This window comes from Oryctolagus cuniculus, chromosome Y (assembly GCF_051225735.1).
Source record: "Oryctolagus cuniculus isolate XC-2025 breed Fujian yellow rabbit chromosome Y, ASM5122573v1, whole genome shotgun sequence".
Classification (NCBI taxonomy): domain Eukaryota; kingdom Metazoa; phylum Chordata; class Mammalia; order Lagomorpha; family Leporidae; genus Oryctolagus; species Oryctolagus cuniculus.
The window spans coordinates 21,762,989-21,901,087 of record NC_142889.1 but is presented as its reverse complement, the minus strand read 5'-3'; the positions used below and the strand labels follow the sequence as shown (position 1 = coordinate 21,901,087).

Genomic DNA, 138,099 nt, shown 5'->3' with positions numbered 1-138,099 from the left:
AGCCGACATGCCCATGGTGACCCCAGACCATCCTGGTGACTAAGCCAACATGCCCAGGGGAACCCAGGCCATCCTGTGACTGAGGCAATGTGCCCAGGGGACCCCAGACCTTCCTGGTGACTAAGCCGATGTGCCCACAGGGACCCCAGACCTTCCTGGTGACTAAGCCGACATGCCCAGGGTACCCCAGACCATCCAGGTGACTAAGCTGATGTGCTCAGGAAGACCCCAGACCATCCTGGTGACTAAGCCAACATGCCCAGGGGAACCCAGGCCTCCTGTGACTGAGCCAATGTGCCCATGGGACCCCAGACCGTCCTGGTGACTAAGCCGCTGTGCCCATGGGGAACCCCAGGCCCTGCTATACTGTCACTCAGGTTCTCAGGCTTCACTGAGTTTGCCAAACCTTGGAAAAGCTGAGCTTTCATAATTCACAGATTTATTGGTTCATTTGAGAGTGACAGGGAGGGGGAGAGAGCTTCCATCCACCTGCTCCCCTGGTGGCTGCCATGGCCAACACTGAGCCAGGAGCTCCATCGGGGTCTCCCACATGGGTAGCAGGGGCCCAGGTGCTTGGGCATCCTCTGCTGCCTTCCAAGGCCATTAGGGAGCTGGGTGGGAGCAGGGCAGCCAGGACTCCAGCCAGTACCTACAGGGGATACAGTGTTGAGTGGCCACTTTGTGGGCACGTGATCCCCACAGGTGAAACGGCATCAGCCTCTTTGCTGCCCAAGCTCTGGCCTTCCCAGTGAGCAGCTCCTGACAGGGGCGGGGCAGGGAGAGGGAGACGGGGTGGAACCCCCAGGGGGCAGGCTTACAGTCACCTGTGGGGGCTGCTGTGACTGTGAGGGATAGCGCCCCCCAAAAAACAAGATGGCTGTGCCCTGCTCCCCAGCGCCCCCTCCTGGTCGTGCTAACTGTAGTCCCCCATTGGGTGACCTTGTGGTGGTGGTGGCCCTGTCTGCCCCGGGGGCTGTTGCCCATGAACATGGTGTCCAGGAGGGAGGGGCCCTCTGTGGACTCCTCTGTTTTGGCCACATGAAGGCAGCATCTGCTCCTGTGCCAGCCCCTGCCAGTCAGGGATATCACATGGAGGGCTCATGCCCATGGGGGTGTCACGCTGGTCAACCATTGCCCTCTGCAGCCCCTGGGCCATGTCTACATTCACATGAGTGTCCATCTGTCCACACATCCATGGCTGAGTTTTCTGGAGGCTGGGTGTCCACTGGGTCTCTGTCCCCATGCCCCACCCCTTCCCTTTTGGCCACTGAACCAGGGCTCTGACACCACCACCGCCAGCCCCTGAGGGCCCCTCCAGGCCAAGCTCCTGGGCACAAGGTGGCCAGGTGAGGTGTGGTCAGGAAGGGCAGCCCCAGAGCCATTCAGGGCAGTGGTAGGGTTTGCAGGCCACAACGGCAGTGCCGGGACAGCGTTGCCCTCACTTCCCAGCCCTGTGGGGGCCCTGCCAGTACTGTCTACTGTGCAGAGGGCAGGTCATGAACCGTGAGGTCTCTACAGCATACAAGGGGGGGGGGGCTGGCCAAAGGGGCACCGCAGGGCAGAGCTGAGAGTGGGCAGATGCCTGTGGGTCCCGCGAGCTCCCGTCCCCTCGGCTGTCTGCTCAGAGCTGCTGTTAGCAGTGATGTCCAAGCTAGCAAGATGGGGCTGAGCCCTGGGATGCCCCCTGTGGTATGGGCTCCCCTGTGTGACACCCCATGCTCACTGCCACCTGTCAGTATGGCGTGGGGAGGGGGTGTCATGATGGAGGGCTAAGTGCCAGCCTCCCCCACTGTGGGCTCAGACGTGCATGGAGCGCTGGGGCTGAGTGGGTGTTTAGCTCTCAGATCCTCTGCAGCTGGACCTTGGTCACACCCATGGTGGCGAGAGCTGCTCCCAGCACAGATGCTCCTTGAGTGATAACACACACATGCCTTGCCAGGTGCCACAGGGGGTGTGGCCAGCTGTGTGTTTCTGCAGGGCACTGGGAAAAGGCTAGGGGCTCTGTGGGTACTGGTCTGGCAGTGTGAGGCCGAGGTCAGTGGTCAGAAGGAAGTGGGGGTGGGGTGGGCAGGTGGGGGCTGACTGCCTGGGTGCTTGGTGGGTGGAGGGCGGCTGGGGACCTGGAGGGAGTGGCCGAGAGGCCCCGCGGTAGGAAATCTGACTTCAGCAGCCTCTGCCCTTGAGCATGGGTGCTGACACTGGCAGTGTCTCCCAGAGTCCTCCCTGGCTGGGCTCCCAGCACCCGTGTGTCCCCCTCACATGTGTGCAGATGACTCCTGCCCCTTATCCTGGGCTGGACTTGGGGGTCAGCCTGGGGCTGGATTCCTGGCAGGGAAGCTGTGCAGGGCCTGGCCTGCCGTCAGCATGCCTGCCCTTTGTCCATCATCACAGCTTGAGGCTGTGTGGGCAGCACTGTCACAGAGGGACTCCTATGGCAGCCAGGAACTGGGTGTGCCCCTGGGTGGACTTTGCCTCCCATTTGAGGGCAGAGTGGACCCTGGATAGAGCAGGCCCAAGACATGGGGAGCCAAGGGTCCTGCAGAGTTGGTGGCAGGGTGTGATGAGGTCACCCACGGCCATCCCTGCCCCTCAGTGGGTCCTGCTGTCTTGCAGCCTCAGGCTGCTGTCCAGACACTCATCCTGCTGCTGCCTCCTACACTTGGCCACCAGCCGGGCCAGTGCGATGCCCGGGACCCACAGAGCAGGCAGCAGGGACAGGAGCATGCAGATGGCTTGCACCCAGCCAGGGTAGTTTCTCCTGCCTGGAGGGGAACTGCTCCTGCAGGGGGCACAAGAGAGAGAGAGCTCAGCCTGGAGTGGTCAGACCTCTGGCTCCAGACCCCAGGCCTTGAGCAGAGCGAGGCTGACCCGACCACCTGTGCATGGAGGCAGCCCCAATCCTCCCTGGGACTACAGGAGGGCAGCATCCTGGGTGGGTGCTCAGGGATGAGGGAGCTGGGGCTTGAGGCTCCCTCTGGGTGGAAGCCCTCAGGGAAGGCGGGGGCATGTGGTACCCACCCACTGGCCTCCAACACTTGTGGACAGGTGAGGTGTGGTCTGAGACCCCAGGATAAAGCAGAAAATTCTCACTTCCCCCAGGCGGACCCTGAGGGGTTCTGGTGCTCACTTGGAGGGGCGGCCCAGGCCAGGTGTTACATAGTTCCCTGTGTGGACCAGGCAGGGAGTGACCCTTCGCCAGTCTGCCTCCTGACCTCTCCCAGACACTAGAATTGTCGCTTCCCTGGCTGGCTGTCCACGTGGAAAGTGCAGGCTGGAAGGACTGATGTCTCCAGGGTCTGGACACTGCTCTGAGGCCCTCGAGAGGCTCCGGTCCTACCAGGGTCACCCTGCAGGTCACTGCGGCCCCTTGATCCCTGTGGGAGGACCTACATGCTGAGGGTTCCAGGCCTGGTAGCTCAGTGTCCTCTGGGCCAGCAGGACGAGGTAGGCCAGGAAGATACTCAGGAGGAGCAGGGGGCTGGCCACGAGCCACACCGCCCGCCAGTAGAGGCCTGGCTGCTGCCCCATCATCCACACAATGTCATCACAGAACCTGCACAGACATTGGGCTCAGTGGTGCTGCGGGGCCCTCCCCACCCCCCCGGGTTTCCTGTGGACCTCAGCTCACTGCCGCAGGCTGTAGATGTAGATGACCCCCACCACCTTGAAGAAGGTGAAGACTATGAGGTTGAAGGAGGCCGCGTAGCTGTTGAAGATCTCCAGCCAGTAACTTCTGGACTGCAGCATGAAGCAGGTGGCTGAGAGCAGGCAGGCTAGGCAGGCCAGCCCTGAGGTGCAGGGTCTGGGTGGGAGGCCTGCACCTGCCCCTTTCCCCCACCCCACCTCACCTCACCTGCCAGAGGTGGGTCAGAGCTTGGCCTCAGTGGGCCACGGTCAGGGCAGGTCCACCCATGTCCTGCCCGGAGCCGTTGGGCTGTCCTCGGGGAGTGGGCTAGCCCAGGGCCCCTGAGCTCTGTATAGGAGGCAGCAGGCATCCCTGTGGCTGAGCTGTGCACTCACCTGTGAGGGCCTCCTTGGGGATCCCCGTGGGGATGACCCCCATGTCCAGGAGCAGCGTGATGATCCCCTCCATGTTGGTGCCTTGTATGATGCAGGGTCTCATGCAGCCATGCAGAGAAGGGCCAAGTGCAGCCAGGGCAGGAAGTGCAAGCCTCATCCTGATGCCCCAGGTGCCCAGCCCAGCCCAGCACCCCCAGTGTGGGCACAGCCACCGGAGTGGGAGCCCCAGCCCAGCACTCCCTCACCAGTGTCAGCAGAGACCCTGGGAGTGGGAACCCCAGCCCAGCACCCTCTAACCCAGAGTCGGCAGACACCCTGGGAGTGGGAGCCCTGGAACAGAGAGAAGCAGCTTTGCATGGTGCAGCATGGCCACCACTTGCTATGCTCTATGAAACTCTGGGAATCCAGCTAGGACGTGACAGGACCCTGTCCTTGGGGTCCAGGTGAAGGAGCTGGAGAAGCCCCTCTTGCACTGGTGAGGGTGGTGCTGAGGTGAGGCTCACACAGTGAAGCACAAATGAGGTGCACACACATGTGAGGCACACAGGTGCACATGAGGCACACACACACATGTGTGAAGCACACACACGCTCACACAGTGTTCCTGAGGCACCGGCTCCTACCGCACTGGCCATGGCTGGCCTGTCCTCTGCCTCCTCCCTCTGAACGGTGTGGGATTGGCACAGGCACCACCCATTGGCTCTGCATGTGGGGGCCATCCTGGGTGCCGACGGGTTCAGCAGGACCCCTGCCCCACCCACTGGGTGCCTGAAGCCCCCTCCAGGGATGTGTACTCTGCAGGGGCAGAGCTCCCTGTGCCAGAGGCTGCAGCCCACCCAACTCCCTGAATGAGACGTGTCTGGATGGTCGGGTGGAGGGCCTCAGGGTTGCTTAGGCAGCATCGGCTTCCTGGGGCTGCCTTAGGGCTGTGCACTGTGCATATCTCAGAGTGGAGACATGCATAGTGCGTGTGATCCTAGAGGCCCCGGGCACACGGGGTCAGGTGGCAGCCCCCTAGAGGCTCCAGAGGGCACCCCTCCTGCCCCCTGTGGCTGTCCCCTACTCGGGGCCCACATTCCCCAGGGCAACCTCAGCTCCATCCACACCCAAGTTTCGTCTGCTGAGACCCTTTTTCCAGTGAGAGTCCTCAGAACACTGGCATGCCTGCCCCGCCCCTGCCCATGGCGTGGCCCAGCCTCACCTGCCCAGGCACTGTCCATGGTCTGTGGTGGCCTGGAAGCCCATGATGGAGAAGATGACAACAGAGGCATACAGGGAGGTCATGCTATTCACCAGAGAGATGACCATGGTGTCCTTCTCACAGTTGTTCCTGCACATGGGAGCACTCAGGGCCTCGGGAGGGCCCCCACCCACTGAGCCTGGGCCCCTCCCCACTGCCTCACTCTACTCCTTGACCATTTGTGGAAAGGCTCAGATCTGTGCTGAGTGCCCTGTGGGCCCCAGACCTGCCCCAGCCCAGTCAGGCTGGGCACACACAGCAGCTCCTGGAACGGACAAGCCAGGTGGAGCCCACCCCAGGCCAGCAGGTCCCACAGCACCATCCCCAGCTCAGCCCTGGCTGGCTGGCACCGCATCACCAGGGTGCCAAGCAAGCTGGGGCAGGTGCCCACCTGGATGGATTGCAGCTGGCAAAGGCAATGTGTCCACTGAAGGCCAGGGACCGGGAGAAGATCTGGGTGGCTTGCATCCATCCACACCCACAGGTTCTGGAGAATCTGCCTCTGAAACATGAACACAGCAGATGCTGTTCTAGAACATTCCCTGGTCCTTTTGGGTCACACCATAACCAGGTGTGACCTGTACAGATTCCAAGAACCGTTCAGGACTTTGTGCCAGGAGGGAGCTTGCTTGGCGTGGTAGCTGACACGGCTCCCCTGTTCTGCGATGCAGCCAGCAAGCTGTGGCTTCATCAGGCCCACAGCAGAGTGTGGCTGGCACTCGGTGGTGGGGCTTAGAACTAGATCTGAGCTGACTCTGACCTGGGCATGCTCCCTATCCTCTCCCACGCATGGCTTTAACCGTGTGAGGCCCCTGGGCAGGGGTGTTTGCACCCATTGCCCCATTTGCCTACTGCTGGGTGTCTGGGGAGATAGCCTCATGCCCAGGTGTGCAGCTGACTCCTGGTGGTGGTCAGCAGCCCTGGAAACCCCCTTGGGATCCTGGACCAATGGAATGGTCTAGAAGTGCTGCAGGCTCTGAGTAGAAGCCCCTTGGTCCTGTGTGCCACACCTGCTGGATGTTTCTGCCCCAGGTGACAGATGATTCCTGCCAGCCCCTCCCCCACACTCCTACCTTGTCAGCACCTGGACTTCCTGCAGGTGCACCAGTCCACACACCCCAGACCAAAGTCCTTGTCCCAACCCTGCTGAGACCCCAAGGCCCGCCTCCCTTGCCCACTGTGCCCCCTGCCCCCCTCCACTTATGTTGTGGGTGAAAAGGTAGCAGAGCCTGTGTGTGACACCAGACAGCATCAGGCCTCTGATGAGGAAGATGGTCAGCACCAAGTAAGGGAATAGGGCCGTGAAGTAGATGGCCTGGAGGAGATGCCAGGTCAGATGCACAGTGGCCCTGCAGGAGCGGGGGAGGGGCCTTGCCCCATTGTGACCACTCATGTGGCCCAAGGTGACCACACAGGCATGGCACTTTGGGTCAAGCTCTGAAGGTGTATGGTCACACACCTTCTGCTAAGGTGGGCACCGGCACTCAGGACAGGCAGGCCCCTCCCCCACCCCAGGCTGCCCCTCGTCCTGCCTTGTGTCCTCCTGTGCACACCTCAGGCTCTCAGCCCAGCCCCCTCTTTCCCCTGTCCTGGTGGCTCCCAGTCAGCGGTGGGCCAGGGCCGGCCCCACATCCCCACACAGACCAAAGCCACAGGGCCTCCCCAGCGCATTCCTAACAGGATGATCTGTGAGAGCCACAGGGTCTGGTCACTGGCTCTGTCCTCAGAGCCTCGTGGGAAAAGGCTCAGGCTGGTGGCTGCTGGATTGTGTGGGCCGCCCTGGGGCAGGGGGTGTGAGGAGCCCTGACCATGCCATGAGTGTTCAACACCCCCCACCCGTGTGCCCCAGCGGCCCCAAGGGAAGGCCCTTAGACGCCAGTCGCCTGTGAGAGAAACCAGTGTCTGCTCTCTATCACATGTTTTAAGTAAGTGTAAGAACATGGCCAAGGCTTGGAGAGGAGTGGAAGGGAAAAGGGGGGTGTTCCTGGAGGACAGTGCATGCAGACCACTGCACGTGGGGCACACGTGTCACCTGAAGACGGCCCGTGACAGGCCCTGAGATCCGGTACCAGCCAGTGGGCGCATGGCCTTGGCAGGGGGATTTGGGTGCAGACCCCACCCATTGGTGGCTTGGCAGGGTCGGGGGAGGTCATGGCAGGGCCTCGAGGGGTGGTTCCAGTGGGAGCACGGGTTCTGAGAGCTGTGAGTCCCCTGTGTCTCTTCTCCCAGGGTGGTCCCTCACCACCCTGCAGCCGCCCGGCTGCCTGAACTGAAGGCGCTGCCCATCTCGGAGCCCGAACCTCCAGACCGTGAGCTACATGTGCCCTCCTCCCTGGTGCTGCTCTGGGATCCAGCGAGAGTCAGAAGCCTGACAGTGCCTCCGCCACACAGGAGGCGGAGTGGAGGCATAAAGAGCAGAGGAGGAGGACCAGACGGGGAACAGTCAGGAGGCAGAGGCAAATCTGAGCTGCCAGGGAGGTGCTGGCTCTGAGTGGGGGCTCCTCAGGCCAGACCCAGTGGAGCAGTGGCTATGAGAGGCACTGTCCACCGAGATGGAGGGGCAGGAAGAAGTCACAGTGGCTGCCAGAAGAGAGCCGGCATGGCTGCCTTGGCACAGAGTGCGGTTCAGGGCAGAGACTGTCACCAGGATGAGAAGCTGCCCATGGGGCCCCGAGTGTGCCTGCTCCCCCATGCCGAGCCAACACTGGCAGCATGGGGAGGGGGCCTCGGAGCCAGAGGAAGCTGCTCTCACCTTCCCAGTGGTCTCAATGCCTCTGATGATGCACAGATACACCACAGCCCAGCAGATGACCAAGCAGATGAGCAGCCACTACTGGACAGTGCCACTGTCACTGATGTCAGCAGTGATGTCCAGCATCTGCCGGTACCAGAAGTAGCTCATGGAACTGCTGCCCTGGCACTCCGCCACGAACCCTGCAGCCAGCAGTCCCGTCACAGGCCGGCCACAGGGCCCAGGCCCAGTGCACGCTCTGCCTCGAAAGCCAGCAGGGCCACGGGCACCAGCGCACTGAAGCGGCCCCCACCCTCCAGCCCAGCTGTGCTCTCTCACCTCGCTCTGAGGCTGAGATGGGGAAGGGAGGCCCAGGGCTTGGTGTGTGAGCGGATGGGGATCTGGGTGGTCCCTGGGCCCAGTGGGGACCAGTGAACAGGAGAGGTCACCTGTCCACACTGGCCATGCCCTCACCCATCCTGTTGCCTTCCAGCAGGCAGTGGTTCCAGGGCAATGGGTGCTGGAAGGAGTTGAGGAAGTACTACAGCACCCAGGTGAGGATGGTGTTGTAGTACAGGCTGACCAGGAAGGACATCATGAGGCAGCCCAGCCCTGCAGACAGCGAGGACAAAGTGTCACACAGCAGGGGAGGAGCGGTGCCACCCACGTGCAGAGCAGGTCCTCCTGGGGAGCCAAGAAGGGGGTGGCCTGCCTACACTGCCCAGGTAGGGGGAGATGGCTGTCCACACCCCAATGCTGCCCCTGTGCAGGTGCTGGCCGATGGCGAGCTCGATGTGGAAGAGTGGGATCCCCTCAAAGACCAGGGCGATGAAGTAGGGGATGAAAAAGGCCCCTGTCAGGACACAGGGGTCGGGGTGGCCACCCTCTGCTCCCCATTGGGGCACCTGGCATGCTGCCAGTGGCCAGCCTGGGTTCTGACTGGGTGTGGTTGGTGTAGCTGCTGGCTGCATGCTCAGCCTCATGGGAGAATAAACCAGCCGGGCAGCACTGTGGAGCAGATTCAGAGGCTGTCTGAGCGGCCAGTGTGGATAGGTGGAGTATGTGTGGCCAGTGTAGACAGGAGTGTGTCCAGCTAGTGTGGAAGATGTGTAAGTGGCCAGTATGGACAGGCAGAGTGGGCATGGCCAGTGTGTACAGGTGGAGTATGTGCAGCCAGTGTGGACAGGCAGAGTGTGTGCGACCAGTGTTGACAGTGTGGACAGTGTGGACAGGCAGTGTGGGCATGGCCAGTGTGGACAGGCAGAGTGTGCAGCCAGGGTGGATAGGCAGAGTGTGTGCAGCCAGTGTGGACAGTGTGCATGTGGCCAGTGTGGACAGGAGAAGTGTGTGTAGCCAGTGTGGACAGGTAGAGTGGGCACAGCCAGTGTAGACAGGTGGAGCCGGCAAGCAGACACCTGGAACAGGAGCTGGCATGAGGATGAGGAAGGGCCACAAGCTCAGAAGACCCTGGAACTGCCCAGAAGCGAGGAGGGTGAGTGCGGCTGTGCAAGATGTGGGGGCACTCTTTACAAAATTCTGAGTGATGGGCGATGGGCACTGAGTGGCTGGGGTGAGACCACCCGTCAGCGCAGCCTGGGGAGGAACGGGGAGTAAGAAGACAGAATGTTACGGCATGTTTGGCCATGCTTGCCGCATCTGGAAACAAGTGCCATAGCAGCATGTTGGGGCGGCCACTCCTCCCTCGCCTGCATCCCTGATGAGAAGCCCCGTCCTCCGACCTCTGCATCCCCGAGGCCCTGGTCCCTGGGGGAGTCTCCCCAGGTTCCTCACTGGAGAGGGTTGTGTGTCCCAGGCCTGCCGTCACATGGAGGCACTTGGGCAATGACAGCCCTGAGGGCAGCAGCCCCTGGCTGGTGCACATGTGTGGGCCACACAGGTGCATCTGTGTGCTGTGACTGCTGGTGAGCCCAGGGCTCCTGTCATCCTGCAAGGAGCCTTGGGAGACACCAGCCCCCACGAACATGGACACCAGGGTGATCGCCCCCTGGAGACTGGCTCCACACTGAGGGGCAGCGCCGCTGAGAATGAAGCTGCATGCTGGCCTGGGACCCCATGTGCAGGCCCCTGAAGTCCCCAGGGCTCAGATGCCAAGGCTGGGCTCTTCCTGGGGCCCCACATGTCTGGCTTTTTGGGACAGTGGTGCTGCCCAGAGGTCAGGGGTGGGGAAGGCCAGTCCTTGGGTATCCAGATGTGGCTGGCAGGCTCACCTCCACTGTGGGTCTGGCACCTCCAGATGTTCCCCAGCCCCACAGCAAACCCCACGCAACTGAGCATGTACTGGAGCTTGTTGTCCCACTGGGGCCTCTCGTCCTCCCATGCATCCAAGGCTGGATCTGGACCAAGGTCCTGGGCCAGAGTGGTCCAGTGTCTCTGGGAGCATCCAGACCACACCACACCTGCACCCTCTGCTGGCCTAGAGCCTGAGCGTCCCCTCCGTCACATCCTCTGGTTTATTTAAAGGAAAGCTGGTGGAGCCCTGTTAATTGGTAACCTGGGGCCTGGCCATGCCTGCATCCCTGGCCCCTTTCCCATGAGTGTGTCCAATGTCAGCTGCAGACTGGTACCACCACAGAGAGAGCTGTCCCCACGACAGCTGTGTGCTCCTGTTGGGGATGCTCAGGGGCACGGTGAGTTGGCTTTTAGTTATTTATCTGTAACAAGTGTTTTGATGTTGAGGTAATGCAGACTCATGCTCATTGGTGACAGGGTCAGAGGTCCCTGCTCCCCTCCCCCACCCTCAGTTTGCCAAGGTGGCCACATCCTGTGAAGCTGAGTCGAGGGTGTGGAAACCTCAAGACCCAGAACATTCATCACCAGGGACCCCCACCCTCCATCCAGGACCCTGGCAGCCCCTGACCTCCCCATGCCATGCAGTTCCCAATGGGGTGAGCAGATAAAGGCTGTTGCCTGGCCACATGTGGTGTGGTGGCTGTGGCTTCCCTGCTTCTGGGGCAGCGTAGGAGGGGGCTTAGTCCTCAGACTACACCTGTCTCCTGACACCTCGGGAGTCTGACCATGGCTTCCTGGCCAGTCCTATGTGGCCTGCACCAGGGGCTGCACCCCCAGCCTGGGGGCCTCAGAATGGAGCCCACACCCTCCCTAGAGCTACAGGAGTCCCTGGGGTGACCCCCACTGAGCACAGCAGGGCCTTTGAGAGGCAGACAGTCCTGCCCAATGCCCAGCCTGTCCCGGCCACAGCATGTGGCTTTGTGGACAGCATCCTGATTGCAGCCCACGGGGGAGTGGAGCTGACCACCAGCCACACTGTCCCTGGGGACACACTCGCCCATCTGGATGCACACTCGAGGACAGTGGATGCAGTGGTTTATTTAGATGGGGACACTTGATGTCCATGAACCTGCCTGTCTGTCATGTTGACAAGGATGCCAAGCAGCAGCACTGTGTTCTGGAGGTGTCACACAACCACCAGCCTCCTGGATGACACACCTGGCCGTGCCGTGCCAGGGGCACTGCAGGGCAGTGGAGGGGTGAGTGCTGAGTGGTCAGAACATGTCCAAGCTCCACCCTGCTCCGTGTCTGCAGTGTGCCAGGTAGCTGGAACTGCAGGACTGGAGTTTGTGGCCGGGGTCTCTGGGAGGAAGGGGACCCCCCAGCATCCCAGCCCAACTTGTGAGAATTCTATAAAGTCCACTTGAAGGGAAGCACTCAGGCTTTTCTGCAGAACGTGGAGGTGGCCGTTTGTGGAAGCAGACGCCACAGGCACAGCTTGCGTGGGCTGAGGTTGGTGCCAAGTCCCAGGGCCATCCACCCTGACACAGCCCTGGGCTCCAGGGGGGCCAGGAGGCATACAGCATCCTTGGTGGCAGGGGCCGAGGCCAAGTTACCCTGTAACCCTCTCTCCCAACATCTGGCTAACAATTCAGTTAATGTCCCCGTAAGAAAACAGCTGATGTCTTCCTCTGGCTGGGCCGCATTGAGCTGCACTCAGAGCGTCTGTCCATGGCAGGCAGAAGCAATGATTAAATGGTGAGTATTCATTAAGCCAGGGGTGGTGGGGCCAGGGCATGGAGGGGGTGTGTGGCCATGTCACCACAGGCTCAATGGGCTTCTGGTAAAAGGGCCCAAACCCTGACCTCGGGGGTCTCTAGGTCAAGCGTCTGTAGATAGGGGGAGGACACAGGGTGAGGGCTGGGAAATGAGAATGGCTGCAGGGCCGAGTCAGCAGCCCACACTCCAGGCTCCACGGCCATCCATGGCAACCTGGGGTGCAGCAGGTGCAGCCTCCCCACCCCTCAGCTCTTGACTTTGGGGGACATACTCGGCTGTGTGGCATGCTGTACTGTGTTCATGACAAGGAGACTGGGCCCACATGGTACACGTGTGTGCCATGAACATGTAAACACAGATGCACACATGTGTGTGAACACGTGTGCACCTGGATATGCACACACATGCACGTGCATACAAGCAGTGTGCGTATACGTGTAAGCACAATGCACACATCCACATGTGCACAAAATATATAGCTACATATGTACAGATGCACGTACACACATACACATGCATATGCACACACCCATAAAACATGCACATGTATGCACACAGGCATACGTGCACACAACACATACATATCCAGGCATGCACACAATGCTGACATAACTCACATGTACACACACGTGTGCATAGACATGCATGCATATGGAGAAACATCACATACACATGAATGAATATACACATGTACAATGTACATGTCTACATATTCAAGCTAGTGCACACACATATGAAATGCTCACACACACACACATAAATGTGTGCATGCGTGCACTCACACACACACGCAGCCTGGGGACCTCAGTACTTGAGGTCCCCATTCATGGAAGCCGTGGACTGCATGCTGACCAGGCCCTGCTGGTCCCCTGGCTGCTGGCAGTGGCCCCTGATGAGCTTGCAGATGGCGAAGCAGGGGATGATGAGGCTGGGCATGCCAGCCACGACCACCACCACCATGTACACCCAGGGCAGGTACCTGACCTGCCAGGATTTGAGGAACTCCTCCTGGGGGAGAACCAGGCCAGAGGTGAGCACATGCAGGGCCTCTGCCCTGACCTGTGACCCTCCCCTGAGCACACCCAGGGCCTCCACCCTGACCTGTGACCCTCCCCTGAGCACACACAGGGCCTCCACCCTGACCTGTGACCCTCCCCTGAGCACATGCATGGCCTCCACCCTGACCTGTGACCCTCCCCTGAGCACACGCAGGGCCTCCACCCCGACCTGAGACCCTCTCAGCATGGGCGGCCCCAGGCACTCATGTAGCTGGGGTACCAGACACTGTAGATCAGCTCCTTGCTGACTTTGACCGTGAAGTAGAAGGGGAAGATGACCAGCATGATCTGGGGGCTGACAACCCACCACATGAGCTGCCAGAAGATGTTGGGTTTGTGCCCAATCATGAACTCAATGTCCTTGTTGAACTTGGAGACAGAGGCTGGGATGGTGTCAACTGACCTGGGTGAGATGCTGCCTCACCCTGTACTCCGGGCCTTTCACAGATGGACGTGTAGACATGTACAGTGCCAAGCACAGCTGCACAGCTGTGGGGCCAGGCACATGGCCAAACCCACACTGCATGATGTTACCAGAGCATGGCCAACCTTGTGTACCTTGGCCTGCCCCTCAGCTGCACACCTGTACCTGCACACACGGCCTCTGAACACTTGGCCTGCACACACCTGTGCATACCTATATCTGCACACACCTGGCCTCTGCACACCTGTGCCTCCACATCTGTAACTGCACATCTGTACCTGCACACCAGGTCTCTGCACACTTGGCTTCTGCACACCTGTGCCTGTGCACACCTGTGCCTGTGCACACCTGTGCCTGCACACCTGTACCTCTGCACACCTGGCCTCCACACACCTGTGCCTGCACACCTGTACCTCTGCATGCCTGTGCCTGCACACCTGTACCTCTGCATGCCTGTACCTCTGCACACCTGGCCTCCTCACACCTGTGCCTGTACAACTGGCCTCTACACTCCTGGCCTACAAACACCTGTGCCTGCACACCTGCACCTGTACACCTGGCCTACACACACCTGGCCTGCACACACCTGTGCCTCCACATACCTGTGCCTGCACACCTGTACCTGTATACCAGGCCTCTGCACACTTGGCTTCTGCACTCCTGGCCTGCACACACCTGTGCCTGCACACCTGTACCTGTGCACCTGGCCTGCACACACCTGTGCTTGCACACCTGTGCCTCTGCATGCCTGTACCTGTACACCTGGTCTACACACACCTGGCCTGCACACACCTGTGCCTGTACACCTGTACCTCTGCATGCCTGTACCTCTGCACACCTGGCCTCTGCACACCTGTGCCTGTACAACTGGCCTCTACACTCCTGGCCTATAAACATCTGTGCCTGCACACCTGTGCCTCTGCATGCCTGTACCTCTACACCTGGTCTACACACACCTGGCCTCTGCACACCTGTGCCTGTACAACTGGCCTCTACACTCCTGGCCTATAAACATCTGTGCCTGCACACCTGTGCCTCTGCATGCCTGTACCTCTACACCTGGTCTACACACACCTGGCCTGCACACACCTGTGCCTGTACACCTGTACCTCTGCATGCCTGTACCTCTGCACACCTGGCCTCCGCACACCTGTGCCTGTACAACTGGCCTCTACACTCCTGGCCTACAAACACCTGTGCCTGCACACCTGCACCTGTATACCAGGCCTCTGCACACTTGGCTTGTGCACACCTGTGCCTGCACACCTGTACCTGTGCAACTGGCCTCTTCACACCTGGCCTGCACACACCTGTGCCTGTACACATCTGTGCCTGCACACCTGGCCTCTGCACACCTGGCATCCACACACCTGTGCCTGCACACCTGTACCTCTGCATGCCTGTACCTATACCCCTGGCCTCTGCACACCTATGCTTGCACACACTTGTGCCTCTGCACACCTGTACCTGTACACCTGGCCTCTGCATGCCTGGCCTGCACACACCTGGCCTGCACACACCTGTGCTTGCGCACCTGTGCCTCTGCATGCCTGTACCTGCACACCTGGCCTGCACATGCCTGGCCTTCACACATCTGGCCTGCACACCTGTACCTGCACACCTGGCCTGCACATGCCTGGCCTTCACACATCTGGCCTGCACACCTGTACCTGTACACCTGTGCCTGCACACCTGGTCTCAGAAGCAGCTCGCCTTGATAGCTTCTCAGGCTGCTCTCTGGTGGCCACCCCACCCAGCAAGGTGAGTGCCCAGATGTCTGGCCAAGTGGGGGCTGAAAGTCCCTGCTCTGGATAGGCCTGGACTTCAGGGAGGAACAGCCCCCCACTGCAACATAGGTACCCCGGGCTGAGGACCCCAGCCCCACTGCCCACCCACCCATAGTTCCTCTGCTGCACCTGCACCCAGGCTGCTGTGGGGGGCCCAGACCAAGGCTCTTGCTCAGCCATGTGGCAGAGGGCCTGCTCTTGCTGTGGCCTCCATGCTCATATACCCCAAGTTCTGGGCAGTCTCCCAATGCTGCTGTCAGTGCTTGCTCTGCACAGCTAGGTGTAGGAGAATCTGGAAGCCAGAGGGGCCCTGCAGAGCCCCCTCCTGGGACTCAGGGCTGCTGCTCTGCTGTCTGTCCTGTGCCCCCTGAGGCTGGCCCCGGCCCAACTCCCTGCTTCCTCCTCCCTCGTACCTATCAATGCCATACATGTAGAGGATCCCGAACACCTAGCAGAATGCAATGATGAGCAGGGGGATGGAACTCGCATATCTGTCTGGGAGGGAGAGCCAGTACTGGCCATAGTTCTGTGTGAAGATGAGGGCCAGGAGGTAGGTCCCCAGGCAGGTGAGGCCTGCAGGGAAACAGAGCTGAGCGGGTCCCAACCTGTGGCCCAGTGGGAAGGGGACACAGCTGGGCCCCCCGTGGCACACGCACCTGTGAGCAGCTCCTTAGGGCACTTGGCGGGGATGAGCTTGAGGTCCTGCAGTGGCACAGCCATGCCCTCCATGTTCCTGAACATGGACGACAGGCTCAGGCAGAAGAGCATGAGGAAGAACAGCACGGACCACAGCAGCAACACCGGCATCTTGGTGATGGCCTCTGTGAAGACAATGAAGGCCAGGCCCATGCCCTCCATGCCCCGCATGATGGCACCCAGTCACCCAGGGCCTGTTGGTCCCTGATGGCCACACTGCTCATCCTGTCAGCGCATGGCCCACTGACCGAACCATACCAAGCAAGAATGAGGCTGATCCTAGGCCTCCTATTGGCTCCAGATACATGGGTAAAGCGGAGCTGCGGGCCGGGAGGTGAGGGTGCACAGGGCCCGGGGCCCTTCGCCAGGTGCGCCCGGCCCTGGCAGAGCCAGGAGCAGCTGAGGGCGCCTGAGCTGGGATGGGGAATGCCAGCAGCCACCTGGGGCCCAGAAGGTGACACACAGCTGACAACAGGTGACGCCACATCCCATCACCAAGCTTGGTGCTGTGGGAGCCAGCCTGGAAGTAGTGACACCCCCACAACCTGGGGGCTCCCGAACAGAGAGGAGGCAGTGTGTGGGGAGCCGAGCAGCAGCAGGATGTGCCACGGCCAGTGTTGTGGCGACCAAGGGGAAGTGGATGGCAGCCCCAGGGAGCAACCTGGGGGGCCGGCAGGGGCGCTTCTGCCTCCCACTTGCTGGGGTGCCCGGGACCTGCCTCCGAGAGGAAGGAGTTCATGCCGCAGCTCTGGAACGTGAGCTGGGTGTAGGCCATGGGGTCCGTGGCATTCCACCAGAGCTGCATCTCCGCGAAGTTCTCCTGGGTCACATTGCCCTCCGGCAGGTCGAAGGCATTGATGAGAGTCAGGAGGTTCCTAGGAGCAGAGCCAGGATGACACTGGGCGCAGGGCGTGGCAGGGGCGGGACCACTCACGTGCTGAAGCAGTCATCATAGCGCTCAGTGGTGCAGAAGCCGATGATGGAGTAGATCACTGTGGCCGCTTACACGGACATGAAGCCATTGATGGAGATGACCACCATCTCGCACCCCACAGGCAGAGGTCGGCAAAGGCACCACTGCCAGGCCCAGGACTGAGGGCCCAAGGCCTGCTGGGAAATGGGCTGGGCGGGAGTCCACCTGTGCCCCTCCAAGCAGGTGCAGGTGCTGAGGACTCAGAGGGCCAGAGGGCTGTGCCCAGCATGGGAGCCCAGAGCAGGGACCCTTGGCCCTTGCCCTTCACGCCTCCCCCACCACAGCCTACTGGCTCTGGGGCCCCCGGAGCAGCTGTCCCCTTGATTCTGGAGCAGGAGATCCCTGGGTTCAAGTCCCAGCTGGGCCTCAGGTGCCCCTGGACCTGCTGGGCATTGGTGCAGCCGACACACATGATGCCGTCGGCCATGGAGACCCGGCTGGACCCACAGCTCCACTCCCAGGCACGTGCCTAGAGGTGGGGTCGTTCCCAAGAGCCACAGAGCCCCAGGCACCTGCGGAGCAGCCGCAAGGCCCTGTAGAGCTGGCAGGACAGGGAGAGTGGGTCACGGGGTGGGACTTGGGCTGGTGGGGTAGGGAGAATGTTCTGGAACTGGATAGAGGTGGTGGAGACGTGGGAGCCACCTGTCCTGCCAGCCAGATGGAGCCTCTGTAAGGGTCAGCACCCGGGAAACCAGGTGCCACAGGGTCAGCAGGGTCGCCCTCCTCATACCTCCCCCAGCACGCCCCCACCAAGGGCTGCCATGCACGCTCTCGAGAGGGTGGCCGGGTTTCCAGGTCTGATGGAGAAACTGAGGCGTGGTCTGCTCCCGGCGCCCCAGGACCCCTGCACCCTCTACTCACTGCATCGAGTTGTAGCTGGAGAAGGAGAGGAGGCCGCCGAGGGCCAGCGAGAAGGAGTAGAACACCTGCCCGCCCGCATCCAGCCAGGTGACCGGTTGGCCAGCTCGGTGACCTGCGCAGAGCGAGAGCGCAGCGTCAGCGGGCAGTGGGCAGCTGCGGGCGGCACTCACGTTGGGCGTGAAGAGGAAGGCGATGCTGGCGCCCGCGCCCTTCAGCCTCAGGCTGCGGATCAGGAAGATGGCGAGCACGAGGTAGGGTAGCGTAGAAGTCGTGTACACGGCCTGCAGCGGGGCAGGGAGGCGGGCTCACGGCGGCCGGCGAGGGCGCGCCCTGCACCGCCGCACCGTAGCACCACAGCCGCGCGCGGCGCCCGCCCCGCACCTTGCCCGTTGTCTCGATTCCGCGGATGGTGCACACGTAGAGCGCGCTCCAGGCACACGTCAGGCACAGCAGGATCCACCGCTGCACCGAGCCCGTGTCGTTGATGGACGTGGATATGTTGAGCGTCTCGCGGTACCAGAATTAGTCCACGGAGGAGCTGCGTGCACACTCATCCGTGTAGCCTGCCAGGGCGCGGCCGTGACGCGTGTCGGCGGGAGCAGCACACGTGCACGCACCCGGGGCTGCATGCTCCCTAGCTCCTGACGGCCTCCCTCTCCCTTGGCTGCCCTGGGTGGAGCGGAGTCTCGGGGCTCCCTGTCCCCAGCCCCTCCAGGACCCTGGCTTCGGCCCCAGGTGCAGCTCACCAGTAAGGTTCTGGTCCAGCGGGCACTGGCTCCAGGGCAGCCGGTCCTGGAAGGAGTTGAAGAAGTACCAGAAGATCCAGGCGATGATGGTGTTGTACAGCCCGACCATGAAGGATGCTAGCATGGCGGTGATGCCTGCGTGGGCGAGGGGGCTTCAGGGGAGATTCTGCACGTGGTGGGGCAGGGGCTCCTGTAGGTGCTTGCCTCTAACAGAACCAAGCATGAAGGGACCAGGAGAGGCAGGCAGGGGAGGCCTGGATCTTGGGCTTCAGGGCAAGGGCCTCCTGCCCCAGGAGCTCTCATCAGTGGACCCTGCCCCCTGCCCTGGCCGGAGGTCTGAGGGAGCCAGTGCCCCTGTCACAGAGCTGGTCAATGAGTGACCCCCCGGGCTGGCAGGGTGTGGGAGTAGATGGAGGCCGCCTGAGCAGGTGGCCAGCGCCCCCTGCTGGGCTCTTACTCTGGGCAGGCAGGCTGTGCCCCTCCACTCTATGCCGATACTGCCCACACTTCCCGGTGCCCAGGGAGGGGCCTACCTACACCCTTGAGGGCTGGGTGCATGGCGCTCCACATGCCCACAGGCCCCTTGTGCAGCCTCTGCCCAATGGCAAACTCCAGGTACAGCAGGGGGATGCCCTTGAGGACCAGCAGGATGAGGAATGGGATCATGAAGGCCCCTGGGGAGGCAGCACCAGTCAGGGCAGGTCCCCTTCTGGAGGGGCCACGTAGGGGCTGTGCAGTGCCAGCCTGGTGGCCCTCCCAGCCCGCGACTGCCCAGGAGCCCCAGCGTGTGCGGGCAGCGTGGAGCCAGGCAGGACCAGGCCGCCTTGCAGCTGAGTGACTGATCCATCACAGACTGGTTGCTGCCCCTGGAGCCGCTCCCCTGGGGCTCCCAGTGAGCTTAGCCAAGATGCAGGAGCTCTGTCGTCCATGTATGTCCAGCCCCAGACCTGACAGAACTGTGCACACGTGTGTGTGCATGCATGTATTTTGCATGTGCTGTGTGTACACGTATGTGTGTGCATGTCGATATACATGTGTGCATGTATGCACGTGTGTGTGCTTGTGTGTGGGCGTGTGTGTACTGTGTTTTGTGTGTATGTGTGCTTGCATGTGAGTGCATGTGTGTGCAGTGCGTGCATGTGTGCACACGTGTATGTGTGCTTGTGTGTGTGTATACTACCAAACTTGGCCTTCAGTGTCTGTCAGGTCTCCTGGTTGTGCCCTGTGTGTGCTCCATGAGAATCACATTGATGGGAATTTTTCTCAGTCCAAAGACAACACCAAGGTGGTTGTTTGGCCTGGGGGTGCGGGGCCCACAGCCCACTCCAGAGGGCCTGGGTTTGAGTCCCAGCTCCACTCCCAGTTCCAGCCTCCTACTGACTGCCACCGGGGAGATGGCTCAAGGACCTGGCTCCCCGGCACCCACATGGCTTGGCATTCAGGGAGTAAACCAGCAGGTAGAGCTGTCTTTCAAGTAAGTTAGTTGAGTAAAAAAGTGGCAACCTGTGAGGAAATGCTGGTGCATTCTGACCTCAGGGATTCTCGCCCAGGAACCCAGAGAGCAGCTGGACTCTGCTCAAGACATCACCATCACTCAGATCTGGACCAGCAAGGGCCACGTCTCAGTAGATGAGGGCCGAGCAGAGTGCCCACCCCAGAGCTAAGCCCAGGTCTCCCCAAGACCCAGCCCCAACCCTGCAGAGCAAGGCAGCTGTCCCCCAATGGATGGACAGATGGACAGAGGAGCAGAGGAGTTCTGTGCTCGGGCCTGGGTGCTGTGTGACATTAGTGGATGACAAAGAATGCCTGTAGCCCTCACTCACAGGAGGACCCCAGAGAGACAGGAAGCAGAGCAGGGCTGCCTGGGGTGGGGCCTGGGAGTCAGGGACAGGTGGGCACCCAGCTTTGGGCTGGGGAGATAGAGCTCTTGAGAAGGTGGCAGAGGCAGCTGCACATGGCCCCACCTGCTGCCCCTGCTACACACGGCACCATCAGCTGCACATGGCACTGCTGCCCCTACTGCACACGGCACGGTCTGCAGCCAGCTCTGCCTCCCCAAGGCTGAGGTCCCCCCATCTCAGGTTCCTCGCTTCCCCCACCCTCCTCACCCTAAGGGGATGCTCTCGGCCATCCCTGGGAGCTCTGGCCTGAGACTTCTGGGAAGTGACCTCTGAATGTGGATGACATTGACCTCATTCTGAAATTACAGGAATTCAGGGCTGGGCAGGAACAGGAGACTGACCAAAAAGTTCAGTTTGTCAGGTTGTACGCAAACTCAAAGGAGAAGTCCCCACTGGCGAGAGTCAGCCTGAGGCTGGGACAACACTGAGTAGAGGCCTCAGGCCATCATGGCTTGCACATGTCCAGTGGGCCATGAGAATGGCCTGCACAGGTGAGCCCCCACCTGGTGTCCACAGGTGCCTCCCAGGCCCTGGGTGGGCCAAGGTGGCCCCCTTCCAGCTGGGGGCTTCACCGGGAAGGAGGCACGCAGCAAACCACACAGCCAGAAGCCTGGATGCCAACGGTGGCCCCACACCTGACACCAGTGGGTGATGTCTCGTCCCTGGATGTGGCACAGGATCACCTCGGCCTGTGCTGAAGGCAGTGCCCAGGAGCAGGAAGCAGAGGCCTCCCCGACCCTGTGCCACATGGCAGCGGTGGAAATGAACTTCTGTCATCAACGTTCTAGAACAGATCTCTCCCTGTGGCCACTTAACCACTTGTCCGGGCTGCGCCGAGTCACACTGCCAGCATACCAGGTCGACCAGGGTTCTCTGGAAGCATCCTGGTCTCCAGTGCTGGCCTCCCCGACCTGGCCCCAGCTCTGGCGCTCCCAATGCCATGGTCTGCATCTTGCTGCAAGCCTGGGCAGAACCCGGGGGAGCCACCACAGAGCACCTGCTGGGCCTGTGCCCTCATCTGCTGCCCAGTGTGCCCCGAGAACTGAGTGTGAGGAGCATGGGCACACAGCACCTGCGTGTGGGGAGAGGCCTCTGCCTCCCAGCTGCCATGGCCACAGACGTTCAGCTGCTCCCCTGGAGTTGTTTTCCGCCTGTACCCGCAATGAACTCTCATTCCAGCGTTTCTCCGCACATCTTGTGAGGTGAGTGGGTGTCGGTAAAGTCTCCCGCTGCTCCCTTAGGAACTGCCTTGTGCCCCTCACCGGCTCCTCGCGGAGTTAACATATTCGCTGGGCAGAGACGGCCTCCTTCGTGTCGTGCCACTGTGACACCGGGGCTGCAGCAGGGGTGGCCTTAAATCTGGCCGGTCCTGCCTTGGCACCCCGCAGTTATCCCGTCTCCTTCCGGCCATGGCCTGAAGCCCTCGGCCACGTGCGCCAGACAGCCAGGTGTGTCCTGAGCTCCAGGACACTGGAGTAATGTAAACATTACTAGATTTCCCACATTGGCAAGACAGCAATACTCCCAAGATATCAAGCGTTATAGTTATTTGAAAAGAAATCTTGTCAATCAGGCTACTGCCTAAAACAGAGAAAGGACCAGAACCAATGGCTGGCATTGTGGCACAGTGGGTTGAGCTATGAATTGTGATGCCAAATCAGAGTGTTGATTTGAATCCTGGATCTATACTTGACCTAGCTCCCTGCTAATTCACCTGGGGAAGCAGTGGAAGATGAACCAAGTACTTGGATCTCTGCCACTCGTACAGGAGATCCAGATGAAGTTCCTGGCTCCTGGTTTCAACTCAGCCCAGCTCTGGTTGCTATAGCCATTTGAGGAGTGAACTAGTTGATGAAGCTTAATAACTCTCTCTCTCTCTCTCTCTCTCTCTCTCTCTCTCCCCTCCTCTCCATTTCACTCTCTCTGTCACTCTTTCAAATAAATAAACCACTAAAAAATACAAAAAGAAAAATCACAATTATTTAAACTAAATGCTTAAAAGCATTAATTAAGTTGAGCATCTGACCATAAAAAAGCAACTGTTAGCAGAGCAGTAAACTATAGGAATGTCCCTATTATAGTTAAGATTGTCTATAATGAACAAAAACAGGAAAATTAACATGGAACATTGAAAGCTCTTTTCTCAAGGGCCAGCACTGTGGTATAGCAGGTAATGCCATCACCTGCAGTGCCAGCATCCCATATGGGTGCCAGGTTTGAGTCCTGGCTGTTCTACTTCTGATCCAGCTGTCTGCTATGGCCTGGGAAAGCAGAAGATGGCCCCAGCACTTGGGTCCCTGCACCTGAGTGGGAGACCTAGAAGAAGCTCCTGGCTCCTGGCTTCAGATCAGCCCAGCTCTTGCTGTTGTGGTCATTTACAGAGTGAACCAGAGGATAGAAGACTTCTCTCTTATGTCTCTGCCTCTCTGTAACTCTGTCTTTCAAATAAATAAATAAATCTTTTTAAAAAATAAATAAAGCTCTTTCCTCTGGCAGCAGACCCATGTGAGATGGGTCTTTCTTTTCAATATTGTACTAAAAGTGTAATCAGGGAAATGAAACAATGAAATTTAAACACTGAGTATAAAGATACATTTTTTTAGATTTATTTATTTTTATTTGAAAGGCAGAATTACACAGAGGAGAAGGAGAGAGAGAGAGAGAGGTCTTCCATCAGATGGTTCACTCCCCAATTGGCTGTAATGGCCAGCACTGCGCCAATCTGAAGCCAGGAGCCAGGAGCTTCTCCCAGGTCTCCCATGTGGGTGCAGAGGCCCAAGGACTTGCCATCCTCTACTGCTTTCTCAGGCCATAGCAGAGAGCTGGATCAGAAGTGGAGCAGCTGGGTCGAACCGGTGCCCATATGGGATGCCTGCGCCACAGTGGCTGGCCCCAATGATAAATTTTTAAGTAACAAAACTATCTATACAGAGATAATCCTAAAACAAACTGATAGGAGAACTAAGCAAGAATCCTGGGTACAAGATTAACTTATACCATCAATGGGGTTACTATATATCACTAAGAAACAAGTAGAAATCTATTTTAAAGGAAAAAGATACAGACTAGAAGCAAATGAGTCTTTTCAGTATCTTTAAATATTCTTCAAAACAATAAAAAATACTGAAGTGACATACAAGAGAAGTATGCCAAGAATATGATGAAACTGAAAGGCTCAAGACTCAGTAAATGTTAGTAAATTGTGACTGTGAGGCTAAGTTCTAGGTCACAAGATCCCAGCAGGATCACAGACATGGTGGGGATTGAGGGATCTCAGGTGGAATCATCAGGGACATGACAGTACAGGCTGCTGTCAAGAGAGCCAGCCCCCAGGAGGATGAGGTGGCTTTAGACTTGAGCTGAATGTCCCCCAACAGAAACTGCCCAAAGGACTACCCCTATGCTAGGGCAATTCTGATTGGTTGAATCTTTTCTGATGTCATGTATAATCACCAGCTGAACAAACTGTCCAATCAGGTATGCTGAGACAACACTGGAGTACCATATGGGATCTTTGATCTTGTTGTTGCCAAACACAGCTTCTCTAGTCTCTTCCCAAGAGAGGCCCTTGGTGGCTCAGCCTTTGCTGCTCTGTGAGTTCTCCTCACCACAGGAGCCATCAGAAGGATGCCCAAACACCTCAGAAGCTGAAAAATGGAGTGTGTAGAAACAACCGCCTCAAGCTTTCAGGATGTGAGCTGGGCTGGCAGCTGGGATTATGAGTATGCTCTCTCATCCCTGCATTTAGTTTCCTTGGCTCAGTCCTAGAGCCAATCTTGCCAAATTGTGTTGTGAGGATGAGCGAATTCTCAGGGAGAATACAGACTTCATCATGTATGGAAGAGAAGCTGTGACATATAGGGTCCTCTCTCCCTCCTTTCTCTCCAGGGGTGACCTGATTACTCTTAGTTGGGAAACAGATCATCAAGCCCACAACCCAATCCTCTTAGCATAGACCTTCCTCAGTGTCTGATGCTGTTTTCTGTTGCTAATAACATAATACTATAGAGTTATCGTGTAAGTTATAAAAAAGTAGCTTTATTTGGCTCGAATCCAAGGTTGGGAGCAGTCTATTGTTGCAGTGTTCTTTTTGACAGAGGCTTAGATGTGGTATAGAGGCTATGTAGCCCAAAAAAAGGAATGTAGGAGAGGCCAGTCCAAAGTGACTTTTTAAAAATATATTTGCTGGGCTGGCGCTGAAGAGTAAGGAGCAAAGCCTCTGCCTGTGGTGCTAGAATCCTATATGGATGCTGGTTCATGTCCCAGCTGCTCCTCTTCCCATCCACCTCTCTGCTATAGCTTGGGAAAGCAGTAGAATATGGCCCAAGTGCTTAGGCCCCTGCATCCACATGGCAGACCTTGGAAGAAGATCCTGGCATTGGATTGCTGCAGCTCTGGTCATTGTGGCCATATGGGGAGTGAACCAGTGAGTGGAAGACCTTTCTCCCTGTTTCTCCCTCTCTCTATCTGTAACTCTGCCTCTCAAATAAATAAATAAAATATTTAAATAAAGATATATTTATTTACTTGAGAGGAAGAGTTAAGAGATACACACACAGAGAGACACAAAGATTGATCCTCTATCCACTGGTTCATGCCCCAAGTGGTCAAAATGACCAGATCTGGATGAGGCCAATGCTGAGTCTGGAATGCCATCCCCATCTCCACATGGGTGCAGGGAGGCAAGCACTTGGGACATCCCTGCCACTCTCACATAGCAAGGAGCTAGATCAGAATTGGAGTGGTCAGTACTTGAACTGGCACCCATATGGCTTACTGGCATTGCAGGTTGCAATTTAACCTATTATACCACAAAGCCAGTCCCCCAAAGTAATTTCTATAGCAGACCTCTGGCAATAACTCATTAATCACATGAAAAGACTTATCCTAATCACCTCTTATTGATGTGGTGAAGATTAGATAGGTAATTTTTTTTTTTTATTTATTTATTTTTTTGACAGGCAGAGTGGACAGTGAGAGAGAGAGACAGAGAGAAAGGTCTTCCTTTTGCCGTTGGTTCACCCTCCAATGGCCGCCGCGGCCGGCGCGCTGCGGCCGGCGCACCGCGCTGATCCGATGGCAGGAGCCAGGAGCCAGGTGCTTTTCCTGGTCTCCCATGGGGTGCAGGGCCCAAGCACCTGGGCCATCCTCCACTGCACTCCCGGGCCACAGCAGAGGGCTGGCCTGGAAGAGGGGCAACCGGGACAGAATCCGGCGCCCCGACCGGGACTAGAACCCGGTGTGGCGGCGCCGCTAGGCGGAGGATTAGCCTAGTGAGCCGCGGCGCCGGCCTAGATAGGTAATTTTAAGTTAATGAGCTGGAAGTCACACCTAGTTCACTTTATATTTTCATATTCATCTTCCTGTCAATCAGGGATCCCCACCCCAGGAAGTGCCTCCTCTTACCCAGGAAATGGGGGTTGTACCATGTAAACATTTCCATTTTTCTTTCTTTTTTAAAAGTTTCATTTATTTATTTGAAAGCCAAAGTTTTACAGAGAGAGAAGGAGAGGCAGAGAGAGAGAGAGAGAGGTCTTCCATCCGATGGTTCATGCCCCAGTTGGCTGCAATGGCCGGAGCTGTGCCGATCTGAAGCCAGGAGCTGAGAGCTTCTTCCAGGTCTCCCATGCAGGTGCAGGGACCCAAGGGCTTGGGCCATCTTCTACTGCTTTCCCAGGCCATAGCAGAGAGCTGGATCAGAAGTGGAGCAGCTGGGATATGAACTGGCACCCATATAGGATGCCGGCACTGTGAAGTAGGCAGACATACAGGATAAAATTGATTAGATTTGTGAACTGGGAGGCCACACCTTCACACCCCTGTGTGACCACATGCCCCTAACTGATGCCTTCACCATGGCCCTGTGTGGCCTCATTCCCCTACCTGGCCACACTTGGGTGCCCACAAGCCAATCAGCTTAATTAACCACTTGCCTTTGGAAGTGGGTTAAAAGATGGGACATGGTGTGGCCTGGCCCTCTCTTCTTCCCTGGACTCCTGCCAGGAGGGGGCTGGCTGTAGCCCTGCACCACCAGGGCACATGGCCAAGGCTTCCTGGCCTAGATGCTCTTCCATGTGGCTGGTTCCTGGTGCTCGGTATGAATCCCTATTTACCTCTCTCTTAAATAAAGCTCTCAACTCTCCTATGCATTTTTCTCACTAAATAAAAGCTTAAAATGTACCATGCTGCCTCATTTATCTGTGCTGATATTTAGAATTCTTCTTTAAATAATAGGCAAGAACCCTCTAGGGCTTATTAATATTGGGGATTTAGTAACAAGCCCATGGTGAAATCGTATGGCACCCCAAATTCTGGTAGCACATGTGACACCCCAGAACTTTAAGAGCCACATTTTTAGTGTAGATTTTAGGGGGTCTTCTCCAATTTCAACTGCAGGCAGCAGCTTTACCCACTACACCACAGCGTGGGCCCCAACACTTCCATTTTTCTAAGAGTATAAAAAGCTAGGAAGAACAGAAGCTCTCTGTCATCCACCTAGACTCAGGAGGAGCAGAGCAGGCTATAATTCCCTTTCTTTGGCCCCATTCTTCCTAATTAAGCCCTTTTGGGTGTGTGTATGTTTCTCACTTTGTAAAAAGTTTATCACATTGCATGCTGTGTTTGGGCCTGTATTTAGTATTCTTCTCTAAGTAAAAGCAAGAACCTGGAAAGTTAATTTAGGCCCTACACCTAGTCCATAACATTATAAGATGTCATCTATTTCTATTTCCTAATAACTCATTATTGGGATTCGATCTCCCAATGACAGAGTGATCAATCCATAGCAATAAGTCTGGCAATAAATGCCTATATATCCAGATCTTTTTCCACATTACCAATTGACAACTTTCTCCTCTAATACTTCCAAAACTATCAACTATTTTTCTCTATGACACACTTCATTCAGCTCCAATGTGTTAGGTAGGAAATTAAAAATTAGCCTATGCGTGTAAGAGGGACCTAAGGAACACAAGGCACCACAGAAGGGAAAGCACTGCAGCAGCCCTTAGCAGCCTCAGAAGCACACATTCTGTCCTGCCTAGCATTTTCCACCATAGAATACTACTCCTACCCTGATAACATTACTGGTGGTCCTAGCCTTCTCCCAAGATAAGCTCCCCAGAGGAATCTCCTGGTACCATCTGGGCTACCAACCTAATAACATTCAGTAATAAAACCTTGGGAGCTAGTTTACCTATTTCATATCTGGCAAGTCCTTTGCCCAGAAGAGGGAAGGAGAAAGAAAAGTGGTGGGAAGAACTGGACCCCAGGGACCAGTGTTGTGGTGTAGCAGGTTAAGCTTCCTCCTGTAATGTTAGCATCCTATAGGAGCACCAGTTTGGGTCCCAGCTGCTCCACGCCCAATCCAGCTTCCTGATAATGCAACCTGGGAAAGCAGCAGAAGATGATCCAAGTCCTTGTGCAGAGAGTTGGATCAGAAGTAGAACAGCTGGACTCAAACCTGATTCCCATATGAGATGTTGGTGCCACAGGCAGAGGCTTAGCCCACTATGCAACAGCACCAGCCCTGACAGAAACTGCTTTTTTTAAAATTTTTGTTTTGACGGGCACAGTTAGACAGTGAGAGAGACAGAGAGAAATATCTTCCTTCTGTTGGTTCACCCCCAAAATGGCCACTACAGCCAGTGCACTGTGCAGATCTGAAGCCAGGTGCCAGGTGCTTCCTCCTGGTCTCCCATGCAGGTGGAGGGCCCAAGCACTTGGGCCATCCTCCACTGCCTTCCTGAGCCACAGCAGAGAGCTGGACTGGAAGAGTAGCAACCAGGACAGAATCTTGAGCCCCGACCAGGACTAGAACCCGGGGTGCTGGCACCACAGGCAGAGGATTAGCCTAGTGAGCCATGGTGCCGAACAGAAACTGCTTTATTATTCTGTCTTATGATATATGTGTTTCATATGTGTGTGTGCATATGTTCTATGTTGCACCTACATGGTAAAAATTCCTTAAGAGCTCTATTTTATGTGACATACATCAATGATGACTCACATAAATTGAAACTATTAAATTAATCCAAATATATTTTGGCTCATGTGACACCTTATATTGTTTCAAATTTGTTGGTAAAAACAAACTAAAGATGTTTTCAGAGTCATTAATTTTTTTTTTGCTTGCAAAAGGTATACTTGTTTTTCTTAGATACTTTAAAATAATGTATAATTTTGACCTAAGAACAATAGTGCATAAAAGGTGTGATGCAAGGTTCCTTATTTCATTTGTAAGAAGTATAATTTAATTTAGTTTCTTTTAGTGTTTAAAGATTTACTTATTTACTTGAAAGGTAGAGTTACAGAGAGTAAGAGGCAGAGAGAGAGAGGATCTTCCATCCACTGGTTCACTCCCCAAATGGCTGCAATGGCAAGAGCTGGTCCTCTCTGAAGCCAGGAGACAGGATCTTCTGGTTCTTCCACATGGTCACAGGGGCCAAAGCACTTGGATCATTCTCCACTGCTTTCCCAGGCACATTAGCAGGGAGATGGATCAGAAGTGGAGCAGCTAGGATTCGAACCAACACCCATATGGGGGGTGCTGGCACTGCAGGAGGTGGCTTTACCCTCTATGCCACAGCACCAGGCTCTTTGTTTCTAGAATTGTTCTTTGGCAAGACATGATTTCAAATTATAACCATGCTTTTTTTAAATATCTTAGTTTCTTAAAAAATCTACAATTGTTTAAATAAGTTAGTAAACACAAAAGATAAATATTTTCAAATTCACATACTGTTGTTTTTTTCATGTCATGTTAGAGTGCTGTATCATATGGGAAGTGTGGGTGGAATTCCTGATTCCTAGTTGTAATATAGCCCACCATGGGAAGTGAACCAGAAGAGGGAAGCTCTCTGTTTTTACTGTTTTCTAATTAATTCATTAAAGACTTCAAGAGAGGTGCTGGTACTGTTGCATAGCGAGTAAAGCCACTGCCTGCAGTGCTGGTGTCCCATATGGGTGATGGTTCGAGTCCCAGCTATTCCACTTCCAATCCAGCTCCCTGCTAATGTACCTGGGAAAGCAGCAGCAGATGGCCCAAGTCTTTGGGTCCCTGCATCCATGTGGGATACCTGGAAGAAGTTCCTGGCTCCTGGCTTTGGATCGGCCCAGTTCCAGCTATCGCAGCCATTTGGGAAGTGAACCAGTGGATGGAAGACTTCTCTCTGCCTCTGCCTCTGCCTTTCTGTAATTCTGCCTTTCAAATAAATAAATAAATATTTAAAAAAACACACAACGTATCAGGAGTAAGGAGCTTAGAACTCAATCCAGGTCTCCAATATGGCTCAAAGGGTCAAAACTACTTAAGTTATTGCTCACTGGGCAATGTACTCACAGGGCGCACATTAGTAGGAAGCTGGAATTAAATCAGGTGTGGAACTGGTACTCAAACCCAGCCACTCTAAAATGTGGATGTAACCAGGTAGATCTTAACCACTTGGTCAAATGCCTCTCCCTATGTATTTTAGGGGTGATAAAATATTCTAAAAGTAATAGTGGTTATTGTTACACATAACTGGAAGCTGGTGGCTTGTATGTACACCCTTAATGGATGAATTTCATGGTAAGTGAAATATATTCATACCTCAGTTCTGCTGCTTAAGAATATGATATTGGCCAATGCCATGGCTCACTAAGCTAATCCTTCACCTGCTGCACCAGCACTCCAGGTTCTAGTACCAGTTGGGGTGCTGGTTCTGTCCCGGTTGCTCCACTTCCAGTCCAGCTCTCTGCTGTGGCCTGGGAAGGCAGTGAAGGATGGCCCAAGTGTGGACCCTGCACCCACATGGGAGACCAGGAGGAAGCACCTGGCTTCTGTCTTCGGATCAGCACAACTCCAGCCATAGTGGCCATTTTGGGGGTGAACCAACAGGAGGAAGACCTTTCTCTCTGTATCTCTCTCTCACTGTCTAACTGTCTGTCAAAAAAAAATGTGATATCATATTGACAAAGTTTTAGCCAGGTGTATTGAATTATCAAAATTTTATGTAACATTTTTAATGCATTTCAAATTCAAATTCATGTAAAATGTGACTTCCCCTATGTAAGCTGTACTGCACATTTATGTGTAGATATAGATATAAATGCAAGAGAAAGTGAGGGCAGCATAGAACTGGATGAAATACAATGACTGATTTGGGGCAGGGGATGGTGGAGAAAGGTGATATTAGTTTTATCTCATATGTCTTTCTTTGAAAATATATTCATGGATTAAATTAATGGATAACCAAGCATGGTCAGACACCACAGGTATATGCCTAAATATTTTTATTAGTGATGTATCAGAAAGGACTTATTTCAGCTTTTATTCCTTATGGTATTCTCAATTAGTCAATCCTACTGTTGGTTCATCATTTCCCTTATCATCACATGAGGGACTATTAATTCTTCTGCATTTGGTACAAATCAGAGAACTCCTGTCACTTAGTTAATGCTCAAAATCATGAGCTCTACTCATTACATAGAGAGTACAGGTGGCCAATGCTGTGGCTCACTAGGCTAATCCTCTGCCTTGCGGTGCTGGCACACTGGGTTCTAGCCCCGGTCAGGGCGCCGGATTCTGTCCCGTTCCCCCTCTTCCAGGCCAGCTCTCTGCTGTGGCCAGGGAGTGCAGTGGAGGATGGCACAAGTGCTTGGGCCCTGCACCCCATGGGAGACCAGGAGAAGCACCTGGCTCCTGCCATTGGATCAGTGCGGTGTGCCGGCCGCAGCACGCAGGCCACAGTGGCCATTGGAGGGTGAACCAATAGCAAAAGGAAGACCTTTCTCTCTGTCTCTCTCTCACTGTCCACTCTGCCTGTCAAAATAAATAAATAAACAAATAAATAAATAAATAAATAAATAAATAAATAAATAAATGAGAGTACAGGTAAGACAAAGAGGAAGTGAGTGCCTGAGGTCAACTACTTATAAATGGATATGATCTTTCAGGTTTTTCTCTTTTTAGAACTCCTCATGGAATCCACATTCCAATCCTAGTATGAACAACTCCTGCTGACAGAGGTGTGTGACTACCACCATTCTGGAGCAGTAATTACTAGAAAAGGACTAATCAACTAGCTACTTCATGGAACAAACTAATTCATTTTAAAAATTTTTAAAAGATTTATTTGTTAATTTGAAATGCAGAGTTACAGAGAAAGAGTGGGGGAAAGAGAGATCTTCCATCTGTTGAGAAAGGCCAAAGCTAGGAATCTTGAACTCCATCCAGGTCTCCCATGTGAATGGCAGAGGCCCAAGAACTTGGGCTATCTTTCATTGCTTTCTCAGGTGCATTAGCAGGGTGTTGGAATGGAGGTGGAGCATTTGGGACTCAGACTTGTGACCATATGTTATGACATTGTTTCAGAGTGGCTTAACCTGCTGCACAAAAATGCTGGCCCTCAAGCTAATTCTTTGATTCCTGCAAATCATTTTCTATTTCAAGGAATACAACTTTGAGAACTACATATTCAGGTGCAATTGCCACTCTGATCTGAAATGGAGAGATCTAGGCTTAACATTTTGAGGCAGGTTTCTTAATTTGCAGAAGACAATAACTGAAGGGCAAAGGCAGGATCAGAGAACAGGGAAAACCATATCTTATGGATAGAAACAACAAGGGGTAAATTGTTGGGTAAGAGTGAGTATGCCTTCACATCCCTGTTCAAACCCACACCAACTCTGACTATAGAATACAGGCTTATCTCAATTGGAAGGAGAGCAGCAATAGGGGTGGGGTGCCATGAAACCCTTGCACTGATCTCCTTGCCTAATTGGTGGCAGAAATCACAAATGGAGGGAAAAGTTCAGGTTCAGCTGTTAGACAATGAAAATTTATTAGGTAGTCAGATAGATGGTGTATGGGTTGGACAGAGAGGCCTTATGAGTTCCTTCATTCCAGGCAATGGCAGATCTGTGATTGTACAGTGATTTTGAGGTATATCCACCTTAAGGCCCACTATTTTATTCCAGTATATGCTCTAGGATAGTTTTCTTAACTGGGAAATATGATCCATTGATAGGTAATGAATTACTGTAGTACTTTAGAGAAAGCCTCTTTTTTCAAGGGTGAAATATGAGTTGCCCCAGAATATTAGTTTGTTGTTTAAGTATCTTAATGTAGAATCATTGTGACTTTCCTCATGCTTTAAGTATCTGTAATAAATAGATACGTATTCTTTTTTTAAAGACATATTTATTTATTTAAAAGTCAAAGCTACACAGAGAGAGCAAGAGAGGCAGAGAGAAAGAGAGGTCTTCCATCCATTGGTTCACTTCCCAATTGGCTGCAATGTCCAGAGCTGCACTGATCTGGAAGGAGCCAGGAGCTTATTTTGGGTCTCCCACATGGGTGCAAGGGCCCAAGGACCTAGGCCATCCTCCACTGCTTTTCCAGGCCACAGGAGAGAGCTGGATTGGAAGTGGAGCAGCTGGGATGTGAACTGGTGCCCAAATGGGATACCCACATTGTAGGCAGTGACTTTACCTGCTATGCCACAGTGCCAGCCCCTAGATGTGTGTTCTATACCTACAAAATAGAAATAAAGTAGTGACAAATAGCATTAAACAGCAATGTTCAAATTTCTCCATTCCTAGCACATTTCTTTCAAATGTGAATTTGTCAGGCTAAGAATTGATCATGAGAATTCCACTTGGATAGAGACCAATCTCAATGCATTACATGTATTCACAGGCAGTAGGACTGAATAGTGAGCAAATAGACATACCACTTTTCTTGTTTCTTAGTGGAGGGGTGCAGAGGCTTATGAGAAATGTAGTCTCATCATCTTGTGACACCATTAGTGAAGAACCATCAGAAGGCCTTTCCATTTCCTTCTGAGCATGCGCCATCCTTCTCAGCCCTGCCCTGTTCTTCCAAGATTTTCTAGGCCCTGTGTTTCTCCCAATGCTGCTCCACAAGCTGTGAATGAATTCTGCTTCCCTGAAGGTTGGGGATAAGGTAAATAGAGGCCTCACAGGCCCACAGGGAGCCCTAGAAAGTGAGACAGATGTTCCTCAGTTGTGGGTGCTGTTCCAGAAAGCCAGTGTGTTCTTTCACATGTGTAGATGTGGTTCCAGAATCTCCACAGATGGAATGGACAATCCAAGATGACAATGGAGAAAGGGGAGCCTACAGATTGTGTGAGCAGCAGGGAGGCCTGTGGTATAAGTCCACTTCCAGCTCAGCCACTGAGGAATCCTTTTAGTGGCCTGGATGACATTATTTTATCCATTGTAGCATTAAGATATTAACAATACCAGTGAAATACCCCCAAATTCACAGATAACTCACTGTGAAGTGGCACAGGCTGCCCTACTATTAGACAGTAGTAGGTTTTGTGCTGCCTTCTCAGATAATGAAGTTTCTGGCCCATTCCTGCACTGTGTATCCTGCCCATGCTCTTGTTTACACAAAATCTACTTTCCAAGCAGAGTGGATTCTGTGAGAACAATTAGGAAACTGAATGCCGATCATGTTTAGTTTATTTTCTTAAAGATTTTTTTTCTTTTTTTAAATTTTATTTAATGAATATAAATTTCCAAAGTACAGCTTATGGACTACAATGGCTTCCCCCCCCCATAACATCCCTCCCACCTGCAACCCTCCCCTTTCCCACTCCTTCTCCCCTTCCATTCAGATCAAGATTCATTTTCGATTCTCTTTATATACAGAAGATCAGTTTAGAATACATTAAGTAAAGATTTCAACAGTTTGCTCTCACACAGAAACATAAAGTGAAAAATACTGTTTGAGTACTAGTTATAGCATTAAATCTCAATGTACAGCACACTAAGGACAAAGATCCTATATGAGGAGTAAGTGCACAGTGACTCCTGTTGTTGACTTAACAAATTGACACTCTTGTTTATGGCCTCAGTAATCACCCTAGGCTCTTGTCATGAGCTGCCAAGGCTATGGAAGCCCCCTGGAGTTCACTGACTCTGATCATGTTTAGACAAGGCCATGGTAAAGTGGAAGTTCTCTCCTCCCTTCAGAGAAAGGTACCTCCTTCTTTGATGACCCATTCTTTCCACTGGGATCTCACTCGCAGAGATCTTTCATTTAGGTTTTTTTTTTCCCCCAGAGTGTCTTGGCTTTCCATGCCTGAAATACTCTCATGGGCATTTCAGCCGGATCCACATGCCTTAAGGGCTGATTCTGAGGCCAGAGTGCTGTTTAGGACATCTGCCATTCTATGGGTCTGCTGTGTATCTCACTTCCCATGTTGGATCATTCTCTCCCTTTTTTATTCTATCAGCTAGTATTTTCAGACACTTAAAGATTTTTTAAAAGGTTTATTTAATTTTATTTGAAAGTCAGAGTTACACAGAGAGAGGAGAGGCAGAAGTCTTCCATCTGATGGCTCACTCCCCAATTGGCTGCAACAGCTGTCACTGCGCCAATCTGAAGCCAGGAGCCAGGAGCTTCCCCCGGGTATCCCATGTGGGTGCAGGGGCCCAAGGACTTGGACCATCTTCTACTGCTTTTCAGGCCATAGCAGAGAACTGGATCAGAAGTGGAGCAGCCAGGATCAGGACCAGCATGCATATGGGATACCGGCACTTCAGGCCAGGGTGTTAACCCTCCACACCACAGTGCCGGCCCTGATCCTGTTTAGTTTAGAACAAAGTAGCTAATGGTGTGTGAAGCAGTGGGTTCCATGAATAGGGATTTCACCTGCAGGAACATCCCTCTGGCCCAAATGTTCTCAATAGTTCTTCACAGCAGAAGCAAGGGAATCCTAGAAGGGTGAAGGCCATAGCTTTGCATGGCCCAAGCAATTAATTATTCACTCTAATGCCAAGAGTGATTTAAGATTTAAGTGATGATACCTCACCTAATCCATAAGCTATCAAAGATAGAGTGATGTTGGAAAGTTTGTATAAGCTTTTAGAAGAGATATGTGAGTGGGTTGAGGACAGGCAAGGATCTAGGAAGTAGTACTTAGAAAGTTATTGAAGGTATAGCTATCACTGGAGGGATAATCTGTCTTTTCTGACAATCTATTTGTGTTGCTCTCTACCACTTCATTTTACCTCCATTATTTCCAGAATTGGAGCTCTCTGAAACCTAGTCTGTCAACAAAGTTGGTGACTGCAAATGTGCTGATGCCTCCTAAATCCTGATAGCTCTGGTATCACAGGAAGATTGCCACGATCTTTTTACCTGACAAGGAAGATGGAATGGTCCAGAGCTGTGGTGTAGCAGGTAAAATGCTGGCATCCAATATGGGTGCTTTTTTGAGACCCAGCTGCTCCACTTTCAGTCTAGCTCCCTGCTAACAACTGCTTTAAGTGCTAGGAAAAGCAGTAAAAGAGGGCCTAGTGCTTGGGCCCCTGCACCCACATAGAAGACCTGGAGGAAGCTGCTGGCTACTGGCTTCGGTCTAGCCCAGCCCCAGCCATTGTGACCATTTGGAAAGTGAACCAGCAGATGGAAGACTTCTCTGTCTCTCTCTTCCACTGCCTCTCTGTCTTTGTAATTCTTACTTTAAAATAAATAAATAAATATTTAAAAACAGCAAGAACAAAAAAGAAAGATGGAACAAATTTTTAGGAGATAAGTGAGTTGATTACAGTCATATCATTGTAGATGTCAGCCACCTTTAATTTTGATAATTGTTCTGCATTTTGTCATAGTGAAAATTGTATTTAGTCAACCCTTAAGGCATTTGGATTTGGCTAAAAAGCCCATGAGAGTATTTCAGGCATGGAAAGCCAAGACACGCTGGCAAAAAAAAGACCTAAATGAAAGATCTCTGTGAATGAGATCCTAGTGGAAAGAACGGCCCATCAACAAAGGAGGTACTTTCTCTGAAGGGAGGAGAAAACTTCCACTTTGACTATGACCTTGTCTAAATAAGATCAGAGTTGGTGAACTCAAAAGGCTTCCATAGCCTTGGCAACTCATGACACACACCTAGGGTGATTACTGATGTCATAAACAAGAGTGTCAATTGTTAAATCAACAACAGGAGTCACTGTGCACTTACTTCCCATGTAGGATCTCTGTCCTTAATGTGTTGTACTATGTGAATTAATGGTGTAACTAGTACTCAAACAGTACTTTACACTTTGTGTTTCTGTGTGAGTGTAAACTGTTGAAATCTTTACTTAATATATGCTAAATTGATCTTCTGTATATAAAGATAATTGAAAATGAATCTTGATGTGAATGGGATAGGAGAGGGAGTGGGAGATGGGAGGGTTGTGGGTGGGAGGGAAGTTATGCATGGGAAAAAGCCACTGTAATCCAAAAGCTGTACTTTGGAAATTTATATTTATTAAATAAAAGTTAAAAAATTATATTTAGTTTTGGGATACTTTTCAGAAATGAATCAATTTGTAACACTGTACTTTTGAAGATTGTGTTAAAATTGCTATATTTTCCCCCTTTAATGTGAGTTATCCATTCTATGCAACATTAAATATAAAAGAATTTTAAAGTTAGTCTATTTTCATTTATTTAAAGTGGAAAAATCATATTTTGTTGCTAAGTAGTTTGCTAAATACAAATATAGCATAATTGAATGCCCACACATATGTAAAACAGTAAGCATAGTCTTATAGTCTCCAGACAATGGCTGTGTGATTGGCGTGTATCATGCTTGTGGTGACTTCTATGTGAGACTATAAAATGCTGGTGAATTTCAGTTCTTTCTTCTCTATTCCCTGATATACATCAGCATTTGATGTGTAGAGAACCTACAAGAGATATGCAGATTGAAAATACAATCCTTTCATTTGTAATTTTGAATCAATCTTTTGGAGGTGAACTACACTACATAGACTTGCCTTTCCTTGGATCATAAAGTAGGGTTTAATCATCTGATATCTTGATTGAGATGGATGCTTTTATTTATTTATTTGAAAAGCAGAGGTAGAGGGAGACAGAAACATTCATTTGGTTCACTCCCCAAATGGCCGCAATAGTTAGGGCTGGGTCTGACTGCAGCCAGAAGCCAAAAGCTTCTTCTGGGTCTTCCATGTAGTGCAGGGGCCCAAGTACTTGGGCCATCTTTCAATGTTTTTCCAGGCACATTAGCAGAGAGCTGGATCAGATATAGAGCAGCCAATACTTGAACCAATACCCATGTGGAGTGCCAGCACTGCAGGCAGAGGCTTTACCCACTACACCAAAGGGCTGGCCCTGGCAAAGCTCTTCAAACTTTGTTTGTCTGATATATATTGATGGTCCATGGGCTAATCCAAGTAAAATGGCACAGTCAAAGGCAACTGTGTTGAAGGACCATTTGAAGACTTGGATACAGGGAGGCATGTCTTTTGGAACAATTACCAAAAAAGGTTTACTAAAATACATATTTATATTTATTTTCCCTATGGAGTAGTGGGTAAAAAAGTTCAGGTTGCAATATATATACTTTTTAAAAAAGATTGTATTTATTTATTTGAAAGGCAGATTTACACACAGAGAGAGAGAGAGAGAGAGTGAGCCAAATAGAGAAAAGAGAGATCTTTTATCTGCTAGTTCACTCCCCAAATGGCTGCAATGGCCAGAGCTGGGCTGATCTGAAGCCAGGAGCCAGGAGTTTCTTCTAGGTCTTCCATGTGGGTGCAGGTGCCAAAGCACTTGGTCCATCTTCTACTGCTTTCCCAGGCCATAACAGAGAGCTGGACCAGAAGTGGAGCAGTCAGGACTTGAACTGGGCCCATATGGGATGCTGGCTACACCACAGCACTGGCCCCAATATTATCTGCTATACCACAATGCCAGCCCCCATGATATGATTTCCAAGTTAGATGTTTTTGAGCTCGAGGTGTGATTTAGACAGCTATAAAGGAGGATTCATTCTGAAGTAGAAGCTTTAGTCTGAAGGCTGTGGGATAGACCCAAACTAGAGGGAAACAAGAGTGTCAGACTGGCAAGATGGCGGAATAGGAAGGGAGCACACTGATAGTCCGGGGAGAGACAGTTTAATAAAAGTGGAGATACTGCAGGTTCAAGGAAGAGTAGGGGAGGAAACAGCAGAAGAAACTCTTCCGGAACACGTGATTCACAGTGGACCTGTGTGGAGAGCATGGGAGCCCACAGTTCGGGACACCAGCAGCAGACTCAACACATCAGCTCTGGAACACGAGGTGAGCCGAACCTCAATAGTCCGAGACACAAGCAGGCAAGCGGAGAGAGGAGACTAGAGGGAATGACCCCCGGGGCGGGGGAAAAGTTCACCAGGATAACTGGAAGAGAGAGAGAGAGAGAAAAAAAGGTGACTGGTACGGACAGGGGTTTCTCTCTCTCTGCTCACCTCTCAAGGGCGAGCAAGACAAAGAACAGCTGCCATCTTGGACATATGTCATAAGCAGAGTGACCTCAGGTCTGCACCGGCCCTGAGCCTAGCAGAAAAACCTGACTCTGGGTGGGGCGAATTAACAGGAGATTAGGACCTAGTAAATTTGTGGTGCTACTGAACTGAGACTGTGAAAAAAGAGACGGTGGGGGAGAGAACTCACAGAATTCACGTGAGTACTCTCCAGAGATGCTACAATTCTGTAACTTTGGCAACCCAGTGGGAGACTAAAGGAGAATTTGAGCCCACTCTGAGGGCAGAACAAATTCCCTGTGTGGTCCTTGGGAAAGAGCTCCCAATCTCTGGCTCCTGTGCGTATATCATTTGCCTGCTAACTACCTCCAACTTTGTTCAGCTGTGCAGAATTACTTCCCTTTTGAATCAAAAAAAGAAAGAAAGAGAGAGAGAGAGATCTACCACGCCTAACCTGGGAGTGTCACCTTTGGCACACCAAACAGAGCTCTCAGGCCACACCCTTCTCAGGCCTCTAAGGCTCCATCAAAAACAGACAGTCCACTTAATGTAGAGTCATAGTATAACAAGAAAAAGCACCACAGTGAAGAAACCAAATATCTCCAATATGCCAAATAACAAACACAAAAACCGAGGTAATAAAAACAAGGAAGTCACCATGACGCACCCAAATGAAAAAGACACCCCAATTCAAGATTATGAAGATGATGAGTTAGAAGAAATGCAAGAAGCAGATCTCAAAAAATTGATAAGAACATTAAGAAGTTCTCAAAAACAAATTCTTGAACTACAGAAATCCTTAATGGACAAGATAGAAAATCTCTCTCGTGAAAATGAAATATTAAGGAGGAATCAAAATGAAATGAAACAACTAGTACAACAGGAAACTGTGATAGTGATGAGAAATCATAATGAAGTGAAGAATTCAATAGATCAAACGAAAAACACAATAGAGAGCCTTACAAACAGAATGGGTGAAGCAGAAGAGAGAATATCAGACTTAGAAGACAGAGAACAGGAAAGGATACAGTTAGACCAAAGAAAAGAAGAGGAAATTAGAAATATAATACATATTGTTGGGAATCTTCAGGATACTATTAAAAAAACCAACATTCAGGTTCTAGGAGTTCCTGAAGGCATGGAGAGGGAGAAAGGATTAGAAGGCCTTTTTAGTGAGATAGTATCAGAAAATTTCCTAGGTTTGGAGCAGGACAGAGACATCCTAGTACAGGAAGCTCACAGAACCCCTAATAAACACGACCAAAAGAGATCCTCACCACGACACGTTGTAATTAAACTCTCCACAGTGAAACATAAAGAAAAGATCCTAAAATGTGCAAGAGAGAAACATCAGATTACTCTCAGAGAATCTCCTATCAGACTCACAGCTGACTTCTCATCAGAAACCCTACAAGCTAGGAGGGAATGGTGAGATATAGCCCAGGTACTAAGAGAGAACAACTGCCAGCCCAGAATATTATATCCTGCAAAGCTATCATTTGTGAATGAAGGTGAAATAAAGACCTTTCATAGCAAACAGAAATTGAAAGAATTTGTTGCCACTCATCCAGCCCTGCAAAAGATGCTTAAAGATGTGTTACACACAGAAACACAGAAACACGGTCATCAATATGAAAGAAGGTAAAGGAAGGAAACCTCACAGCAAAAGATCACAGGGAATTCAAAGCATGTATTAGAACTTATCTTTCACAAATGGCAGGGCAAAGTTGCCACTTATCATTAGTCACATTGAACGTTAATGGCCTGAACTGTCCAGTTAAAAGACACCGATTGGCTGATTGGGTTAAGGAACAAAACCCATCTATTTGCTGCTTACAAGAAACACATCTTTCCAACAAAGATCCATACAGACTGAAAGTGAAAGACTGGAAAAAGATATACCATGCCAACAGAAATGAAAAAAGAGCAGGCGTAGCCATCTTAATATCAGACAATATAAACTTTACCACAAAAACTGTTAAGAGAGACAAAGAGGGACACTATATAATGATGAAGGGATCAATACAACAAGAAGATACAACAATTATCAATGTATATGCACCTAACTACAGGGCACCGGTTTATCTAAAAGATTTCTTAAGGGACTTAAAGGGAGACTTAGACCCCAATACAATAGTACTGGGGGACTTCAATACTCCACTCTCAGAAATAGACAGATCAACAGGACAGAAGATCAACAAGGATACAGTAGATTTAAGTGACACTATAGCACAAATGGATCTAACAGATATCTACAGAACTTTCAATCCTACAGCTAAAGATTTTACATTCTTCTCAGCAGTACATGGAACCTTCTCTAGGATTGACCACATAGTAGGCCATAAAGCAAGTCTCAGCAAATTCAAAAGAATTAGAATCATACCATGCAGCTTCTCAGACCATAAAGGAATGAAGTTGGAAATTAGCAACTCAGGAATCCCTAAAGCATATGCAAACACATGGAGATTGAACAACATGCTCCTGAATGAACAATGGGTCATAGAAGAAATCAAAGGAGAAATCAAAAATTTTCTGGAAGTAAATGAGGATAACAGCACAACATACCAAAACTTATAAGATGCAGCAAAAGCAGTGTTAAGAGGAAAGTTTATATCAATAGGTGCCTACATCAAGAAATTGGAAAGGCACCAAATAGATGAGCTTTCAATTCACCTCAAGGATCTAGAAAACCTACAGCAAACCAGACCCAAATCTAGTAGGAGAAGAGAAATAATTAAAATCAGAGAAGAAATCAACAGGATTGAATAAAAAAAAATTACAAAAAATCAGCCAAACGAGGAGCTGTTTTTTTGAAAAAATAAACAAAATTGACACCCCATTGGCCCAACTAACTAAAAAAAGAAGAGAAAAGACCCAAATCAATAAAATCAGAGATGAAAAAGCAAACGTAACAACAGACACCACAGAAATAAAAAGAATCATCAGAAATTACTACAAGGACTTGTATGCCAGCAAACAGGGAAACCTATCAGAAATGGATAGATTCCTGGACACATGCAAACTACCTAAATTGAACCAGGAAGACATCAAAAACCTAAACAGACCCATAACTGAGACAGAAATTGAAACAGTAATAAAGGCCCTCCCAACAAAGAAAAGCCCAGGACCAGATGGATTCACTGCTGAATTCTATCAGACATTTAAAGAAGAATTGACTCCAATTCTTCTCAAACTATCCAGAACAATCAAAAAAGAGGGAATCCTCCCAAATTCTTTCTGTGAAGCCAGCATCACCTTAATTCCTAAGCAGGGAAAAGATGCAGCATTGAAAGAGAATTACAGACCAATATCCCTGATGAACATAGATGCAAAAATCCTCAATAAAATTCTCACCAATAGAATGCAACAACACATCAGAAAGATCATCCACCCAGACCAAGTGGGATTTATCCCTGGTATGCAGGGATGGTTTAATGTGCGCAAAACAATCAATGTGATACACCACATTAACAGACTGCAGAAGAAAAACCATATGATTCTCTCAATAGATGCCGAGAAAGCATTTGATAAAATACAACACCCGTTCATGATGAAAACTCTAAGCAAACTGGGTTTGGAAGGAACATTCCTCAATACAATCAAAGCAATCTATGAAAAACCCACAGCCAACATCCTATTGAATGGGGAAAAGTTGGAAGAATTTCCACTGAGATCTGGTACCAGACAGGGATGCCCACTCTCACCACTGCTATGCAATATAGTTCTGGAAGTTCTAGCCAGAGCTATTAGGCAAGAAAAAGAAATTAAAAGGACACAAATTGGGAAGGAAGAACTCAAATTATCCCTCTTTGTAGAAGATATGAGTCTTGATTTAGGGGATCCAAAGAACTCTACTAAGAGACTATTGGAACTCATAGATTTTGGCAAAGTAGCAGGGTATAAAATCAATGCACAAAAATCAACAGCCTTTGTATACACAGACAATGCCATGGCTGAGGAAGAACTTCTAAGATCAATCCCATTCACAATAGCTACAAAAACAATCAAATACCTTGGAATAAACTTAACCAAGGAAGGTAAAGATCCCTACGATGAAAATTACAAAACCTTAAAGAAAGAAATAGAAGAGGATACCAAGGCATGGAAAAATCTTCCATGCTCATGGATTGGAAGAATCAATATCATCAAAATGTCCATTCTCCCAAAAGCAATTTATAAATTCAATGCAATACTAATCAAGATACTGAAGACCTTCTTCTCAGATCTGGAAAAATGGTGCTGAAATTTATATGGATGCATAAGAGACCTCGAATAGCTAAAACAATCTTGTACAACAAAAACAAATCCGGAGGCATCACAATACCATATTTCAGGACATACTACAGGGCAGTTGTAATCAAAACAGCATGGTACTGGTACAGAAACAGATGGATAGACCAATGGAACAGAATTGAAACACCAGAAATCAACCCAAACATCTACAGCCAACTTATATTTGATCAAGGATCTAAAACCAATTCCTGGAGCAAGGACAGTCTATGCAATAAACGGTGCTGGGAAAACTGGATTTCCGCGTGCAGAAGCATAAAGCAAGACCCCTACCTTACACCTTACACAAAAATCCACTCAACATGGATTAAAGACCTAAATCTACAACCTGACACCATCAAGTTATTAGAGAACATTGGAGAAACCCTTCAAGATATTGGCACAGGCAAAGAATTTCTGGAAAAGACCCGGGAGGCACAGACAGTCAAAGCCAAAATCAACTATTGGGATTGCCTCAAATTGAGAAGTTTCTGTACTGCAAAAGAAACAGTCAGGAGAGTGAAGAGACAACTGACAGAATGGGAAAAAATATTTGCAAACTATGCAACAGATAAAGGGTTAATAAACAAGAAACTCCACAACAACAAAACCAACAACCCACTTAAGAGATGGGCCAAGGACCTCAATAGACATTTTTCCAAAGAGGAAATCCAAATGGCCAACAGGCACATGAAAAAATGTTCAAGGTCATTAGCAATCAGGGAAATGCAAATCAAAACCACAATGAGGTTTCACCTCACCCAGGTTAGAATGGCTCACATACAGAAATCTACCAACAACAGATGCTGGCGAGGATGTAGGGAAAAAGGGACACTAACCCACTGTTGGTGGGAATGCAAACTGGTCAAGCCACTATGGAAGTCAGTCTGGAGATTCCTCAGAAACCTGAAGATAACCCTACCATTCGACCCAGCCATCCCACTCCTTGGAATTTACCTAAAGGAATTTAAATTGGCAAACAAAAAAGCGGTCTGCACCCTAATGTTTATTGCAGCACAATTCACAATAGCCAAGACCTGGAACCAACCTAAATGCCCATCAACGGTAGACTGGATAAAGAAATTATGGGATATGTACTCTTTAGAATACTATACCGCAGTAAGAAAAAACGAAATCTAGTCATTTGCAACAAAATGGAGGAATCTGGAACACATCACGCTGAGTGAAATAAGCCAGTCTCAAAGGGACAAATACCATATGTTCTCCCTGATTGGTGATAACTGACTGAACACCAAAAACGAAACCTGTTGAAGTGAAATTGACACTATGAGAAACGATGACTTGATCAGCATAGCCCTGATTGTTAATGAACAACTTAATACATTATCCCTCTTAGTAGTTTTTTGTCTGTTCTACTTAATATGACTGGTTTAATTCTGTAATTAATACACAGTTATTCTTAAGTGTTGAAAATTAACTGAAATGTGATCCCTGTTAAACATAAGAGTGGGAATAAGAGAGGGAAGATATGTACAATTTGGGACATGCTCAAGCTGACTTGCCCCAAATGGTAGAGTTAGAAACATACCAGGGGATTCCAATTCAATCCCATAAAGGTGGCATGTACCAATGCCATCTCACCAGTCCAAGTGATCAGTTTCAGTTCACAATTGATCATAATGAAAGGACTAAGAGTCAAAGAGAGCACATAAACAAGTCTAGTACCTGCTAATACTAACCGATAGAATAAATAAAGGGGAGAGTGATCCAACATGGGAAGCGAGATACTCAGCAGACTCATAGAATGGCGGATGTCCTAAACAGCACTCTCACCTCAGAATCAGCCCTAAAGGCATTCAGATCTGGCTGAAAAGCCCATGAGAGTATTTCAGGCATGGAAAGCCAAGACACTCTGAAAAAAAAAAAAAAAAAAAACCTAAATGAAAGATCTCTGTGAGTGAGATCCCAGTGGAAAGAACAGGTCTTCAAAGAAGGAGGTACCTTTCTCTGAAGGGAGGAGAGAACCTCCACTTTGACTATGACCTTGTCTAAACAAGATAAGAGTCGGAGAACTCAAGGGGCTTCCATAGCCTTGGAAACTCATGACTGGTGCATACGGAGATTACTGATGCCATAAACAGGAGTGTCAATTTGTTAAGTCAACAACAGGAGTCACTGTGCACTTACTCCTCATGTAGGATCTCTGTCCTTAATGTGCTGTACATTGAGGCTTAATGCTATAACGAGTACTCAAACAGTATATTTCACTTTGTGTTTCTATGGGGGTGCAAACTGTTGAAATCTTTACTTAATGTATACTAAACTGATCTTCTGTTAAAAAAAAGAAGAAATTATCAATTCCCTACTTGACTCTCACTGGGATTAAACATGACAATAGGTCTGATCTGATTTCATCATCATTTAAAAAATCACCTATTATTTTTCACTTTATGTTTCTGTGTGGGAGCAAACTGTTGAAATCTTTACTTAATGTATGCTAAACTGATCTTCTGTATATAAAGAGAATTGAAAATGAATCCTCATGTGAATGGAAGGGGAGAGGGAATGGGAAAGGGGAGGGTTGCGGGTGGGAGGGACGTTATGGGGGGAAGCCATTGTAATCCGTACGCCATACTTTGGAAATTTATATTCATTAAATAAAAGTTAAAAAAAAGAGTGTCAGACTACAGAGGGTCAAATTTAACAAGGAGAACTGCAGAATAGAATGCACGGAAGACCAGAAGGAATATTTAGATGGGTTATGTTAAGTGGAAGAAACTAGAAAAGTTCAGGGAAAAAGATAAAATGCCATCAGGGTGGTCCTAGTAGAAACAGAATTTGCAGAAGAGTATGTACAGTACATTCAAATAAAGCAGAGGAAAAAAATGTGTAAAGAGAGAGTTAGCATTTAGCCTAGTAGCCATGATACCAAAGAAAATGTTCAAGTCCTACTTTAGAGTGCATGGGGTTGACTTCCAGTTCTGGTTCCTGATTCCACCTTCTTGCTAATGAAGATCCCAGGAGGCAGTTGTGATGACTCAGTTGGGGTCCGCCAGTTACTGTGCAGGTAATGTTCTGTTGTAGTGACTGTTCCACAAAGTGGTTGACACGCATTGATCAATGCACTCATATATATCTGGCTAATTTTTATCTGTTTGGTCCATGGGTTACTAAAAGAAAAGTATTAATTATCTAACTTCGTGGATTTTTTTCAGTTTCTTATTTAGTTCTGTGGGTTTTGTCTCATGCTCTTTTAGATTTATTTTTTATTTATTTGAAAGACTTACAGAGAGAAATAGAGACAGAGAGAACGAGTGAGAAGGGTCTTCCATCCTTTGGTTCACTTCCCAAATGGCTGTGATGGCCAGAGCTGAGCTGATCTGACACTAAGAGCCAAGAGCTTCTTTAGGGTCTCCCACATAGGTGCAGAGGCCCAAGAATATGGGTGGTATTCCACTGCTTTCCCAGGCAAATTAGCAGGAAGCTGGATGGGATGTGAAACAGCCAGGGCTCAAATGAATGCCCATATGGGATGCTGGCACTGCAAGCCTGGGCTTTAACCTGCTGCACCACAGTGCTGCCCCTCATGTCCTTTGAAATTTGTTTTATGAACATGGACATTTATGATTATTATATCATAATGACACATGAGCTATTTATTGTGAAGAAAAGTCTCTACATCTGTGGTAACATATTTTACATAAATAGTGTTATTTTGTACCAAATATGATACACACTTGAGCTTTTTTTAAAAGATTTTATTTATTTGAGAAGTAGAGTTACAGATAGTGAGAGGGAGAGACAGAGAGAAAGTTCTTTCTTCTGTTGATTCACTCCCCAAATGACTGCAATGGCTGGAGCTGCACCGATCCCAAGCCAGGAGCCAGGTGCTTCTTCCTGGTCTCCCATGTGGGTGCAGGGGACCAAGCACTTGGGTTATCCTCTACTGCCTTTCCAGGCCACAGCAGAGAGCTGGATTAGAAGAGGAGTGGGCGGGACTAGAACCAGCATCCACATGGGATGCTGATACCACAGCAGAGGATTAACTTACTGCCACACAGCACCAGCCCCCTCAACTTGAGCTTTTTATGATTAGTGTTCATATAGTATATCTCTGTAAAATATTTATTTTTATTTAAATGGCAGAGATGGAGAGAGGTTTGATCTTTGATTCAGTTTCCAAATACCTACAATGACTGGGACTGTGCTGTGTTGAAATCATCAGCCAGCAATTCAGTTACTTGCATCATCCAGCCCCCTAGAGTCTGAATTAGCAGGAAAGTAGAGCTGGAAGCCAGAACTGTGTATCAAACCAACATACTACAATATGGGATGCAGTTTTCTTTCCTACACTGTACATCCCACTCTGCATGGTGCATCTTCTTTTACTTTTAGTCTGTGTACCTGTATTAAAATGGATCACTTATGGATTTGCATAAAGAAATGTCTTGTTCTTTTAATCAAACCTGACGAGTTCTGTGTTAATCATCAGTCCATTTACATTTAATTAAAATGTGGTTGAAATTATGTCTGCTATTTTATTATTTATTTTCTGTTTATCTCATTTGATTTGTTTCTCTGTTTTTCTACCTTCTTTTGAGGTCATCAAATATTTTAAATTATTTTTAAAAACCTTTTTATTTACATGTACACACATGGAGAGAATTCCCATTCACTGTTTTACTTCCCCAGCTGCCTGCAATGACTGCAACTGAGCCAGGCTGAAGCCAGAACCTGGGAACTCACTGAAGCTCTTCCTCCCACTTCACACAGATGTCTGAACACCAGTCCCTTGAGCCATTGCCACTGCCTACTGGGGTCCTCCCAAGAAGGAAGCTAGCACTGTGAGTCTGAGCCCAGGCCCTCAAATATGGCACACATGCATCTTAACTGACATCTAAGCACTAGGCTAAAAGCCATTGCCAATAAAGTGTTTTAAATATTTCATATGGCATTCCTGTTGTATATTTAGATCTATGTTATAGATGAAACATGTTTTTCCAAAAGATGTATGTGGACATTCATAGGACCTTCAAATGAGTAATTGAGATTAATAGGGTCCTTTGGATGGGCCCTTATCCAATTCAACTGCTGTCTTTGGAAGAGAAACACCAAGGATGGGCCATAGGAAAGATCAAGTGAGGACATAGAATTTGGCCATCTTCCAACCAAAGAAAAAGGCCTAGGAGAAACCAAGTCTGAAGAAACTCACTCTTGAATTTTCATTCTCCGGAACTATGAAAAAATATATTTCTGTTGTTTAATCCACTCAGTCTATAGTATTGAATTATGGCGACCTTAGTAAGGGCATAGAATGCTTTATTTCTTTCTTTTTTATAGATTTATTTATTTATTTGGAAGTCAGAGTTACAGTGAGAAAAAGAGAGGCAGAGAGAGAGGAGGTCTTCCATCTGCTGATTCATCCCTCAATTGGCCTCAATGGCCGGAGCTATGCTGATTCAAAGCCAGGAGCCAAAAACTTCCTCTGGCTCTACCACATGGGTGCAGGGGTCCTAGGAATTGGGCCATCCTCACTGCTTTCCTGGATCACAACTGGAGCAGCCAGGACTTAAACCAGTGCCCATATGGGATGCTGGCATTGCAGGTAGCAGCTTTACCTGCTACGCCACAGTGCTGGCCCCTACCATGCTTTCTTGTATTAATTTTCTTCAATTGACACATAACCATATGCATTAATTGTTCTAAGGAATTACAATATGAATAATTTACCACAATATACATGATTAACACTGCACTGCATCATATGAATATAGGGTATTTTTCAAACAACAATTCCATTAAGATCCCTGTACAATGTGCTATTTTTATACCAATGTGTACATACTGAATTAACACATGTGTGCCACACATGGTGTGATAGCTTTTGCTTCAAATAACTATCTCTCTTTTAAGGAAATTAATTATCTATATTCACCAGTGCACATGCTTGTCATCTTTAGTGATTCTGATTTGTCACTGTACATCCAATAAAGAATCTTCCAACATTTTTTTCAGCTTGTAGACTTCCTACAGTATTCAATGGTGTAGGTCTGCTGATGACTAATTATGTTAGTACTTTTGTCTGGAAATTTTCTTTATTCACATCATGTTTTAATTTTTATGTATTTTTATTCATTTGGAAGGCAGACAGACAGATCTTCCATAAATTGATTCACTCCTCAAATGCACATAGCAGTCAGGTAGGGCCCGGCCAAAGCCAGGAGCACAGGATACAATTTAGGTCTCCCTTGCAGAGATCAGGGGACCAAGTACTTGAACCGTCATCTCATGCTTCCCTGAGCAGCAGTAGCGGTAGCAGTGGCAGAAGCAGGCAGCTTGGTGAAAGCATCCCAGGCAGCCACTTAATCTGCTGTGCCATAAAGCTTGCCCTTAGTAACCTCATATTTTGGAATGGTTTCACTCAGCAAAGAATCTGGAAAGGGCCAGCACTGTGGCGCAACGGGTTAAAGCCCTGGCCTGAAGCTCCGGCATCCCATATGGGTGCTGATTTTAGTCCCGGCCACTCCTCTTCCAATCCAGCTTTCTGCTATGGCCTGGGATAGCAGTAGAAGATGGCCCAAATCCTTGGGCCCCTGCACCCATGTGGGAGACCTGGAAGAAGCTCCTGGCCCCTGGCTTTGGATTGGCCCAGCTCTGGCCATTGCAGCTATTTGGGGAGTGAACTGGTGGATGGAAAACTCTCTCTCTCTCTCTCTCTCTCTCTCTCTCTCTCTCTCTCTCTCTCTCTCTTTTTCTTTCTCGCTCTCTGCATCTGCCTCTCTGTAACTCTTCCTTTCAAATAAATAAATATATCTTAAAAAAATATCAGCTTTGTGGCTAACTTTGTGGTCCAGGGGTTAAGCTGCCAACTGCCATGCCAGCATCCTGTATGAGCTTCAGTTTGAGTCCCGGCTGCTCTGCTTCTGACCCAGCTCCCTGTTGATGCACCTGGAAAAGAGCAGAAGATGGCCCCTGTGCTCATGTGGAAGACCCAGATGGAGTTCCAGGCTCCTGGCCTCAGCTTGGACCAGCCCTGGTCTTTGTGGCCACTTGGAGAGTGAAGCAGCAGATGGAAGATCTATCTGTCTCCCTGTGTCTGTGCAAGAGGATGAAGGAGGCCAGGTCTCAGGGGTTGCTGCTGTGGGTGAAATTACACCCCACACTCAAGACTGACCAGCCACGCAGCCACACCATGGTAAGCCCACCAGCTTGCAGTCAAACTGCTGTTTGCCTCAAGTCCTCTGTACCCATAATGTGCCATCACTACCCATTCCTATCTTCCCATGAGCATTGAAAGTGTGTGTCCCCACTTATGACTGAAGTCTTTGCAAGGTGACTCAAGTTCTGCCCAGAGCACCAAGGCATTGGGGACAGAGGAGCAGAAACTGCTTTCATGATGCTCCTGCTCCACCTGTTGTACAGTCTAGCCCTCAACCAGACCCATACCCTTCCTCCCTCCCTTCCTCCTTCCCTCCCTCCCTCACTAGGGAGGGTAGCAGATTTAGAACACTGACTGCTTGTCCACCCTGAGGCTGTGGGAGGAACTGTCAGAATACCAAAGCAAGTGCCCCACCCCCCCCTCACTGGGCAGATGATTATGCCTGTACATTGGGGGACACATGACATTTTGCCAGGACATTTGTGGACACTGTGGAAAACAAAACCACTTGGGGCCCTGCTACTCTCGTGTGAGAATGCACAAGAACAAGCCAAGATGAAGGGGTGGAGGAAAAGCAATGGCATTTTAAGAAAAGTGGTAAGAAAAGAGGTGACCCATGGGCAGAGAAGTGAAAGAAGGGAGGGGAGCATTGCAGGTGGCAGGAACAGCAAACTCCAAGTTCCCTCTAAAGAAAGATTAGTGAAAGCAGGTGCATGATTCAAACATGTTTTGCTTCCAATTCATCCCAGAAGAGGACAGGGAGGACAGGAAGAAGCTCATGTGGAATTGAGTAAAGTGTGTTATCTACCCTTTATCAGGCTAACAGCTTCTTATAGAAGGGCCCACAGTCTGGAGCAAAGTCAATCTGTTTTATAGCATGTTTCCAGAATCAGCTATAAACAACTGGATGTGTGACTAGCTGATGGGAATCCTTGCATTCTGTTAGTGTAGCCCCTGCCCCACAATACAGCAAGGCAGAAAAGAAATCAGAACCTCTGAGCCTTGTCTCCCCCCAAACCCACCCCGGGGATTAATGGAGAATTACTGGAGGAGATTGTTTCACTGTGTGTAAGGGAGGGAGAGAGGAGAGTGGGTGCAGGTTAGGGACAGGAAGTCTCAAACTCTCACCCGAAATGCAGGTCTGTCATTCAGGATCTTCCTGATGTTATACAGGTGATGCTCAAATTCATTTCATGATTTGGTCAAGGTCAAGTTTTCATTTTCATTTCCTTCTTTCATACAAGCACATCCTAACATATCCCCACCCCCTAGTAACTCAGGGGTGCCATACTAGCTGTTTCTAAAATGTTCATGAAAAATGCAAAAACATATGCATGGATTTTGAATTTTTTCCACTAAAATAAATGTAGCTTTCAGCTCCATTTCCCATGAACGTGAGTGATACTTGTATTTCAGCATGTCAGTTACATGTGACTTCCCACTTACCTTGCTTTCTCATGATCCTCTACATTGAAGGTGAAGGCAGGAATGGTTTCTGTTTGTCTTGTAGTCCTAGAATGGGTTTCTGTTTGTCTTGTAGTCCTAATCCTTCTTCAGTGCCTGTTAACAACTGAATAAGTGACTTGTAGAAGTGTTCTGTGCCTAAGTGCTCCTTTACCTTGTACTTACGGAGAGCGACCTAGCCCGAGGCTCTGACACCCAAATGAGGTGTTTCTACAAATGGGATATTTCTCCTTGAATGGAGAGGGAAGAAAATAAAGGGTTCAATTATGCCTTCAAATAAAACCTCGTTTGAGACTCACGCAATCTTCCCAACAAACTGCATCCACATTCCCCTATCACTCTCTGCATGACACAAGACTTCTGGCAGGGAGTCTCCATTAAGCAAGTCTGAGCATGCGCAAGTAAGGGTTGCTCTGCACAGGTCAAAGCATATATAGACAAAGCTTAGTCGGGGACAGTGCCGACTAGAAGACTGGGTGCTTGATCATAACATGTGGAGAGAATGGCTCAAGACCTGACTCAAACAGGATTCTAACTCCTGTCCAGCTGGCCTTCCCAGGTTACACGGACTCTGACAAGGAGGTGAACCAGCAGCTCCACCTGCTGGCCAGTGTGACCCGTAGGTGGAGAGTCCAGGAGGGTAGGTGCATGCATTTCACAGGTCCTGAGCACCTTTGCCTTTTGAGTGGCAAATGCTCCTGCCGGCTTCCTTCCCCACTAGCATGAAGGCCTTGCGTTCAGTGGATTCCACGGAGCTGCCAAGTTTGCTTGAACTGTGTGATAGATGCCTCCTGATAGTACAAGCCCCGTGCCTGCTGGACTTCTCTCCCCATCTGTAAAAGCAGGAAGATGGAATTATATCTAACAGAGGTCCTTCCTCTCTAACTTTAATATAACGAGGGTAAAAATTAAGAATCAGAAGAGACTGAGAGGAAACATATGGAATTTGAATGGTGGAGACCTGGGAGGCTGGTTGACGTGTGGTTCTAATTATTGGTTGGAGAAGATCAAGTTCCCCATTCAAGTTCTCCCTTTCTCTGAATTCCATAGCCTCTGAGAAGTTCAAATGGTCAGAACTTCCTACACAGAGCTCCCATCATCATTTGTTCCCTATAGGGAATGAATATAAAGTGTTTCATTTAACTCATAATTGCTAGCAATACACACTTCAGGCCCAAGCGTGGGGCCTTTTGGGCTTGATTCATGAACCAAGTAACTTCTTTATTTTTTAAAGATTTATTTATTTATTTGAAAGTCAGAGCTACACAGAGAAAGGAAAGGCAGAGAGAGAGAGAGGTCTTTCATCTGCTGGTTCACTCCCCAACTGGCCACAATGGCTGAAGCTGTGCCAATCTGAAGCCAGGAGCCAGGAGCTTCTTCCAGGTCTCTCATGTAGGTGTAGGAGCCCAAGGACTTGGGCCATCTTCCAGTGCTTTCCCTGGCCATAGCAGAGAGCTGGATTGGAAGTGGAGCAGCCAGGACTAGAACCAGTACCCATATGGAATGCTGGTTCTTCAGGCCAGGGCGTTAATCCACTGTGCCACAGTGCCGGCCCCCCAAGTAACTTTTCTAAAGATTCCTATTCTCCAGAAGAAAACCCAAACCTATATCATACAAGTTAAATTCCTAGAAGAAAATTCAGATTTAAATCTGCCTTAGGCTTCCCATTACATCTATCAGATTAAGAAATTAAGACGAGCACAATACAAGGTTCTTAGAGGAGCAGTTGATTACATGCAGTTTCTACAAATAGGGATAAGTTATGAAATGGCCATAAAAAGCCAGTTGAGGAGGTAAGGATGGTTAGGGATTGTTAGATATAAAATCTTGAGTCTTTGTTTATAAAATGAAGTCTTTCCAGTGAACACGATGTTGTGATGTGTCTGGTAAATTCTCCAGTGGGGAACACTTGGGTGTGTTGAATTAGATTCCAGGCAGCTAATACTTGGGAATACTTTCACAGGAGACCAAAGGTGGGTGTGTCACTGGTGGTGCCCAGCTTACCCCTTGATCCTTCTTCATTGTGGGAGCAAGTAATTATAGCTTGGAGAGACAAAAGTAGGAGTAGGACAGCAGAGGTTTTTCAAGTTTGTTCAAGGAAAGAATGGGCTGTTGTGAGAAAGTGTGGCACTCACTCTATTCCTGGTCTCTGGCTTCCTCCCTCATGTGACAGAGCATTGACTGGTGATGTGGCCATGATGCTAACGATTGGCATTTTTTTCTCTGACTGTGTTGCTTTATTTATTTATTATTATTTTTATCTTTCCCCCAAGAAACCTTTTAGCCAAGGAATACAAACCTCATGCATTTCACAAGCACAACCTTAGGAACACAGTGATTCTTCCCCCCACACCCACACTCCCACATACTCTCCCACCCCTCCTTCCCTTCCCTCTCCCATTCCTGGTCCCATTCTCTTTGAGGACAGAGGTCCTGCATGGGAAGTTAGTGCCATGACTCTTGTTGCTAGTTTAACAGTTAACACTCTTACGTATGATGTCAGTTATCCCCCAAGGCTCTCAACATGAGCTGCCTAGGCTATGGAAGTCTTTTGGACCCAAAATCCTTCAGGAAGTGGCAAGTATTTCTGGGGCTCAAGCTAGAAATAGGGCCTTCAGAGTAGAAAGATGGGACTGAGAGGAACATTCCCAATGGGGCCTGTGGATGTCCACTGAGCTAGTCTGGACACAAGCCCTGGAAATCTGGTGGAAGACTGAAGGTCTAAAGAGACCAAGACAGGCTATCCAGAGAAGGTGGAATATGGTTGGACATCACTTATGCAAGCATTTGAGCTTGGTTTTTGGACACTTTTATGCATTTTGTGTATCAGCAAAGGGAGATTTGCAATGGCATAGTTGGGAGAGAGTAGTAAGAGAAACCTAATACTTTCTGTGCAGGAGAGGAGGGTAGGGTTCTGTGGTGCTGAGACCCTGGGGTATCTTCTTATGTCTGCTCTGTCTCCCAGTTAAAGAGTCCTCACTCTGCCTCCTCAGGACACATGCTCCCCTCACACTGGTTCTTCAGGTCAAGGTGATCTTGATTTGGGAATGTTTTAACTGATGGAAAAGCACAGATTGTTTTTTTTTTAATTATTATCCAAGTAATAAGCCTACCACTTCTCATTATGCTTGGCAGCCTATTTGAATGCAGTCCACAAGACACAGATATGAATAGCCTAGAAAATATCTGAACCAAAATCAAATATTTTTCCAAATGAAGTTGAACTTATTGTTGTTTGGACTCACGTTATTGGATTCATGAACCATGCTAGGCAGTACACAATCATTTTCATGTTTTCATTCACTGCTCCATTGGCATGATGAGGTGGTTCCAATTTTAGACAGAGAAATAGATTCAGAATGATTTTCCCAAGGTTGCAAAACCATACTCTTGCTCCCATCACAGGTTCCATGGACTGGATTCCTTCTATGGGTGTGACTAAAGCAGTAACCTGGGAAGCAAAAGGACTTCATAGCAGCCTAAGCATCTGTAGGCTCCTCCTTAGGCAAGAGCTAGTGAAAATGAATCCTGGTCTGCAGCTATACTCCATGTCACCAACTACAGTAGCCACCTACTTTATTTTAAACAAGCCTTAGACAAATCATTTTTCTGAGCTTCTGTATCTATGAAGTGTGTTCACCTGACCTCTTCACTTGAAAAGAAAATGAGAGCATAAGGAAAGCATTACTTATGAATTTTAAGCAAAAGTGGACACTAACTTTGCAGGGAAGTTTATCTGGGCTAGGGAGTGGCAAGGAACTAACACACAGTCACTGTGCTGCAGAAACTTGACATTTATCCTAAAAGGTAAAGAGATCATTCCCCTTGTATAATGGGAAGGCAAGTTCCAAGTGATTAGCTAGCTCAAAATTGGTGTCAGAGGCAAGATTCCAATCTAGAACTGACTAGCACCAGGCCAGGTGCCCAGAGATTTGAAAGCTGAGATTGCGTGGAGACCGAACTGAAACATCCCCAGATATCCCACTAAAAAACTGGAGGACTTCCTCCAATTTAAATATCAGTCATTTCACTAAGCAATTGCCACTTGCTGCACACTGCAATGAAGTTAAAACAGCACACAATGAAAGATACAAGCAATTCTGATACGAATGTTTCAGTTTCTTTTTACTAAGGTCAGTCCACTTGTAAAGAGGTTAACAAGCCCTGTGGGAAAAGAGAATTGAAGTTAGAGAACACACACTGAGTGAGATGACTGAGCCACTCAGAAGTTAGCTGACTTCACAGAGGGAGATAAGTCTTAAGAGAAACTCCCAACATCTCCTACAACAGCAGCCCACCATAGGGCTGAGCTCCTTGTGGAAGTCCAGCAAAAACTCATGCCTTGATGACTATTTCATGCATATTTCACATCATTCAGCCCTTAATTATTAAAATCAAAAGCTGAAGGTAAAAATCAAAGCTAAAGACAAAAGAGTTCCAAAAAGAGTTTGATACACATAGTAGCAGCTTCACCAACAGCAAGAAGTTACCATTGAATACTGTCACCTGGCTAGGATTTTTCCCAAGGGACATTCTTCCACTAGGTCCCACAACCATTTTCCTCAGAGACAGATGTCCCAGACTTCCTCAGCATCTCTGTTCATCCCAGGACTCACCAACAACATCTCACTGCTCAGCACATGCTCTTCCTCTTGGTGACTTTCTTTAATGCAGGTGGGATTTCTTGGTGATGCCATACTGTTCTAGAACACAAAGAGGCAAAGTCAAGAGAGTTGGTCTTGGAAGTAGAAGCTGAGATTGAGGGGCTATTAGAAAGGGCTGATTTGTTCTCTACGGCTATTACTGTAGGAATTATGGTCTATTTAAAAACTGAGAGGTAGACACACATGTGCACACATACACACACACACACACACACACATCCCATCCACTGGTCAATCCTCACATGCCCACAACAGCTGGCAGCTCTTAGTACAAGGAGCCAGAACTCAGTTCAGGTCTCTCATGTGGGTGGCAGGAACCCAATAACTTGAGACTTTGTTGTTGCCTCTCACGATCCATATTAGCAGGAAGCTGAATCAGGAGCCTAAACCAGGAATCAGACCCAGATAGTCCAGTATGGGACATGTGCATCCTAACAGGTAGCTTAACTGCAAACCCAAATGGGTCCCTGTACCCTATTTTAATTGTCTAGATCATTAGCGAAGCAAATGATCTAGAATGGACAGCACTCAAGTCAACTGTGATTTGTTATGAGGCTTTCAGTTAATTCCCAAAATGGGATTTTTTCTCAATTGAGGGAAACCAGGTAATTGGAGTCAATGAGAACATAATCAAAATACAGGTAAGAGATAGCTAGACACAAGTGAATTGAGAAAGACTGTGAATGTAGTAGAAGCCCAAGAGAATTCGATAATCTTAATGTTGACCAGCTAGATATTAACCAATGTTACTGTGGGCAAAGATTGATCATTACTCCTGGTCTTTTCTTTCATCTGAAAAGTGACAGCTGGAAAGAGATGTAACTTAACTCTTTAACATCTGTAAAATATTTCTTCATGGACAGGCTGCTTAATTACCATTCTCAATATGTATTCCACAAAAAAAGGGGGGGGGTTGTGAAATCAGTTTGAGAAAGTGGTTTGGAGCAGATGAAATGGACTGCTTTCCTGCCAGACCAAGAGTGTTGAACATGCTAACATGCTGAGTAATTACCAAAGTGGCTCCGGGCTGCACACTTCTTTGAGTACTGCTCAGAAACTGGTGTCACTTAGCAACTTTGAGAAATGTGTCAGCTTCTCATGCAAGGGTATGTCAAAGTATTAGTGGGAAATGGAATTAGGAGATAAGTTTATTTTGGGGCCAAGAAATTTTGAAATCCATGCATACATGGTGGTCTTCAAAAAGCTCATGGGAAAGGAATATTATGAAAAAGCTGTGTCTGGGTTTTTACTTGTTTTTTAAAGTATTCCCGGAATGTGAACAAGTTAGGGAGAAGGTCTGTTGGGCTTGGACATTGCCATTGCAAACACTAGGATGCCCAAGATTTTATCTTAAAAACATGCTGAGAAGGGTCAGCTGAACTGGATCTCTAATGAGCTGATGGAAGAAGGCTCACCTGGTATCTCCCAGTTCACTGCCAAGACGAACATTTTCTTTATTTATAGGTGGTTCTTTCAACACAGAGAAGGGCTCCCCATGTCCTGCTGTCACACAAGAGCAGCCTCGTCTGCAGCCAACAGCAGAGCCCATAGGCCACTGGAACCCCCATTGCTCCAGGACTTCTTCCAAGAATGTGGGGTCTCACTTTTCAGGAGACTCAGACTTTGCAGCCCTAAGGAAGAGTCAAGTTCTTGTAAGCTGTTACCAAAATAGTGACCCACGCTGAGGGTACAATTTAGAGTTTGATGACCCAATAAGCACATTATTTTCTACCAAGCTATACAGGTTTTAGTTATACATTTAAAGATAATCCAGTTTTAGGTTTACACTCCAGAAAAGCAAGGGGCTTATGTCTTCTGTGAGAGAGCATGTGACTTTACTGTCTTCCACGCATATTAAAAACACCCTGCCATTGTAGCGGCCAGGTCCCAAGAACAGCAGGAGATCCAGCAAATACGGCTCCAGCGGGGCACTTGACCTTGTACCTCTCATCAAATTGTAGCTGCAGAACCTGTGTTTCATGTGCAAGGGAAGTTTGGTTCCATAACTTCCACTTGTAGAGGTAGAAACAAATTCTAAACATGACAAAAAGCTATTAATCACATTATTTTGGACGTGTTTGATCTTTAAATCCCAAGCCCAGTCTCAGAGATGGGAACTGAGTTGGAAGTAAGTGACCTGCCGGAGCTTTAACTGTGACAGAGTTGGGGGCGAGGGGGTGGGCAGTGCTGTCATGGAGCAAGTTAACACGGTGCCTGCAGTGCCCGCATCCCATGTGGACTGGGTTGGAGTCCCAGCTGCTCCACTTCCGGTCCATCTCGCTGCTAATGCGCTTGAGAAAGCAATGGAGGATGGCCCAACTGTTTGGGCCTCTGCAGTCATGTGGAAGACCCGGATGAAGCTCCTGGCTTCTGGCTTCCCATCGACCCAGCTATGGCTGCTGGGCACTGGGGTGTGGAGGAGCTCCCTTTCCACATGCCGAACACCCAGGGAGTGAAAAACACCGAGCACAACTGCAGGCTGGGAAAGCAGCAAGAAGAGGGGCTGGAGCACCGACTCCTCCCACATCCAGGGCGTCCCCTACAGGACCGCCAGCCTCACCCTCCTACATCTTCCGGAAAGCGGGAGGGCAGAATGCGTGTGGGCTGGCCGCCAGGGACCCCAAGTTCTCCGCCTACCGACTCCACAGCACCTGGTAGCCCGCGCCCCCTGCGCCTTGCAGAGCGAGGTGTGTGGCCTCTCTGCAGCGCTGCTCTGCCCGCCTGCGCGGGAGTCCCCGACGCTGCTCGCGCACACGGCCCGGGAGGGGACAAGGGGACAAGGCACCAGGGACCCCGCGCTCCGTGCCGGAGCCCAGGATGGAGCTGTGCTCTCCCGAGCAAAGCGCGGGCTGCGTGGAGCCCAGGGACGCGCTTTGTTCCCTGCCGGGGTGCGGACATGGGGTAGGGGTTAGGGATCATTGGTGTCTCAGGCTCTCGGTGAAGACGTGCAGGGCAAGGGGCTCTGGCTGCTCTGGACAGCTCCTCAGCTCCTTAGCGGGGAGGAGTGGCTGGACCCTGAGGCCCCTGCCGCGACGGAGCACACTCAGCCAAGGTGCAGCCATCCCGAGACCCGGCCCTTGTCACACTCAGGGATGAGGAAGGGTGATCAGCGACCCTGGATGTACTCCCTGCATATCTTAGAAGGCAGATTCTGCACTCCCAGGTGTGGGCGGGAGCGGAGGGTCTGTGTCCATCAGAGACCTAAGGCTTCCAGGCCTTCTTTGAGAGTCCCCCGCCGCTTTGGAAAGCAAGGGCTTGGTGACTCCACAGCCAGGGCAGCACCATGACTGCGGGGCTCCCGGCTTCCAGGGGCACTCAGGCATAGTGAGGGCATCACTGACCCTGAGTTTAGGGGAGCAGCTCTGGAGACGTCAGCCCTCTGTTTGGTGAGCCACAGACCGGCAATGCAAAGCAACCCCCTCAAAAGGCCTGAAGAAGGTCATTGTCACTGCAGTCTGTAGGAGGCGCTTCAGCGAGCCACAGCACAGGCACTGTGACCTTGAACTTGATGGAACAACTCAACCAGAGCTAGCAGGATGCCCACAGGGCCACCACCTGACAGCGCCGGAAGAGCTTAGAGGACACCAGTCCAAAGCCACTGTTTAGGGGAGAGAGAGAGAGAGAGAGAGAGAGAGAGAGAGAGAGAGAGAGAGAGAGTTAGAAGGCAGCAGGTTCTTGCTTCTGGTTGAATGGCAAGAGATGACTGACAAATCTCTTGGGAACGATGGAGATGGGAAACCACTATTTTGCAAACATCATTAGTAATGATTATGTCAAACAAGACGCATCAGTGTGTAAATCTGGGAGAAAATTTGGCATATACGTGCATGTTAACAAGATAAACCACTACAGATTGCTTACCCATTGCAAGGGAAAAAAATAGAACCATCATGCTAGAGAAATCAGATGATCAACATTAACATTCCCAGGGGAGGACAGAGATTTCCCCAGCACCTCCAGTGGGATACCCTGAGGAAAACACTCCTTGATGAGCTTGAGTGAGAAGGCCTGTGCTGAATCACACAGAATCAAACAACATCCAACTGTAAAGATGGCAGGGGAGCTGTCAAAGAATGTGTATGTGCTAGCAGATTAAGAAAGGCTGTGTGGGGCCGGCGCTGTGGCACAGTGGGTTAAAGCCCTGGCCTGAAGCACTGGCATCCCATAGAGGCACCAGTTCTTTTTTTTTTATTTATTTATTTTTGACAGGCAGAGTGGACAGTGAGAGAGAGAGAGAGACAGAGAGAAAGGTCTTCCTTTTGCCGTTGGTTCACCCTCCAATGGCTGCATTGTGCTGATCCGAAGCCAGGAGCCAGGTGCTTCTGGTCTCCCATGCGGGTGCAGGGCCCAAGCACTTGGGCCATCCTCCTTCCATCCTGGAAGAGGGGCAACCGGGACAGAATCTGGCACCCTGACCGGGACTAGAACCCGGTGTGCTGGTGCCACAAGGCAGAGATTAGCCTATTGAGCCACGGCGCCCGCTGAGGCACCAGTTCTAAGTCCTGGCTGCTCCTCTTCTGATCCAGCTCTCTGCTGTGGCCTGGGAAATCAGTAAAAGATGGCCCAAGTCCTTGGGCCCCTGCACCCATGTGGGAGACCCAGAAGAAGCTCCTGGCTTCACATTGGCCCAGCTCCAGCCGTTGCAGCCAACTGGGGAGTGAACCAGTGCATGGAAGATATCTCTCTCTGTCTCTACCTATCTCTGTAACTCTTTCAAATAAATAAAATAAATCTTAAAGAGAAAGAAAGGCTGTGTATGGTTCCTGATTACAGAAGGCTGGAAACATACAACTAAGGCAGGAGAACTTGGGAACATGAGAAGACATCAGTAAGCCAAGGACAAAATATTAATATGGATCACAGATTAAAATACTCTACCAGTATAGACTTAGGAAACTGATGACCACACTGTGACTATGTAAGAGAATGTCACTCTTCCTAGGAAGTTCACACTGAAGTGTTAAGGGATAGGACAATTACACACATGTAATTTATCCTCAGATGGTACAGATGAGAGAGGGAGAGAGAAAAGGAGAGAGAGAGAGAAAAAGAGAGGGTGGGAGGGGTACTAGGTTATACCCAAACAGGAGTAAAGTTTTGGGGTTCTATTGCACAGCAGGATAAAGATAGATAATATTAATTTACTGTGTATTTCTGTAAAAAGAACTAGAGGATAGTTTTTTTTTATGATTTCACAGTAAAGAAACGTTAAATGCTTGAAAGGATAAATAGATTTGCCCAGATTGGACTTTTATACATTATATATATTTAGCAAAATATCACAAAGTACCCCACAAATATGTGCAATTGGTATACATCTGTTAAATTAAAAAAGAAAAAAAAGAAAGCCAATAAGAGTTAATGGGGTAAAATGTTAATAATAATTGACAAATCAGAGTGAAGGTAATTGCAGATATTCTCTGTGCTATTTTAATTTCCCCAATTTTAGAGTTGTTTTCAAAAAAATTATAAACTCCCTAAATGAGGGGTATCCAAAAGTTTATGGGAAATGCATATTGTTTTTAAAAACTGCACTACACAAATTTTTGCACCAAAATAAACTTATCTTTAAACTTTCTTTTCCATGAACTTTTTGAACCCTCATATAAATTATTAATTGAATTAACAAAATATAAAGGATAAGAATGGGAAAATATATGAGATCCCAAACACATTCTGTCTCCCAAGGTAGGGAGAGAGTGGGAGTGATGGTGTTTAAGCTTCAGGCAGGTGGCTGGAACTATGGCTAGTAGGTTAGGCCTCTGCCTGCAGCCCTGGCATCCTAAATGGGCACCAATTCAAGTCCCAGCTGCTCCACTTCTGATCTAGCTCCTTGTTAATGACCTGGGAAAGCAGTGGAGGATGGCACAAATGCCTGGGCCCCTGTATCCATATGGGAGACCTGGAAGAAGCTCCTGGCTCCTAGCTTTGGATTGGCTCAGCTCTGTTGTTGTGGCCATTTGTGGACCAGCAGATGGAAGATCTCTCACTCTATCTCTCTGTCTGTAACTCTGCCTTTTGAATACAATAAAAAAAAAAAGCTTCAGGGAATCCAAGTGACCCTGAATTTACATACATTCATAGAGACTTTGATCTTTAAATATGAAATAAAAATTTTGTATTGCTTGAGAGGAAGAAGTGAAGAGAGAATTAGTTAAAACTAATGTCCTGATTAATCTGGAAGAAATCTGAAAAGAAGAAAACCACGGACAACAATAGATATAATGTAGTAAAGTATACAGTAAGGAAGAAGATATGTAATCAAACCTATCAGCTACTGCGAGAAATCTGAATGGGGGACCAGCGATGTCATTGTCAGCTAAACACTGCAGCGGGCACTTGCAGAAAACTAAACTATACAGGTCAGTCATGCCATGTGGCCTCTTACTGCAATCAAGGAATAGAATACGTGGATGTGTGAGGCTGCTGCCTGGGTAACAGGGCATACTGTTTTACAGTAACTTTTTTTTTTAAAAAAGTAGAGTAAAATAATGCTAAAAAGTATAGCACAGAAAATACATAAGGCAGTAGCATAACCGTTATGATCATTGTCAGGTATCAGGTACTGCATGTCATTGTGTGGCTGTATTTTTACTTGAGAGGCAGCACAGTAGGTTTATTTATGCCAGTGTATAAATAATAAATTGCAAATATACAAATAATGCATTGCACAAGGACGTTGCGATGGCAGTAGGAATTTTGCAGCTCCGTTATAATCCTATGGGACCACCATCATATATGCAGCCTGTCTGAAAATTGCTGAGTGCATTACTGTATGATATTTGCACTGAAGGTTTCAGATATATTTTTTAATTTGACAGATAGAGTTAGTGAGAGAGAGACAGAGAGAAAGGCCTTCCTTCCATTGGTTCACCCCCCAAAATGGCCACTATGACTGGAGCTGAGCTGATCCGAAGCCAGGAGCCAGGTGCTTCCTCCCTGTCTACCATGCAGGTGCAGGGGCCCAAGGACTTGGGCCATCCTCCACTGCCCTCCCGGGCCACAGCAGAGAGCTGGACTGGAAGAGGAGCAGCCAGGACTAGAACCAGGCGCCCATATGGGATGCTGGCACTGCAGCCTGAGGATTACCCAAGTGAGCCACGGCTCTGGCCCCCTCAGATATTTTTAATCACATGGAAAAACACACAAGATGATTCAATTGATGTGTTGTATCTACTGAAATTATGGCTGCTAAATACTTCAGGTCTTTTCTGTAAGCCACTCAAAGAAGCAGACTCATTGTGATACGCTTCTGCAAAAGGCTTTGCCAACTGACTTTTCCATGTCTGATCTTTTGCTGCCACCTAGAGACACAACCTAGTCATAGCATGTTGTCCTTAAAGCACAAAGAACCAGATATCCAACCTCCCTGACTACAGCAAAGATTGCATACAGGATCTGTGGGTACAACATCTTCTACAGCAAGGAGAGCCATGAGACAATTGATTTGCACCAGGAATAACTCTTAACAGGCCCAGAGATGAGCACTGAGTGTGCAGTCCCAGCATCACTCAATACTCCCAGCCTGGAAACTCATCCCCTCCCCCTGGTCAGCCCGGCTCCTGACCCCTAAGTCAGTGAGGGTCTGAGATGAGCCCTCCCCCCACTACTGGATGGTTAGATAACATTTCCACTTAGAAATAATAATAATGATCACCACAACTTGTATGCATGGACTTCAAAATTTTTGCACAAAAATAAATTTATTTTAAAAAAAGATTTGATTTTTTGAAAGGCAGAATTACAGAGAGAGAGAGAGACAGAGAGATTCCATCCACTGGTTCATTCCCCAAATGGCCACGGCCCCCAAGAGCCAGGAGCTTCTTCTAGGTCTCCAATGTGGATGGCAGGGGACTAAGCATGTGGAGTGCCTTTGCCTTCTTTTCTCTCTTACTTTTGGCCTGCATTTCCCTAAGGAGTTATTTTTTTTAAACTTTTATTTAATGAATATAAATTTCCAAAGTACAGCTTATGGATTACAATGGCTTCCCCCCCATAACATCCCTCCCACCCACAACCCTCCCCTTTCCCACTCCCTCTCCCCTTCCATTCACATCAAGATTCATTTTTGATTCTCTTTATACACAGATCAGTTTAGCATACATTAAGTAAAGATTTCAACAGTTTGTTCCCACACAGAAGCATAAAGTGAAAAAATACTGTTTGAGTACTAGTTATAGCATTAAATCTCAATGTACAGCACACTAAGGACAAAGATCCTACATGAGGAGTAAGTGCATAGTAACTCCTGTTGTTGACTTAACAAATTGACACTCTTGTTTATGGCATCAGTAATCACCCTAGGCTCTTGTCATGAGCTGCCAAGGCTATGGAAGCCCGCTGAGTTCACTTACTCTGATCATATTTAGACAAGGCCATGGTAAAGTGGAAGTTCTCTCCTCCCTTCAGAGAAAGGTACCTCCTTCTTTGATGACCCGTTCTTTCCACTGGGATCTCACTCGCAGAGATCTTTCATTTAGGTTTTTTTTTTTGTTGTTGTTGTTTTCCCCAGAGTGTCTTGGCTTTCCATGCCTGAAATAAGGAGTTATTTTTATTTTAGGGACATTAGCCTCTTATTTGTGGCAAATATTCATAGTATTTCCTCTCAGTTTGGCATTTTTTTTTGCAAAATATTTTTGTTTGGTGAAATGCATCAATACTTTTTAAAAGATTTTATTTATGTATTCATTTTAAGTGCAGAGACAAATGGATTTATTAATGCATTAAAAATGCCAACTATCTAAAACTTTTCTTGAAGGAATGAAGCAAATGAACTCCTACACAGTCCTAAGTATCTGACAAATCCTCAGTAAATGCCTGTGACAGACACCACTGGAATTGAGGTATGTGGACCTCTAGTCAATGAGAGCCATTGAGTGGCTGAGAAAAATCCCTTTCCTAACTCCAGAAATAAAAGCATAGCCAGCCATGGACAGAAACATTTCTCTAGAATCCACTTAAAGGATTTTTTTTCTAATGGAAAATGGAATATAGTTTCATGGCAAAGCACTTAGAAAATACAGAGAAAGTATAAAAAAGAAAGTAAAAAGTTCTCTCTTCCACCACCTTCGGAGTCTTCTTTTCCACGCACCCTTTTTACATATCCCTCTTGATGATGATGTCAAAAATAGAAAATCTTCTAGTAAAAGGAGCACGCTCTCACACAAAAAGATCAGAAAATGCAGAAAAGCTTCATGTAGGCCTGAAGTGTACCCTGTTTTTCCCAAGTACCACCCTGAATTCTTCAGGGTAGATAAACTTAGAGGAGAAATCTCTGGAACCTTCTTGGAGTTCCTAAGAAAAAGTGTGTAATCATCCAGGACCCCTTCCAGGACACAGCAGTGTTGGCAGCAAGCTGCTCTTCTTCTACCTCACTGTGCCTAGGGTTTCAGAGGTTGACAGTCACCAATAAATGCCCATCTGGGTTTCTTCCTGATGGCCTCCAATCATTTGGAAACAGATAAGGCATTGCTTCCACTCCACTCCACCTTGGGATTTCCCAGGAACTGTGTCTGTATGGGCTGTGACATTTGTAACTACACTGCTGAAGCGAGGCCTATGGTTTTGAATTTCTCATTTCAGTGTATCTGTAGGGAGAGGGGAGAGTGGGGGATGAGCCAGGACACAAACTTGTGTCAAATGATGAGGGGTCATTATTAAAGGGATAAGCATCAGTTGTTGGTTTTTAAGTTATTTTTATAATTTTAGGATAAAATTTCTTTGAGAAGGAGAGAGAAAGAGAGAGAGAGATCTCATCTGCTGTTTAACTCTCTCAAATGCCCACAATAGTCAGGGCTGAGGGGATGATGCTGCGGTATAGTGGGTTAAGCTGCCATATGCAGCACCAGCATGCCATATAGTCACTGGTTCAAGTCCTGGCTGGTCCACTTACTATCCAGCTCCCTGCCATGGCCTGGGAAAGCAGCAGAGGATGGCCCAAATCCTTGGACCCTTGCACCCATGTGGGAGACCCAGAAGAAGCTCCTGGCTCCTGGCTTTGGCCTGGCCCAGCCCTGGCCATTGCAGCCATTTGAGGAGTGAACCAGAGATGGAAGATTGATCCCCTCAGTCATTTTCTCTGTCTATCGTTCTCTCTCTCTCACTCTCACTCTCTCCCTCTGTAACTCTTTCTAATAAATAAATAATTCTTTAAAGAAAAATAAGGCTTGGCTGGAGCCCAAGACAGGAGCCAGGAGCTCAGTCTTAGTCCCACATGAACACAGTTGGCTGAGCCATAACCTCTGCCTCCCAGGGTCTGCATTAGCAGGAAGTTGCAGTCAGGAGCCAGAGCCAGGAACTGAAGCTGGATATCCCCATACCACTAGGCCAAGTGCTCACCTCTCAAGGTAAACCTCATGGTGAGTATTTGGAAAGTAGAGCAAAGAGTAAAGGAGAAGGGGAAAAAATCACCCTCCTTCCAAATCAAAAGTAATCTTTGCTTATGTTGTCTTGTATCATTGTCTTCATGTATTAGAAAAAGCTATATTAGCTCACAATGCAACAAAAATGTATATTATAAAACACTTTTAAGAAAGTATTTATTTGAAATCAAGAGAGAGGTTGAGAGGAGAGAGAGGAAGAGAGAGAGAGAGCTAGAGAGAGCAAGAGTGAGAGAGAGAGAATGGCCTCAACAGGCAGGCCTGGGCTGGCACCATGGCTCACTTGGCTAATCCTCCACCTGTGGCACCAGCACCCTGGGTTCTAGTCCTGGTTGGGGCACCAGATTTTGTCCCGGTTTCTCCTCTTCCAGTCTAGCTCTGTGTTGTAGCCCAGGAAGGCAGTGGAGGATGGCCCAAGTCCTTGGGTCCTGCACCTGCATGGGAGACCAGGAGGAAGCACCGGGCTCCCGGCTTTGGATTGGCACAGTGCACTGGCCGTAGCGGCTATTTGGAGGGTGAACCAACAGAAAGACCTTTCTCTGTCTCTCTCTCTCTCTCTCACTAACTCTGCCTGTGGAAAAAAAAAAACAAAACAGACAGGCCTGTGCTGGGCCAAGGCCAGGAGCCAGGAACTCCATCTCATACCTGGGTGGTAGCAGCAGCAACCCAAATACTTGAGCCATTATCTCTTGCCTCCTAGGTACATTGGCAGGAAGCTGGATTGGAAGCAGAATGGCTGGGACTTTAACCAGGCACTCTAATATGGGATGCAAGTGTTTCAAACAGTGGAGAACTGGAGAACCACAAGGCCTGCTCCATAAAGCATTTTCTTAAAGATTTATTTATTTATTTGAATGGCAGAGTTACAGAGAGGCAGAAAGAGAGAGAGAGGGAGAGGGCAAGGGAGAGAGAGGGAGAGAGGTCCTCCATCTGCTGGTTCACTCCCTAAATGGCTGCAATGGCCAGAGATGGGCTGATCCAAAGCCAGGAGTCTGGAGCTCCTTCCAGGTATCTCACATGGGTGTAGGGGCCCAAGGACTTGGGCCATCTTCTACTGCTTTGGAGCCTGGATTGGAAGTGGAGCAGCTGGAACTCAAACCAGCTCTCATATGAGATGCCAGCAATGCAGATGGCAGCTTTACCTGCTATCCCTCTGCACCAGCCCCAAAACATTCTTTAGAAGCATCATTTTAGTGATATTTTCTATCATATACTTTACTGAATAATTCCCCATTGTTGCTTTAAATTTTTTCTGGAAACATCATTATACACAAGGAGGTCTTCAAAAATTTTGGGGAAATGTATATTATGAAAAAACTATGCATGATTTATATTTTTGCATCAAAAATAATCTTTTAAGTCCATTTCCCAAAATTTTTTTAAATCCTCCTTATATATCTTTGACTATCTATCTAAGATTTGGAGATAGATTTGAGTCAAGCAACTTGATGAAAGCAGTTGGACACATTGGTTTTTAAAAATATTTTATTTTCTTTGAAAGAGTGACACACAGAGAAAGAGGGAGAGGCATAGAGAGACAAAGAGACTTTCCATCATTTGGTTTATTCCCCAAATGGCCACAGCAATAGGGGCTGGGCCAGGCAGAAGTCAGGAGACTGGAACTCCATCCAGGTCTCTCCAGTGAGTGCAGGGGCCCAAGTAGTCAGGCTATCTTCTACTGCTTTCCTAGCCACATTAGCTGGGAGCTGGATTAGAAGTGGAGCAGCCAGAACTCAAACTGGTGCTCATATGGGATGTTGGCGTCACAAGCAGCAGCTTAACCCACTGAACCATAACCCCAGGCCCTACATTGATGACTATAGATAGATATTCCCAATTGCTTTTATAGTGATCCAGCTTCCATTGTTCCCTCAGCAGATGAGTACAAAGAGGGCAAACCTCAAAACAATAGTGTTTGGGAATGCCAATAGCTCCAGCTGCACAAGATGTCAAAACCAAGGGGGGTTTGCTAACACGATCCTTTTGACCTTCCTTATTTTACAATCCTTATCATGCAACACAAGTCTGTTTGCAATTGCATCTGGTTAGCTTGACTTCAGAGATGCCTCATGTTATGGTTTTGCCAGTCCATGTTTCAAAAACAGAGCTTCTCAGATAGTATTACAGAGATGCCCAGAGTTGTAAACTTGTCTGGTAAGCCCTGCTTTACTTTTTCCTTGAGTGGTATAGAATGTCCGCCTCATTTTTCAAGTGATTGTCCCTGCACAGCCAATGTCCCACTCATCCAACCTCTTTGGTTCAGATCATAAACATTTAGTTATTTGCCTTTGAGCTCCAAAGTAATCCCCAAAGAAATCCTTAAATGTCAGTGATCATATAAATTATTCATTGATTATCTGTTAAGGCAGAAGTTCCAGAGCCATTCCTTTAATGCCATGTTTGGACAAGGGAAAGCTGTTCCAGATTCAGTCAAATCCCATTGCTTCAGCCACAGTGTGGCAAATACAGAGTTAGTTACAAAGAGAACCAGGTCAGAATATGTGTGTGAGTCAGCACAATTAGAACAATGACCCCAGTGTTGATGGGTTGGCTCCAGGGATTTGGTAGATGTGGGATAGGAGTCTAATGAACTGGCATAGGTTCAGCTCAGTGCAAAGAAGCCCAAGCAATCATTGCATACATAGACATACGCTCTATGTCCTTGAGAAGTTACATGTTATTGCCTGGGGTCCTATGGCTTCTTGGGACCTCTCTCGGTCTTTAACCAGGTTTTCTGTTCACACGTCAGGTGCTGTTCCTAGTGCCTTGCTAGTTGTGTCTGTAGCTGATGTCCCTGGGGTACTGGCAAGGTCCACAGGGTTTGACAGGTCAGTTGAAAGACAAATCTGACCAGCTGAGAAACCATCCTTATCATTCTTTATGTTGCTGCCTCATAAAGGTAGTTCATGGAATTTTCTGGTGCCTTCTGGAAGCTGAGTGCACTTCTCTGCATATTTGTCTCTCAGGAAGAAATGAAGTCACTTAAGAAGTCATTTTGGCTAAGATCAAGGGTAGCATAAGAAGTCATTTCCCCAGTCCCTTATTTATAATCAGCCCCAAAGCATGAAGGAATAACTCCAAAGCAAGATTCCTTTCTGATGAGATGTAAACCAATCTGCAGGGAAATGTGTAACCAGGGAACTGTAATTTCCTGACCCCAAACCATTAAACCTCAGCAGTGCCATCACATTAGCTTGTTTTCATGTAATTGTAAAACACAGTTTTGCCAGTCCAAAGCAATGGGAAATATTTCATTATGCTCTCTTCCTTGCTGTGCAAGAGTGACCACATGCCAAGGCTGAAAAATGGCAAGTGTGTGTCCATGAGTGAGTGAGAATTTGTATTTGTACAAAGGAAGGAGCTGGACTAATGTCTTTAATTACACATCACTATTTCATTTTACTATAGCAGATAGGGTGATAAAGCTTCATGGCCATATTCTTGGATGTAGAAGCTGGGAATAATATATCCTCCTTACTCCCACCCTCCCTAGATTCAAATAGGAAATAATTTTAATTTATATGCATGGAATAGATCTTGCATGGAAGATTCTGGAATAGGTGCTAGGGAGAGGGGACCCAGGCCCAGCTGTTCCTCTCTAGGGCTTAAGTTTCTGAAGATGAAATAGGCACAGAAACAACTTCAGCTCAGAGACAGATGATACAATTGCTGCGTTGCCCACTGAGGCACTGGGTGGTATGGGGAAGAGGAAAGGTGACTGCACCTGAAAGATTCTAGATGGCAACAAGGAGGAGGTAGCAAGTGAGCTGGACCAGGACAAGGGGTGATCATTCAGCTGGTGAAGGGAATGCTATGAAGAAGAAATATTGTGAGCAGGCCTCGAGGGTGAGGCTGTGTAACCCAGCGTGAGGATGGAGGATCTGCAATCACGGGAAAACCAGCCGTATGCACAGGTCTTCTCCGGTGCTGGCTTTCCACTGCCCCAAACAGCAAAACAGCTTCCAGCAAGTGCATGCGGCCTTAGTCCATTCGGACTGCTATAGAGAACACCTTAGGCTATGAAACTTAGAAACACTAGAAGTTTGTTTCTCACACTTCTAGACTCTGGGAAGTCCAAGAAAAAGGCGTCGGTGGTTTTGTGTCTGATGAGCTTGCTCTCTGCTCAGTAGAAGGTGTCGTGCAGGCAGCAGAAGCCAATGTGCTCTCCTGGGCATCTGTTACCAGGGCACTAATGCCATTCACGAGGGCTCCCTGCTAGCGACCCTATCACCTCCTAAACAGCCTGCCCAAAGCCTTCCACCCAGGCACAAGTGGGATGGTGAGGATCAGCCCCTTCTGCCAGGGAGGCCTCAGCTATGTGCTGATTGGTCCGTGTGGCTTGAGGCTGCTTTCAGGCCTGCTCAGTCCTGCCCCTGAGGGGTTGCAGCCTGGCTCAGGCACTTGGCCTTCCCCCTCTCCCGGACTCCGCTCCTCTGCAGCTCCTGTAGGAGCTCCGGGCTTCTCGGCTGCTCGCTAACATCACGGGGCTCCCAGCATCCTCCACCAACCCCCAGGTCTCCATCTTAGGCAGTGGTTTTCCAGACTGCCCCAAGCAACGCGAGTGTCCTCAGGACTCAGAACACTGATGTTTCCCCTGGACAGAGGCCTGCGCCCTGCCCTGGGACTGGCAGAGGGGCCTTCTAGGAGGGACCCTGCAACCAGGCTGTTGCCCCTTTAATCATGTTTCCTCTGAGACCCACAAACCCCACCTCGTTCTTTCCCCTGACGCCTCCCAGCCACAAAAGTGCAGTTACTAAATCGCCAGTTCTTAAGTTTGTTTTTACAGAGTTCAACACCAAGCCAGCCTAAAGTAGGTTTACACTAGATTGAGAGGGAGCAGGGAAGTCGCACAGGGACATAAAGGAGGATTATGACCTCAAGGGGGACATCTGGCACCGAAGTTGCCCCTGGGAACCCAGAATTGGAGAATTGAGAAACAGAAGAGCTGGACAGCCTCAGGAAGTGAAAGATCCCAGGGATTACAATGCTCAGGGACTGGACTTGCAGTTCTATACAGCTGGCAACCAGGGTCCACTGCAGTCTGACCCCACAGACACTGATGTGTCTGCAGAGACCCCACTGCAGGGACAGACTGGAGCTTTGCCTTCCGTCTCCTGCCTCTACTGATGGGGAGCCTCGCCCAGTGTGGGAGCTGGGCAGGGCAGTCAGACCCATGTTCTTGGCCCTGCCCTGTGAGTGCAAGAGGACTTGGGAAAGGGCTCCCATCTTAAGCAGCTGGGTAAGATGAGGAATACCAGCAGCCCATCCTGCTCAAGGTAAAGCTGTACCCCTCCTCCCATAGGGAGCTGGGGAACAGAGAGTCTCTGTCTATTTGACCACAATAATTTTTCTGTTGGAAATTTTAAAACTGGGGTACTATTTTTTAGTTTTCATTTTTTTATTTGAAAGGCGGAGTGGGGGAGAGGCACAGACACAAGCAGAGACCTTCTAACAACTTGTCCACTCCCCAAATGGCCATGACAGCCAGGGTAGGTCCAGGCCAAAGTGAGGAGCCAGTAACTGGCCTTCTGACAGGGCTGGCAGGGGCCCAAGTACTTGAGCCATCATCTGCTGCCTCCCAGGGACAGCTTTAGCAGAAAGCTGGAATTGGAAGCAGGGCTGGAATTCAAACCCAGGTGCTCCATCTGAGATTGGATACAGGCTTCTCAAGGGATCTCTTAACCCCTGTGCCAAATGCTAGTCCCTGGGGGGGGAGGAATCTTTTTTTAAATAATTCTTTTTTTTAAAGATTGATTTATTTATTTGAGAGGCTGAGTTTGAGAGAGAGAGAGAGAGAGAGAGAGAGAGAGAGAGAGAGAGAGAGAAAGAGAAAGAGAAAGAGAAAGAGAAAGAGAAAGAGAAAGAGAAAGAGAAAGAGAAAGATCTTCCATCCACTGGTTCACTCTTATCTAAAGCCAGAAGCCAAGAGTTTCTTCCTGGTATCCCACAAGAGTGCAGGGACCCAAGCACCTGATCCATCTTCTACTGCATTCCCAGGCACATTAGCAGAGAGCTGGATGTGAAGTGGAGCAACCAGGACACGAACTGATGCCCATATGGGATGCCAGTACCGCAGGTAGAGCCTTAACCTACTACACCACAGTGCCAGCCCAAAGAAATCTACCTTTAAAAGCTCTGTTCAGGGGCTAGCACTGTGGTGAAGTGGGTAAAGCAGCTGTCTGCAGTGCCAGCATTCCATATGGGTGCTAGTTCAAGTCCTGGCTGCTCCACTTCTGATCCCGCTCTCTGCTATGGCCTGGGAAAGCAGAAGATGGCCCAAGTCCTTGGGACCCTGCACCCATATGGGAGACCCAGAAGAAGCTCCTGGCTCCTGGCTCCTTGCTTTGGATCAGTGCAGCTCTGGCCGTTGTGGCCAACTGGGGAGTGAACCAGCGGATAGAAGACTCTCTCTGCCTCTCCTTCTCTCTGTGTAACTCTGACTTACAAGTAAATAAATCTTAAAAAAAAAGAAAAGAAAAAAAGCTCTTGGGGGTCCTCTAGACTCACTCAGGCCAATCACCTGATCTCCATGCAGAGTGTGTCAACCCAGTGGGATCACATCAGTTCAGTGGTCCTGGTCTCTTCATTGTGTGAGCCAGACATTCACATACATTTTCATAATTGCAGCTAGTTTCCTGACTTTTTTCTGGCTTTATGTATAACCTGTACATATTCACTTCATATTTTACTTAGCATTCATTTTTAAAGCAAAGATTTGATCATCAGTGCAAATAGTCAATTAATACATGTAATAAAGACAAAAATCGTTAAAAATTCCAGCTGGATACTGTAGAAGTCTCTAAATTTATAGTCTGCTCTTTTTTTTTTTTTTTTTTAAAAAGAGTTATGGTGAATTTTTTATGGTACATGTTTTCAGGTTCTCAGAAAGTTTTATTCTTTTAAAGGTTGTAAAGGTATTGTACAATTACATCAAGAAGTTGTAGATATTGAAAGATAATGTATCTTAGATTGATGAGGTGTTTTTTTTCTGAGAGAGAGAACTATGCACCAGAATAACATTAGCTGCATTTGGTTAGCAATACACCCATGGTATCTCATTTAATATTCCTACCAAGTGTAGGAGGTTGATTGTGTTCCCTTTTTGACGCACGAGAAAACTGGGGCACAAGACTCAGCTGGGCGCAGTCTGGATGCAGCACTCTTAGCCACAATGTCTCCTGTGTGACAGAAACAAAAGCAGGCTGTGGTCATCTGAAAGGCCTCAGGCAGCCTCCTGTGGCCATGTGGGTGGTGCACACCCACGTCCACAGCCACCTCGCAAGAAAGGATCCCCTCCATGCTCAGACACACAAACACGAGGACACGCTGTGCCCTCTCTGCCCCTTTGCAGACTCATCATGCACATCAGCATCTTAAATGGCCTCTGAGTCCTGCAGGAAGGACTTTTCTGCTTTATTTAGTGCATTATTCCCCAAATTCTTGGACCTCAGAGCCCTTTTAAAGAGCAGCAGGTGTTTAGTATCTCAGAAGACGCAAATAGCTTACAGAGCAATGTGGGAAACTAGGCGTTATTCTCATTGCATAGAGCAAAACACATTTCACTCAAAAATATTTCTTGTACATGGATATAAGATAAAGAGGGTGATGCTTCATAGAAGGGCCACATGCAGTAGTAGTGTCACTGACAAGAGTGCACTGAGACGTGAACTGTGCACTGTTAGGTGAACTTTTAATGTTGTACAAATATCATGGAGTGTGCTGACACAAGCAGACTCCAGGATATAACTGGTCACTAGTGGTAGGCTCCTACAGGACTAACATTGTATACATGGGTGGACCATTGCAGACTGGAACAACCTATGTGGTGCATGACTGTATTCTAATATGGTGTGTGTCACCAGGGGAACTGTCTCATGCTCTGCCCACCACACCCCCTTCCCACTCATTGCAAAGTCAAGTTCCACCAGGCAGCCTCCCTCATGGGAGATAGAAACTGTCATAGGAGAAGGAAACCCCAGGCATTTGAATTCAGCACTAGAGCTGCCATCCTGTGTCTGGCACCCTGCTTTCAAAGCTCAGGAAACCTGAAACAGAACAGCTTCGGGTGGGAACAAGATGGGTGATAAATAATGCGTTTCTAGTTGTCATCATCAACATCTGCTTATCTGTGTGACTTGCTCAGCAAGTTTAAAGAACTCAGAGTTGCTTGCCAAAGAAAAACAGAGCCCAAATGGATGATGGATGCTTCCTGAGTGCTCTCCCAAAGGCGGGGACAGCAGTGGCGAAAATCCCGAGTCCTTGGTGTTATCTGGCTACAGCTGTTAGGGCAGTCTCTCCCTGGGAGCCCACCTCTGGCTGCACAACTCCCTTGGAAATGCCAGCCACCCCATGGTTTCTGCTTTTCCCTGGTAATGTGTGTGTGCAGCTAGGACAGTGGGTGGCTCTCCCTAACTGTCTGGAGGTCTTCTTGGTCTGGGGCTACTGCTTCTGCAGCCACAAGCTTCTTCCTCTGCTGTCTTCTCATCTGCAAATCAGGAGCAACAGAGCCTCTGATAGGGTACCTGAGGGGCCCACCCTTTCTGCCTCACACACAGCCCCGGGGGTTGGGGGGCATGGGGTTAGGTAATAGTTACAAGGTGGTGGGGGGTAAGGGGTGTGGTAGGACTTTTGTGAAGAGCCCATGAAAGACAGCTCAGGGAAAAGGGAACTTCAACACTTGCAAATCCACAAGCTGATTTAGAAATCTAGGGGATCAGTGAAGAAAGCATCAAGATTTTTTTTAAAGATTTACTTTTTTATTTGAAAGTCAGAGTTACATAGAGAGTGGAGAGACAGAGAGAAAGGGAGAAAGAGAGAGAGAGAGAGGTCTTCCATCTGATGGCTCACTCCACAACTGGCTGCAATTGCTGGAGCTTCACTGATCTGAACCCAGGAGCCAGGAGCTTCTTCTGGGTCTCCCACATAGGTGCAGGGTCCAAGGACTTGGGCCATCTTCTACTGGTTTCTCAGGCCATAGCAGAGAGTTGGTGGTGTTTGTTGGATTCTAGACTTTGCATTCTTCTTTTCTTGGTATTTTTTCTTTCCCATATACTGGCTTTGGATGGGCTTAGCGTGCCAGCAGTAGCAGCATTTGGGAGGTGAACCAACAGAAGGAAGACTTTTCTCTCTGTCTCTCTCTCTCACTGTCTAACTCTGCTTGTCAAAAACAAAACAAAACAAGACAAAAAAACCAGGGTCTTACTGGTCCAATGAGAGGCTCCGTGTGTACCAGTAACTCAGGAGCAATGTCACTCTCCAATTAGGCAGTCCCCTCTCTGAAGGTCTGCTGACCAGATGTGGGGGGGCTCAAAGTGCTGTGCTACATCTCAGACTGTTCTAGCCAAGATGGAGACTTAACAGTAGAGTTCTTGGCACAATCCAGAATGGATCCCTGATGCTCTTAAGTTACTGAAAGGAATCAGGGTGCCCATGCACTCAGGCTGTTCGAGGAAAGGGGGGGGACCCCTGGTGACTCACAGGCAGGGTGGGGATAATGTCTGAGACCCACATGTCAGGCCCTTGCTCATTGCTGGCAATCTCTCCAGACCCTGGGCTCCTAGACAGATATCTTTTCTTTTTCTGAATCTGAGAAGGCAGATTAAAGAATAAAGAAAGAACAAACAAGACTTGCTGGTGCGGGAAAATGAGATGGGCCCCATCTAGGCAAAGTTCTCATGCAAAGCATTGCACCCAGTGTCAACTAACGCTAGAAGATTAAAACTGTATAAATATAATTTCATTTGCATATTATAAAAATAAAGATAAGCATATACATATTTTACACTAGTTATGGAAAAGCAATGAACATCAGTCGATTCTTCTTTCATATTGAACAGAACTGAAATCTAAGTGCTCGAAATACTGCCAGCTGTACAGAAACTATGGCTTTTATGTACATGGAAAGCAAAATCCCTGAGAAGCCATTTGACTTTTTTTTTCTTGCCTTCAAGTAGTGCTCTCCTTGGGGGATCACAGTTCTGAGGTTCAGGTTGTAAAACATTTGCCCCATAGCTTCTCCCACCCTTTCTCTGCTCCCTCCCTGTCTGGAACACTGCTTCCTTCAAGTTCACAAAACAAGCTCAGGAGTGTGGAGGGCCAGCCAGTGGGCCCGGGAGGTCCTGCTCTGCTCTCTGCTCCACTTAAATTCCACAGCCACAAGAGTCACTGGTTTCTGTGCTTTTCACTAATGTTCTTCCTAGAGAGAAAGCGCAGAGCTGACAAAAGGTAGAAGAGAATGACACTGGGTTATAACAGGAAGTCAGGACAGAAATCTGTGTCCTGCACCAATTTTCATTGCTACTGTCTTTGGAGCTCCTCATAAATGTGCAAATGTTAGGCAACTACTAGGGCCCCCACAAAGGGAGGAAACTTTTTAGTAGTTATTAGTCAAAAAAAAGTGGCAACTACCCTAATTGGCTTATTCTATCATACTTTTATAATCTAACTGGATTTCTAATTAACAGACCCAAATGCTCCACACACATCTGCTTCCTCTCATAAGCAGACATGCACATGCATAGGCACACACCGACTACCCTGCCAGGAATGGCACTGCATACTAGAAATCGAGAATGGGTGTTTATCTGTAGTAAAAAGCACGATTTTACTTAGAAGTGTAATGCATAGGGCTGTCAACTAGAATCTGGAGTTTGACAAACATAAAATGAAGAGACTGCACAGCCTCCACTTGTTGAAACAAGTGGTATTCAATTCCAACAAACCAGCTAGAGGGAAAAGCATCAGCCAGCCCTACCCCTAATAGTGATATGCGACACAAGGTTTTTTCAAGTGTTTTTGCAACATGTAATAAAACACATGAGGACAACCAAAGAAAAGGAAAAGGTGAGGTTATGATCTGTTTCCCTCAAACTCTGCCTCTCTTGATGCTATCCAACTTCACAGACTCCCAGAATTCCACCAGCAGACATCAAATGTCCATCTGGCCCAGGTAAGAATCAGCAATGGGCTCAGCTGAGCCCAGCAACAATGATATCACCAAAAATGAGTCTCTTCCCTCTACTAACTTCATGGCAGGAGTGGTGGCTTTCTCTGGAGTACTTGTATCTAAGTCTTTACTCCAGCTAAGAGTCAATCTTGCTCTGTTTTACTCAGAGGAAACCAAAGTTCCAGGAGGTGATATGACATCCTGAAGGGTGTACCAGTGACAGGCATGGCCAGGCTGACCCTTAACTAGGATCAGACTCCCAAGTATGTCTGATGATTAAAGGCAAAGCTGGGCACGTGGAGCCATAGGGAGAGTAGCATATTTTTCAAAGCACTTGACCATTAAGAACTTTCTGGTGGCCAATTAATATAGCAGACTGCTGGCAGAGGAGGGTTTGAAAAGTCCCTCCGATTGCAGTGACAGTGTGATGAATCCAGCTAGGAGGGCACAGCACTGTGAAGACACATGTCCCCCAATACATTGCACCAAGGTTTGGTTCATGTGGGAGACAGGACACCTAAATGCCTCTCTCACTGACTTCAAGGAACTCTGGAGGCATCATGTGTGGTTGTCTGCTCCCCCAAGCCACATGTAACACTGAGAAACACAAGGGTACCTAATCAAGGGCACCAAGTGCTTAGCCAGCTTGAACATCTTTCCACACTGATACCCCCACTCTCACTGGGTCCTGAGGGCCATCAAATCCTCTGCCTTCTCAGTCTCTCACTGCTTCTCCATCTCAATAAACTCATCTTGGGACTGCTGTTGTTGTGCAGCAGGCAAAGACACTGCTTGGGATCCCCACAGCCCATAACCCAGTCTCTGGGTCAAGTCCTGGCTACTCAGCATTTCTGATCCAGCGTCCTGTCAGTGTGTCTCTGTGCAGTGACAGATCATGGCCCAAGTTACTCAAGTCCCTGGCCACTAATGTGGGAGACCTGGAAGGAGTTCCTGGCTCCTGGTTTCAGCTTACCTGTCCCAGCCCTGGCTGTTACGCCCATTTGTGGAGTGAACTAGTGGATGGAAGATTGATGGATCAGTTGCTCTCTCTCTCTGTCTTCTATCTCTATCATTCCACCTTTCAAATAAATCAACCTTAAAAAGCAAACACCTCATCTCCATCTTTGAGAATCCACTTCCAAAACTGCTTCCTGGAACTTGGGCTGACTCCTCTTATGGTACTATGCCTACAGGCCCCTGCTGACACCCCCATACAATGTGGCAGAAGAGCCACAGGTGGAAAGTAACCAAGGGACTCAGCGATCATTCCTGTCATGTAGTATTAGGAGACGGTTAAAGTCAGGGCTGGGGAATGCCTCCCAGCGGAGCTTATGCAGGAACTCGGCCTTAGGGACCACAGGCGTGCACTGGGAGGGACAGTCAGGGGCACATTGAGGGCGACCCCTCCCACAGTAAGGGAGCAACTCGCCTGTCCAGAGGGGGGCTGGCATCTGATTGTGAAGGGCCTTGCCCATCATTTTGAACTTGACTCTGTAATCACCAGGAAGCCAGCCAAGGCTTTTAAATAGGGAGAGATGTGTCAGGGTCTGGCGTTAAAAGATAATGCAGGAGAAGAGAGGCCAGATACCAGATGAGACTCAACCCCAGGAATCCTGGCAGGGACAGGGGTTGGGGGCCTGGGGAGAAAGGCATGTGGGCAAAGTCATTTGTGTCAAGGCACATGGACCTGATGGGGTGATGGGACCACAGGTCTCCATGAGAGACAGTACGGGCAAGGGAGGTGGGAAAGGCATAAAAGCTGATGGATTCCCAGACTGGTGCAGGTGGGGGCAGAGCGATGGCATGGCCTTGAGACAGGAAGCCCAGACCGATGTGGCTCTTTGGGGAGGAAGACAGTAAATTTGGTGTCCACCTGTGATGCCTATAGGACATACAGGGCGGCTACCAGGAGAGATGCTGGAGATGGGAGGTCTGTGTGAGGGGCTCAAAGCCAGAAAGCACCCAAATCAGAAAATATACCCTCCTTGGCTTCTGATAGAGAAGTCAGGGCTCCAGGTATTTAGCTACTTAGGCAGAAGCAATGTGTTTTATCATTCCAGGTCTTTGTGTCCTGTATCCCACACCTTGACATCTGGCCCCTATGGCTCTGCCCCTCCCGGAGGAGCCAGGTCCTAGAGATGGTAAACAACTCACCAGGAAGGTACTTTCCAAAGACCAACCAATCCCAAGTGCACACCCCAGCTGCCTCCTTACCAGGCACTCTTGCTGAAGGCCACATCCTACCTGCCCCTCCACCCCAGCGCCAGGCACCTGGCAGCTAAGTACACCATCTCTGCTCCACAACCACTGACACTGTGCAAACCAGGCCATCCTTGGCCTGCTTCCCCTACCTGACCCGAGCCCCTCTGTGGAAGGAATAGGGAAGCCTCCTGCACATAGCTCTCTCTCCTTTCTTTTCCAACCGCCATGCTTCTCTGTGTAGTTCCGCCATAGGCTGGGCAGGTTCCCTCCACATGGGAACTGTGAGGGATTGACTCCCTTCTCAGTGGCTGTCATCTCCAGCCCCTACCTCAGGTCCTGTCACATACCATGTCAGAAAACATGTGTGCAAGTGAGCAAGAACACTCATGGCTGGGAGCTACGGCATGGACTTCAGCAACTATGTGTGGGGGGAATGCCATGGTGTGGGCCTCAGCTCTTCTCTGTCTTGTGACTTACAGGGATGTGGGTAGGCTCAGGAGTCTGGGGCTGGGCTCTGTGTCTACCTAGGCACTGTAGGCCTCAGTGACTACAAAATAAAATAAAGGACCCCCTCACCCCCCAACTTATCCCATGACCTTAGGTCAGGGCATTGAGGTCTGCTGCAGGAGGCCTTATACAGGTCTTCATGTAGTCACTTGCCCCTGGTGTAGCAGTGAGGGGCGGGGATGCCAGCAGTCTCCTCTGCCTGTCCCATGGATGGGTACTAGATAAGCCAGGGTATTGATTTCATGCTAGTATCTACATTTGCAGAGACACTTTGCTATTCTTACATTTATATGCCATCCAGTATACACTGCTTATAGTCCTAGTAGAAATAACAGCCATTGATTATTTTTTATTTGGCAGGTAGAGTTATAGACAGTGTGAGAGAGAGAGAGACAGAGAGAAAGGTCTTCCTTCCATTGGTTCACTCCCCAAATGGCTGTTACAGCTGGCACTGTGCCAACCCAAAGCCAGGAGCCAGGAGCCAGGTGCTTCTTCCTGGTCTCCCAGGTGGGTGCAGGGGCCCAAGTACATGGGCCATCTTCTACTCCTACCCTCCTAGGCCACAGCAGAGAGCTGGACTGAAAGAGGAGCAACTGACGCTAGAACCAGTGCCCATATGGGATGCTGGCACTGCAGGCGGAGGATTAACCAAGTGAGCCACGGCACCAGCCCTGGTTAATTTTTATTGAGTATTTATTTATTGACTCTAAGTCAAGAAGTACACAAAATGCTTTATCTGCAACTGCCTAAATGCTCACAAGACAAATGCTCATGAGATAAGCACTTCTCAGAGTTCATGGGAAAATGGAATTCAAGTCAGTATTTTGGTGCTATAAACTTTGAAATCTGTGCAAAATTTTTCCATAATCCACATTCTCCATGAACTTTGTGAAGACCCCTGTACCTCTGGTCTGCATCTTAGTGCTGTGTTGAGTCCTAGCCATGGTAAGTGGTAAAGATTCAAACTCGGGAAGTGACTTGGAAGCTCAAACTGCCTTGATGAAAGAAATACAAACCACTGCTCAGAAAAATCTATATGCTAAGCTGATCATCTGGGGCTTCTTCCTCTGTAATGTCAGAGTACATTTTAGAAATTCTTCTTTTATCCAACAAGGATCTCAGATTACTGGTATATGCAATAATATAGCAAATTAAGCAAAAGCTTAAGCAATTTCCTTATTCCTAGCTTCCAAACATGACTCGACTCTGAGCAAGAGAAAGACCTGTTATCCAGGACTCCTGACTGTATGGGATCACTTTGGCCCACCCATCTCGGCCCTCATTTTTCCTAAATTCTCCAAGTTCTCAAGGGGGCCGTCCCCATTCAAGAAACTCTGTGCTTCCCAGAGACTTGCCCTTAAACACAGGTGCTCCTAAAGTCACAGATTGGGAACAGTAAAAATGGTGGCATAAGAGAAAGAAGCACCAGCTTTTCCACTTAATTTTCCAAGAAAGTATGAAGATACCTAAGCAGAGAGGAGGAGAAATTCCAGTATCAATGCGGCTGATGGAAGACCAGACAGTTAAAGAGACACAATAGCCCACAGCCTGTAATGCAGCAATGAGCAGTGTTGCCCCTTGCCTAAGACAAAACAAATCAATGCACGCCTGAGTGAGCCATGCCACAGACAACCCCCACACTTCGTCTTTTCACCCAAGTCCCCTACTTCTCCCCATCTCCCATGTCTGATGATTGTGGTTATCTGAAAAAAGCCAGCTTCATCTTGCTCCAAGGCTTCATGAAAAAGTGATCAAGTCCACACTAACTGGAGTGCATGTGGCCACCCTCTACAAAACACACAGAGTCTTCATACCACCTTCATAAAAGGTGCTCTCCATTGGCCTTAACCATCCCTCTGTCCTAGCAGTGTAACTGCCAGAATTCCTGTGTGAAGCAATCCGCGTGCAGTCTGGCATGCCAAGGGAGCTTTCTTGAGTGGGACCTTTGCAGTAGGCAGGCAGACAGCCAAGTTTTCAAAGGGCAGTTTTGAAATGTAGTACTAGCACCTTGCCCTCTATGATTGTCAGTACTTTCTGGAAAAGGAGAAAGCTTAGCCCAACAGTTTTCCAACAAGCCCATGTCCACTAATTCTCTAACCTGTGACCTGTCCCAATCCAAAGTCACTTCCTTCCTCAGTCCCTGGGCACTGCCAGCGCTCCCAAGAGAACAGGGCACAGACTGACCTGGGATGATCCCCAGAGAAGTGTCGTGGGCAGGGAGCAAGAGTGACACATTCTGTGGACACAAGGGCCAGTCCATTAGGAAACCGCATGGAAGAATGTGGGCTGTGGTTATGAGGTTCTCTGCTGGGTCAAAACACAGTACGGAGTTCAACTGGTGATGGAGAGGCCAGTTTAAACCTTTTTGGAAAGAAACATTCTGCAGGGCACCTTAAAATGAAACAGCGCTGGCAAGCTGCCATCTGACCAAATAAGCTCACACTCCCTGCGAACTGAAATATCGAGTGTCTCAACCTGGAGAGCAACTGAGTGGAGATGGAATTAACAAATAGAATTTTTAAGACTATCTTCCTATGATCACTTTAGCTGTCCCACTGAAAGAATATTCTTTATTATTTGTTGTCCCTTACGGCTCCTGATGTGCAAGGGAGGCTCTTCCCACTGCTCCACCTCTCCATTGTCATTCAGGAACCAGGGGCCAGCAAGTGGGTGTGCTGGCTTCAGATTGAACTGTGGCCAGGGGAAACATGGCTTTATGAGAATGTCTTTAACCACCAGAAATCAGTTCACTATCGACTTACCAGACACAAGTGCTGTGGGGAGCAACTCAGACTAGGCTAAGTTACTGGAATTAAGACTTATTCTATGCATCTGCTCTCCCACAATATGGCACTGAGAAGGGAGTAAACAACTTCTACACAGCTGCCTCTTGCCAACTTGAGTGATGACCTGCAGGAGCTGATCCTGCTCCTGATTGGAGGAGAGCAGCGTACTCGTCATGTGGGTAGCAGAGTTGGGATTGGTGGAAGAGGACTATAAAGGAGGAGAGAGACAACATGCACCAGGAACATCTAAGGGGAACATCCGGATAACATCTGAGCAGCCCCCAAGAGAGCCAGCCGGCAGTGTGCCGCTCCCCCATGGAAGTGGGGAAAGTGGCAGGGGGAACCGCCCTTCCACGGAGGTGGAAGGGACAGTAGCCAACCCGGGAAGAACCAGCAGAAAACCCGGGAAGCGCCAAGCAGATGAAAGAACAACACAGGGTCCTGTGTCATTCCTCCATGAAGAGGGGGAGTGACAAAGCGCCATTCTTCAAAGTGACCCTAGGGGCTGGGCTGGGTTAAAACCCTGGCCTGAAGTGCTGGCATCCCATATGCATGCTGATTCTAGTCCCAGCTGCTCCACTTCCAATCCTGCTCTCTGCTACAGCAGTGAAAGATGGCCCAAGTCCTTGGGGCTCTGCGCTTGTGTGTGAGACATCGAAGAAGCTCCTGGCCCCTGGCTTTGGATCGGCTCAGCTCAGGCTTTTATAGCCATCTGGGGAATGAATCAGTGGATGGAAGACCTCTCTCTGTGTGTCACTACCTCTCTCTGTAACTCTTTCAAATAAATAAAAATAAATCTTTAAAAAGAAAAGTTGACCCTAAACATACTTATGAACTACATGAAACTAGGTGTGACACTAGATCCAGTGACAGCAATTAGGTGTATGCTTTCTTTCTGGGGTGATAAAAGCATCCTCAGATTAGCTTGTGGGGTTGGGTTGCACACTTATGCAAACAGACTGACAATGACTGAATGGGTGCATTTTGCAATATATAAACTATACACCAATGAAGCTTGAGAAAATGTGCCTGACACGATCTGTACCATCAAGGAAATCAAAATCCTTCCCAGCAACACCAGCAAACTGGCTCCTAGATGAATGCTCATCCATCATCTCAATAGCAGGTGTCCTTGGCAATCAGCCCCTGATACGCAAAGTGTGGAAATTACTCACCTTTCCATCTCTTTTTTTTATTTTATTTATTTTTTATTTTTTATTTTTTTTTTGACAGGCAGAGTGGACAGTGAGAGAGAGAGACAGAGAGAAAGGTCTTCCTTTGCCATTGGTTCACCCTCCAATGGCCGCCGCAGCCAGCGCGTTGCGGCCGGCGCACCGCTCTGATCCGATGGCAGGAGCCAGGAGCCAGGTGCTTTTCCTGGTCTCCCATGGGGTGCAGGGCCCAAGCACCTGGGCCATCCTCCACTGCACTCCCTGGCCACAGCAGAGAGCTGGCCTGGAAGAGGGGCAACCTGGACAGAATCCGGCACCACAACCAGGACTAGAACCCGGTGTGCCAGCGCCGCAAGGCAGAGGATTAGCCTAGTGAGCTGCGGTGCTGGCCCAACAGTTTTTGTATTAAAGTTTATTTTGTCTGATGTTAATATGGCTACACCTGCTCTTTTTTGGTTTCTGTTGGCATGGAATATCTTTTTCCAACCTTTCACTTTCAGTCTGCTTGCATCTTTGTTAGAGAGAGGTGTTTCTTGTAGGCAACAAATAGTTGGCTTTTGTTCCTTAAGCCAATCAGCCAATCGGTGTCTTTTAACTGAAGAGTTAAGTCCATTTACGTTTAATGTGACTATTGATACGTAGTGACTTTGCCCTGCCATTTTCCCGGAGATATTTTCTAGTATACGCTTTGAGCTTCCCATGCTCTTTTACTGGTAGGTTTTCTTCCTTTACCTTCTTTCATATTGATGGCCATGTTTCTGTGTTTCTGAGTGTAGCACATCTTTAAGTATCTTTTGCAGGGCTGGACGAGTGGCCACAAAGTCTTTCAATTTCTGTTTGCTATGAAAGGTCTTTATTTCACCTTCATTCACAAATGAGAGCTTAGCAACATATAATATATTGGGCTGGCAATTTTTCTCTCTTAGCACCTGTGCTATGTCTTGCCATTCCCTCCTAGCCTGTAGTGTTTCTGATGAGAAGTCTGCTGTGAGTCTAATTGGAGATACTCTGAGAGTAATCTGACGTTTCTCTCTTGCACATTTTAGGATCTTTGCTTTATGTTTCACTGTGGTGAGTTTAATTACAACGTGTCGTGGTGAGGATCTCTTTTGGTCATGTTTACTGGGGGTTCTATGAGCTTCCTGTACTAGGATGTCTCTGTCCTTCTCCATACCCGGAAAGTTCTCTGCTCGTATCTCATTAAAAAGGCCTTCTAATCCTTTCTCTCTCTCCATGCCTTCAGGAACTCCTAGAACTCGAATGTTGTTGTTTTTTTTTTTAATAGTATCCTGTAGATTTCCAACCATCTTTTTTCAATTTCTAATTTCCTCTTCTTTTCTTTGGTTTGACTGTATGTTTTCCTGTGCTCTGTCTTCTAAGTATGATATTCTCTCTTCTGTTTCACTGACTCTGTTTTTTAGACTTTCTAATGTGTTTGTCATTTGATCTATTGAGCTCTTCATTTCATTTTGATTTCTCTTCACTATCACACTTTCCTGTTCTACTAGTTTCTGTGTTTCATTGATTCTTCCTTAGAATTTCATTTTCACGAGAGAGATTTTCAATCCTGTCCAGTAAGGATTTCTGTAGTTCAAGGATTTGCTTTTGAAAACTTCTAAATGTTCTTATCAGAAATTTTTTGAAATCTGTATCTTGCATTTCTTCTATCTCATCATCTTCATAATCTTGGCTTGCGGTGTTTTGTTTATTTGGATGTGTCATAGTGTCATCGTTGATCTTGTTCCCTCAATTTTTGTGTTTGTTGGTTGGTATTGTTAATTCTTCTTCCCTCACTGTGAGTTTTTTTTTTATTTTTGTTTATACTGTGTCTGTGTTAAGTGGACTTCCTGCTGTTGGAGGAGCCTTGGAGGCTTGAGATGGGTGTGGCCTGAGAGCTCTGCTTGGTTCTTCCAGGTTACAGGTGTGCAATGGTGACATCCTCAGGTTATACGTGGTAAATCCCTATTTATTTATTCATTCATTTATTTTATTTATTTTTTATTCAGGAGGTAAGTAATACTGCACGGCTGAGCAGAATGGATGGTATTTAGCTTCTGATCTCTGGCTTCTACCCAAAGAGTTTGTGCTGGTTCAGTTTCTGCTGCGGACTCCCACTGGGTTGCCTAGACTACTGAATATATCGTATGATTTCCCTGATATGTGACAGTTACTATAGGATACAAAAATAATATAGGGATGAAACAAACACATTTTTATTTGATTGTTATTTTTATCTCTCGTTTACCTTTCTGTGCTCTTACTACTTTCTACTTGTTGAACCTTATGGCTATTGGTGCATTAAGCCTGTGATTATTAAGCAGATTGAAATTACGTTTTTGGAAAAATGATGAAAACAAAAAACAGAGGAAGGAAGGGGATTGAGGGAGGGAAATATGGTTATATTCTTAGAACTGTTACCTATGAAATGCATGAAATCTGTTCTACTTATGTTAATAGTATTTTCTGAATAAATTGTTATAAAATAAATTTCTTAAAATAAAGCTATAAAAATATGCATCCAAACTGAAACTGGGTAAATATCCAAGAAGTAACCACATTATATTACAGCAATAGATTCCAATAAAAACATGGACAGATGTTTACCATCATATTTCCCTAGGAAATTACAAATGAAAACCATAGTAAGATATCAGTACATATACTTTACAAATAAAAAAGTAAATACTTGACAAAACAAACAATTGGCAACAAATAGGAATCATGTTCATAGCTGGCAGAAGTGCAAATTGGTAAAGCAACTCAGATTTCAGTCACAAAGTTGAGCAATCTGTGGAGTAAACTAGAAGATGGCAGATATCTTTCTCTCTTCTCTGTGTAACTCTTTCAAATAAGTAAATAAATATTTAAAAAAGAAAATAAGAAAAGATGGCTCTAAAAATGGGTTACATGGATAGTGTAAATTATCAGGGATACCAAGATTTCTCAAAATATATGTGCATGACAATTTTCAGTAGAGCTTAAATAGTTTTGTTGGAGTTCATGACCTCCTAGTCAAAATTTAATTTGTTCACAGGTTCACAATGGAAGGATAAACTTAGACTAGGATATTAAAACACACGGAGGTAATGGTAATCTGAAAGATGAAAGATAAGTTAGATGTTTTATCAAATGAAATATAGTGATTAGCAATTAGAAATCAGTAATTCAGTGGGACAAATAATAGATTATTAAAATACTTGTGGAAAATTGGTAGTAAATAGTCTATTACAGCACATTAAAAAAGGAAAGTAAAGACTCAAGAAAAAAGAAAATCAAAGACAATGACACATGCCATAAGTCTTCAAATACTTTAGTTTTCCCAATTAAAGGGAAATTTACAGTCCCACAAACATCTATAAAATACATAAAATATATTACCTGGAAGAGGTGAATGATTACCCCATCCTAAGATTTCTCTGAGAAACTGTGTACTTGGAAGTTGCCAAGACAACTTACAGAACTTTGAAGAAGCCAATGACATCACAATGTAAAACCATAGTAAGATGGCCTCCATTTCTCCAGGCAAACATCGACTTAAACTAGGAAACAATATTTTTTTTTTTTGGACAGGCAGAGTGGACAGTGAGAGAGAGACAGAGAGAAAGGTCTTCCTTTTTGCCGTTGGTTCACCCTCCAATGGCCGCCATGGCCGGAGCATCACACTGATCCAATGGCAGGAGCCAGGTGCTTCTCCTGGTCTCCCATGGGGTGCAGGGCCCAAGGACTTGGGCCATCCTCCACTGCACTCCCAGGCCATAGCAGAGGGCTGGCCTGGAAAAGGGGCAACCGGGACAGAATCTGGCACCCCAACCGGGACTAGAACCTGGTGTGCCAGCACCGCAAGGAGGAGGATTATCTGTTGAGCCATGGCACCGGCTGGAAACATTTTGAATCTGACTCATTTTTCCTCTTATGCAACCAACAGTATCTCTCACTCAAGCAGCTTTTTGAATACTAAAGCTATCTCCCTACCTCTCCTACTTAATACTTGGCTATAACCCACATGATTCACCTTTTCCCTAACAAGAATCCATAACCAGAACCACCTTAGGCACACTCTTCTGGGTCCTGTCCTGCTTGCCAATGTCTCTCCCAAAATACAATGTCTAAATACATCCTTGCGATCTGATCTGGTACAAGCGTAGGAAGATTTTTAATGCCTTTACTGCACACTGACAATTTTGTGAAGCATGTCAACTAATACTCCTCTCAACCTATGATGAGAATCCCCAGTTAGTCTAAAGTAGCCAGCAGTGAGTACACTCAATTCATAAATGTCTGCTAATTTAACAGCCACATGGTATTAACTGGTGGCTGTTTTAATTTCGGTTTTGTTTAGGTATATATGTATATATGTATGTATGTATATATATATATATACACATATAGATTTTTTTTTGGACAGGCAGAGTGGACAGTGAGAGAGAGACAGAGAGAAAGGTTTTCCTTTACCATTGGTTCACCCCTCAATGACCGCTGCAGCTGGCCACCCGGCACACCGCACTGATCCGAAGCCAGGAGCCAGGTGCTTTCCCCTGGTCTCCCATGCGGGTGTAGGGCCCAAGCACTTGGGCCATCCTCCATTGCCCTCCCGGGCCACAGCAGAGAGCTGGACTGGAAGAGGAGCAACTGGGACAGAATCGGGCACCCCTACTGGGACTAGAACCTGGGGTGCCAGCGCTGCAGGTGGAGGATTAGCCTAGTGAGCCATGGCACCACCCAGGTTTTGTTTATAGTTTACACACACACACACACGGACTAGCTGTTACTTTTGTGAATTATCTGTTCTTTGTGGTTTGGTTTTGTTTCTTTTAATTCATTATTTTGGTTACTGTGCCAGGTGAGCCCTTTCTATGCATCACCTCATCAAATCCTCAACAGAGACTAACATCAAGTTACAGGTGAAGAAGCTGAGACTGAAGGAACTTTGAATAAAGAAACACAGTCCGGACTTCAGCTTCCTCATTGATTTATTCCTTCTTCAGTTAGGAGTTTTTACATGAGAGCTTTTGAACTTCCAGACCCTCTGTCAAACGTGTTCACACAGTAAAGTCCCTGGGATAAAATCATGAAGAAAGTTCAGAAAGATATTGAAAATGTCCCAGCTCAGTTTCCACCCATTTCTACCTAAAATGTCCTTTATTCTATTTTCACTGCCCTACAAGCAAGAGTGACCAACTAACAAGGAGTTAGTGGGTAACAATGTTACTTACTGATACAAGTTTTGTCTGTTCACATATATGCCAAGAGAAGTAAATATACAGTTAATTCCAAAAAGCACCAGAAATAGGTCAAAGGGGAAATCTGGATATAAGGCAGAACTCTGTAACAAATCATAGTCCATCTGCTAGCAGCACGATTAAAACAACTGTTAAAAAATGTATGTGTAGGCAGTGGTTACATGTTTTCCTTTTTAAATTATCTGATATCCCAAGACCAGTGTTCACACAATTAACTAAGACTCAAATGTTAATTTTTTTTTTAAACTTTTATTTAATGAATATAAATTTCCAAAGTACAGCTTATGGATTACAATGGCTTCCCCCCCATACCGTCCCTCCCACCCACAACCCTCCCCTTTCCCACTCCCTCTCCCCTTCCATTCACATCAAGATTCATTTTCGATTCTCTTTATATACAGAAGATCAGTTTAGCATACATTAAGCAAAGATTTCAACAGTTTGCTCCCACACAGAAACATAAACTGAAAAATACTGTTTGAGTACTAGTTATAGCATTAAATCTCAATGTACAGCACATTAAGGACAGAGATCCTACATGAGGAATAAGTGCACAGTGACTCCTGTTGTTGACTTAACAAATTGACACTCTTGTTTATGGCATCAGTAATCACCCTAGGCTCTTGTCATGAGCTGCCAAGGCTAAGGAAGCCCCCTGAATTCACCGACTCTGATCATATTTAGACAAGGCCATGGTCAAAGTGGAAGTTCTCTCCTCCCTTCAGAGAAAGGTACCTCCTTCTTTGACGACCTGTTCTTTCCACTGGGATCTCACTCACAGAGATCTTTCATTTAGGTTATTTTTTTTCCCCAGAGTGTCTTGGCTTTCCATGCCTGAAAAACTCTCATGGGCTTTTCAGCCAGATCTGCATGCCTTAAGGGCTGATTCTGAGGCCAGAGTGCTGTTTAGGGCATCTGCCATTCTATGAGTCTGTTGTGTATCTCACTTCCCATGTTGGATCATTCTCTCCGTTTTTTATTCTATCAGCTAGTATTTGCAGACACTATTCTTGTTTATGTGATCCCTTTGGTTCTTAGTCCTATCATTATGATCAATTGTGAACAGAAATTGATCACTGGGACTAGTGAGATGGCATTGGTACATGCCACCTTGATGGGATTGAATTGGAATCCCCTGGTATGTTTCTAACTCTACCGTTAGAAGTAAGTCAGCTTGAGCATGTCCCGAATTGCACATCTCTTACCTCTCTTATTCCCACTCTTTGTATTTTTTTTCTTTTTTTCTTTTTTTAACTTGTATTTAATAAATATAAATTTCCAAAGTACAGCTTTTGGATTATAGCAGCTTTTTCTCCCCATAACCTCCCTCCCACCCGCAACCATCCCATCTCCCTCTCCCTCTCCCATCCCATTCACATCAAAATTCATTTTTAATTATCTTTATATACAGAAGATCAATTTAGTATATACTAAGTAAGGTTTTCAACAGTTTGCACCCACACAGAAACACAAAGTGTAAAGTACTGTTTGAGTATTAGTTATACCGCTAATTCACATAGTACAACACATTAAGGACAGAGATCCTACATGGGGAGTAGATGCACAGTGACTCCTGTTGTTGATACAACAATTGGCACTCTTATTTATGGCGTCAGTAATCACCCGAGGCTCCAACGCCGATCTTATTTAGACAATGTCATAGTCAAAGTGGAAGTTCTTTCAAGTATCATTTCCGAAATGAAAAGACTTGAAAGTCATTACTCTCCTCATTACAACAATAATAAGCTAAACAAAACAAATATCAACAGCTTCTCTGGGCACACTAAGGAGTTGCAGTTACAATGCAATGAGCACCCAGGAATCATCAAAGGTCGTAAAGCTGGAATCACAGCTGGGACCTGCTTATCTGGAACAGAGCCCTGGCTGAAGCACTTAGAGGGTAACTTTGTGTGAAGGCAATTTTACCCAGTGGCTGGAGGCCATTCCTACCATGAATGGGAAACTCCCAGGCAACATGGACTTAGGGATGCAATACTTTGCTTTATCTTGAGGAATCCCACCAACTTTTCACAGTAGAGGGCTTAGAAACATCATTTATTAGCTATGACAGGGAAGAGGAACAGTAACCATTGTGAAATAGGATGAAAACCATCTTATTTAAAGGCTTAAATGTGAATCTTTTAAATATATTCATTAAAAGATAAAGATTGACAAAGTGACTATAATAACAATGTTCGGCTACCTCTTGTCTTTTGGACATTCACTAAATATACTGATTCAGACAAGTTCAAATAAAACGATAGCAAAAGATGTGTTAAAACTAATTGAAAGAAAGCTGGAGGTACTACACTAATTTCAGATAAATGGAATTCAGAACAAGGAAAATTATCAGAGACAAACAGGAAGATTACTTAATGATTAGGCAGCCATTGCTTTAAAACCTAGCAAATTTGTGTATACACCTAAATTCAGAACTGCAAAATACACTTCAAAAACCTACAGAATGAGGGTTGGCATTCTGGCAAAGCAGGGTACGCCACTGCTTGGGACACCTGTATTCCATTTTGGAGTGCTGTTTGGAATTCTAGATGCTCCCCTCTCAATCCATCTCTCTGTCTTTCTGCTGTATGGTTGACCAGGATGGAATTCCTGGCTTAAGCCTGCCCAGCTCCAGGTATTGCAGTCATTTCAAGTGTGAAACAGTGAATGGAAGATCTCTCTCTCTTTCTGTTTCTCTCTCTCTTTCTCTCTCTCTCTCTTGCACATGTGCGTGTGCTCTCTCTGTCTCTCCCCACTCCTGCTCTACCCAGACACCCTAACTTTCAAATAAATAAATATTTTTTAAAAATTGACAAAATTTCAAGGAGAGAGAGAAAGTTCCACTATTATATTTGGGAACATCAATCTTCCATTAACTGGCTGTTCAAAAATGCAAAAAACCAGAAGCATAAATTTGGCTTTAATAGCCTTATCAATTACTTTGGTCTAATAATATTTACAGAATTCTTTGTCCAACAAGATCAAGCTTCCATGGATGGACCACAGTCTGGACAACAAAATACACCTGAAACTGTGAATGTTCACAAAACACATGAAGAATGTTCCCAGATAATAAATTTTAAGAAACTGTAGCAAGAAGAACAATTGAAGCATGAAAAAGAAAAGGAATGAAAATTGAAGTATAAATGAATAATATTGAAAAATAGGAAAATAATATATGAAAATCAGCAAAACCAAAAGATACTTCAGTGAAATAACAAATTCATAAACCTCTCTCCATGCTCATTAAGAAAAGACAGAAATTACCAGTATCAGAAATCAAAGAGTGGCCATCATTGGAAATGAACATTAATGTTCCATGGAAACTTAAGGATAATAAGGGGCTTCTAAAATCACTATGCACAAAAATTTGATAACTTAAATGAACAGAACAATTGCTTGAAACACAAATTGCCAATACTTACACAAAAAGAAATATAATCAGTCAAGGCCCATTTCCTTTAAAAGAATTGAATCAAAGATGCATACTTCTTCCCACCACCACCAAAAAAAAAGGAATGAAAATATCAGGCAAGGGTAACTCATAGTTGAATTCTACCATACATTCCAAGTACAAAAAATGACAACTCTCTACCATTTCCTCTTGAGATCTGAAATGTAGATAATAATTTATAACTCAGTTGGTGAAATCAGCATTACCTTAATAAAAAACTTGTTAAACTTCTAAGAAAGGAAAACTATAGAAAAACATTTCACATGAACAAAGATGCAAAATAAAAATAGAAAGCAAAATAATAATAGGTAAAATCCAACAATTTTATGTAGTACAAGCAAGTGGCATTTATCCCACGTAAGCAAGGCTGTCAGCATTTAAAAAAATCAATAAATTGGACATACTACACAAACTGCAAAAATGTTAAATGATTACATCAACTTTTGTAGAAGATATTTGGCATAAAAAAACTGAGCAAACAAGGAACAGAAGAGAAATTCCTCATCTAGATAAAGAATATCTACCAAAACCAGCTTTAATAGTGAAATTGGACAGTTTTCCCTTAAGTTGGAGAAAGGGGGAAGTGTCTTTTTCTCACCACTACTTTTCAATATTATGGTGGAATTACTAGACAGTGCAGTAACACAAAGAAAGGATACAAAATGCATACATATTGTGAAGGAAGACATAAAACTGCTAGCAAATGTCATTATTGCATGTATAGAAAATTCAAAAGTACATCATAAGTACCCCTGGAACAATGTTAGTGTAGCAAAGTGGCGAATTACATGCACAATTTCATTGTTGTTCCATGTATGGGTAAGAGCTAGGATTTGAAATTTAAAAACAAAATTAAGCATCATTTAAAATTGCATCAGGTTAAGAAGCAAATCCCAATCGGTGTCTTTTAACTGGACAGTTCAGGCCATTAACATTCAATGTGAAAATGTTAATTAATTTTTATAACATTTTAGTCCAAACAGCTGGACTTAGCTCATTTAATTAAATAATGCCCAATTATTCTTTAATTTAAAATACTTATACATAAATTTGAAATGTCATTATTTGAATCAATTAAATTCAGAACAAAGTTATGAGAAATTTAAATAATTAATTACAGACCTGGGTTAGAAGCAAAATATGAAATAATTTAATCCTACTCTTTTTCTACCTCAGAACAGGTCAAGATCCAAAGAATCTGATTTTGTAATGTCATACATTGAGTGGTAATATTGGAATTCATATCCATGTTTCTTGACTTCAAATCAAGTGGCCAGGGGCTGGCACTGTGGCATATCAGGTAAAGCTGCTACCTGCAGTTCCGGCATTCCATAAGGTCACCGTTTTAAGTTCCTGCTGCTCCACTTCTGATCTAGCTCTCTGCTATGTCCCGGGAAAGCAGTAAAAGGTGGCCCAAGAACTTGGGCCCTTGGAATCAAGTGGGAGACCCAGAGGAAACTCCTGGTTCCTGGCTAAGGATAGTCACAGCTGTAGCCATTGTGGCCAGTTGGGGAAAGAATCAGCAGATGGATCACTCCCCTCTCTTTCTCTCTGATTCACCTTTTCTCTTGGTATAACTCTGACTTTCAAATAAACAAATAAATAAATCTTTAAAAAAAATCAAGAGGTTGTTCATCTGTGTAACTCCCTGACATGGAACTATTCCTAAAATCACTCAGACAAATCTTGCTCTTCCTAAAACTCTTGAAGACTATTTCCTAAATGCCTATAAATTAAAGCCTATAAATGTGCTCTTTAATAGATTCAACAAACATTATTTATCACTGGACTGGTACCAGGCAGTAAGATATTGCCCATGGAGTACATGAAAATGATCTAAAGACACTTGATTCTGAGACTCTGTGATTGTAGGCAGATTGTTAATATCATTGATGTTAATATCATTGGCGGCTAAATGTATTTTTCTGTAACTTTGACAGAAACTAAATGCCTTCCTTATTTATTATTAACATGAATATATTTGTAATTTCAAAAATCTTTTTTGTCCCATTTTTTGATGTAATAAAAATTTTTATATGTATTATGTCAATGATGACAGTTATTTCCCAAACAAGAAGGCATATATCTTTTCTTTCTTCTTTACTATTCTACTTCTTTTTGTTTTTTTGACAGGCAGAGTGGACAGTGAGAGAGAGAGAGACGGAGAGAAAGGTCTTCCTTTTCTGTTGGTTCACCCCCCAATGGCCTGGAATATAGAATGCAGTATCTCCAAGAATCAACACAGATTCCAGCACAGAAAAGGCATGCAACACATGTTTGACAGATTGATGAGTGCATAAGTTACTTATTTCTGAATACATTTGCAGGCTGAATAGTTTGTGAAGAATCACTGCAACATTTATGAAGTCCTTCTGAGGTGGGACTTTTTACACCTTATAATCCCATTGACAGATGGGGATGTGGATGCTGAGAGAAAGCAAGTCACTCTGTCACAGGAGGGGCAAAGACAGGATTTAAAGAATGTTTTTATCAACTATCCTCCATTAGACTCCACTTCACTAGAGAGGATGCTTGGATCATTAGATATATTCAGTTTTGAGGCTCCTTGATTCATAGAACACTGGTTCATGCATGCTCCTTTTAAATTTTAATTATGTTTGTGTACCTATTTCACTTTTTAATCATGCACATCACATAAATATGCTCTATATTATGGGTAGAGAGTTTATTCAGTACTGCACTGGAACAAAGGTGATCTCTGAGAAGACAATATTCTTCCTGAACAACAACTGAAAGTGCTCAGGTGATAAGTGAACATGCTCAGAATAAGCATGGGAATACCACCAGGGAAGGTGGTATACCACTACATTTAAATTACTATTCTGTGACAGGTATGTAACAAATGCTGACAATATTTACATTGGTGTGCCCAGAATGTGAATTAATAATGTTAATATGTGTGTGCTGAGAGAAGAGGAAATGATGTTACAATAAAGAACATTAAATTTCATCACATGTGTTAAAAGCAAAATCAAGCTAAGCACTCTTCTCCTACCCTGCTATTCTCTTTTGTATAGGAAAAAGGGATATTTTTAACCCACTCTACTCAAATATAATTAAACACACAAAGAATGACTCCTCATCAGGACAGGCTGGTAGCATTTCAGAGCACCTATCCACTGTTGTGGTTGATTCAGGAGGAGACAAAATCTTTTAGTACACAGGTAGAAGTGGCTTTGACAATGAATTTGATTCCTGGTAGATTTTCAAATAGACCTAAGAATTTCAGACTGCAGTCTTCCAATTAAGTGACTAGTTCCTGTGGGTTTATTTTGGTTACAATGTTAACACTGTCTGGTATGCAAAGCCCACTAACGCAAGCTCCATCTGCCTTTGGCTCATGGGGAAAATGCATAACCAATGGGACATAAGTGCCTCAAAGGCAAAGTGAGGTCATTCTCTCAGGAAAAAAAAAATGCTGGTTTGAGCTAGGGCAATCAAATTCCACAATGCTGCCAAAGATAAGCAACACTGTTTATTGATTAACAACTTCAAAGAAACCGATAAAGCATGTGTGCAAATACTTTTTTATCTCACAGCTGTAAACTCAGGCAGTAGTGTTACACATGATTCCTGAAGTTTTAACTTTAGGTTTTAACACACCTGACTTCATATAAAACAGCTATGGTCTTCCTAGGAATCTCAAACAGAGGAGCTGCAATTTAGCTATCTGAAGACTGAAGATCAATGTTGAAAATAACTAGGTTGGGATGGGGGAGAAATGGCAGATTAGGGAGCAGTGAGCTAAGCAGGGCTAGGAAGAAAAAGTGCGAAGAATAGGGTAGGAGGAGGAGTACAGTCCATGAATATAAGAGGAAACCACCCAGGAAGCCCCATATGAGGATGAGAAATGGCTTGAAACTGTGTGGTGGGTGCTAACACATGCACAGTGAGCCATAGCTGCAGACAGCCCCAGCTGGTTGCATTGTTGAGAAAGCACAAGGAGGTACTTCTGCACCAATCTACTGGGATAGAGCCAGACAGCAGGTAGTGCAGTTATGGACTGCAGCAGCGACTGCCAGCAGTTGCCTGGGGTCCTAGTGAAAGTGAAGGGAGACAACTGATTCAAACCAATCTCTCCAAAACAAGACCCATGACCCGACTGAGAGCAGGGGTGGGTGCCAGTTTAAATCAATGCTACAACTCAGAACCCTGCAAGTATGTACATAACAGACAGCTTAGTTGGGACATACAAACACAGTGCTGCCAGAAGTGACGGACAGGCATTAAACCAGGGACTCTAGTGTGTGTGAGTGATCCAGAGCCTCCAATAAAGGGAACAGCAAGTAGTTCCCATTGCCCCAGAGCTCAGTGGGTGGCCTGGAAAATATAAAAACAGAGGAGCATCTGCACCAACAGAGAGCTCTGATCTCAGCATCTGCAGGAGCCCTCTATGCTGAAAGCCTGTGAAAAACATGTAGGGCACAGCTGGCTCTGGAGTTCCACCAAGCCCAATGTGAGAAAACTAGCTCAAACCTAGAGTATTAACCACAGCCCCCAGCCACACCCACCAACCACCTTCTGGTATCCAGGAAAGGGCAGACATTCTGTGAAAACAAAGTATAACCCCAAAGATAAAAACCAATAGAAGGAAAAAAAATAAAATAACACCACAAATGATAAAAAACCAGAGTTGAAACTCAAGAAGGATGAAGAAACCACCATGACACTCCCAGAGGAACATAACATCTCAATATTAGAATTACAATATGAAGATGAAGAGATCGAGAAAATGCAAGAAATAGAAATCAGAAAATTAATCATAGTATTACTAAAAAAGAAAGAAGAATCAAATCCATAATCTAAAGCAATCCACAGATGACATGAATAAAAAAAATTCCCAAATAATTGGGAATATAAAGAGAAACCAAAATGAAATTTCAGAAATTTAGAATTCAATCAAATAAAAAATGCAGTTGAAAGTCTTAATAGCAGGTTTGATGAAGCAGAAGAAAAATATCTGAGGTAGAATACAAATCCTTGGAAATCTTATGGTCAGAAAAAAAACAAAAAAAAGAAGAAACTGGAAAACTTAGAAACAGTGTTGGATATCTACAGGATACTATCACACAACACACATATGGTTCTTAGGAATTCCTGCAGGGGAGGAAAAGGAGAAGGAATAATTACAGAAAATTTTCCCAATTTGGAGAAAGAAAGGGATATTCGACTAGAGGAAGCACATAGGCTCCTAATAAATATGACCAGAAAAGACCCTAAACATAAAACTGTAGTCAAACTTTCCACAGTAAAACATAAAAAAGATTCTAAAATGGGCACAAGAGAAGTGCCAGATCTTTAGAGAATTTCCAATTAGACTCACAGCTGACTCCTCATCAGAAACCCTACTGGCCAGAAGGGAATTGCAAGCGATAGCCCAAGTCTTAAATCAACAACTCAAAATTCCCTAAAACATACATAAGCACATGGAGACTGAACAACATGCTTCTGAAAGAACAGCAGATCATATAAGAAACTAAAAAACAAACAAACAAAAAAAACTTGTCAACCCAGAATACTGCAAATCTTGCATTTATGAATGAAGGTGAAATAAAGCCTTTATAACAAATAGAAATTCAAAGAATTTGTTGACACTCATCCAGCTTTACAGAAAATGCTTAATGATGAGCTACATACAGAAACACAGAAAGCCATTATTATGAATGAATGAGAAGGCAGAAACACCACCAAAGGACTACAAAAAAAAATCCAATGTAAGAAAAAAGGAATATACATGGAAAAATGGCAGGGTCAAGTCATTGCTTGTTAATAGTTACCTTGAATGCATATGGCCTCAATCCTTCAGTTCAAAGATACAGACTGGCTGAATGGACTGAAAAACATGACCCATCTGTTTGCTGCTTACAAGAAATACATCTCACCAACAAAGATACATGCATACTGAAAGTACTGAACGGATGGAAAAACATAGTCCATACTAACAAAAACCAAAAAAATCCTAATACCAGACAAAGTAGACAACAAAGAAGATGAAGAAGGGCATTGTTAATGATTAAGAGATCAATCCAACAGGAAGATGTGACAATAATACATGTATATGCACCCAATTACAGGGTGCCTGGCTACTTAAAAAAATGTTAACAGACCTAAAAGGAGATACAGACTCTAATACAATAGTAATTGGATACTTCAATGCCTTTCTTTTACCAACAGACAGATCAACCAGACAGTAAATCAACCAGGAAATGGTTAATCAACACTACAGAGAAAATGAACTTAATAGACATCTAAAAAACATTTCACTCCACAGAGGCAGAATGCACATCTTTTCATCAGTACATGGAACATTCTTTAGGATAGACCATATGCTAGGCCACAAAGCAAGTCTCAGAAAATTCAAAAAATCTAAATCACCCCATATATCATCTCACAAAACAAGAGAATGAAAATATAAATCAACAACTCAAGATTCTCTAAAAACAATATTAGCAAATTGAGACTGAACAACATGCTCCTGATAGAACAGTGGGTCACAGAAGAAATAAAAAAAATTTCTGGAAACAATGAAGTTGACAATACATCTTATCAAACCTATCAGATACAGCAACAGGAGTATTGAGGGAAGTTCATAGCAATCAGGGTCTACATGAAGAAACTCGAAAGGAACCAAGTAAATGAACTATCAGTGCATTTCAAGGACCAAGAACATCAACAACAAACCATACTCAAACTAGTAGTAAGAAAGAAATATTTAAAATTACACAACAAACAAAATTGAAATATGGGGCCTGTGGTATGGCAAGGCAGGTTAATCTGCCACCTGCACTGCCAACATCCCATATGGGAGCCTGTTTGAGTCCTGGCTGTTCCACTTCTGACCCAGCTGTCTGCTGAGCCCTGGGAAAGCAGTAGAAGATGGCCCAAGTCCTTGGGCCCCTGCAGTCATGTGGGAGACACAGAAGCTCCTGGCACCAGGCTTCAGAATGGTGCAGCTTTGGCCACTGCAGCCAATTGGGGAGTAAACCAGTGGATGGAAGACCTCTCTCTCCCTCTCTCTGCATATATCCTTCTCTCTCTGTATAACTCTTTCAAATAAATAAATATTTTAAAAATTGTAACATAAAAATGCATAAAATAAGTGAAATGAAAAGCTGGTATTTTTGAAAAAATAAAATTCACACACCATAGGTGCAACAAACCAAACCAAAAAAAAGACCAAAAATTGATAAAGTCAGAGTTGAAAAAGGAAATGTAACAACAGAAACAACAGAAATAAAAAGGAATCATTAGAAATTACTACAAAGAGCTGTATGCTAAGAAACTAGAAAACCTAGGAGAAATGAATAAATTCCTAGAAAGAGACAATCTATGAAAATTATGCCATGAAGATACAGAAAACCTAACCAGACCAATAACCAATATGGAGACTGAATCAGTAAAAAAGACCATCCCAACAAAGAAAACCCCAGGATTGAATGGCTTCACTGCTGAATTCTACCAGATATTTAAAGAAGAACTAACGTCAACTTTTCTAAAGTTATTCAAAACAATTGAAAAGGAGGGAATCCTCCCAAATGATTTCTATGAAGCCAGCATCACCATAACTTCTAAACCAGAAAAAGATGCAACAGAGAAAGAGAACTAGAGACCAATTTCCCTGATGAACATAGATGCAACAATATTCAACAAAATTCTAGCCAATTGAATCCAACAAACATCAGAAAGATCATTCACCTGGACAAAGTGGGATTTATCCATCATAGGCACAGATGGTTCAACATTCCCAAATCAATGTGATACACCACATAAGCAAACTAAAAAAAAAATGTTATTAACTCAACAGATGCAGAGAAAGTATTTGATAAAGTACAACACCCTTTTATGATGAAAAGTCAAAGCAAATTGGGTATAGAGGAATATTCATCAACACAATCAAGGCAATTTATGACAAACCCACAACTAGCTTCCTATTGAATGGAGCAAAGTTGGAAGCATTCCCACTGAGACATGAACCCAGACAAGGATGCCCACTCTCACTACTGACATTCAAGATAGTCCTTGAAGTTTTAGCCAGAGCCATTAGGCAAGAAAAAGATTTCAAAATGATACAAATTGGGAAAGAGGAAGTCACACTATCCCTATTTGGAGATGCCATGATCCTCTATATAGGGGATCCAAAAGACTCCATTAGAGACTATTGAAACTCACAGAAGAGATTGGTAAAGTAGCAGCATAGAAAATCAACACATAAAAATCAACAGCCTTTATATACACAATTCCAAGGCTGAGAAAGAACTTTTCAGATCAAACCCATTCACAATAGCTACAAAAAATCAAATATCTTGGAATAAATTTAGCCAAGGATGTCAAATGTTTATTTGATGAAAATTACAAGACTTTAAAGAAAGGAATAGAATATACAAAAAAACCAGAAAATCTTCCATGTTCATGGACTGGAAGAATAAAAAAAATCAAAATGTCCATACTACCAAAAGCAATTTACAGATTCAATGCAACACCAATCAAAACACCATGGACATTTTTATAAGATGTAGAAAACATGAACCTGAAATTCTTAGGAAACATAGGAGACCCCAAATAGCTAAAAAAAATCGTATACAGCAAAAGCAAAGCCAGAGGCATCACATACCATATTTGAAAAGCAATTATCATCCAAAGACCCTGGTACCGGTACAAAAATAGATGGATAGTTTAATAGAACAGAACAGAAAGTCCAGATATCAGTCCAAGCATCTACAACCAACTTATCTTTGAAAAACAGCTAAAATCAATCTCTGGAGTAAGGGCACTCTCTTCAACAAATGATGCTGGGAAAACTGGAAGCCACATGTAGAAATATGAAGAAAGACCCCTACCTCACACCTTACACAAAAATCCTCTTGAAATGATTAAAAACCTAAATCTATGACTACATGCAGTCAACTTATTAGAGAACATGGGAGAAACGCTGCAAGACATTGGCACAGAAAAAAATTCATTTTTTTACCATTTTTTTTACCTTTTTTAATTTATTTATAATATAAATTTCCAAAGTACAGCTTATGGATTACAATGGCTTCCCCCCATAACGTCCCTCCCACCCACAACCCTCCCCTTTCCCACTCCCTCTCCCCTTCCATTCACATCAACATTCATTTTCATTTCTCTTTATATACAGAAGATCAGTTTAGCATATAAAGTGAAAAATACTGTTTGAGTACTAGTTATAGCATTAAATCTCAATGTACAGCACACTAAGGACAAAGATCCTACATGAGGAGTAAGTGCACAGTGACTCCTGTTTTTGACTTAACAAATTGACACTCTTGTTTATGGCATCAGTAATCACCCTAGGCTCTTGTCATGAGCTGCCAAGGCTATGGAAGCCCGCTGAGTTCACTGACTCTGATCATATTTAGACAAGGCCATGGTCAAAGTGGAAGTTCTTTCCTCCCTTCAGAGAAAGGTACCTCCTTCTTTGATGACCTGTTCTTTTCACTGGGATCTCACTCATGGAGATCTTTCATTTAGGTTTGGTTTGTTTTGTTTTGTTTTGTTTTGTTTTGTTTTGCCAGAGTGTCTTGGCTTTCAATGCCTAACATACTCTCATGGACATTTCAGCCAGATCCGCATGCCTTAAGGGCTGATTCTGAGGCCAGAGTGCTGTTTAGGACATCTGCCATTCTATGGGTCTGCTGTGAATCTCACTTCCCATGTTGGATCATTCTCTCCCTTTTTTATTCTATCAGCTAGTATTTGCAGACACTATTCTTGTTTATGTGATCCCTTTGGTTCTTAGGCCTATCATTATGATCAATTGTGAACAGAAATTGATCACTGGGACTAGTGAGATGGCATTGGTACATGCCACCTTGATGGGATTGAATTGGAATCCCCTGGTATGTTTCTAACTCTACCGTTAGAGGTAAGTCAGCTTGAGCATGTCCCGAATTGCACATCTCTCCCCTCTCTTATTCCCACTCTTATATTTAACAGCGATCACTTTTCAGTTAAGTTTCAGCACTTAAGAATAATTGTGTATTGATTACAGTATTCAACCAAAAGTATTAAGTAGAACAAACAAAAAAATACTAAGAGGGATAACATATTAAGTTGCTCATCAACAGTCAGGGTGAGGGCTGATCAAGTCACCATTTCTCATAGTGTTCATTTCACTTTAACAGGTTTCAAAAAGAAAAAAATAATCTTAGAATGACTCCAGAGACACAGGCAATCAAAGTCAAAACTGAGAACTGGGATTACATCAAATTGAGAAGTGTCTGTACTGCAAAAGAAATAATCAGCAAAATGAAGTGGAAAAATATTTGCAAACTACACAATTGATTAAATAATAACCAGGGGCCAGTGCCATGGCTCACTTGGTTAATCCTCTGCCTGTGGCACTGGCATCCTCTGTGGGCACTGGGTTCTAGTCCTGGTTGCTCTTCTTCCAGTCCTGCTCTCTGCTGTGGCCCAGGAGGGCAGTGGAAGATGGCCCAGGTGCTTGGGCCCCTGTACCTGCATGGGAGACCAGGAGGAAGCTCCTGGCTCCTGGCTTCAGATTGGTGCAGTGCTGGCCATGGCTGCCATTTTGAGAAGTGAATCAAGGGAAGAAAGACCTTTCTCTCTGTCTCTCTCTGTCTCTCTCTCACTGTCTATGACTCTACCTGTCAAAATAAAAAAAAAATAAAACAATTAATAACCAAATTATATAAAGAGACCATGAAGCTCAACAATGAAAAAACAACCTGGTTAAAAAAATGGACAAAGGACTTAAACAGACATTTTTCAAAAGGGGAAATCCAAATTGCCAACAGACACATCAAAAAATGTTCAGGATCATTAGACATCAGGTTAATATAAATTAAAATCACAAGGAGGTTTTATCTCAGCCCTGTTAGAATGGTTTTCATACAAAACCCAACAAACAACAAATGCTGGTGAGAATTTTTGGGAAAAGGTATTCCAATCCACTCTTGGTGGGAATGTAAAATGGTAAAGTCACTATGGAAGACAGTATGGAAATAACTCAGAAATATGAATATGGACTTTTCCATATGACCCAGCTATCCCACTCCTAGGAATTTAACCAAGAGAAATGAAACCAGCAGGTGAAAGAGTTATCTGAACCCCCATATTATTGAAGCTCAATTCACAATAGCAAAGACGTGGAATCAACACAAATGCTTGACAAAGACTAGATAAAGAAATTAAGGAGCTATGTACACCACGGAATACTACACAGAAGTAAAATAAATGAAATCAGGTCATTTGCATCAAAATGGATGAATCTTGGAAACACCATACTTATTGAAGCAAGCCAGAACCAAAGGGACAAATATTGTATGTTCTCACTGACACATGATAAGTAACAGAGCACCTAGAATGCAATCTGTACAAGTGAAATTGACACTATGAGAAGCAAAGACTCTGAACAGCCCTTGTCTCTAACTCTGAGGAACAATATTTTCTTTCTTTTTCTCTCTTACTACTTGTTGAACTCTTCTCTTAACATAGTTAATTATATGTGTATGAAGTTAAATTAAAATGTATACTAGCCAAAAATATAAATGGGAGTAAGAGAGGGAGGAGGAAAAGGGGTGTGGATGTAGGTGGCAGGACAAGCACAGTGGGAAGAATCACCATGTTCCTAAAATTGTAGTTATAAAGTGTATAAAGTTTGCAACTGTAAAGCTGTATAATTCTGTATACATTACCACTGATTTACTTCTAAGGGTACAGTCTAAGAACTTGACATGAGACCCCACATCCTCTAATGCTGAGGGGAAAAAATAGCATTTTAAGTGTTAAAGTGATATCAATAGAATTAATAGGTAAAAAATAATAAATAGAATTAAAAAGGATTTAGGGCTCCAACATGGGAAGCAGTCCAGACAGCAGATTCATAGAATAACAATCATTTTAAGTAGCACTCTGACCTCAGTATCAGTCCTTAAGGCATGCTGGTCTGGCTGAAAAGTCCATTTGAGCAGTCCAAGCATGGGAAGCCAAGACTCTGTAGCAAAAAGTGTCTTACAAAAAGGACCATCTATGCTTGAAACTGTAGTGGAAAGAAGTGATCATTAAAGGAGGTACTTTTCTCTGAAGATAGGAGAGAACTTACACATTGCTTATGGTTTTGTATAAATACTGACAGATTCTGTAGATTCAAAAGGCTTCCATAGCTTAGGCAGCTCATGTCAAGAGCCCTGGGTGATCACTGAGGTCAATATAAGAGTGTTACTTGTTTGGGCCAGCACCATGGTGCAGCAGCTTAATCCTCCACCTGTGGTGCCATCATCTCATATGGGCACTGGTTCTTGTCCCAGAAGATCTTATTGCAATCCAGCTCTCTACTATGGCCTGGGAAAGCAGTAGAGGATGGTCCAAGTCCTTCGGCCCCTATATCCACAAGGGAGACTGGAGAAAGCACCATTTCCTTACTTCTGATTGGCACATATCCAGCCATTGCAGCCATTTGGGGAGAGAACCAATGGACAGAAGACCTTTCTCTCTGTCTCTCCTCTCACTGTCTATAACTCTACCTCTCAAAAAATAAATAAAATCTTTTTAAAAAAGAGTGTTAATTGTTAAATTAGCAACAGGAGTCACTGTGCACTAACTTCTCATGTAGAACTTCTGCCCTCAAAGACTTGTATTAGAAGAGTTAGTAATAAAACTTGTTTTCAAAGATTTACTCCATATTAGCGTATTAAATGGAGAATATACTTACATCTCTTATAATTTAGGCCAATGTGTCCAACTCCATTGTTTTCATAGACGCTTCATTAACTATCAATAAAATTGTTCCCAAAGACTTACTTTCTCTTAATGTATTAAATAAAGGATACTCTTATGTCTCATAAGCTAGAGTTATGTCTAAGTGCTCCCAGAAGATGTATCACTCTTGGCTGCTTCTTTAAAGTTAAGTTTCTCCAAAAAAAGAAAGGAAATTAACTTTGAGATGCAATGACTTTGTACAGCCCTGTCTTGCTGTAGAGAAAGTTTCTTTATTCTTTTTTCTCTAACTTTTTTCTTTTATCATACGAATTGATGAACTCTTGATTTACCATCGACTTGATCTTCTGTGTATAAAGTTAATTAAAAATAGATGTTAGGATAAAGTAAAACTGATAATAGGAGAGAGAGGAAAGGAAGGTGGGAGGTTAGACATGGTGGGAAGATTCTCTATATTCCTAAAATTGTACTTAAGAAATACATGTAGTTTCTATTCATTCAATACGAGGTTAAAACAAAGAAAATGACTAAGTAAATATTGCTTATAGCTATAGATATCCTGAAAATGATAGAAGCAAACATGCAATTTCAATGATTTTTTAAATGAAAAAGCTGACAACATGACACTCAAGTCCAGAGTCACACTGGGCTCTATTTACCAAAAAGAAGGCTGAGGAGATGTGCAGAATCAAGATGTTGCAGGCCTGCTTGGGAGACTGCTTTGTTGAAGAAAGAAGAAAAACATTAAAGAAAACATCAGGATCTCATACAGAACTCAAAATTCCCTGTGGGGTCAAAAAGCCTGAGTGAGCTTTCCACATCTGAAAATCATTTCCAATATGTTAGAATACACTGTTCTAAAGAGAAAGTATGGCATTTCCCAAAGACAAGGAAGTTGAAGGGGCTTCTCTAGGAAAATATTAGTTTAGGACCAGAACTGTAAGCCCTTATTCAGGTTAGAGGATAAGAATGAAGTCTTTCCATTTATGGAGAAATATATAGAGTTTTGACACTATCAATATCTGGATAATTTTCAAATAGGCAGAGACCAGAATAAAAACTGAAACAAAAAACAGGGTAAGAAAATGAGGTTCATGAAGTCCCCATTAGAATTCCCTTCATTTCCCAGTAAGACATACTGCATCAACTTTACAGCTCAAAGTTCACTATTACCCCACGCTACTCTCAAGAAAATCATTTACACTTGCAGAGGACTGACTATATTAGCTGGGAATTATAAATAGGGAGACTGATTTGCACCTGCCAAGAAATGACATCTGTGAAAAGACCAATGCCTGTATCTGAAAAAAACCCACACACAGTTGTCAGATTTTAAGTTTGTAAGGTGAGACCTGATGGGATTCTAATCAGAAAGGAGGGACTGCATCAGGAGAGGCTGAGATAGTCAAGCCTGACCTCATATACAAAAATAAGAATTAAAAAGAAGGTGCTTTAGCAAAGCAAAATGATCATCATTGAGCAAAGGAAAGGGAGAGACAGAGCATCAGAGAGAAAATGACCAGTAATAAAAAGGAAGAACACGTGAACCACCTTGGGAGCTGTGGAATATTATCAAGCATAAGAGAATTTCAATTTCTTGGCTGCCCATCAAAAGTATCAGAAAAGGGTCTCAAATTTAATTATGAGTGATGGTGTGTTGGTTATTTCTGGCTCCCTAGAAGGAAGTGAGACTTTCCCTATGTTGTAGTACCTAAGTGTGGTCTGAGAAGTACTTAGATCAGAATCAGGTGGATCTTGTTAAGCTCCAAGTAGGCACAGGAGTCTGCACTTACATAGATCCCAAGGTATTTCTTCTGAGTATAAAGTCTTAAAACTTTGTTTCTTTGGGAGCAAATATGCTTCAGCAGGTGGTAGAGCAATAACCTACCAATGACTACCAAAGGAGAGCTCTCAAGAAAACATCAGAGATTTTATCATTGATTTAACTTCCAAATGAGTCTCTGCATTGTTCATGACATGAACACTGCACTAAGAATTCACCATATCTGTTACTGGACCTGCAGGCATATCAGATTTCTTAGGAGGCTCAGATTCTCAGACTCTTTCACCTACCTCACTATATAGAGGAGCAAGATCATCATCAGTGAAGAAGAAAAAGGAATGTAGTGATAGATCCATGATGAGTTTTATCACAAGTGAGCTACTAAAGAAAAAGGTGTGTGCCCATGAAAGAGGACTGTGTAAAAGAAGCATCTGCTACCTTCATTAAACCTTCATTAAAAGGCAAAGACCCTCAGTTCTAATCACTGGCCTCTACAAACATGATCCAGAAATGGAATTTACAAAGTTGAGCAAGATGAACAGTGGCTCCCACCACCCAAACTAAGGGAAAGTTGGAATAGCATCAAGTGAAATGAATAAAGGAGTCTGTGAATATTAGTAATTACCAAATAGTCAAGAATTCAGCAAGTGTCCAGCCCTCTTCCTTTCCCTGCTTTTGTCTCTCAGACTCCTAAACAGTAAGTCCCCAAAATAGTGGATAAGTCTTCTTTGTTGAATGAGATCATAACAAGTTTGCTCATAGCCTACTTTCAAAATTTCCCACTGGCAACAGGCAGTGTACTTGCTGTATATAACACCCAAAAGACTCCTTACAAGTATGGGGGCTTTTGTTAATCCAGGCTGATAACACAATATTTCCTTTCCTCATTTTCTTCAAGGCAAATTATTAAAAATATCAGTTTTTACATGTATCCATATGCCTGAGCAGTAGGAAAAGAAAGGAGAGAGGGAGAGAGAGAGAGGGAGAGAGAGAGAGAGAGAGAGAGGATGTGGGGGGGCTGATTTTCCATCCACTGGTTCACTTCCCAAATGACTGCAGCAGCTAGCACGGGGCCAGGATGAAGCCAGAAAGTTTTTCCTGAACTCCTGCATTGGTTGCAGGAACCAAATACTTTGGCCAATTTCTGCTGCTTTTCCCAGGCCATTAACATGGAGCTGTTTAGGAAATGGAGCAATGGATATTGATCCAGTGTCCACAGAGGATGCTGACCTAACGGTAGGTGGCTTAATCTGCTATACCAAAAAACCAGCCCCAGAAAACAATTTAATTTTTTTGACAGGCAGAGTGGACAATGAGAGAGAGAGAGACAGAGAGAAATATCTTCCTTTGCTGTTGGTTCATCCTCCAATGGCCACCACAGCCAGCACGCTGTGGCCGGCACACCGCACTGATCTGAAGCCAGGAGCCAGGTGCTTCTCCTGGTCTCCCATGCGGGTGCAGGGACCAAGAACTTGGGCCATCCTGCGCTGCACTCCCGGGCCACAGCAGAGAACTGGACTGGAAGAGGAGCAACCAGGACAGAATCCGGCACCCCGACTGGGACTAGAACCCAGGGTGCGGGTGCCACAGGCAGAGGATTAGCCTAGTGAGCCACGGTACCAGCCAACAATTTAATATTCTTCCATGAGATCCTTAATCTCATTTTTCATTGAAGTTGAAGGAAATTTATTATTTTCACCAGAGTTTGAAGAGCTTTGTATGGTATTTCTGAGCCACAGTTTTTATGAAAATAAAACTAAATCTCTGTGGATTTGGGATCTACAACTTGCACTTTTGATTTTCTACCAAAGTTTAAACAGTACGTACACACAAAATTTTAGGCTCAAAAATGCCTAACTCTCTGATGATTGCATCTTTCATCTATCCAGGAACTTTCCCAGGTGATTTTGATTAGAAGAGAACAGGGGAGATGCAAGCTGGCTGAATAGGAAAAAGCTGTGCTGATTTAGACCATGGGAATGTAACAGAATAAAAAAGGAGGAACTGCATTCCCAGGGGACAGTTAGAGAGAAGTTTGCTGTAGAAATTCTACAGAAAGAAGAGATGCACCATGGAGCAGCAGAGATGGTACAATCACATAATAGGGAGCAGAACACTGCCAGTGACTCCTGCAGCCAGTGGATTCAGGGACACCATTTTCCAGAAGCAAGGTGAGAGGAACTGTGGCAACCCATGCCACTGGTAATGCTGCCTTAGAGAGAGCTTCACAGACCCCACTGACTGAGTATGGACTGGAGCATGAATAGGGGGAAGTGAGTGTGCCTACCAAAGCCCATGAAGGAAGAGCACATTGCTTTTCTCGTGTTGCCACACACTGGTGCTCAGTATATAGCAAATAAGTGGCATCATAAGGAGAATAGACTGTTGCAGCCCAACAATCTATTCACTGGACCTACAGGCATATCAGGAAGGATATATAGGAAGGATGAATCTGTGGCCCCCATTGAATGTCAGTGTGTTCTGCAGGGATGCTGTTGGTGGGGTACCCACCAAAAAGTCTCAGCACCAACCAATTTCTATTAGGCATGTGGATGGCTCTAGGAATACTGTGGCTCTCTCCATGGATGGGAGAGACTCTTGGGCTGAGAGTGGATCCTCTACTCTCTGTTACTGTAGGAGCCATGCTTCTTTGAGAATTCTGTGATTGTGCAATACAGTGTGGAGTGTGGCAAGGTCTTAGTGCAATCATTGTATCTGACTTCAGAGGCTCAGAGTTCCTTGCTTGCCTGGAGTGGGTCATCACAGAGGTCCTGCACTCATACTGGGGAGACCACAGATCCTTGTGTAGTTCTGAACTACATCCATGGAGAGAGCCACAGTATATCCAAGGATTTCAGAGAAAGGAGACAGAGACTTCTGGGCCCAGCCCCCTTACTACATAGTTTCTGCTTCTCCCCAACATTGCACACCACTTCACATGTCTCTGTGCATGCTCACATCTGAGGTTTATTCATGCAGATAGAGAAGAGCAGCAGAGCACAGAAGAGTGGGCCTGGGAGACAAGGCAGTTTAGAGAAAAACTGGACTGTGACAGTTTCTGCCTGGATCCTGCCCAGTTAAAGGCACATCTTTGGAGATGCTGGGACCAGCAAGTAACACCACAGTTACCAAGTGACTATACACTATTTAGTGACTACATCTGAAGCAGAGGCAAATTGGACATCTACATGCCAAAAACTGAACATATAATATCTTTATATTACACCAGGCATGAAAGTCAACTCAAAATGAATTGAAGGCTTACATAAAAGGTCTGAGAATATAAACCCCCTTACAAATGGAAGCAGATTCACTGATATTAGTCTCAACAATGATTGTTTAGATATGACACTAAAAGCACAAGTGAAAAAGCAAAGGCTGCAAAAAATCTAGGAAATATTTTTCATACGATAGGCAAAACAGAACAGATAAAGCAAGGTATGGAAGAAAGTATTGGAAAGCCTGAGTTTGAACACGGACAACTCAAAAGCAAATATTGTAATAAAAATCACACAAAGGATTGATCAGTTTTCCATTGAATATATATAAGTAGCCAACAGGTAACTGAAAGGGGGCTCAAAAACTGCTAATGAAGACTACAATGCTAATCAAGACCACAATGGTTATCATCTCATATATGTTAAAGTGATTATTATCCAAAAGTAAAAAGATAACATTGGACCAGGGAGGAAAAAAAGGAATATAAAAATTGATGGATAGAAAGTAAATTGGTATATCCAATATAGAAAACACTGTGTAGGTCTTCAATCAAAATTAAACATAGAACATATGACAAAGCAATCCCACTATTGCCTATGTATACAAAGGAAATCAAATCAGTATCTCAAAGAGATACACATCTCCACATTAATGGCAGCATTATTTACAAGAAAAATATATGGAAACAACCCCATTGTCAACAGATGAGTAAAGAAAATGTGATACATACACACACACACACACACACACACACACACAGAGGAATCACAGTTAACCTTAAAAAGGAAATTCTTCCATTTTGTCAGAATAAGGATCCAAAAATATGAATGTGGACATTAGGCTACTTGAAATAATGCACAGAAAAATAAATGCCACACAATGTCACTCATATGTGTCATCTAAGAAAGTCACACTTAATCACAAAACAGAATGGTGGTTATCATGGGCTGAAAGTGAGGACATGGGAAAATGTTAGCAGAACACACATTTGAAGCTATGAGATAAATTAACACCTCAAGACCTTAATATTCAACACAGTAACTAGATGATTACATCACAGACTCACAACTTGCTAATATCTTACATATGCTTTAATAACATAGGGGTGTAAGGTGATCGATATGCTAGATTGTCCTAATCATTTCATAATATATATGCACAAAAGGATTCCAGAAAGCTTATGAAAAATGTAATCAAACGATAATGTGAATTGTCCATAATTTTTAAGATCCCCTCATATAGCAAAACATACCTTGAATACGCACAAATTGCGTCAATCATACTCTGACAATCTTGAAAAAACAAAACAAGCAAAAAACCTCCGATATTAAAATAAAAATTCAAAATAACTTGGTAAACTAGACATATATTCAGGATTAGGAAGGCTTTCATGGAACAGAAATCATTTTTAAATACACACAAATTTGAGTAGCCAAAATTTCTATTTTGAAAGTGCAAATATAGATGGCATCTGTTAGGAGGAAGTGTAAGCGCTAAGATGATACCCAAGTACCGAATTACAGGGGCCTCCTGGCCCTCTAAAACCTGGGTAAAACTCTGAGCCAAATAAAACTTCGGTTTCTACCTTACTCAATCTATGTTACTGTGTTACTGCAAACAGAAAACAGAGTGAGACATCCCAGAAACAGCTACGTGAAGAAGTCAGTGCCCTGGAAGAGACCCTGTGGCCCACATATTTAGAAATCTGGGGGAACCAAGTGCCCGCAGGGAAGGGAAGAGGAATCCACAGCGCCTGTCCCGCGGGGAAGGGAGGAGGAACCCACAGCGCCTATGCATGAACCGCACACACAGCGCCCGCGTTCTCCCTAGTGACCACCCCGTCCCCGCTGCACAATCGGGGAGACGCGGAGCTGCCGCCACACAGCTGCCCGCTATGGCTCCGGGGCCAAGAAGTCTCTGAGGGCAGAGAAGCGGCAAGACCTCGGGGGTCCTGGGTGCCGGCAGAGCCCTCAACCCAGGGGCCTGGGGGACCGAGGGAAGCCCTGAGCCAGAGCCAATATGGAGTCCACGGTGCTGGGCCCACGTCCTCCCGCCCTGCTGCTCCGTGTTCCCCTCTCGGGACCCCCAGGCCCACACACTCACCGTGTCGCGGTGTCCGGCTCCTTAGGTGCCCAGCGTCCCCGGGGAGCGAAGGTGGAGAGAAGCAGAGCCCGACTTCACTTGGCAGACTCACGGCAGCTGAGCTGCCTCCCCGGACCTCACTTGGCGGAACGCTAAGACGACTGTGACGTCAAGGCCCCGAGTGCTGACGCAGCGTGGACGGCACCGTGCCTGATTGGGCAGTTTGCCAGCCTGGCAAGCACGCAACGTCACAGAGGACAGAGACAATCAGCATCCCCCACAGCAGGACCCCTGACGTCGGGTTGTCTTGGATAGGAACAGGAGGGTCAGGCCTGGGTTCAGGTCTGAAGTGGCCGCACCTGGGCGTGCACCTCTGAGCTCCAGCTGCCCGTGGCCTCGCCCTGGGTCCATGTCCTTCTCCCTGGGGATCCTGCCTGGCGCTAGCCGACCCGCCTCAGTGAGTACAGTTCTGTGCATCCACTTCCGGAGCCTTCGTTTTCCTTGTATTCCTACTCATTTTCCTGTTGAGTCATTGGTATTACTTTTTAATATTGATTTGAACAATACTTAAAAATATAACATAATTTAATCTTTTTTCTGTTTTCTCCTGTCAATATTTAATGTCCACTCTGCCTATTGACCTTTCATATTGTCTATTTCTTTCTTTCTGGTACTTGGTAATCTAATGGATTTGTAAAACATTGATCTTTCCCACAACCTCTTTAAATTCATTTATCATTTATCTCCAGTCTGTTGTGAGCCTCACATTGATAGCACATCTTGAGCCAGGAACTCTGAGTCTCCTACATGGGTGGCAGGTACTTAAACTTGAACAATCCTTTTTTTCTTTTCCAAGCCTATTACTGGGGAGCTGTGTTGGAAGCAGATAAGCAGTCCAACAACAGATGCCAGTTAAGCCGTGGCTTAACCCGCTTGGTCACAGTGCTGGCCTCTCACTGTTTGCTTTGAAATAAAGGAAAATAAGGGAATAGTGAGGGCCATGGAATCATCATAGACCTGCCACTACTAGCATAGCTGGCTCAGGCCAACACTGTCACTGATTTACCATTCTTCTTTCTTGATAAGCCTGACTCAATTTTTTAAATAGGATGTAAATGTATGTGTGTGTGCATGTACACATACATAAGTCCTAGGAGATCTATGCCTTCTTTTCAAGCTTTAGGTCCTCCCTCTTAATCAGATTTGAGTGTCACTTCCAAAAGTTCTGCCCATATATTTCTTCACCCCCATCCTATTTAAAAAATTAAGTCAGGCTTATCAAGAAAGAAGAATGGTAAATCAGTGACAGTGTTGGCCTTTGCCAGCTATGCTAGTAGTGGGGCAGGTCTACCATGATTCCATGGCCCTCACTATTCCTTTATTTTCCAAAATAGAGAGGATTTCAAGTTAAATTACTCTAGGTGCTGGAAGAATAATGTCCTATAATTTCAAAAGTCTAGGTCAGGTGTCTATGTCTGTTCTTCTACCACCAGGCAGGTGCTTCCAGTAGAAACAGATGTGAGGTGTAATTATAAATTTTCTAGTACTCATATTAAAAAAGTAAAAATAAGGAGGTAAAGTTATTCTAATGACATTTTCTTCAGCCAAATAAAATATAAAAATATATTTCAACTTATTATAAAAATTATTGGCGAGGAATTTTATTTTTTTTATTTTTATTTTTTGACAGGCAGAGTGGACAGTGAGAGAGAGACAGAGAGAGAAAGGTCTTCCTTTGCCGTTGGTTCACCCTCCAATGGCTGCCGCTGCAGCCGGCGCACCGCGCTGATCCGATGGCAGGAGCCAGGAGCCAGGTGCTTTTTCCTGGTCTCCCATGGGGTGCAGGGCCCAAGCACCTGGGCAATCCTCCACTGCACTCCCTGGCCATAGCAGAGAGCTGGCCTGGAAGAGGGGCAACCGGGACAGAATCCGGTGCCCCGACCGGGACTAGAACCCGGTGTGCCGGCGCCGCAAGGTGGAGGATTAGCCTATTGAGCCATGGCGCCGGCCCGCGAGGAATTTTAAATTATTATTTCCAGTCTATTGTGAGCCTCACATTGACAGCACTTCTTGGTTAATGCTAGCTGCATTTTAGGCACTGGGTAGCAATAAGTGCACTCAACATTGCAACTCTAAATCATGCAAGACAGTTTTGTCAGGGAGAGGAAATCGACGTTTTTTTTTTTTTTCTTTTTTGATTCTGTAAGGACATTTATATAAGATACATACTTATCATTCTTATTGTTTCAAAACATTTTTATAAGGCACTGTTCTCATTTTGTGTGTATCATTTGCTTCTAATGTGAGTACACACTTTCATAAGTGCTGTTCAAACTCTAACACTCCTTAACCTTTCCATGTATGACCCTTACTAGGACTCTCAGAGAACTAGAGCAAGGAGTCATATCCAGATATATATATCTGAGTGAATCTCTACTATAATCTACTATAATGTAAATAAATCTTTTTATATAAATGTATATAAGTATATGTACTTGTCAGTACTACCAAGTACAGATGAAATGTGATTTTCATTAAGCAGTGAAAGAATTATTGTATTTGCTATTTGGGATGGAATTTCAAGGTAGATATGTAAAGAAGCAGCATAAAGGTGTTCCCAGATAAGAAGAGTAGAATTGAGCAAGCATAATGTTATAAATGGAAAATACAGAACAAAATATATGAAGTTTATTAAGAGAAATTAAACATAAACTTAAATCGCTAAAAGAATGCCCAGTTGCTAGTGAATTTGAGTTCTATTTTATAAATTCAGGAATTCCCTCAGTATTCTAAGCAAGGCAGAAGGAGAGTCATAGCTGTTTATTGAAGAATTATTTATACCACTATACATCAAATAAGGAGGTTTAAGAGTTCAGAGAAGAACGCATGCCTTATAGATTAGGCACACTGTCCAAAGTGTAATAAGTAATTTTGCAGTTGATACAATGAAGAAAAACCAGAAAAAATAAGAACAGAGACCTGCATTCTCTGGGATAAACCAGGTTATACTAAATAACAGATTCAAATGTATGATAGCTAATGTAGGAAGTTTGTTTCTCACCCATATAAAATGGACCGAAATATTCTAGGGGGTTAGGTGGTGTTTTGGGCCCATTTAAAAATATTCAGTCTTCTGTAGTAATGCCTTTCCAATAGCCTCCCAAAGTCATCCCAGAGGCTCTTCTGCAGTCAGCCAGTACTGAAGAAATTATGTATAACTATTTAATGCCTCAAAGCTGGAACTTTTGCTAATATTCCTTGATTAGAATTTTGTCTAACAATATAACAGTTAATTATAAGGGAACCTGGGAAATAGGATCTAACTGTGTCTCAGAAGAAGAAAAAATATTTTGACAAATGTTTAAAAGTCTTGACCACAAAGGTCATGGAGAGAAACTTGGGTAATTCCGACTCTTTGGATAAGGAGCAAGGAGGAAAACCAGTCAGGAAAACCATCATAATAAAACTATAATGAACACTGATTAACTTCTCATCTCATGCACAGAATTGTGCTTTTTGCATTTTACATTTAAAGAACATTGTCATTTTTGAGGGAGGTAAAACTATTTTTATAATTTTTGTTTATGATTTTTAAGCATATGAGAGAGGCCCTAATATGAATATATTTTAAGACATAGGTTCTAAGGCTCATGATTAACATTGCAAGAAACATAAAGAAAAGCAAAATTGTTCATTTATCTACTTCATCCTTCTTCTAGTACCACTTGGGTTAGGTGCATTTATGTAGACTTCAGGAAGCACAAGACTACCCTCACTTCTAGCATCAACTACAAGTTTAGGAATATCCAAGAAAACACTCAGGTTCAATAATATACCAGCAAGACTCATAGAACTTACTGAAAGTTGTTGTACTCACATTTGTGGTCTATCACACTCCTCTCCCAGTGGAGTGGTAGAGGGCAAACTAATTTCCCCAGAAATCATATGTGGCCATTCACATGGTATGCTGCCAACCAGGGAAGCTCATCTGTGCCTCAGTGTCCAGGGTTTTATCTGGGGGCAGGTCATATCACAGAGCTGACTGCCTACATGGTTGCTCTTAGCCTCTCACTATTCTGGAAATAAAGCTGATATCTATAGCCCAAGGCTACTAAGTAAAGAAAATATTGTTATCATGCAGGAAATTCCAAGTACCTAGAAAGTGCTTTCTTGGAGCTCAGTGTGATGGCTGGACCTCTCATAGGACCTAAGTGAAAGATCTCTGTGAGTGAGATGCGAGTGGAAAGAACAGGTCTTCAAAGGAGGAGGTACCTTTCTCTGAAGGGAGGAGAGAACCTCCACTTTGACTATGACCTTGTCTAAATAAGATAAGAGTCGGAGAACTCAAAAGGCTTCCATAGCCTTGGAAACTCATGACTGGAGCATAGGGAGATTACTGATGCCATAAACAGGAGTGTCAATTTGTAAAGTCAACAACAGGAGCCACTGTGCACTTACTCCTCCTGTAGGATCTCTGTCCTTAATGTGCTGTACATTGAGATTTAATGCTATAACGAGTACTCAAACAGTATTTTTCACTTTGTGTTTCTATGTGGGTGCAAACTGTTGAAATCTTTACTTAATGTATACTAAACTGCTCTTCTGTATATATAGAAAATTGAAAATGAATCTTGATATGAATGGAAGGGAAGAGAGAGCGGGAAAGGTGAGGGTTGTGGGTGGGAGGGAAGTCACTGCGGGGGGGGGGAAGCCAATGTAATCCATAAGGTGTACTTTGAAAATCTATATTCATTAAATAAAAGTTAAAAAATAGTAACACAAACTTTGTAGGAACTTTAGAGAATATAAATAAAGTATTATCATGACATTCAAAAAAAAGGTTATGCTTCATCTTTTTCTTGCATGCATCTTTAAAGACAGCTTTTCTTCCTAATTTTAAAAGACTATCACGTATTTATTAGGGTCTCATATTTCTCACAGTTTATTTCTTTGTACTTGTTGGACTAGGAGATATAGTGATGTTCAATCATTCATTTATTTACTGGTTTTTAGTCTTCCATATTTTAGTTTCCCAAATTTGATAATCATCTGCCATTTGCAAAGGATCTAAATTAGGTAAGCGCTGGACATTTGTTTAACTAATGGATATTAGGATCTAGTATAAAGGGAAAATAACCATGCCAATGTATGAATAACTGCCAACTTGGATAAATGATGAGAAATGTTTATGGTATTGTGGGAGAAACCAGCAAATAAATTGATGCAGATTTCTGGCTTAGTGTGTACTTCTTAGAGAAAGTGACACTTGACCTGGTGATCAAATGTGAATAAAAATGAACCATTTAGAGATAGATTGGAGTTATATCGAGTTGGGGTAAGGACATAATATTCAGTGAACCATCTTTGATTTGGGGACATTTGAACAGGCCTGAATGAAGTTTGGATTGCACAATGTTGGTATCCAGTGGAAGTAAGGTTTAGGCAAAGGACTGGTAAGTGCAGTGGAATTGGAGCAATAGCTTCCTTAGGCTGATTGAGCAGTGTCAAAGAGACCAGGTCAACTGTAAGGTAATTAGTGAGTGTAACAGAAGATGAGGGAAAGGAGATGGGACATGACTTAGGAAAAGAACTTAGAGATACACTCAGTGACTAAATAAATAAGGATTTAAGATTCTCCCAATGGCCTGAAAGCCACAGAAGAATTTTGAGGAGAGTGACTTGACTATATCTACACTTTAATGTAATTACTTTGGTTACTATTTGGAAAATTGATCATAGGTTGTCAAGAATGTAGCAGGGGCACAAATTGAGAGAATATGATGATATTAGAAGCCATACAGAATGGGGAAAGTTGAGGTGATGAGAACTAATTGGGTTTCATAAGCATTTTGAATCTGGAATAAATCCGATTAGGTGACACATAGGTATGAGAAAGAGAATGGCTTGTCTGTGTGTCTAGAATTACTTCAATGTCTTTATGCATTAAGAAAGGAAAATCATTCACTGAAAATTAAGAAAGAAGATTAGAGTAGGAGTAAATCTAGGGAGGAAATGCAGAGTTCAGTTTTAAGATGATTATTAGATACTCCAGGGCAAATGTTGAGAACACAAATTTTATTACTTGCTTTTTAATGATATATTTTATTTGAAAAGGAAACTTCCATCTACTGGTTCACTTCCCAAATGACTGCAAAGGCTTGGGTCAGGCCAGGCAAATCTAGAAGCTTAGATCTCAAAATGGCTCTACTATGTGAATATAGTGACCCAAGCACTTGGGCCATCTTCTGATTTTCCAGCACATTAGCAAGGATCTGGATCAGAAGTAAAGTATCTAGGGCTTGAACCAGTGCCCAGATTTTGGCCCTGAGAGGACATTTTTGTGACTCTGGTGTTCAAAGAATAATTTCATATTGTATAAATAATTTATGGGCAATAAATAATGGAGTCAAAAGACATGAGAACCAAATGCAATGCCCCAAGGACACAATGCAAATGGAGGTAAAGATCTGAGTATTCAGCTATGGAACATTCTAATACCTAGAGTTTGGTACAAAATGTCCTACAAAGGAAAGAGCTGCAGTTGAGGTTTAAGAAAGCAAGAAAATTATAGTGTTTCTGGGACCAGGGAAGAGAGTATTCCTAGAAGTGCTGATCATCTGTCAAAACTGCTCATATGCTCTGTGAGTGAGATCCCAGCGGAAAGAACAGGCCATCAAAGAAGGAGGTACCTTTCTCTGAATGGAGGAGAGAACTTCCACTTTGACTATGGCCTTGTCCAAATAAGGTCACAGTTTATGAAGTAAAGAGGCTTCCATAGCCTTGGCAGTTCATGACAAGAGCCTTGGGTGATTACTGACATCATAAATAAGAGTGTCAATTGTTAAATCAACAATAGGAGTCACTGTGCACTTACTACCCATGTGGGATCTCTGTCATTAATGTGTTGTACTATGTGAATTAATTGTAAAGCTAGTACTCAAACAGTACTTTATACTTTGTGTATCTGTGTGGGTGCAAACTGTTGAAATCTTTACTTAGTAAAAACTAAGTAGATCTTCTGTATATAAAGATAATTGAAAATGAATCTTGATGAAGAATGAGATGGGAGAGGGAGTGGGAGATGGGTTGGTTGCAGGTGGGAGGGAGATTATAGGGGGAAAAGCCGCTATAATCCAAAAGGTATACTTTCAAAACTTATATTTATTAAAAAATGTTTAAAAAACTGCTCATATGGAAACTGAGATGGAGAGCCTCTGGTTGAAATTAAATTTCTGCTTTGGACACAAATATTTCATATCATTGTGTCTGGGTTTGGGTCCTCAGTCTGCTTCTAATTCCAGCTTTCTGCTGAGGTTCACATGGGGAGGCAGAAGATGATTGTTGAAATACTAGGGTCCCTGATAACCCACATGGGAGACATTGATAGCTTCAGCATGGTCTTTTATGAGCATTTGGGAAGGAAGATTCTCTCTCTCTCTCTCTCTCTCTCTCTCTCTCTCTCTCTCTATATATATATATATATATATATATATATATATATATATATATATATATATATATTTCAAATAATAATTTTTAAAAAGTGATGGAGACAGAGAATTTGCCATTTTATTTAGTCCTGTATCATCACTGGTGATCTATTAAAAGTGGTTATAATAGAATGTGGAGTATGAAAATCTAACAGAATTAGGTTCAAGAAATAATGGGGCTGGCACCGTGGCTCAATATGCTAATCCTCCACCTAGTTGCACCAGCACACCAGGTTCTAGTCCCAGTCGGGGTGTCGGATTCTGTCCTGGTTGCCCCTCTTCCAGGCCAGCTCTCTGCTATGGTCCGGGGTGCAGTGGAGGATGGCCCAAGTGCTGGGCCCTGCACCCCATGGGAGACCAGGATAAGTACCTGGCTCCTGCCTTTGGATCAGCGTGGAGGGCCAGCTGCAGCACGCCAGCGGTGGTGGCCATTGGAGGGTGAACCAATGGCAAAGGAAGACCTTTCTCTCTGTCTCTCTCTCTCTCTCTCACTGTCCACTCTGCCTGTCAAAAAATAAAAAAAAGAAAAAATAAAAGAAATAATGGAGTGGAAAGGAAGTAAAGTTCCTTATTCTGTTGAATTATGATGACACTATAAAGTCAGCTTTGGGTTTTGCTTCTATTCACTTGAGTTTAACCCATACAGTGTTCTGTACATCCACTGTCCATATGTGTGCTTTGATGATTTTTTAATATTCCATTTCTGTATTGTACTATTTTTTAATTTTATTTAAGTTATACAAGTTTCATATATTTCATATATACAGAATTTAGGAACATAATGATATTTTCCACCCTACTCTTCCTCCAACTCAAACTCCAACACTTCTTCCTCCTCCCTCTCCTAGTCCCACTCTTAATTTTTTTAAAGATTTTTATTTATTTGAAGGAAGAGTTAAAAAAGTCAGAGAGAGAGAGAGAGAATCTTCCATCTGCTGGTTCACTCCTCAAATGGCCACAACAGCTGGGGCAGGGCCGATTTGAAGCCAGAAACTGGGGGATTCTGCTGGGTCTCCCACACAGGTTCAGGAGCCCAAGGACTTGGACCATCTTCCACTATTTTCCCAAGGCCATCGCAGAAAGCTGGGTCAGAGGTGGAGCATCTGTATTTTGAACCAGCACCCATAGGGGATGCCGGCACTGCAGATGGTGGCTTTACAAACTACTCCACAGCACAACACCCCCCACTATGGATATTTACAAAGCTTTATTTACAGTTACTTAATAGTGATAAGGTTAACCATACATTAAGTAAAGAGTGCAACAAATAGTATGAAGGAAAAAACACTATTCCTAAACAGAAGAGACAAGGGCTGTAAATAGTCATTGAATCTCAAAATATATTACACTTTTTTAAAAAAAATTATTTATTTGAAAATCAGAGAGAGATTTCCAATATACTGTCCACCCCTTAACTGACCATGATGGCTACACCAGGTCAGATTGAAATTGGGAGCTCAGAACTCAATCTATGTCTCCAGTGTGGGTGATAGGAACCCCAACTACTTGGGCCATCACATGCTGCATCCCAGAGTGTGCATTAGCAGATAAATAGAATCTGAAGTGGAACCAAGTTTTAAACCCTGGCACTCTGATATGGGATGAGGCATTCCAAGCAAGGATTTAACTGCTTGCCAAATGCCCATCCTTGTCCTGGGGTTTGTAACTACTCATATCCATTAGACTTTTCCTATTGTTTCCAGTTTATTGATTGTGAGATGGATGATAGATGTAAGGTTTTTTTCATTTTTTAAAAATTTTATTTGAGGAATAGAAACTTCCTGTATTTCATATACTCAAATTTAGGAACATAGTGATTCTTCCCACCCTATCCTCCTTCCTACCTGCTCTCTCACCTTCTTCCTCCTCCTTCTCCTATTCCCATTCTACTTTTTACAAAGACCTATTTTCCATTAACTGTGTACTCATAAGATTAACCCTACACAAAGAGTTCAGAAAATAGTTTGAAGAAAATAACAGTTCAAAAGTCAAGGCAAGGACTGTTTGAAATTGTTGATTCTCAAAGTGTGTATTTCACTTCTAGAGATTGTCTTTTAGGTACTCTATTAATTACTACAAATCAGGGAGGACATATTGTGATTGGCTTATTTCACAAAGTAAAATATTTTCCAGCTGCATCATTTTTTTGTAAATGACAGGATTTCTTTTTTAACCACTGTGTAGTGATCAGTAGGGTTTATATCCCATAATTTCTTTATCCAGTCTTCAACTGATGGACATCTGGATTGATTCCATATATTAGCTATTGTGAATTGTGTTGCAGTGAATATGGAGATACAGATAACTGGGTAAATTCTCAAGAGTGGGATGGCTGAGTCATATGGTAGGTCTATATCCAAACTTCTGAGTTATCTCCATGGAGTTTTCCACAGTGACTGGACCAGTTTACATCCCCACCAACAGTGGATTAGGGTACTTGTTTCCCTACATCCCTTACCAGCATTTATTGTTTGTTGATTTTTGTATGAGAATCATTTTAACTGGGGTTAGGAGAAACCTCTTTTGGATTTGATTTACATTTCCCTAATGACTAGTGATCATGAGCATTTTTTCAAGGGTCTGTTGACCATTTGAATTTCCCCTCTTGAAAAATGCCTGTTTAACTCTTTGTCCATTTCTTAACTAGGTTGTTTGTTTTGTTGCTGAATTTTTTGAGCTCTTTATAGATTCTATTAATCCTTTATGAGTTCCACAGTTTGCAAATATTTTCTCCCATTCTGTTGGTTGCCTCACTAACTTTCTCACTGTTTCTTTTGCAGTGCAGAACCTTCTCAGTTTTATGTAATCCCATTTGTCAATTTTAGCTTTGTTTGCTTGTGCTCTGGGATATTTTCCAAGAAGTTTTTGCCTATTTAAATGTTTTATAGGGTTCCCCCAATGTTCAGTTTGATGGTATCGGGTTATATATTAAGGGCTTTGATCACTTTGAGTGGACTTTTGTGTAAAGTGTTAGGGGTCTTGTTTCACTTCTGCATGTATAAATCCAGTTTTATTAGGAATAAGTTTGTAAGGTGTAGGCATTTAGTCTAGTGTTCCAGATGGTTGTTCAGATATCTGCATTGTACACTGGAGCACCTGGATTTGATTCTTGGCTCCAACTCACGATTTCATAATCCTGCTAATGTAGACTCAGAGAGATAGTAGTTTGGCTCAATTAATTGGGTTCCCAAAACTCACAGGATGGACATAGATTATGCTTTTTCTCCCAACGTCAATTCCATCCCAACGATGGCCATTGACAGTATTTGTGAGTGAATCAGTGAATGGATATCTGTTTTTTTTTTTTTTTCCTTTTTATCTGACTTTAACCTCTCTTTCTCTCCACCTCTCTGGCTTTCTGCCCTTCATTATTTACTTAATTAAAAAAGAAAAAGACCTCTTAATGCACAGTTTCTACCTCCATTAAAAGTATTCCTTTGGCTTCATTCCCAGATATGAAACTAGTAGTTTATGTGCTCTAGCATTTTATTTCAATATATTGCTTCTTTAAGTTCTTGTGCTGAGTATGTTTACTTTTTCATTATCCTCAATATCTGTATTTGAGCCTATTCATGGTGTGCAAGGGTATTTTAAAAATTTCATGGAAAAACAAAATGAAATATGTTTAATTTGGTGCAAAAATAATGTTATGTTTGTCACTTGCCAACTAATAACTCTCTGGGTCTTTCCTGCTCCTGCCTGCTCCTGCCGGCTTTGCCTGACCTCCCAGTACTTAAATCTGGCCTACCTAGATTGATGAATGTTTTCTGGATTTATCAATGGAAACCCTATAAACTTCACTTTCTAAAACAGTGAGCAAAATTTTTGTTGTGGCTGGATTTTCCTAGTATTACTGCTGCTATTGTATGTTTAACTTCCTTCTCTCCTGGAAGGTTGTACTCCATGGACAATATCTTAATGCCTGTTCCAGTGATAAGTAATGTTTGTCAAATGTATTAAAGAATAATAAAATGAAAGGCAATTTTATGTAAATGGCTACCAGTTAAAACTGGATAATTTTCCAGCAGTAGATTATTTTTGACTGTGTGTAAAATTTCTTCAAGTTACCTTGGGAAGAAGTGCATTTCTGTTGGAAGTATTGTCTTCATTGAACACTATCTGTAAACTTTATGGTCCAAAACTACAATTATTTTCCTCTTTCCTCCGTTGTCAAACAAGACTGTGAGGTAAAGCCCATTGTCCCCTTGTCTTCCTTGAAAAAAAATTGAATGTCCTCACTACAGTGAATATGAAGAAACACATGTATTTTTTAAGATGAATAAAACTTAGTAGATTTTCCTAGAAATGTCATTTGGTGTATATATCTGCTTCACTGTGCAAAACAATGGACGTAGGATTCAGAAGCAACCATTTGGACACATCTGTACTGAGTGGCTCACATGGAAGATGGACTTCTGATTTGCCTGCCTATTCTCCTTATTAAATTTATCCCCTATATTTGTCTGGTCAGGTTGTAATAACAAAATATCACAGACGGGGTTGCTTTAGAGACATTTATCTCTTACAGTTTACAGGATATTTTAACATTTACAGAAGTTTATTGAGTTCACAAGGCCTTCAGGTTGTCAGTTGGAATCATTTTGGGATTTGCTTATGCAGACCACACCTTATATAATGATGCCAAGGGAGGTTTTGTGTGTGTTTCTGTTGATGCTGAATGTGTAAGAGGGAACCTCTGCTTAATGAAGACAGCCTGGGCATGGAGGAAGGAGGTGTTGTGGGAGGGATAATCTATTTTGCAGGGGGTAGCTGTGATAGGCAATACCTGGGGTAAAGACACCTCTGCTGGGCATGGTGGTGGGCATGGGCTCACAAATAATCTCAGCCCTGGATATAAACTAAAAGCAATCAGGTAAATTTGGAATCTTTCCTTTTTAACCTTTGCTTTGTGATTGTATTTACAATAATCAGCTTATGTTCTATGAATAAGACATGGTTGTCAAGCAGTAAGTTACAAAGGAAATATCTAACTTAGGTCTGTAAATAATTGTTTAACTTTCTCACAACTTTGTTCTAAATTCAATTGACTCAAATAACAGCATTTCAAATTTATGTGTATGTATTTTAATTAAAGTATAATTGGGTATAATTTAATTAAATGAACTAAGTCCAGCTGTTTGGACTAAAATGTTGTAAAAATGAATTAACCTTTGAGTCTAAGTTAATTGCGTGAACACTGGTCTTGGGATATCAGATCATTTAAAAGGAAAACATGTCACCGCTGCTTGCACATACATTTTTTTTCCTTTTTTTTAACTTTTATTTAATGAATATAAATTTCCAAAGTACAGAATATTGATTACAATGGCTTCCCCCCCCATAACGTCCCTCCAACCCACAACCCTCCCCTTATCCACTCCCTCTCCCCTTCCATTCATATCAAGATTCATTTTTGATTCTCTTTATATATTTTTTAACAGTTGTTTTAATCATGCTGCTAGCAGATGGATTATGATTTGTTACAGAGTTCTGCCTTATCTCCAGATTTCCCTTTGATCTATTTCTGGCACTTTTTGGAATTAACTGTATATTTACTTCTCTTGGTAAATATGTGAACAGACAAAACTTGTGTCACTTGTATCAATAAGTAACACTATTACCCACTAACTCCTTGATAGTTGTTCACTCTTGCTTGTAGGACAGACAAAATAGAATAAAGGGAATATTGGAAACTGAGGTGGGAAAACTTTCAGTGTCTTTCTGAATATTCCTGATAATTTCATCCCAGGAACTTTTTCTGTGAACATGTTTGATAGAGGGTCTGGAAATTCAAAAGCTTTTGTCCAAAAAATCCCAATTGAGCAATGACTAAATCAATGAGGAAGCTGAGGACCTGACTGTGTTTCTTTATTCAAAGTTCCTTCGGGTTTAGCTTCTTCACCTGTAAAGTGACCAACATAATAAATTAATGGAAATAAAATAAAAGCAAACCACAAACAACAGAGATAATTCATAAAAGAGCTAGCAATCCATGTGTGTGTGGGTGTGAAAAATATAAACAAAACCCAAATTAAAAGAGCCATAAGTTAATACCATGTGCCTGTTAAATTAGCAGATATTTATGAATTGAAAATTCTTGCTGCTGGCTACTTTAGGCTAAATGGGCATTCTCATCATCAGTTGAGAGGAGTGTCAGTTGACATGCTTCACAAAATTGCCAGTGTGCAGTAAAGGCATTAAAAATCTTCCTGCTCTTGGCTGGTGCCATGGCTCACTAGGCTAATCCTGTGCCTGTGGCGATGGCACCCTGGGTTCTAGTTCTAGTCCCAGTTGGGGCACCAGATTCTGTCTTGGTTTCTCCTCTTCCAGTCCAACTCTCTGCTGTGGCCCAGGAGTGCAGTGGCGGATGGCCCAAGCCCTTGGGCCCTACACCCACATGGGAGACCAGGGGAAAGCAACTGGCTCCTGGCTTCGGATCGGCCCAGCGCGCCAGCTGTGGCAGCCATTTGGGGGGTGAACCAACTGAAGGAAGACCTTTCTTGTTCTCTCTCTCACTGTCTAACTCTGCCTGTCAAAAAAAATCTTGCTCTCTTGCCCCAGATCTCATCACAAGGAGTGTCCTCTTTAGACATTGTATTTTGGGAGAGACATTGACAAGCAGGACAGGACCCAGAAGAGTGTGCCTAAGGTGGTTCTGGTTATGGATTCTTGTTAGGGAAAGAGGTGAATCAGGTGGGTTACAGCCAAGTATTAAGTAGGAGAGATAGGGAGATAGCTTTACTATTCAAAGAGCTGCTGTGGAGAAAATAGAAGTAGCCTGTTACTGTGTTTCAGAAGTTGGAACTGAGTGATCTCTAGAGAACCTTCTGATGCCTTTAGTGTCTCTCACCCTCAGCTACAGATTAGCCTCCTCTGGGAATCCTGTGAGCAATGCAAACTATGGTTCTCTGCTTTGTTCCAAATGCTGACTCAGTGTGCCTGGAGTAGGGTTTAGGAATCTGTGCCTATAACAAGCCCCCCCCCCCGATAATTCTATTGCAAATGGCCCACAGTCAACACTTTGAGAAATCTGAATAAGAAGGAATTGTATTTTAAAAAAATATTGACTTCTTCATTTGAAAGGTAGAGTGACAAAGAAGGAGAGACAGAGAGGAGGAGATCTTTCATCTGCTGGTTCACTCCCCAAATGGCTTTAATGTCTCGAGATGGGCCTGACCAAAACTAGGAGCCTGGAACTCCAAGTAGATATCCAACATGGGTGCCAGAGCCCAGCCACTTGGGTTACCATATACTATTTTCACAGGTACAAAAATGAGGAACTGAACTGGAAGTGGAGCAGTTGGAACCTAAAGTGATGCTCTGATAGGAGAAGCAGGCATCATAAGTAGTAGCTGAACCTGTTGTGCCCCAATACTGGCCCCAAGCAAAGACTGTAACAATCACTGCTGCCCATCAAAGGAAAATGGTTCCAGAGATATGAATGCAAAGGAAGAGTTCTTGGATAACTTGAATGAGCATCTCTCAGGGATACTGAAAATGAGGATACACACCTTCTTTGGACAAGAATTCAGACAAGAAAGTCTCCATGGGAGTCTCCACTTTAAATATTCCATTAGCAACTTTAATAGAATAGAACAGCTGTGTAGGCATTAGCAGAATGCATGTTTTTCTTTTTAAAAATAATTTATTTAATTTGAAATAGTTGTAAATAGGGAGGGTTAGGGATAAAGGTCTTCCATCTTCTGGGTCACTCCCCAAATAGATGAACCCAGTGTTGGGCCAAGCTGAAGCCAAGAGCCTGGAGCTTCTTCTAGATCTCTCACATGTGTGGCATGGGATTGAGTACTCATAATATCTACTGTTTGTCCCAGGCCATTAGCAGGGAGATAGATCAGAAAAGGACAGAGGTTGGCACTGTGGTATAGGTCATGCCTCTGCCTGCAGCCCTGGCAGCCAAGGAAGACACCCCAGTTCCAATCCAGATCCTTGCTAATGGCCTGAAAAAGGAATGGAATATGGCCCAAGTGTTTGGGCCTCAGAACCCATGTTTGAGACTGGAGAGAATCTACTGTCTACAGGTTTTATCTAGGCCCAGCTCTGGCCATCGTGGACATTTTGTGAGTGAACCAGCTGATGGAAGACCTCTCTCTCACTCTCTCTCTCACAAATAAATGAATATTTAAAAAAAGGAGTGGAGCATCCAGAACCTATACCAGCACACATATGGTATGCTACATCAGAGGCAGTGTCTTAACCTAATTAGTGGGACTAGGCATGAATCAGTTAGAACAAAATCATTCTAACATTTCTGTGTGCTTCCAGGTTAGATAGTCATTGATACATTTCACAGATATGTCTAAGGCAAAGTAAATGGCATGGCCCTCATACCTGACACACAGCCATTGCTAGGTGTTAAATTGTGTACTCTGTGGCTGGCACTGCAGCTCACTAGGCTAATCCTCCACCTTGCGGCACTGGCACACCAGGTTCTAGTCCCAGTTGGGGCGCCGGATTCTGTCCCAGTTGCCCCTCTTCCAGGCCACCTCTCTGCTATGGCCAGGGAGTGTAGTGGAGGATGGCCCAAGTCCTTGGGCCCTGCACCCCATGGGAAACCAGGATAAGTACCTGGCTCCTGCCATTGGATCAGCGCAGTGTGCTGGCCGCAGCGCACTGTCCATGGCAGCCATTGGAGGGTGAACCAACAGCAAAAGGAAGACCTTTCTCTCTGTCTCTCTCACTGTCCACTCTGCCTGTCAAAAAAAAATTGTGTACTCTGTAAAGATATCAAAAGCTTGGGGAAAGACATGGAATAGATTCTCCCTCAGAGGCCTCAGAAGGGTGTTCAGACTTTGATTTTGCACTGCTGGCATTCACAGCTATGGGATAATACATTCCTGTAGCGTATAGCACCTCAGCTTGTTGTAATTCTTTTTTTAACTTTTATTTAATAAACATAAATTCCCAAAGTACAACTTTTGGATTATAGCAGCTTTTCCCCCCATAACCTTCCTCCCACCTGCAACTATCCTTTCTCCCACTCCCTCCCCCATCCCATTCTCCATCAAAATTCATTTTCAATTATCTCTAAATACAGAAGATCAACTTAGTATTTACTAAATAAAGATTTCAACAGTTTGAACCCACACAGACACACAAAATATAGAATACTGTTTGAGTAGTAGTTTTACTGTTAATTCACATAGTACAACACATTAAGGACAGAGATACTACATGGGGAGTAAGTGCACAGTGACTCCTGTTGTTCTCTCTGAAGGGAGGAGAGAACTTCCACGTTGACTATGGCCTTGTCTAAATAAGATCGTAGTTGGTGAACTCAAGAGGCTTCCAGAGCCTTGGCAGCTCTTGACAAGAGGCTCAGGTGATTACTGATGTCATAAATAAGAGTGTCAATTGTTAAATCCACAACAGGAGTCACTGTGGTACTTCTTTAGGGAAGCACTAGAAAACTAATACAGTAGCCATTCTGTTAAGCACGTTACCTTATCTGGCCATACAATGACTCCCTAAATTACCCAGGCTCACAGTGGTCCCCACACAGAGAGGTATATTTAAATCAATCTCCAGGAGTTATATTAACTACATGATTGCTGGTTAAGGAAGCATGCAAGCAGATAGGTGTTAGAACTCAGAAAAACAGGGAAGTGAGTAGGTAGATACATGAGTGAGAAGTTGGTTGCCCAAAATGGCAAAAAGAAGGGTCAGATTCAGAATGTCATTTCCAGATTTTTTTCTTTATTTTTAAATGGGCTTATTCATTGTGGGTAGGCTAATAGGCACTGGTTTGCTTTTGCTGTTGTTTTGCTCATGTTTTTTGCCTTTATCTTTTTCTTGTGTATATAGTTTGGGAAAATGCATAACCACACCTGTAATACCTGCCTTTAATTCTAAAGTGTCTTCCTCTGTTGCTTGAAGTTTTAATAAATAAATTAACTGCAGTAGGAGGGTAGGTAATTGGGAGGTCAGCAGAGGGAGAGTGAGAAGCTGTGCAATTCAGAGGCAAAAGAGCTGAGCCAAATTCCAAGCTGTGTCCTGCATCTCTGAGCCACAGACTATTCTGCAAAAGAGCAACAATCAGATCAGATATAGCTCCCAGAATCAGTAGAAGGATCAACTTTATTACAGCCTACATGTTGTCTCTCTTGTGGTTTCTGTTTATAGTGCAATGGTGTTAAGTTGAAAACGACATTTTTTTGGCTGTGCTTCAGTTTTATCAAGTTCTTATATTTGGCAAGATTCCTTCTAACCCAATGATTCTATCTAACTAGGATTCTTACACCTTCACCTGTCATTTTGCTGTTGTTCACTGTGTTCCCCTCCTCACTACATCATGGAGGTGGTGGTGTTGCAACTGAGAGTGATAAAGTAACTGCTGAACTCTCAAAGACTATTACTAGTGGATGAGAAACCTTGTTATTGTCTGTAATGTAGTATTATAACATCTCTTCTTGGTGGTACTGACTGTGTCCTGGGTTCTGGAAAAAATATGTAAGAAACACCCAGACACATTAGCTCCTTGCCCTGTTTCAAATACACTGTGGCACTGTAGGTTAATCTTCCACCTTTGGTGCCAGCATCCCATATGGGCACTGGTTCTAGTCATAGCTGCGCCTCTTCAGATCCAGCTCTCTGCTGTGGCCTGGGAAAGCAGTAGAAGATGGCTCAAGAGTTTGTGTCTTTCCCTCTCACTATCTGTAATTCTACCTCTCAAATAAATAAATAAAATCTTTAAAAATAATAAAAGAAGCTTTCAGCTTTCTGCCATTTTAAATTAAAAATGAATGCGTTCACACCCTGTCTGTTTGTTAGGAAGGTTGGAGAACAGGCAGCAGCATATACAAATACTAGCTTACATGCAACTGTGTGTTGTGGGTAGGAAGAGGACAAAACCAGAACTCCGCATGCACTGCTGGAGACTGCTCATCTGTGTATTAGGGTCTGGCAGGTGTGTACCACAAAACACCAACATTGAGTCAGAACACAAGGTCTTCCTGTATATTGCTTCTGTTCTGTTGGCCTTGCCTGCTGGTTGTCCAGCATAGCAGATTGATATTCCATGCCCAAGATGAAGCCCTGGCTGTGCTGGGTGTAGGCTGTGGCAGGGAAGTGTGTGTTTGTTAGTAAAGCCCAGAAGGCAAAGCCAGCTTTGAGTTCTTTGGGTGTCATCCAGAAGTCAACATACCTAGGGAGTTGCCTAGTCTGCTGTTTGTCAGAGGCCTCTCCTACCATTAGGATATTGAGGAACTAATGAATCAAGATTTCTAAGGGTGGGATCTGGCATTGTGGGGTAGCAGGTTAAGCCATTGCCCACAATACCAGCATCCCATATGCATGCCAGTTTGAGTCCCGGCTGATCCTCTTCTGATCCAGCTCCCTGTTAATGCACCTGGGAAAGCAGCAGAGGACAGACCAAGTGGTTACAGCCCTGAAGCTATGTGGGAGGCCTGGATGAAGTTCCTGACTCCTGGATTCAGCCTGCCCCTCCCTCCCTCCATCTCTCTCCTCCTCCCTCCACTCACCAGGTTCCACTCAAGCTATCATTGGTTTGGAAAATTGCCCAGTGTCCATAGGGTCTCAGTTCCCTTAGCCATAAAATTGATGAAGAGTAACTATTTGATGTGGCTGCATTTATAGTGCACAAAATGTGTATCTTATACTGCTAGCTTTGTAAACTATCTGTGGCAATTATGTACCCCTTAGAAATGAGAGTAGGGGTGTGTGTGTGTGTGTGTGTGTGTAAGAGAGAGAGAGAGAGAAGGAGAGAGTTAATAGTGTATAGAGTGGGAGAACCTTAATTGTGCGTGTGTGTGTGTGTATACATATGTATGTGTGTGTTTGTATGTGTGTCTTCTATATATATATATTCTATATATATATAGAATATATATATTAAGGCAAATGCCTCTTTTTTAATGAAGTCTTTCTGTTTTTTAAGATTTATTTATTTGAAAGGCAGAATTACAGAGAAGGCAAGGCCAAGGCAGAGGCAGAGAGAAAGAGGTGTCTTCCATCTGCTGGTTCACACCCTAAGTGGGTGCTAGGGCCAGAGCTGAGGCAATCTGAATCCAGGAGCAAAGAGTTTTTTCCAGGTCTCCCACATGGGTGCAGGGGCCCCAGGACTTGGGTCATTTTCTGCTGCCTTCCCAGGCCATAGCAAAGAGCTGGATCAGAAGCAAAGCAGCCAGGATTCAAATCAGTGCCCATATGGGATGCCGGCACTGCAGATGGTAGCTTTACATGCTATGCCACAGTGCTGGCCCCAGTCTTTCTGTTTTTAAAGATTTACTTATTTATTTGAAAGTTAATGTTACCAGGGCCAGTACCACGCATAGTAGGTTAAGAGTCTGCCTGCATTGCTGGCATTCCTTATGGATGCCAGTTTGAGTCCCAGCTGTTCCACTTCTGATACAGCTCCCTGCTGATGGCCTGAGAAATCAGCAGAAGATGGCCCAAGTGCTTGGTGCCCTGCACCCACATGGGAGACATAGAAGAAGCTCCTAATTCCTGGCTTTTAGATTGTCCCAGCTCTGGACATTGAGGCCACACATGGAGTAAACCATCAGAGAGAAGACCTCTATCTCTGTCTCTCCCTCTCTCTGTAACTCTCTCTCTCAAGTAAATAAATAAATCTTTTAAAACAGAAACACTTACAACGAGAGGGCAAGATAGAGAAATAGATCTTCCCTCCAGTGGTTCATCCCTGAAGTGTCTGTAATGCCCGGAGCTGGGCTGGTACATCTTCCACATGAGTACAGGAGTCCAAAAGGGTTTAGCCTATCCTTTACTGCCCTCTTAGGCAAACCAGCAGAGAGCCAGATTAGAAGTGGAGCAGCCCAGGCTTGAACCAGTGCCCATATGGGATGTCAGTGCTGAAGGTGGCAGTTTTACGTTGCCAGCCCCAGCAATTTTTTCTAGTTTTTGGTTAGAGATATTAAACTGTGGTCTGTAAAGAAAAATTCCATCTATGTACAACCATAACTGATAAGGAAAACAGGTCAGAATTTGTGATACAAGTGACATAAGTGATGCTATCAAATGTAAGCAAGGATTAAAAGGCAAAGATTGTTATTTAGTTTTTATTAAGCCTAAAGTATATGCTATATGCATGATATACTACCTCAGAAGTAGAGGGAGCCATTAAGGTAATAGAGGCAGCCTGTTCTGTTCACTTGTTTTCATTATTACTTTTGTGACCTATCCAGTCTATCCGCACTCATATCTGTTTGGCATGTGTAAATACCTATAGGTGTTTGTGTGTATGTTTGTGTATAGGGTTCTCATTCTGTGGATTTCTACTTATTAAAGCCTTTGCAATTATTTACTTAATTTGAAAGACAGAGAGACAGATGAATGAGTTCAGTAATAATGATTGTTGAGAGAAAGTTGCATATACACAAAAACCTGTCACCACATCAACTCTGCCCTTATTTATTTATTTATTTATTTATTTATTTAAGAGAAGGTAGAGACAGATGGACTGAGGTCTTCTATCTGCTGGTTCACTCTCCCAAATGCCTGTAACCACTGGGACTGCACCAACTTGAAGCCTGAGGTCAAAGGATCAATAATAGTTACTATAGACATGCTTGTGTGTGTATTGAAAAATAATAGTACAGCTATAAATTTATAACAGACATATTAAATTTGGAGACTTAACATCTACCCTCTTCTAATGTTTCAAATAGAGAAACAGTTCCATAAACAAATCCTCTTTATACTGTATACTTGATCTTTTGAAAATGTCATTCTAGTATGCATAATTCTTTAATGAGTTCTGATATACCGTGGCATTCCTGCTATCAGGTCCTCTCAGTAACTAAGAACTGTAGTAATCTTAGCCAGTAGACAAATCAGCTCCTCACATAATCCCATTAAGAACTACAGGCTTCAGTTCAGGGAAGTCAATTATTTGTCTTCTCTTCTTAAATCTGAAAATGTTTTCCCTTCATGTAGAAGAGTTGGGACAATAGGAGCTAAAGACAGCTTTTATTAATTACCACAACCATGGAAAACATATTCTATCTGTCTTTTTGGTACTGGCTTATCTCACTAAGTATAATGGTTTCCAGTTGAATCCTTTTGTTGCAAAAGATTTGTTTTCTTTTTATTCACAGCTAAGTAGTACTCCATAGTGTATATATACGATGATTTCTTCATCCTGTCACCAGTTGATGGAAATCTGGGTTGATAGCTAATAGAGTACCTAAAATGTTTTGTATTGTACTGAAATTGACAATTGGAGATTTGATGATTGTTTATAGCCCTTGACTCTACTGTTGAGGAACAGTGTTTTTTTCTTCATACCATTTATTGAACTCTTTACTTTGTGTATGGTTAATCTTATGAGCATAAAGTGAACTGAAAATAGATCTTTGTAAAAATTAAGAATTGGAATAGGAAAGAGATGAGGAGGAAGTGTGGGAGTATGGGTGGGTGGGATGTATCACAATGTTCCAGGAACTGTATATGTGAAATTTATATACTTTAAATAAAATTTAAAAAAATAAAGACAGTTTCTGCTGCTCCATCCATCATATTTTATAAATTTAGTGTATTTCTTTTAGCAACATTTATGACTTTATTGTATTCCCAAGTAATATTTAAAACATCAACTCCTTTTAAAATGCACTATTCATGATGTACTTGTATTTCAGTGAATTTTCACCCCCAAATTGAACCCATGAACTGAAATGATATCTTCCATTCTCTTCTTAGAAATCAATCTTTAAAAAAAAGATAAATTTTTTGAACTGCAGATAAGGAGGTGAGGGAGGGAAGGAGAAGTGAGAGACAAAGAGAAACTGATCTTTCATCCAACTCCCTAAATGGCCACAACAGCTGGAGATGGGCTGGTCTGAATCTAAGAGCCAGGATTTTTTCTAGGTCTCCCACAAGCCTTAGTTACCTGGGCCATCATACACTGCTTTTGCTGGCACATTAACAGGGAGCTGGATTATAAACTGCTGCAGCTGGGACTCAAACTAGCACTCTGATAGATAATGCTGATGTCAAATCCAGCCGTTTAACTTGCTGCACTGCAATGTCAATCCCTAAAATATCATTTTATGAAACTTTATAAGTACCTGAATTTTAAAAATCAATACCCTTATTCTGTGTTCATGGACATAAATACAAGTTTGTAAGTAAAACTGCAAAGTCAGAGGATCACCTTTGTAGCATTGAGGGCTTTTGTGTAATGTGAAATATTTTATATCATAATTTCTGATCAGATTTATGCATCAAAACTCACATTTCAACTGCATTCTTACTTGTCTTAAGTAATTAAATAAAATTCTTTAGGTTACATTTTACAGTTTGGCTATTGTCTTCAGGTGGGTATGCCTTTAATATCAGACTGGAACTTAATACCCAATGTGACAATATTGAAAAGGCTGTGTCTTTATGGAGTAATTAGGTCCTGAGGTTCTGATGTTATGAATAGGATTAGCACCTTTAAGGAGAATCCTTCGTGGAAAATGCTGCTCTCACCATAGGAGGGCACATAAATATTCCTTCCACTTGGCAGAGAATGAGCTGTTACAAGATATAGAATGCGATAAAGTCTTAATCTTGGATTTTGCAGGCTCTAGAATTGAGTTACAACTTTCTGCTTAAATTATCCTATGTAAGGAATTCTGCATCCTGGAGGGTCTAAGACATCTGTAAAACTATTTTATAAATGTCTAACTACATTAAGTATGCTAATATTTAATAAACAATGAAGAACATCACAATTTCTCTTCATGTATTCTGAGGAAATTTACACTTTTCAAGCATCAGATATGTCTTCCATACATTCAGTTTCACTTCCAAATTGATTGTTTCCCAGTTTTTGCTTTTTGAGATTGCTCTATATCAATTTTAGAATCATCCTGTAAATATGCAGGTACATTAAATCACGCATAGTTTCAATTGAAGTTGTGTTGGATCTGTAAATTAGTTCAGTTTGGGGAAATTGGTATTTGGACAGTATTGAGCTTTTTCACACATTAATTTGTACCTGCAACTTACTGCACTGTCTTTGATGTATTTTGCAAATGTTTTCAGCACATGTTACAGGTCTTATATTGTTACTGGTGATTTCACTGTTTGTGTTTTAATGTCAGTTCATTGATATAAAATAAAATATAATTGACTTTAAATATTAATTTAGTCACTGACTTTTTAAAGTAAGAATTATTTTCTTTATTTGTGAGGCACAGTGATAGAAGGACAGAGAGAGAAAATGACCTTCTATCTGCTATTTCAATCCCCAAACAGCCTCAAGCATCAAAGCTGAGCCAGGCTAAAACCAGGAGCCTGGAGCTCCTTTGGGATCTCCCACATGGGTGAAAGGGGCCCAGACACTTGGGCCATCTTCTGCTTTCTCAAGCACATTAGCTGGATCATCTGAAACTTGAACTCCATTGTCAGATGCTCCTGTTTCAAGCAGTGGCTTAATGCACTGTTCCCTGATGCCAGCCCTGGCCATCTTAATGAACTCACTTTTTACTCTATCATCATTTTTGTATTAGAGTGTTCTATAAAAACACTTCATCAATGACTTATTTCCTCAAGTATTTCTTCTTTCCCTTTATCTTCTCTTTCTGCATTTAAAATTATATGTATTTTTCTCCATTTACTTTTGTACCTAGTTTCTTGTATGCTATTTTTGTTAATTTTTCTCACAAATTTCTTTTTTTAAAAAGATTTATCTATTTATTTGATTGTCAGAGTTATAGAGAGAGGGAGAGACAGAAAGGTCTTCCATCCACCAGTTCACTCCCCAGATGGCTTTAACAGCTGGAGCTGAGCCAATCTGAAGCCAGGAGCCAGGAGCCTCTTCTGGGTTTCCCACATGAGTGCAGGCACCCAAGCACCTGGGCCATCCTCCACTGCTTTCCCAGGCCACAGCAGAGAGCTGGATAGGAAGAGGAACATCCGCGACACAACCCAGTGCCAGTATGGGGTGCTGAATCCACAGGCAGATATTTAGCCCATTATGTCACAACACTGGCCCCTCACAAGTTTTTTCTTGGGCTTCAGGCTATGTAATTTCAGGCCAAACTAATAGCTTCAGGTTCACTGATAGTGTACTTTGTGGTGTCAAGAATACTAAGTAGTCTGTGAAGGGCATTTTCATCTTTGTTAATGTATTTTTCACACCTAGCATTTCTGTTTGATTTTTCTGTATGTCCACAGAAATGACCCAGTGGATCATGCACATTTTCCATGTTCTCTGAAATGGCCTTTGAGCACATTAATCAAATATATTTCAGATTACTTTGACCCATGTTATACCCTTTCTGTTCCTGGACTTGGTTGGTGTCTTGACTTTTTTTGCTTAGTTCTTTGCATGTGTTAAAATTTTAGTGTGGAAAGCAAAGCAGTAGAGAGATTGAGATAAATCATGCTGTGACTAGAATTGATTTCCTTTATTGTGTTAAACCTTTAGTTTTGAAAGTTGAATTGGCCTGCTCCAAAGTAAAGAGAGTTTTTTTTTATTAATTTAATTTTCCTGTGGTTACTTTCAAACCCCACAACTTTTAAATTCTTGTAACATTACCTTATGGTAAGAGATGTGAGCTGTTTTCCAGAGAGGATCTTCCCTGATGTCCATCCAACCCTAAATGTGGATCTTCTCTTTTGAACTCTGCCTTAGCATGCCCCTCTCCATTCACTTTCTTCTACTGGTAAGGTATTGGCATTTGTTAATTTATTCTTATTTACTTGAGGATTATATTTAGAGGTAAAAATATTCACTGTTGTTCTGATTTATTTTGTCTGGCATTGGGTCCCTGGTCATGTGGATGAGGTATTCTCAGTGACCCCTGCTCTGCATCTGAGCAAGGCTCTGAAGCCAGCCTCTTTGACTCTTCCTTCCCACTGGTAAAGTGGCTTTGTTTTCTA

The 138,099-nt window shown here is 45.0% G+C and overlaps 1 protein-coding gene, 1 long non-coding RNA gene and 1 pseudogene across 2 annotated transcripts; all 3 read right to left on the bottom strand.

Moving 5' to 3' along the window:
* Nucleotides 1-2,589: 2,589 nt before the first annotated feature.
* On the bottom strand, nt 2,590-12,223 carry LOC149119362 (sodium-dependent neutral amino acid transporter B(0)AT3-like; annotated as a pseudogene).
* A 5,592-nt stretch (nt 12,224-17,815) lies between these two features.
* On the bottom strand, nt 17,816-19,231 carry LOC149119361 (sodium-dependent neutral amino acid transporter B(0)AT1-like). Its single transcript, XM_089325100.1, has 5 exons — nt 19,099-19,231; nt 18,566-18,700; nt 18,437-18,483; nt 18,201-18,326; nt 17,816-18,100 (listed from the first exon to the last, which is right to left on the bottom strand). The coding sequence occupies exons 1-5, from the start codon at nt 19,229-19,231 to the stop codon at nt 17,816-17,818; spliced, it is 726 nt and encodes a 241-aa protein (XP_089181226.1).
* Nucleotides 19,232-55,628: 36,397 nt separating this feature from the next.
* LOC149119360 (uncharacterized) lies at nt 55,629-57,877 on the bottom strand. The gene is made up of 3 exons (XR_016228644.1): nt 57,668-57,877; nt 56,205-56,291; nt 55,629-55,752 (listed from the first exon to the last, which is right to left on the bottom strand). It is a non-coding gene; the product is annotated as an uncharacterized LOC149119360 (long non-coding RNA).
* Nucleotides 57,878-138,099: the final 80,222 nt, after the last annotated feature.

Bases quoted from the DNA above. Each gene is read 5' to 3' on its own strand.
- LOC149119361 (XM_089325100.1), bottom strand. From the start codon at position 19,231: ATGATCCCATTCCTCATCCTGCTGGTCCTCAAGGGCATCCCCCTGCTG. The intron at 18,327-18,436 runs GTGCGTGCACGT...TGGTACCGCGAG, and splicing joins TAGGGAGCATGCAGCCCCGG to ACGCTCAACATATCCACGTC. The intron at 18,101-18,200 runs GTGCGGGGCGGG...GCCCCGCTGCAG, and splicing joins GAATCGAGACAACGGGCAAG to GCCGTGTACACGACTTCTAC.